Source organism: Schistocerca piceifrons, chromosome 3 (genome assembly GCF_021461385.2).
Source record: "Schistocerca piceifrons isolate TAMUIC-IGC-003096 chromosome 3, iqSchPice1.1, whole genome shotgun sequence".
NCBI classification, from domain to species: domain Eukaryota; kingdom Metazoa; phylum Arthropoda; class Insecta; order Orthoptera; family Acrididae; genus Schistocerca; species Schistocerca piceifrons.
In genome coordinates, this window is record NC_060140.1 from 772,759,104 (window position 1) to 772,903,282 (window position 144,179).

Sequence of the window (144,179 nt, forward strand, 5' to 3'; positions counted from 1 at the left end):
AATTATTATATTCCTCTTGAAGTTTGAGGGTATTTCGCCTGTCTCATACATCTTGCTCACCAGATGGTAGAGTTTTTTCAGGACTGGCTCTCCCAAGGCCGTCAGTAGTTCCAATGGAATGTTGTCTACTCCCGGGGCCTTGTTTCGACTCAGGTCTTTCAGTGCTCTGTCAAACTCTTCCCGCAGTATCGTATATCCCATTTCATCTTCATCTACATCCTCTTTCATTTCCATAATATTGTCCTCAAGTACATCGCCCTTGTATAGACCCTCTATATACTCCGTCCACCTTTCTTCTTTCCCTTCTTTGCTTAGAACTGGGTTTCCATCTGAGCTCTTGATATTCATACAAGTGGCTCTCTTTTATCCAAAGGTCTCTTTAATTTTCCTATAGGTAGTATCTATCTTACCCCTAGTGAGATAAGCCTCTACATCCTTACATTTGTCCTCTAGCCATCCCTGCTGAGCCATTTTGCACTTCCTGTCGATCTAATTTTTGAGACGTTTGTATTCCTTTTTGCCTGCTTCATTTACTGAATTTTTATATGTTCTCCTTTCATAAATTAAATACAATATTTGTTCTGTTATCCAAGGATTTCTACTAGCCTTCACTACTTCATCCCTCAGAGCGACCCATTCTTCTTCTACTGTATTTCTTTCCCCCATTCCTGTCAATTGTTCCCTTATGCTCTACCTGAGACTCTGTATAACCTCTGGTTTAGTCAGTTTATCCAGGTTCCATCTTCTTAAGTTCCCACCTTTCTGCAGTTTCTTCAATTTTAATCTACAGTTCATAGCAAATAGATTGTGGTCAGAGTCCACATCTGCCACTGGAAATGTCTTACAATTTAAAACCTGGTTCCAAAATCTCTGTCTTACCATTATATAATCTATCTGATACCTTCTAGTATCGCCAGGATTCTTCCATGTATACAACCTTCTTTTATGATTCTTGAACCAAGTGTTAGTTGTGATTAAGTTATGCTCTGTGCAAAATTCTACCAGACGGCTTCCTCTTTCATTTCTCTACCCCAATCCATATTCATCCACTATGTTTCCTTCTCTCCCTTTTCCTACTCTTGAATTCCAGTCACCCATGACTATTAAATTTTCGTCTCCCTTCACTACCTGAATAATTTCTTTTGTCTCATCATACATTTTATCAATTTCTTCGTCATCTGCAGAGTTAGTTGGCAGATAAACTTGTACTACTGTAGTAGACGTGGGCTTCGTGTCTATCTTGGCCACAATAATGCGTTCACTATGCTGTTTGTAGTAGCTTACCCGCACTCCTATTTTTTTTATACATTATTAAACCTAACTCCTGCATTACTCCTATTTGATTTTGTATTTATAACCCTATGTTCACCTGACCAAAAGTCTTGTTCCTCCTGCCACCGAAGTTCACTAATTCCCACTATATCTAACTTCAACCTATCCATTTCCCTTTTTAAATTTTCTAACCTACCTGCTCGAATAAGGGATCTGACATTCCACGCTCCGATCCGTAGAACGCCAGTTTTCTTTTTCCTGATAACGACGTCCTCCTGAGTAGTCCCCGCCCGGAGATCCGAATGGGGGACTATTTTACCTCCGGAATATTTTACCCAAGAGGACGCCATCATCATTTAACCATACAGTAAAGCTGCGTGCCCTCGGGAAAAATTACGGCTGTAGTTTCCCCTTGCTTCCAGCCGTTCGCAGTACCAGCACAGCAAGGCTGTTTTGGTTGTTGTTACAAGGCCAGATCAATCATCCAGACTGTTGCACCTGCAACTACTGAAAAGGCTGCTGCCCCCTTCAGGAACCACACGTTTGTCTGGCCTCTCAACAGATATCCCTCCATTGTGGTTGCACCTACGGTACGGCCATCTGTATCGCTGAGGCACGCAAGTCTCCCCACCAACGGCATGGTCCATTGTTCGTGGGGGTTGGGCTTTTAGATGAGACTGATTTATCGTGTAACCGAAGTTTAACGCGCTCCTTTTCAGCACTCATGTGGATGACCTCACACTTTTCGTTATTTAGGGTCAACTGCCAAATTTCGCACCATTCAGATATCTTTTCTAACTCTTTTTGCAATTTACTTTGTTCTTCTGATGACTATTAGTCGATAAACGACAGCGTAATCTGCAAGCAACCTAAGATGGCTGCTCAGATTGTCTCCCAAATCGTTTATATAGATAAGGAAAGGGCCTATAACACCACTTTGGGGAACGCCTGAAATCGCTTCTGTTTTACTCGATGACTTTCCGTCAATTACTACGAACTGTGACATCTCTGACAGGAAATCGCAAATCCATTCACATAACTGAGACGATATTCCATAAGCACGCAATTTTACTACGAGATGTTTCTGTAGTACAGTGTCAAAAGCTTTCCGGAAATCCAGGAATACGGAATCGATCTGAAATCCCTTGTGTTTGTGGACACATCACATTCGTTCTCGATGGGATTACGTTCGGGATGGAGGGGGAAGAGGCAGTCCATTGGCCGAACATCCTCTCTTTTTAAGAGCATCTCCACGTGCGCTGTTCGATGCGGTCACGCGTTGTCATCCGTAAAAATGGAGTCACGGCCGAAGGACCCCTGAAAAGAAGCATGTGGGGGACGAGTACAGTGTCAACGCACCATCACAAGTGTACCGTGTTCAAACATTTGCAGGTCAGTACTCCCATGCACCACTGTACGTCCTCACACCACACCACGTGGACCACAAAAACTATCATTAATCGACGTGTTCAGAACGTAACCTCATATGGCGAGAGCTAGAACATTGTAACCTAGGGCGTACAGTGTGCGCGTGTTTAGAACAAGATATTCGGGCCGCGGTTATAAGAGTCAAAGGGCAGCAAATGAGAAGAGAATGAGTCAGGGTTTTAGTCCATACCCTACGTTATTCAATCGGTACGTGCGGTGAACAGTTGGGGAACGAGTGAGAAATTTGGAAAATCAATTAAAGTTCAAGGAGCAGAAAAAAATATCAGTATTTGTCAATAACGAACTTGGAAGACCATTTGAATGAGTTTAATATGTATTGGTACAACAGGGGTATCATTCCACCTTGCATTGCTGTCAGATGTATCCAAGATGGCGGTGATGACGTCATCCAAGATGGCGGCGTGTAGACTTGGCAAGAGTGCATAACATCATTCAAGATGACGGCTGTGACGTCATTCGAGATGGCGGGAAATTTGAGTGTTGGCTGGAATAGGGTCAACTGGGCTACCTCCACTAGCCTAACCTCCTCTGTCAGAAAAATGGCGGCAAGTTCAAATTCCAATAGGATAGTGCACCACACCTCAGTTATCTCTATTAAGCAAAGAACATCGCGGAAAGATAGTTCACTTGGACTAACTTAAGTCATCCGACCGCCACGTCCTCCTACAAACTGGTGCAAAGTTTGAATGTTTGAATTTTGGTGTTAACAAAGATCACTTGGGGTTTCGCTGCTAATGCGAGAGAATGCCCACTTGTACTAACCCGAGCGCCACCTCCTTCTCCTAAGGAATCGTGGGAAAAAGGGACTTCTCTTCACAATTTAAACAATTTCATGAAGGTGTGTCCACCACTGGGTCCAGAGCCCAACTGGCTTAGTTCATTTCGCCACCAGCAGAGGGCGCCATCATGACGTCACGTAATGACGCAAGTACCGTTATTCAAGATGGCGGCACACAGTGTGTTCACCACAAGGTCCAGAGCCCAACTGACTTAGTTCATATCATCGCCACCAGAGGGCACTACACTGACGTTGGCTGATGACGCGAGTTCTGTTATTCAAGACGGCCACATAAATTTTGTTCGCCATGTAGCCTGGAGCTAGTAACCAGCACGATTCCATTACATAATCCAAGATTGTCTTCTTTCTCTCCCGAGCGTTTATAATGGCATACGCGGCGCATCTGCGGCCCACGAGCACTGCTGACGTAACAGCCTCCACCTCGCACCTTCATACTTGCATCAGAAATAGTCTTGTAACACCTCCATCGCACATCTAACGTATGAATTACCTAAGTGCTTAATTTCACTTCAATTTTAATGATATTCAATAACTGAACGTACCACTTCGATATTCAATGATCAAATGACAAGCTCCACATTTTCCCACTAGGGGCGCAGTGCTCCTTCATGACGTAGCCCCCCCCCCACCCCTAGAATGCTGCTCTCCTATTGGCTACTTCATTAGTCACGTCATTCGACGTCATAGAACCCCAGATGGTGGTCTGTAGAGGGAAAATGGTGCGAAAACGACTCAGGCTGCGCTGGGCTGCTGGGGAGAGTAAGGAAGGAGTGTACTCTATTTATTTTTAAACGTTTTATTTATGTATGGAGTACATTTATCACACTGATGTAAAACACACGCTCTCGCTTGCTTGGGGTCATCTCACACGGCCCACAGACCTTGAAACTACTTCTAAATAACGCTCTCCAGACACGCAAACAACTTCTAAATTAACCAAATAATTTCAGTACACACTTCCAGACTACTCCTAAGTAATGCAGCACAGTCTTGTGTACACACGCTAAGTACTCGTAAACTGTCCAAATAGCGCATGGCACAGCCTACAGGCCCGCTCGCAAAATAATGCAATCAACACGTGCAAGTACCGCCCCCCCCCCCTCCCACACTCTGTCTACCAGACCGCGAAGTGACGCGGCCGTCAGTTGTCAAACCAAGCACAGGCCCCCGTTCGGGTCCCGCAAGCATAATGCAGCCAGATCCCTTTCATGCTTGATTTCTGAGAAATTCCCATCTAAATATGTGTTCACCTAGACACACATGCTGACGTGAACGGGTGGAAAAGCAGACGCAAGCCGCCGCCGAACGCAGGTGAGAGTTGTATCTAGGCGCCGTTGATGACGCAGTTGGACAGGGGTGAAGACTTATTTACAGGGTGGACGCTCCAAGCAGGGCCGCGTGTGTGGGTTCGTCGCTACCGTCGCTCTAACTGAGGTCCGGCGAAGACGTCGCAGAAATCCATTCCAGAATAGCACAAGCTGCTTTCTCCTTAGCGATTCTTATGGACCATGTGTGATGTCTGACTGACGCTTCGCCACGCGTAGGTACTTACCATCGCAAGTGCATCTAGCAACGTTCTCAATCTTATACTGATTGCTAGTCGAACTCTAGTAAATTCCATAGTCCACCAGAAATACTTAATGTGCGCTTTTGTAGGAGTTTTCGTTTTGTCTCAGCTTGCATGCACGAAAATTCATGCCCTAACAGAACCTCTTTACGAAAATAACGGACAATAACGTCGAATGCAGTCTTCCTCGCGTACCTAACGTGGTACCCACTCCATCATGTGCTACCCTTCCTGCTCCCAACATACACAAATGTTCTCACGGCTATGTAGATCCTCCTATATCCAAGCACAAATGATGGAACATTATGATTGGCTATTATCGAATTTACTCGCCGAAATACTGATACTGTCGATATTGAAGGACTGGCCGCCTTTTTCCCTTCTGCGGACGAGACTTTCAGCGGTTATTTTACACAGATCGCCATACTGCACTCCCAATTAAATCATACAGACTACCATACACATCGTCAAATACGGAAAGACTCTTACGATAGGACACTCAGTCATCTTCTCTACTCTTGCCATAACATAAACCACATTAACTTTACAATACAATACATACACATTTTACACGACATAAGCCACAGTAATTTTACAATACAATATATACACACATTTTACACAAACAGTGCAGTTATCTTTTATATCTGTACAGCACCCGAAAAAATTATCATATGCTTACACTCACACAGGCTGTATGTCACGATGCTCCCAAGTCCTAGGAAAGCACCGTCCACCTTCTCTTTTTTCTACATACGTGACATTCAGCCGCAATAAACTATTTTACACTGATCGCCATATTGCACAAACAACTAAACCTCGCAAAGTGCCATACATGTCGTCAAATACGTAAAGACAATTACTCATTTACACTGTCCTCCCAATTGTGCTAGGAGCTTGAATATTAGTGCGTGAAACTGATATCCAACTCAGCAATATATCAACGCTTACTGTATCGATGTAGTAAACGTACAATTCCTATCATACGCAATACAAAATCACCCCTTTTGCATCAGAAAGCCCTCACTGAATCGAAGTCACTCTCAGAACTGATGTGAAAAGTCAGGTTCGTTTCCCCCTCAGTACAAACGCGCTACTGTTTCTGGTCTGGACCTGCTTGCTTGCTTGCGTTTCTACACCCATCTCCATACTCATCGATTACATGAACACAAGTATTTCCGCATCGTGTGCCATAATATTATATCATTTTCCCTGTACTTCTCGATATCAAGCACACATCAATAGCCGCCCGATCGCTTACGCAGCATAATTCCGAAGATAAAGACTGGACATTATTTCTCGTGCTCTAGACCACTGAGTAACTAGAAACAAACAGATGAAAAATGATATTTCCACCCACGAATACCGATCTCGCTGATGTAACAGATTCCAAATCATCGCTATAATTTACAAGCCAACTAAGGTCTTTCCCACGTCTAGATAACAGGCAACCGTGTTTTCCACATGCCAGATACACACACCACAATCGATCTTCTCTCAACTAAATAAAAGTCCGAGATGTGCAGAAGCAGCCAACTGAACAATTTATATGGGAGGGAATAACGGTCCAGCGCAAACTCAATTCCATAATCAATCTTCTCAAATTTCGACATGATCACGAAAGCCGTCCAACACATACTAAGTATTGGTTCTCTATTCGATCATCTATAGACGTCAAAGTTAACTCATATACATTCCTACACTCCTACACCCAACAGGCATCTGCATTCGGACAGCTGCTGCCGTTTACGGGGAACGTGGATCATTTCCACCACTGCCGATGCATGCACGGAATTATTCCAGTAAACCGGTCACATATGTATTTTATCATTATACTTACAATTAAATGTTACAATCGTGTTCTCAATTTAACGGCATTCGACAATGAGCGAAGTATCGGAAATACACCCTGCTGTCGGCAGTGCCTCTGGAAATAGAAAAATCTGTACCTTCCTTAAGACTGGACATACTCTTCCCTTTACTATAACAGTACTCCAAGTCAAATCCATACCCTCCTTACGAATGGACATAGTCATTTCCTTTCCACAAACACATACTTTATAAATCTGATCCTCAAATGCGAACACATCACGCATTCCCTATTACTACTAAATAAAATACTTCGTCAGTAGATGATTGCCTGTGATACGAAATGATACTGACCGAAAATCAACGATCTGTGTGCATGTCTCTTAGGTTTTTCTTGCGAGTCCTAACACCCTGTCCTTGAAAAGAGACGTAATTGGTGAGATGTTAAAGAAAAACCCGATCGCAGCAACTACCGCATGTTACTGTCACAAGCGGCCTTGGTTCTACAGGTGCACACAAGTATCCACGTTAAAAGCTATACCCACTTTACGAATCGAGGTACGATATTACCTCTGAATGAGGTGTTTTTTTTTCAGGACAAATACGATGACGGTGATCGTAGGAATGCATATTACCAGCCCATCATGCAACCTCCTGATAAAATTATCCCATTTTGAAAGTGATTCGGCTACGGAACGTGGTATGTAAGCTGTATTTGCGACTCCCTCACACCACCCGAACAAGATAATTGTATAGTATTTCTAGCGCATTCTGTCTCGATACCATAGCAGAGGTTCTGCCATATATACATTGAGTTATAGGCTACGGATGATTGAGAAGGAACACAAACAGTAGTAGCAGATGACGTGTTGATGAGATCGTAAGAAGAAAAATGTACACTAGCTTCTCAGTTCTCTAGTGTTACGCTATCCGCTAGAAATGATGTCAATCATTTGGAATCAGGTCTCTCCATTCAAGCACATACCTTCATCCGATCACACCCACAAGTGAGTCATATTTCTGGCACTCCCATATCTCGAAACGAATCACCTTTTATGAACCTAGCTGCTACAGTAAAATTGCAATGTGGTTTCAGTCACCCCCTACGCATCGTGCAACACCTATTTCTACAGGTTTCCACATGTGATGGCTTCAATTTAAGTCTGAACTGAGCACTAGTCGGAGAAAGACATACCCACCACCTTCCGCAACCAGTGTAGAAACAGAACGACCTGAGTTAGTACAACTGGACAGTGTTTTGACCATTCGGCGGAAACGCGCGCTATGTTGAACGTCCCCAAACTACATACAAGTACTACAGGTCCACGTCCATTCAAATCAATCAGCCCAACATGCTATCATCGTTATTCTTTACCCCAACATAGAAAAATTACGAACTATAAAAGCTCATCCCATTTAGAAGTCATGTAGGCACCGATGCGGGCGCAATGACGCATAGCTACGGCATGGTCCAGCAGGGAGAAACAGATTTCGCAGTGCGTCCCCAGAACAGCAAAGCGTGCAGCCATCCAAGCACTCCGAACTGTTTATCAAGTCCCTCGCCGAATTTACACCTCAAATTGCTTCTGCTACTAACGCCTATTAAATATACAGGGATGCAGAGGCCACTTTAAAGTTTGACCAGCTATACTCTAGGTGAATCATCCTATCCTGCTGACTATACTAAGTCGCATTAGACGCTCCCTCTCGTCCTGGTTCCAACACTGTTTTCTTACACGCTTTTGTACAATGCCAAAAATTTCGTTTTTCTGCCACGACTTAGAGGCCAGTGTCAGGTTCTAAACTGACATTAAGAAGTTCTGATCTACGGCCTTTCGCAGGAAATTATACGTTGCATGGTGCAAATGATATTCTTACGGTGGATAGCATAACACGCCACACATCGGTTTATTTTAAATAAAATACAATTACAAAATAAGCAAAGTGGAAGAGTTTTGCCGCATTGGTATAGGTTTCGAAACTACAGTCCTAAGGTGATTCACGAGCTCTACATTTATACTCGTCTCTCACACTGACCGAATAGCTCATGACTCTGTTCCATTTTGACTGATTCCTCATATTGCACTCATGTACGCGATCAGTGCTTCGGCGCTATCCACCCAAGAAGTTGCTGTCCGTCCACGAAAACATTTTCCCCAACTCAAACAAGCAATATTAGTCAATCATTATGTGATAACCAGTGCACGGATGGAATAGAAAGCCGGCCGGAGTGGCCGAGCAGTTCTAGGCGCGTCAGTCTGGAACCGCGCGACCGCTACGGTCGCAGGTTCGAATCCTGCCTCAGGCATGGATGTGAGTGATGTCCTTAGGTTAGTTAGGTTTAAGTAGTACTAAGTTCTAGGGGACTGATGACCTCAGCTGTTAAGTCCCATAGTGCTCAGAGCCATTTGAACCATTTTTTGAAATGGAAAAGACAACATCCATGTACTGTAATAATAAGCATCACAGTTGATAGCACGAACAATTTTACAGTAACTTCAACACCGGTGATGTGACAGCATGTTCCACCAATTTCAGTATCATAGCTAAACCACCCCTTCTCCACGTTGCGAGTATCAGTGCGAACATGGATAGATGACTGTGCAGTACATCCATTCAATGTTAATTCTCGAACACGTAAATCATCAACGTATACCAGACAGCACTCCATATATTTCTATCGCCTCAAGCACAGTGTTTAATTTACGATCTATCTCTCTGCGTTTGGGAGTCACAGAGCATTCCCACTGTCTTAGGGTAAAATTAGAAAGTGAAAGACCCTCCTAACATTGTCATTGACCAACCTGCCATGCAACACTGTTAGCGAATTAAACTGCAACCGACCAGAAGAAGACCGCTACACTCCACCTCTCGAGAATGAATGGAGGTTTCCTAGTCCTCACCCATCTCTAGATGCTTCCATATCGAGGAGCTTAGCACTCCTTATCGACATATAGTAACAGATTTCAAAGTGCCATGATGTAATAGCAGACAGTTAAGAAGAACAAGAAAGGAACCATTTTTATAGGCGACGGAGCCCCAGACGGATGGAGTTCGACACATTTTTACGTAAAACAACCAAGCTATCAACTCTAAAGTACTTTTCTAGAGTGTAGGATCGGTACATGGAAGGTATTGGTAAGAGAGAACACAAATACACGCACTCCTAAGGCTACAACGTTCTGCACTTAAAACGGACCTATAATGTTAGATCACCTGCGTTTCCGACCTATCAGACATGTGGAATGTAGCGTTGTTAATATTCCTTTGTGAGAAATTTATTTCAAGCGCATGACATACATCCTCCTTCCCGCTTTCTCTACGAAAAACTATGTAATCGAACCAGAAAACACTTGCTCTGCGTGATACAAGCAGAATATAGCTTTACAGAGATGTATAGTGTCCACTGTTGACATCCAAATGGCGTTCAGACATTATATCATGCCTGCATCAGACCTATATAAAATGATCGTTAGTAGCGGGGGATACATCCTACAAGGAAACAAATAAACGCATAGCACCAGTGTCCAACATTTGAAAATTACAAGTAATTCCATCAGTAACTCTGTAAACAGCACATCTGTCGGGCAAATGTGTACACGGGGCTTGCAACGCCTCACAAGCTCCTATCGCTAACTCAGTTGTGCTGCTGGAGTCTGAATTTCACACCTAAGATGCGGTAGGGGGGATGGAATACATCACATAAATCAAAGTTCGTTTAGAGGAATCTATCAAGTATCATCACTCATGAGATGTAAGTCCTCTGATGACCGACAGGTTTACCATTAACAATCGCAAATAGACAGTGCTTTAAACCGCATACAGAACATGTGGCTGTATACGAGTAGAACGCAGGCTATGTCATGTGACTGATGCATCCGGACAGAACACTGGAAAAAAATTGATCTGCAGCAACTTCTCCTTCCGTAGAATGAATCGGTCAGCCATTAAATCGTACCTCGTTACAGCTCTATCTTAGTCGATCGCCCCGTCCACTCTCTGTTATCCTTTAACCCAGATGCAAGTAAATTTAGAGCTGAATGGTTCTTTGTCCTCCTGAAAAGCGTAAAAACGTAGTCAAATCGCATTTATCACTGGTACCTCAACAGACATACAGTATAATACTGCCTCGACGGAAAAAATTGACTGCCTCCCTGATTCCCTTCGTTTCGATGTCGACTTTTTCCCAGATTCCTCCTGTTGCCGCATACTCGTTCCCATCTACAAATTGTTCTGCGCGAACCAGAAGATACGCAAGTACTTCCTCAATTTCACAGCATTTTGGTGTATATTCCGTCAATTTATACCTGTTCCCTTGTCATTTTTGTCAATTCTACCGATTTTAGATCAGATCTAACCATGTGATCACGACATAACACCTCGTTCTGTGCTCTAAAATTACCTGTAAGTGTAGCACAGCCGCCAACACCTAGCCCAGATGCACTGATTGGGAGGTGTAATACAGCACTGTACTGTATGGGTGATTTAGGTTAGTCCAAGTGAACTATCTTCCCTCGATTTTATTTGCTTAGTAGAGACAACCGAGGTGTGGTGCATTATCCTGTTGGAATTTGAACTTCCCGCCATTTTTTCTGGGGGGAGGGGAGGGGGTTAGTTTAGTGGAGGTAGTCCAATTGACCTTCTTCCCGCCAAAATTCAAACTTGCCACCTTCTTGAATGATGTCATAGCTGCCATCTTGGATGATGTCATGCACTGTTGCTAAGTCTACACGCCACCACTTGTATGACTTCACACCGCCATCTTGGATACATCTGGCGACAATGCAGAATGGAAAGATGCCCTGTTGTCCCAATACTTTAATAGCCTCTTGAAAAGATATGTTTGAATAGTGCTTCTGTTCACTTTATTTGAAGAAAAACACTAGTTACAAGTTCAGCACTGGTAGAGAGTTCGGCACACAACACACACTTTTGACTGGCTGCGTTTACACAGAGAATAAACATACTGAAATACTGTAAGTTCATAAATAAAGTGCAACTCTGTCCCACAGCTCATAGAACCAGTCAAAGACTAAACGCAGAAACAGTCCTGATTCGGGGGGTAGATCAACAGAAGGGTGTGTGTGTGTACTGTGTACTGAACCGTGGACTTAGAAACGACGGAGAGGCTTCGTCCTGCCGTAGCCCACAGTGGTTCACAGCCCCACAACAGGCCACAGCAGTCCACCCATCCCACCGCCGCCTAAAACTGAACCCAGGGTTATTGTGCAGTTCAGCCTCCAGTTCGGCCCATGCAAACAATGGTGCCACAATTGAATCTGATAGCGCCATCAGCAGAGTCCATCGGCATGCAAGCTATAAAGGCAGCAGGTCTAGAGATCTATGATGGTAACAGGGACCATCTCGGATCTCATCAGTATCTCCGCGCGTTATCGAGTGCAAAACTTCTGCTAGGCTCTAGTCTGTGATAGCCGCTGTATGCATCCCAAAAACGGTTAGAGTGTCTTTTCCTTAAAAGTGCAAACCATCTGCTCCATCTCGCCATTTGATTGAGGAGGAAAAGGAGCAGTGTGCTATACTGACTGCAAAATTCCGCGACGGTAGCAGAAGTCAATCTGAAACACACTGGCGCCGAGTGGACAGCTCTTTTTCTTTCATACTGCGCGCAAGCACGTCCCGTGCGATATGTTCCCTTCTATTTGTTTATCTGTGCATCGTGCAGCTGGTGTATACGACAGGACAACACAGGCGGCCTTTGTGCCGTCTCGTGTACCGTATCTCTCTCTTTTCAGGGACTTTTGACTTGCGGCAGCCAATGAGAGAGTGGACAGCTAAACTTCAGACGAAACAGGAAGATACACCGCAGGCCCCTCATTCATGTAATATTGTTCTTTCATTCTAGAGGTGGATGTGACTGTTTTGGTGTTTAGGCATGCTTTTTGGTATAAATGGGTGAGATTTCTGCCTGATGTAGGCTTTAACCGGGCATTTCATTCACGTTCCTCCTGTGTCTCTTGCCTTTCAAACGTCTTTTCAACTTACGGTTATTCAGAACGGCTTCTCATGCCGCTTGTTTATTTTATTTGCAGTGGAATTTCAAAATTCTTTTGTGATACGTTTGAGTTCATGTGAGTTTATAATTAGTACGTCTGTGAATATATCCTGCAAAATATATACGAAACGTTTTATCACTTTCGTTCGCATCAAATGAACCTGTAACTTCCGAGCTCGTGTAGCACTTGAACTGACGAACAATATCTATCCATGTGAAATTACCTTATCTGTACTACAGTTTGGAAAATTATTATGATCATTTACCGTATCTTGAGTACTCACACTCATAGGATCAGAGAACACCCATTGTCCATACGTACAACCTCGTGACTTTGTCCATCCACATTATTACTAGGTTTTCTCATGGGATCTAGTCCCATTTTCTTCTGCTGTTTGTTTTGAAAGAAAGGTACGTATTAAATACTGCAATGCGTGCGCCATTTGTCTTTCTTAATATTTTTTCAGCGAACAGGTAAGGGTCCGGATGCGGTGTCCGAGCGGTTCTAGGCGCTTCAGTCCGGAACCGCGCGACTGTTACGGTCGCAGGTTCGAATCCTGCCGCGGGCATGGATGTGTGTGATGCCCTTAGGTTTAAGTAATTCTAAGTCTGGGGGACTGATGACCTCAGATGTTAAGTCCCATAGTGGTTAGAGCCATTTGAATCACTTGAAAGATGTTGCTCCATGGCGCGCATTTCGATGTCACCTTCGTTTGAAAAGCTGCTCGAATATGAAGTTCGTAGCCCCTGTAGGTCATACCTTCCTTTGAACAAGTTTGCACTACGAGAGAGCCCAATTTATCAGGAAATCTGAAGTGTGTGTATCAACTTGAAACACAATCAATTCGTCAAAAATTTTTAGTTCAGTAACTCGCGTGGAGTGCCTGACGCAGGTTTACCACAGTTTCGTTGTGGCTCACCGAATCCTACTCCTGGTGACATTCAGTCATGAATGAAGAATTGCAGACACTACTTATGTAGCCGTATTTCCTACAGCGAAAACGCTGTTCATCATACTTGGGGCATCGGTGGTGAGGATGCTGTAGAAAACAGTGTGGGCAGGACCGCAGCTGCTGCTAGCGGTAGACGGACGTAAAAAGAGGAGAGGTTTCCAGAATGAGATTTTCACTCTGCAGCGGAGTGTGCGCTGATATGAAACTTCCTGGCACATTAAAACTGTGTGCCGGACCGAGACTCGAACTCGGGACCTTTTCCTTTCGAGGGCAAGTGCTCTACCATCCAAGCTACCCAAGCATAATTCACGCCCCGTCCTCACAGCTTCACTTCTGCCAGTATTTCCAGGCTGTGGCTAACCCATGTCTCCGCAATATCCTTTCTTTCAGGAGTGCTAGTTCTGCATGGTTCACAGGAGAGCTTCAGTAAAGTTGGGAAGGTAGGAGACGAGGTACTGGCAGAAGTAAAGCTGTGAGGACGGGGCGTGAATCATGCTTGGGCAGCTCAGTTGGTCGAGCACTTGCCCGCGAAAGGCAAAGGTTCCGAGTTCGAGTCTCGGTCCGGCACACAGGTTTAATCTGCGAGGAGTTTCAGAGGAGAGGTTGCTTACGTATGCAGCTGTGAACCTTGCCAGGGAAGGGGTTGCTTACTAGTACCAACGCATGCTGTCGGATGTGCTCTCATGGAGAGAGCCGTTTGTTTAGCATTGCCGAAGTAAATGAGGAAACTGGTAACTGCTTTAGCAGATTTTATTCAGGTTCGAAATTTTGTGCAACGTTGAGTTCTCGTAATGAAAGATCCGAACTTATTAAAGCCTGTGTGCGAACCTCACTGCCTGGGAGAGGGGGGTACCAAACGACGTCTTAAGTCCTTTAGCTCCACGATCCATTGCTGATACGATCCGGAAGGTGATGTTCGATCCCGAAAAGGTGCACGACTAGCGAACGCTATGTGGGCATTGTGACTATAGCAATCTGATATCATTTCACACAGTCTAGAAACGAAAGCCTATTCTGGTCGCATAATGAGTGGAAATTACGAATCAAACATTTCGAGAGGACCCGCACAAAAAGAGGCACTTCTGAATTTACAGAACTCTATTCTTAATAGCTGGGAAGCGGTGACGTAGCCGTAGAAAATATATGTCCTAGTCGTCTTTTCCGGTTTGGAAAGATGGGATCGGAGCTACAACCGGTGCCGTCGAGGCCGACGGTAATTGATGAACGCACTTAATTTTTGGATTTGCAGGATGCACTTTGTACCTGTGAACGGTGTTTGTTCTTCCACTTTCACTTTTCATTAGCACTTTCTGATATGCTCTTCGCTTGACCATTGGCAATATTCATTACGCTGTCCTAAAGTTGTTACCAAGGTTGGTCATTAACATAACTGTTCTCTATCTTTGCATTCATTACTGTCTTGTTGAAGGTTGTCATTAAAGGGAATAAATGGCATCTCTTATACGCATACATTTTCATTTAATACAATACTGGCCTTTAAAATTGCTGCACCAAGAAGAAATGCTGATGATAAACGGGTATTCAATGGACAAATATATTATACTAGAACTGACATATGATTACATTTTCACGCAATTTGGGTGCATAGATCCTGAGAAATCAGTACCCAGAACAACCACCTCTGGCCGTAATAACGGCCTTGATACGCCTGGACATTGAGTCAAACAGAGCTTGGATGGCGTGTACAGGTACAGCTGCCCATGCAGCTTCAACATGATACCACAGTTCATCAAGAGTAGTGACTGGCGTATTGTGACGAGCCAGGAGCTCGGCCACCATTGACCAGACGTTTTCAATTGGTCAGAGATCAGGAGAATGTGCTGGCCAGGGCAGCAGTCGAACATTTTCTGTACCCAGAAAGGCCCGTACAGGACCTGCAACATGCGGTTGTGCATTATCCTGCTGAAATGTAGGGTTTCGCAGGGATCGAGTGAAGGGTAGAGCCACGGCTCGTAACACATCTGAAATGTAACGTCCACGGTTCAAAGTGCCGTCAATGCGAAAAAGAGGTGACCGAGATGTGTAACCAATGGCACCCCATACCATCACGCCGGGTGATACGCCAGTATGGCGATGACGAATACACGCTTCCAACGTACGTTTACCGCGATGTCCCAAAACACGGACACGACCATCATGATGCTGTAAACAGAACCTGGATTCGTCCGAAAAAATGACATTTTCCCATTCGTGCACTCAAGTTCGTCGTGGGATACACCATCGCAGGCGCTCCTGCCTGTGATACAGCGTCAAGGGTAACCGCAGCCATGGTCTCCGAGCTGATAGTCCAAGCTGCTGCAAACGTCGTCGAACTGTTCGTGCACATGGTTGTTGTCTTACAAACGTCCCCATCTGTTGACTCAGGGATCGAGACGAGGCTGCGCGGTCCGTTACAGCCATGCGAATAAGATGTCTGTCATCTCGACTGCTAGTGATACGAGGCCGTTGGGATCCAGTACGGCGTTCCGTATTACCCTCCTGAACCAACCGATTCCATATTCTGCTATCAGTCATTGGATATCGACCAACGCGAGCAGCAGTGTCGAGATACGATAAACCGCAATCGCGATAGGCTACAATCCGACCTTTATCAAAGTGGGAAACGTGATGGTACGCATTTCTCCTCCTTACACGAGGCATCACAACAACGTTTCACCAGGCAAAGCCGGTCAACTGCTGTTTGTGTATGAGAAATCGATTGGAAACTTTCCTCACGTTAGCACGTTGTAGGTGTCGCCACCGGCGCCAAGCTTGTGTGATTGCTCTGAAAAGCTAATCATTTGCATATCACAGCATCTTCTTCCTGTCGGTTAAATTTCGCGTCTGTAGCAAGTCATCTTCGTGGTGTAGAAGTTTTAATGTCCAGTAGTGTACTTAGATGCGAACCTTAACTAAAGCATGCTGTCGTGTGACGGTTTACCTGTGTATTTCACTCATGACTATCAACTTTTGAAGGTGGGCCTACCCATGTTTCAGATTTAATAATTCACTATCCGTTGCGTGACTTGTTTCATTACCTTTTAAAAGTTGGTTCGCATGGTTGCTAAAGGAGCTTCACTCCGTTTCGCGATAACGAGGAAATTAATTTTGCATTTCAGGGGTATGCACACTACTATATCAATCACCCCAACTCACAAAGGCACCTGACAATGTTTATCTCAGCGGGACATAGCATTATGCAAGCATTAGTAAACTTAACATCCCACAGGATTGTGAGAGGGTGCTTTTAGAAATGTTCTTGATCAGTTTGCATTCTTCTAATGTCGAAAGGAAAGATGATTTTACAACTATGAAGATTGTCAACGAATAATTGCATAAGTGAGTAAACAACCCAAATTGACCAATCACCTGTAATAATATGACCCAAGCAAATATGTCTGAATATTAGGGGACGGATCCTCCTAAACTGGAGACATTGCCACTAGGCCGGACGAAGGGGACTTCAGCGAATGCTCAAAGGCTGATTTTGAGTGCATTTACTTAATCATAACCACTACATGCCTTGTCCATCCCAACCTGGCTACTACAATATACGTCATCTGTTGCCCCAAGATACTGCTGTTCCTCAGATTGAACCATGGACATCACATAATACCCATACCACGGACAATCCTTTCCACTTCGCAACAACAAGTTCTACACCGTTCAAATAAAAGTCCGCATGGCAGCAAAAAAGCAATAAATAATACTCAGAACATCGCCCGTGTAGCCGTGCTCGTCAGTTCAGCGCTTCCTACATTTGGGAGACGACCCCGGGTCGAATCCGCCTTGCGAATTAAGTACGAGGGTTTGTGGGCCGACCAGGCTGTATGTGGTTTTTAGGGGGTCTCTCATTGCCAGTTAATTAAATACCGGGGTGGTACCCACAAACCGCCTCACGTAAAGGGTAAGTAAAAATTTAAGAAATGTTCTCACATTTGTAAATTCCCTTCCAAAGAGAGTGGTGGCGACAATAGGACAGTCGGTTGCAGCCTGCCACTAACATTGCCTCAACACATACAACAATGCCGATATCATAGAAGGACGGGAAAAGCCAAGGATGAAGAAGAAAAGAAGTAGAAATAATATAGTGAACGCAACCCTGAGATCGTTATTAACACTATGGACATACTATCGTTTTCTTATTATTCTTTGCTTGCGATGGAGAGATATCAATTATTTCAAAATACTTCCGACTTTCGTAGTCCTGCCATCCTAGATGCGTGTAATGTTTCGGTTGTTGATAATTTTTACTTGTGAATCGATTTATAACAACTGAATGAGACACAATTTTCGTGCCATACGCATTTGGCGCTTGTTCTATGTAAGGCAACTTCAGTGGCTTCTTACAGGTTCCATGGACGTAGTTCTACATGCCATGCCTTTGTTCCATTTTGGTACTGTTTCTCTTATTACTATAATTGCTGTTGTCCAGATTTCACAGGACTAGGAACTGAAGACTTGTTTTGATGCTCTGTTTTGGTTGGTGTTGCCGACTGTCGAATGTTATTGTCAAAGGTAGAGTGTTATTGTTAACTACTGAGTGTAATCTTGAGATATCTGTGATATGTGTGTGTCAGTGTGTGGGTGTACTTATATTTGTACGATTATATTTTTTTTAATAATTTTGTGTGTGTGTATGCACGTGATCAGAGGGGAAGAGAGAGAGGGGGGGGGGAGGGAGACAGAGAGAGAGAGAGAGAGAGAGAGAGAGAGAGAGAGAGGATATGTCCATACTAAAACTGGAATCACACCCAACTACACGATTTCTTGCAAACCTGAAGCGAACACTGAAAAACAGTGAATATGTGCTCACTGATAAACAGAGATACTACATAACACAAAGAACAGACAAGCACCGATACTTCACAGCCAACCAAAGATATATAAAAACTTTCGACAGTGAGAGCCGTTATTAACTTCAGGAAAGGCCCGACGTACCACACAGCCAAACATCTTCAAAAATAGAAAACAACAGAACAGTGACAAACACAAGAGATCTAATAGAACACATCCAGCATCACTGATTTCATTCGACATAAAAAACATTCATAGCTCCATCACTTTCACAAATCATAGAGAAAATCTAACATCCCACAGCACCCTCACCACAGAAACAGTAACAGAAATAACAAATGTGCTGAGGTTGGTAACAAAAAAAAAAAATCTTCTTCCAGTTTCAGAATGAATATTATATCCAAAGTGACGGACTGCCCATGGGATTCCCAATTTCAGGAACATTAGCCAACGTTTTTGTTAGTCATTTAGAAAATCAAATATTTGAAAGGTACCTGGTTATGAAAGATTTAAAATCATATATTGATACAGATAAGTGGGTGACATTATTTGTCTGTTAGTTGACCCAAATGAAAAACATAGATGAACTGTTCTCTGAATTCAACAAAAAGCGCACAAGAACATAAAATTCAAGCTTGTAAAGGGAAAGGAAGATGAAATAAATTTTCTTGACGTAATAGTAATGAAAGAAAATGGAGAACACACATTTAACATTTTCAGAAAACCAACGCCACAGACACAATAATACATTTTACATTAATCATCCCCACAACCAGAAGCATGCAGCACTGAGACATATGTTGTAAAGAGTAAACAGGATTCCGCTCAACAGGAGAAACTATGAAAAGGAAATGAGTACAATCATACAAATAGCTAGAAGTAATGGATATGACACACATGTAGCACAAAGACTCAATCAAAAACTAAAAACACAAATACAACACAAACACAACATATCCAGTACTTCCAGAGTGCTAGATGACTCACAAGTTGCAAACTCACAAACACACTCAACTCACATAAACAATGACAACATCACACAGAACAGAGGCAGATGGTACACTATCACTTACACACACAAATTAGTACACAGAGTGGCAAACATCCTAAAGGAACAGGTCTTAAAATAGCATATAAAACTGTGTAAACCATCCAATCAAACTTAAGCCAACCAACAATAAAGGAGGAAAAATTACAGAAATCAGGAATATACAAACCTGAACGTCAAAGTTGTGATGCAGTATACACAGGGATGACGTCAAGAGTACTAAGACACAGTACAAAGACCACATCAGGTACTGGAAATAAGAAACAAAGCAGTCCACATTTGCAGAGGATTAAAAACCACAACAAACATCCTACAAACATTTGACAGTCGGCAACACCAAACGATACATAGCATTAAAGTAAGTGTTCAGTTCCTAATGATGTGAAGTCTGGTAAACGGCAGGTACAATAATAAGAAGAAAAACGCCAAAAAATGGAACAAAGGCACATCATGTAGAACTACATCCACGGAACCTGTAAGTAGAATTTTAAATTATTACAGTTATTGTTGTTGTGGTCTTCAGGGACTGGTTTGATGCAGCTCTCCATGCTACTCTATCCTGTGCAAGCTTCTTCATCTCCCAGTACCTACTGCAGCCTACATCCTTCTGGATCTGCTTAGTGTATTCATCTCTAGGTTTCCCTCTACGATTTTTACCCTCCACGCTGCCCTCTAATACTAAATTGGTGATCCCTAGATGCCTCAGAACATGTCCTACCAACCGATCCCTTCTTCAAGTTGTGCCACAAGCTCCTGTTCTCCCCAATTCTATTCAATACCTCCTCATTAGTTATGTGATCTACCCATCTAATCTTCAGCATTCTTCTGTAGCACCACATTTCGAAAGCTTCTATTCTCTTCTTGTCCAAACTATTTATCGTCCATGTTTCACTTCCATACATAGCTACACTCCATACAAATACTTCCAGAAAAGATTTTATGACACTTAAGTCTATACTCGATGTTAACAACTTTCTCTTCTTCAGAAACTCTTTCTTTGCCATTGCCAGTCTACATTTTATATCCTCTCTACTTCGACCATCATCAGTTATTTTGCTCCCCAAATAGCAAAACTCCATTACTACTTTAAGCGTCTCTTTTCCTAATCTAATTCCCGCAGCATCATCAGATTTAATTCGATTACATTCCATTATCCTCGTTTTGCATTTGTTGATGTTCATCTTATATCCTCCTTTCAAGACACTGTCCATTCCGTTCAGCTGCTCTTCCAAGTCCTTTGCTGTCCCTGACAGAATTACAATGTCATCGGCGAACCTCAAACTTTATTTCTTCTCTGTGGATTTTGATTCCTACTCCGAATTTTCCTTTTGTTTCCTTCATTGCTTGCTCAATATACAGATTGAATAACATCGGGGACAGGCTACAATCCTGTCTTACTCCCTTCCCAACCACTGCTTCCCTTCCATGCCCCTCGACTCTTATTACTGCCATCTGGTTTCTGTACAAATTGTAAATACCTTTTCGTTCCCTGCATTTTACCCCTGCCATCTCTAAAATTTGAAAGACAGTATTCCAGTCAACATTTTCAAAAGTTTTCTCTAAGTCTACAAATGCTAGAAACGTAGGTTTGCCTTTCCTTAATCTTTCTTCTAAGATAAGTCGTAAGGTCAGTATTGCCTCACGTATTCCAAGTCAGTATTGCCTCACGTATTCCAACATTTCCACGGAATCCAAACTTATCTTCCCCAAGGTCGGCTACTACCAGTTTTTCCATTCGTCTGTAAAAAAATCGTGTTAGTATTTTGTAGCCGTTGCTTATTAAACTGATAGTTCGGTTATTTTCAAATCTGTCAACACCTGCTTTCTTTGGTATTGGAATTATTATATTCTTCTTGAAGTCTGAGGGTAATTCGCCTGTCTCATACATTTTGTTCACCAGATGGTAGAGTTTTGTCAGGACTGGCTCTCCCAAGGCCGTCAGTAGTTCCAATGAAATGTTGTCTACTCCCGGGGCCTTGTTTAGACTTAGGTCTTTCAGTGCTCTGTCAAACTCTTCACGCAGTATCATATCTCCCATTTCATCTTCATATACATCCTCTTACATTTCCATAATATTGCCCTGAAGTACATCGCCCTTATATAGACCCTCTATATACTCCTTCCACATTTCTGCTTTCCCTTCTTTGCTTAGAACTGGGTTTCCATCTGAGCTCTTGATATTCATACAAGTGGTTCTCTTTTCTCCAAAGGTCTCTTTAATTTTCCTGTAAGCAGTATCTATCTTACCCCTAGTGAGATAAGCCATGCCGGCTTAGCCATTTTGCACTTCCTGTCGACATCATTTTTGAGACGTTTGTATTCCTTTTTGCCTGCTTCATTTACTGCATTTTTATATGTTCTCCTTTCATCAATTAAATTCAAAATTTCTTCTATTACCCAAGGATTTCTACTAGCCCTCGTCTTTTTACCTACCTGATCGTCTGCTGCCTTCACTACTTCATGCCTCAAAGCAACCAATTCTTCTTCTACTGTATTTCTTTCCCCAATTCTTGTCAATTATTCCCTTATGCTCTCCCTGAAAATCTGTAGATCCTCTGGTTCTTTCAGTTTATCCAGGTCCCATCTCCTTAAATTCCCACCTTTTTGCAGTTTCTTCAATTTTAATCTACAAATGGTTCAAATGGCTCTGAGCACTATAGGACTTAACTTCTGAGGTCATCAGTTCCCTAGAACTTAGAACTTCTTAAACCTAACTAACCTAAGGACATCACACACATCCATACCCGACGCAGGATTCGAACCTGTGACCGTAGCGATCGCGCGGTTCCAGACTGTAGCGCCTAGAACCCCTCGGCCACTCCGGACGGCTTTAATCTACAGTTCATAACCAACAGATTGTTGCCAGAGTCAACATCTGCCCCTGGTAATGTCTTACAATTTATAACCTGGTTCCTAAATGTCTGTCTTACCATTATATAATCTATCTGAAACCTTTCAGTATCTCCAGGCATTTTCCATGTATACAATCTTATTTTATGATTCTTGAACTAAGTGTTAGCTGTGATTAAGTTATGCTCTGTGCATAATTCTACCAGGCGGCTTCCTCATTCATTTCTTCCCCCCAATCAATATTCACCTTCTACGTTTCCTTCCCTCCCTTTCCTACTATTCCAGTCACCCATGACTATTAAATTTTTATCTCCCTTCACTATCTGAATAATTTCTTTTATCTTATCATACATTTCTTCAATTTATTCGTCATCTGAAGAGCCATTTGGCATATAAACTTGTACTACTGTAGTGGGTGTGGGCTTCGTGTCTATCTTGGCCGCTATAATGCGTTCACTATGCTGTTTGTAGTAGCTTACCAACACTCCTATTTTTTTATTCATTATTAAACCTACTCCTGCATTATCCCTATTTGAATTTGTATTTATAGCCCTTTTTTCACCTGACCAAAAGTCTTGTTCCTCTTGCCACCGAACTTCGCTAATTCCCACTATATCTAACTTTAACCTATCCATTTCCCTTTTTAAATTTTCTAACCTACCTGCCCGATTAAGGGATCTGACGTTCCACGCTCCGATCCGCAGAACTCCAGTTTTCTTTCTCCTGATAACGACGTCCTCTTGAGTAGTCACCGCCCGGGGATACGAATGGGGGACTGTTTTACCTCCAGAATATTTTACCCAAGAGGACGCCATCATCATTTAACCATGCAGTAAAGCTGCATGCCCTCGGGAAAAATTACGGCTGTAGTTTCCCCTTGCTTTCAGCCGTTCGCAGTACCTGCACAGCAAGGCTGTTTTGGTTAGTGTTACAAGGCCAGATCAATCATCCAGACTGTTGCCCCTGCAACTACTGAAAAGGCTGCTGCCCCTCTTATTATTACTATGTCATGGAAACGCCAATCCCAGAACTATTTACTACCTACATGTAACTTGTCCCAAAATGTAAACTAAATAGTATGAATAATATGTACATATTCCAGGCCACTGAAGATGCCTTACAAAGAATGAAGGCAAACGCATATGGCACGAAAATTGTGTCTCATTCAGTTGTAATTAGACGGTTAAAAGGTAAAAAAATATCAATATACCGTAATATCTCTGAACATGTTTCCGGAGGATAACTACAGCGAATCTAGCTTGATCTGGGAAAGTCTACTTTATGAAAATGGGAGTAGCTGTAACATACCCAACTGACTGAATTGCAGTTGTCGCACTGATCCGTTTACTTGATTTACATTACGAACAAAGAAGTCAAATGCTAGTCTTCATAATTAAGAATTGTGACTAACGTAAGTTAGCGTAACACTGAGGGCGTAAAACAACAGGACATAGCATTTAAAATGGCGTCCACCGACGGGCTGAACAAAGTGTTTCTTGAACACTTTAACGAGTAACAGCTGATTTTGTTTCTAGTAATCTGAGCTATCTTCAGACCTCACGGGTTACCATTCATCCGTGTATAAATCTGACTGATTCTTTTTCTTAGGAACCATGATACCTTTCGTTATAATACATAAACAAACACCTCTCTGGACAGCAACTTTTTATTAGCGACTACCGGTTTCAGTCTGCGCTCCCATTGATTTTCGTTTCTAAGCTGCAAAAGAGTGATATTACAAACACTACATACAAAGATTGTACAAAGGATAACAAAAATTGTGAACTCATACATAACCGGTGGCGCAAAGTGCAGATTGTCAACAGCGGTGCAAAACTAATGTAAAATACGAGAATGTGGTGTGAAACCTGTTTTTGTATAATCACGTGCGTAAGCCATAGATGAATACATTAAAACAGTGTACAAGAATTCCTCCGTCATAAAAAATTAACAAAAATTAAGGCTTAAAACACGTTAATGTAATACATTTCAGCATGTGTTAAGTGTTATACAATAGAAAACATTAAACATATGTAATAAGCAACCTTACTGTATATTGAGCATCGTAGATTTTTGTTCTTGTTTACATATTTTTAAAGGCAGTGAAAAATTAACAAATACGTCTAATTTGCGTAGTTTGAATCCTCCACCTGTAAAAATAAAAACTTTAAGGAATTGCCTTTATTTCAAATAAAAATAAAATTCACTGAGTGCTCACAATGCGAGTTAAGAGCATGTGGTTTACGTCAGTTGTCCTATACTTCTGCAGCTCCCTTTTCGCTTCGCTGCCCTATGAGATGCCTCGTCTTTCACCTTCAGTTTATTATTGGACATGACATTTGTAAACTTTCTATTGGAATATAATCGATCATGGTAACACGCTTCATTTATATGCCAGTATACTGTGTTTTCAATCAACAAATTTTTCCGTAACTCTCGTGTTTTCAGTTCAGAACTTCTAGCCAGCGTGTAATGTTCCGATAATGTTTTAGTTTATAAAGTTTTTGAAGCCCCCAGACAAGACTAACGAAGCAAGACTCAACGAAGATAGCTGCGTTTCGTCACGGGATCATGTAAACGGCGCGAGAGTGTGACAGAGATATTGAACAAACTCCACTGGCAGACGCTAGAAGAGAAGCGTTGAGGATCAAGAAGAAGTTCACCATTCAAATGACGAGAGAGTGTGTTCCGGGAAGAGTCAAACAGCATATTGGTTCCTCTCACATACGTCTCGCGAAATGACCACAACGAGAAAATTCTAGAAATTGTAACTAATACAGAAACTTACCGACAACCCTTCTTCCAAAGCGCCATTTGCGAATGTAACAGAGAAGGATGAATCAGTTGGTGGTAACAGAAGGGCCGTAAGTCACACACCATGAAGTGGCTTGTTTAGTGTAAATGTAGGTGTGAATAATCATACATGTACGGAAATTACAAAACTAGTGGCTTTTTGAGGGTTGACTACTTAGAGCAGTATTCGTATATAAAGTCTTACTTAACATGCGACACGCACCCATAGCTTACAGAAACACACAAAATATCAAAGTGATCTTTTGTCGATCGCGCTTTATACTACACACAAACTTGCTGCTATAAGCATTCCATAAAAAGCAGAATATTTCGTAAGTAGCTCAACACTGACTGATGCCAATTGCTCAGAAAGGCTATTTAAAGGTATATACACAGAGTAAATTAATTCAAGTTTTTTGAGGAAGTACTGTATTGAACTAGAGATAGTCAAATGTAGTATCGATTGTTTAGTAGCGTCGCTGCTTACTAGCGATCACTGAGTCAAGGTGTTACGGGTAATGTGTCAGAGTAACTTTAGATCGAGAGAGTTACGAAGGATTCTCAAGCGTAAAGACGTGTTGCACCTGATGTGTGCTGGATATATACTTACTCGCTACAGGCAGTAAAGATTTTCTTATTTGCAAGATACTATGATGTTTGATAACTGCAAAAGGAATCTACAGAAGTTGGGAATAATTAAGGTAAAGAAAGTTTTTTGTTACTAGCACAATGCGCGTTTTCAGAAGTGTTGACCGAGACAATGCATAGCACTCACATCCAATGATTTTGTAAGGCTAATTTTTAATGTATAATCAGTTATTTGAGTGTGTTAATTGCGAGCATTATTAATTTTCAAAGAGTCAAAATATAAGTTGTGAAGTTAATGCCATATTGTTACTTATCCCAAGACAATACAAGTTCTCTGATCCATGTCATCTTTGATGAACTATTTTTCCCAAGAATTTATTGTCTCAGTCATATTCGATTTAATTAAAATTTATGCCAAGCAACAGCCTTGCACATTAGCTGTTTGCTAGCTAACAATTTAAAATACTAAGAGAGAGCAGTGCGAAGAGTGTTACCATTATGTAAATAAAGGTGAGAAATTTTATTATTTCGGGGATAACATTCACTCAGCACAGGAAGCATCATTTTCAAATTGATCAAGTTTTGTTTTATTATTATGGCTAATATGAAGTCAATAGTGTTGCATCAGATACAGTACCCATGTTAAGTAAATTCATGCAATTTTGCTTCGGTATAAGTTATTGACAATTTACATTTCGCAGCTGAATGAAATTTACATTCTCGCAATCAGAAAAGTTCAGTACAGGGCAAAGCGCATAAGCGACGAGGTAAAATATACGTTCACATGCCTTTCCCACTCTACGCAATTTCAATCTTATTTCAAACGTACGTTTCATTTGGCGACAACTTTGTGCAGTTCGAAATTCTTTTTGGAGTATTTTGAAATAATATAGTCAGGCATACGCTCTGCTCTTTGCTACTCAGTTCGTAACTGCAGTTAGCAATTTTGTGCTGCGTGTTTACTAACCCGTGTCAATCATTCCTAACAGGACAACGGCAAGTTGCTCTTTATTTCTTGTCTATTTGTTTGTTGTTTGCGCTAGGCATAGCTCTGCCATGGACAATACCGAAAATACTCATTTGCCAAATGACTCTGTTGCAATGAACATTTCGCATTCTCTTTGTTATTGCTCGCGTAACAACTAATATATTGATAAATGGTTGAGATTAATATATTGCTACGAAAAGAGTCCTGAAATACCTTTTAGGTATGCTGTTCTGTGACTCTCTTTGGATCATTAATTTTTAACAAAACAATATATATTATGTTCTTATTATTCTCGATCTGGTTTTCTATAAAGGGAACAGTGTTTCGTTACTGTAACTCGTTATAAAGTTCAACATATCTTTCTTACTTTACAGTTATTGAAAAAGTTACTGAAAATTATTTCGTTATCGATACTGATGTTACAGTACGCAATGTTTGTTCAACATCAAAATTTTGCAGGCGATTTTTGTTAACAGTAAGACACCAATAAGTACCACGACTAACACGATAACATGAGACTGTTATCAGAGGAAAAAAAATTACTATAATGTTTGCCAGACCAGAACTACGCACAGCAGGATTTCTTTTATGTCATGAAGGTAAATTATCTTTTAGCACTGTTAATAATATATCATCCACAGCCAGCGTCCGCCCGTAAAACATATCATAAAATCTGCTGCTCTGTCCTGCAATCCCGAAAGCTTAAAGAAATAATTTTAGTTCACTATTACCTGTCCGCTTCTTTGCGGTATGATTGGTTTCATTTAATGCAGTTTGAATGCGCCGAGGCAGCGGCTCGTTCGTTCGTAGCGCAACTCTGCACCACGAATAATATTTAAATAGCTGAAAATGTCTTAAAAGGATGGGATAAAATACCAGGCAAGCTTATTACAAATCATAATGCAAGTTTTCACTAAATAACTCTATTCAAAACATTTAGACAGATTAAATTTTTACACAGCTTTACAAATCTATGCCTAATGGCGTCCTTCTCTCAATCTTGACGAAAGAATGCTACACAAGCATACAATATAGTGTCACAGGCTCTTCCTACTCACGTAACTCCCAAAGACGACAGAGAAATGAATGCTCGAGCGATACTATTTATACTCAGTTTGATATATTTTCAGCTTTGTTTGATCGGCTTCAGTACTCGCCGACACAGATATTATCTTAAAAAAATCGGTACATAATTCTATACAAGAATAAAACATGACATATAAAGGTTTCTCTTTATTACATAAAGTTCACACAATCATTGTCCACGCTATTACAATCATCCAGTTCAATTATTCTTTTCTTTTTTTTACCACATATAACACGTGTTTTGCCAGGAGACGTTGCAAACACCAATACTGACAATACTGCATTGACGACAATGCATTACCCGGCAGTCAGTGAAAGTGCATCTTCAATGCCAAACAGTCAAACTACCTTGAATTTTGCTTTACCTGCCGATGTCGCAATTAATCAGACGGCACATTTCACAAATGCGGAACGGCAATTGCTTTCAGAATAGTTTTCATAGACGTCAAATTTCAATAATCAGTGTTCACAAAACCAACAACAGTACTAACTGTTTGGTAGCAACAACCAGAATTATCCATAACAAATTCACCAACAAAACAAGCAAGTTTGAAATTCCGGACAACAATATTCTCAGCAAGTCAACTCAGCTTCAATGGTTCGCCGCAGACTTTCGTGAACACGCAACAGCGTAGCAATGATACTACGTCAGAAGGCAATAATTTCGTGTATAGAAACTAGATGTCGCATTTCAACTGAAATATTCCGTATCAGGCTGATTACAGCAATAAACGAGGAGGTCACAGTCAGAATTTTCAGCATAATTATGGAAAAAACAATTTTCTCCAGAATCAAGGACAATTTCGACTACAACCTCCACTTATTATGAATGAACCTGACGTACGTTTACACCCACCTTAAACCCTAATGACTACGGTAGCAGAACTGTAGAAATTATTGAGATGCCACAACAAGCTTCGACAAATAATCAAATTCAGAATACTACATGACTAAAGGACAACCCCGTTGCTTTAGCCTGCAACGACGATCAACAGTTAGAGCCTCACGAAACAGTAACTGAAAATGTAATTACTTTCGACGACGATAGAGAAACGCTTTTACAAGAAAAGAACCAGACTAAGAAGACAGCCTCACACCCTAGCACTGAAATACAAATAGGCACTCATAAATTTACTGCTGTGATAGATTCAGATTCGCCTGTTATAATACTGTGATGAGTGATGCTACATTTAATAAGTGTAACCACGATAATTCCTGTCCGACTTTTCCACTGAGCAAAACAAAAGTACGTGGCACAGTTTCTAGCAGAAGCGTCGACGTAAAACTTCAAACACATTTACTTTTCTCTGTACATGGTCACACATTTTATTCTAATTTTTCGATTGTTCCCTTACTCACCACCGACGTAATGTTAGGTATGGACTGTCTGATCGAACATAAAGCTATTTTGGATTTGAAAAACTCGTACCTCATATTAGATGAAAATGACAACAGGTTGCTAGCGAATTTCACTAAATTTGTCCTCTGAGGAATAAAACGTCAATAGAACTGAACTTATTTCTGGTCAAAAATACGAATTTGCATACATCTTTTTACACTGACACTCATTTTCATTGCAATAATGTACCAGAAGATATAGAATACTACATTCAACAAGTAATTACCAACAAGGTAAGTGAAAAACAAGCAACAATTAATGACGAACAGAGGCAATTACATGACAGTTTACTACATCATCCACGAGTCTTTGATAACATTCCAGATACTACGGCAGGTTTCTTATATGAATTCCAGGTCAAACCTCAGGATTCTTTCACATCTAAACATTGTTCCGTACCATTTATTTATAGAGACCAGATCAAACAGGAACTTCAAGCCATGCTCGACTAAGGAACTATAGAACCAGCTGTTAGTCAGTACATAAGCCCACTACACATTTTTATTAAAAAGGATCGATCTTTACACTTTGTTCTCGGTTTACGCCAGATCAACGACATTACAGTAATGGAAACTGATCGACCACAGGCTTTAGACGAACTTTTACCGAAATTTCTTGGTACATCTGTTTATTCAACACTAGATCTGAAATAGGGTTTTGGCAGATTGAATTTCATCCCATCTGTAGAGAATACATGACATTTCTCTGTTTTGGCAATTGCTATCAGTTTTGTAAACTTCCATATGGTTTGAGAACATCTTCTGCTGTATTCATACGAGGTATGAACACAGTAATACTGGCTGAATTTAAAGACAGAATAACCACGTATGTTGATGACATTTTAATTGTGGAACCCACCTGGTCAGCATAAAAATACTCTTCAAGCTTTACTTCAGACATTCTTTAGCAAGGCCTCACAGTTAATCTGAGTAAATCCCACTTTGGTAAAGTTTCTATTAAATTTCTAGGTCATATCATTTCTGCCAACGACATAGCGCCCGATCCAGAAAAACTTAAAGCAATTCGAGATATTACGATTCATGCTCTAAAAAAGCAACTTCATAGTTTCCTGCGGCTGATTAACTTCTTCGTCGCCTCATTTATTATTTTGCACTGGATACCTCGAGATTATGTCAATTAACAGGCAAAAATACTATCTGAACCTTAAGCATGTCTCTTGAATGCACTGATACTATCATACCCTGCTCCCACTAAGAACTTTTCTATCGCCACTGAGAGTTCCAAAACAGCTCTCGACGTATACATTTTCCAAGAGACAGGAAAAGATGGTATTATTGTTACTGAAAGCATTGCATTTGCGAGCCACATTCCATCTGCTGCAAAACGCAACTATTCGATTACAGAGTTGGAAACCTTATCTGTCGTTTGGGCTTTTACCAAATTTAGACACTTTTTGTATGGAAGACATACCACATTTTATACTGTCCACTATGCTGTTCAATTCCTGCTTTCCACTAAATTTTCTCACGACCTTCTTGGACAATAGAAGTTATATTTACAAGAATTTGACTTTACTGTAACCCATATTCCTGGTTCTGAAAACGTGTTAGCTGATGATTTATCCTGTTCTCTTACTACCAGACAACAAGACATAGCTACACATTTTTGCCAAACTAATTATCGTATTTTGTAGATATAGCAAGTAACGTTTGAAAACTTCTTTTCTTCGTCTCTTAAAGACATTCCAGTGAATAGGATAAGGACAGTATCTGGGTAAATATTAAGCATCTTTAGCACGAGAAGACCAATTCAACAATTAGACATCACTGCTTAGTACATAACAATATTCTCCATCGACATACACATCCACACAGCGACAGTTAGGTCTCATTTATACCTTAAGGTTTAGTCAACAAATTATTTTGGTACATGCACTTAAATTACCCACATTATCGTTCACGAAAGTGTTTCCTCATTTTCCCTGTTATTTTGCAAATGTGAAAAACTTATACGACGTATACTAGCAACATGCAAACTTTGTCAGCAATTGAAGTCATCGACAACTTCTTATTTCGCTCCATTATATCCCATTATATCAATTAAGTTATGTCACATGGCCGCCGTGGATATCCCCATAAGCAAAAGAGGATTTTTTACATTTTTGACCAGTAGTTTTCAGACCATTACGTAATACTACATCCAAAATTGTTTCAGCAACTTTTTCAAAACATTTTTTACCCATTGTTGGTCATGTACAAAAAGTTATTTCTGATAATGGACCACAATCCAGATCAGCTATATCGACACGCACTGTGGAAGCTAGGATGATTGCAACTACAGACATATCCAGTTACCCTGCTTCATCAGACTCTTCTGAACGCATTATGAAAGAAATTGGCAAGCTTTGACCCCAGTACTGCCACAATAAACACAAAGACTGGGATAAAGAAGATATTTACACGTTTCAAGCAATTATTAAATCCGTTCAAATTCACTGTATATTGTTGTGTCTGTACATGGTATTAAAGAATGTTGGACCGCCGAACAAAATTAAGAACTATTAGCATTTCCTGCTTCACGGTGACTACGTAACCATGAAGTCATCGACATTGCACTCAGCAATATTAAGCTTGCATCTAAACGCAGGAAGAAACAACAGAAACAGGTAAGTCGTCTCCACGAATTTAAAATCGGTCAAAAAGTATTAGTATGTAGTCATCATCTTTCCAACAAAGCCAAAAATAGGTGCAACAAGTTCGAGTTGCTGTGAAGTAGTTTGAGAACATCACATCAGTAACTGAAAACATTTTGTTGAATGAAACCATTTCTTTTTCCTGACTGAGATGATATTTGATACTACACTGTCAACCATGACATAATAATTCCTTTTTCATTTTTCTCTACTTTTAGCACATTTATTTCACTATGCACTATGTATTTGTTATTTGTCTTGTAACTTACTACCATTTCATGCACTACTGTGCTTTTACAGATAGCCATCATCTAGGTACAGATAATATTTCACATGTTTACTGTATATTGTCATTACTATTTACTCATCAAGCTCGTTCACTGTTCCAGAACAAGTTGTTAGCATAAGTATAAACTTAAGTGTAACATCCATATACTACAATCTCATTTATATGCTGCTACTAATAAGTTCCTTTTCAGCATGCTACATGAATATTATAGCAATATCAAGAACACCATGTAGGAACGATTTTTATATGTATGCTAGAGATGTTTCAGTTTAATTATAGTAAAATTTTATTAAGTGATAATAATGAAGACACAATGATGTTCTATTAATAACAATAATAATTATTAGTGAATGATAAGGCAAAGAAAACTGATGACACAGAGGTCACACTGTTACAATGAGAAATGTTTTATGATGATTTGAAGTTAACAAAAACACAATAATGGATTAACAGAGGTACAGATACTGTTGTTTTACCTATTGTAGAAGAGCGTGACATTACTTGGTACACACATGCATTACTTCTTCTACAACAAACAAAAGATTTGCTTTTGAATGGTAGAATAGTCATGCATGTTCTTCTTGATATACTGCAATTTTCTGAAATAATTATGATTTTACATGACACGTGCACTGGCATTGAGCATCTGCTGATATTACTTTTGATTGCACTAACTGTGCCATTAACAGTTCCAGTATAATAATTTCCTCATGCTTGACAGGTACAAAAAGCCATTTCTCATCACCTATTTTTTTTCCCTTTGTATGCTTTGCAATCTATGCTTATACTGTATGTCTATAGTTGTTAAGTCATTCAGATTTCTTTGACATTTTCTTGTTATCGCACTTTTTTACCTTGCTTTATTTTGACTGACCAATTTGACAACTATAGACAATAATGATTTTCTTTTCCATCAAAAGTGCACTTTCTTTTGCCATTTTCCTACTTTTACCAGTGGTTATGTGCATTCCTTACATCTGCTATTATTATTTCATTTTTACTTCTCTGTATGTGGTATATTACCTAGTGACTATTATTTGCTAACATATACCATTTTCAGAGCTCATGAATTATAGAGATATTCTACCATACTGATCTTTCTTATTACCTGTGACAGCAAATAGACTGATTAATTATAAACTATGTATTTTTTCATTTATTTCTCTCAATCTTCATGTACCATTTTCTAGAATTATTGCCTATATACCTTAAGTTTTCAAGTCTACTTAGTGGCATTGCCACTGTTATCCTATATATAACCACTACTGTTCTGCAGACAGATACTACCAGTAAATGTATTTATCGATAGCTTAGTACTAGAATACCTTAACTAAATCTTAATCTATGTACCATGTTGTTAGATAATGAATCATGAACACAATTTCTCAATTATTTATTGATGGTGCTGTCATAAGTAATGCAGTCTTTGCTTGTGTAAGCTTAGGATTTTGCATTAATATCCAATACTGTAATACTTTGCAATGTTATAAGTCTGTAATGCCTAATAAGTCCCATTTTCTCTTTATGTTATTTTCCTTCTCTACCTTATCCACTGAGATAGTCATGAAACATGCACTTGTTTACTTGTCTGCAACAATATTAATGTATGCAATCTTACTGATGTCGACTATTACACACTACAAATGAGAGAGCTGTAATGATACCATTGATTGCTCACAAAACTGCACCAGGCAGCACTTAATATACTAATATAATAATATAATATAATTAGCTGAGTTGTCATTGTGTTTCATATCTACCACTGCCACCAATGAGTGTGCTCTATGCCAAATCTCACTACTTTGACATACCTAGTGATGTTAACAAAAGGAAAAAGTTCAAGATAACATGACTTAAAAATTTAATCCTCTGATGAAATATGAACCAATGTCCATGGATTCTCGATTTGGAGACCATACTGAGTTTAACTTTACCTTAGCCATTACTTTATCCTTGCCCTTTTCACTCTTTGCTTTATATTTTATACTCGTGGTACTGTTACACTATGCTTTGTGTATCAATGTCTATGATTAGTCGTAACTATGGAAATAGGCATTATAAATGGACACTTGATCTCACATACTAGTGCACATAAGCACTACATTTCTCAACAAGTTTGTAAATACCTAGTAACGTTTTTCTATAACTCTGTATTAAATAACTCAGGTTGCTTTTATTCCCATGTACTTTCTAAGGAGTGAGTTGCTGATACTATTGTGTTTTTCTAGTTCCCAAACTTTTATTAGCCTATACTTATGTAACATTAAGAATTTGTTGTGTTATTATGGTCAATTGCCATAACAAACCTGCCAAATTCTTCAGAAGGAGGGAGCAGTGTTATGAAAGGTATATATACATAGGGTAAATTAATTCAAGTTTCATAACAATAAAAAAATAGGAGTGCGGGTTAGCTACTACAAACAGCATAGTGAACGCATTATTGTGGCCAAGATAGACACAAAGCCCATGCCTACTACAGTAGTACAAGTTTATATGCCAACTAGCTCTGCAGCTGATGAAGAAATTGATGAAATGTATGACGAGATAAAAGAAATTATTCAGGTAGTGAAGGGAGACGAAAATTTAATAGTCATGGGTGACTGGAATTCGTCAGTAGGAAAAGGGAGAGAAGGAAACATAGTAGGTGAATATGGATTGGGGGGAAGAAATGAAAGAGGAAGCCGCCTTGTAGAATTTTGCACAGAGCATAACTTAATCATAGCTAACACTTGGTTCAAGAATCATAAAAGAAGGTTGTATACCTGGAAGAATCCTGGAGATACTAATAGGTATCAGATAGATTATATAATGGTAAGACAGAGATTTAGGAACCAGGTTTTAAATTGTAAGACATTTCCAGGGGCAGATGTGGATTCTGACCACAATCTATTGGTTATGAACTGCAGATTGAAACTGAAGAAACTGCAAAAAGGTGGGAATTTAAGGAGATGGGACCTGGATAAACTGAAAGAACCAGAGGTTGTAGAGAGTTTCAGGGAGAGCATAAGGGAACAATTGACAGGAATGGGGGAAAGAAATACAGTAGAAGAAGAATGGGTAGCTCTGAGGGATGAAGTAGTGAAGGCAGCAGAGGATCAAGTAGGTAAAAAGACGAGGGCTAATAGAAATCCTTGGGTAACAGAAGAAATATTGAATTTAATTGATGAAAGGAGAAAATATAAAAATGCAGTAAATGAAGCAGGCAAAAGGGAATACAAACGTCTCAAAAATGAGATCGACAGAAAGTGCAAAATGGCTAAGCAGGGATGGCTAGAGGACAAATGTAAGGATGTAGAGGCTTGTCTCACTAGGGGTAAGATAGATACTGCCTACAGGAAAATTAAAGAGACCTTCGGAGAGAAGAGAACCACTTGTATGAATATCAAGAGCTCAGATGGAAACCCAGTTCTAAGCAAAGAAGGGAAGGCAGAAAGGTGGAAGGAGGGTTTATACAAGGGCGATGTACTTGAGGACAATATTATGGAAATGGAAGAGGATGTAGATGAAGATGAAATGGGAGATACGATACTGCGTGAAGAGTTTGACAGAGCACTGAAAGACCTGAGTCGAAACAAGGCCCCGGGAGTAGACAACATTCCATTAGAACTACTGAAGGCCTTGGGAGAGCCAGTCCTGACAAAACTCTACCATCTGGTGAGGAAAAAAATGTATGAGACAGGCGAAATACCCTCAGACTTCAAGAAGAATATAATAATTCCAATACCAAAGAAAGCAGGTGTTGACAGATGTGAAAATTACCGAACTATCAGTTTAATAAGTCACAGCTGCAAAATACTAACGCGAATTCTTTATAGACGAATGGAAAAACTGGTAGAAGCGGACCTTGGGGAAGATCAGTTTGGATTCCGTAGAAATGTTGGAACACGTGAGGCAATACTAACCTTACGACTTATCTTAGCAGAAAGATTAAGAAAAGGCAAACCTACATTTCTAGCATTTGTAGACTTAGAGAAAGCTTTTGACAACGTTAACTGGAATACTCTCTTTCAAATTCTGAAGGTGGCAGGGGTAAAATACAGGGAGCGAAAGGCTATTTACAATTTGTACAGAAACCAGATGGCAGTTATAAGAGTCGAGGGGCATGAAAGGGAAGCAGCGGTTGGGAAAGGAGTGAGACAGGGTTGTAGCCTCTCCCCGATGTTATTCAATCTGTATATTGAGCAAGCAGTAAAGGAAACAAAAGAAAAATTCGGAGTAGGTATTAAAATTCATGGAGAAGAAGTAAAAACTTTGAGGTTCGCCGATGACATTGTAATTCTGTCAGAGACAGCAAAGGACTTGGAAGAGCAGTTGAACGGAATGGACAGTGTCTTGAAAGGAGGATATAAGATGAACATCAACAAAAGCAAAACGAGGATAATGGAATGTAGTCAAATTAAATCGGGTGATGCTGAGGGGATTAGATTAGGAAATGAGACACTTAAAGTAGTAAAGGAGTTTTGTTATTTAGGGAGTAAAATAACTGATGATGGTCGAAGTAGAGAGGATATAAAATGTAGACTGGCAATGGCAAGGAAATCGTTTCTGAAGAAGAGAAATTTGTTAACATCGAGTATAGATTTAAGTGTCAGGAAGTCGTTTCTGAAAGTATTTGTATGGAGTGTAGCCATGTATGGAAGTGAAACATGGACGATAACCAGTTTGGACAAGAAGAAAATAGAAGCTTTCGAAATGTGGTGCTACAGAAGAATGCTGAAGATCACGTAACTAATGAGGAGGTATTGAATAGGATTGGGGAGAAGAGAAGTTTGTGGCACAACTTGACTAGAAGAAGGGGTCGGTTGGTAGGACATGTTTTGAGGCATCAAGGGATCACAAATTTAGCATTGGAGGGCAGCATGGAGGGTAGACATCGTAGAGGGAGACCAAGAGATCAATACACTAAGCAGATTCAGAAGGATGTAGGTTGCAGTAGGTACTGGGAGATGAAGAAGCTTGCACAGGATAGAGTAGCATGGAGAGCTGCATCAAACCAGTCTCAGGACTGAAGACCACAACAACAACAACAAGAAAACACTATTCTGAACCAGAAATTGTCAAATGTAGTATCGATTGTGTAGTAGCGTTGCTGCCCAACAGTGATTGTTGGTTCAGGATGTTACGGGTAATGTGTTCAGATTAACTATAGATTGAGAGAGGAACTGAGGATTCTTAAGTGTAAAGACTTGTTGTACCTGATATGTGCTGGATATATACTTACTTGCTACAGGTAGTTATGATTTTTTTATTTGCAAGATACTATGATGTTTTCTAACTGCAAAAGGAATCTCTACAGATGTTAGAAGTAATTAAGATAAAGGAAGTTTTTTTACTAATGCAATGTGCGTATTCATGTGCTGACTGAGACAATGCATAGCACTCACATCCAATGATTTTGTAAAGCTAATTTTTAATGTATAATCAGTTTGTTGAGCTTTAATTGTAAGCATTATTAATTTTCAAAGGGTCAAAATACAAGTCATAAGGCTAGTATTATATTGTTACATATGCCAAGACAATACAAGTTCTCAGATCTATGTCATCTTTGACCAACTGTTTTTCTCAAGAAGGTATTGTTTGAGTCACATTCGATTCACTTAAAATTTATTCTAAACAACAGCCTTGTACATTAGCTGTTTGCTAACTAACAAGTTAAAGTACTAAAAGAGACCAGTGCGAAGAGTATTACCATTATGGAGATAAAGGTGAGAAATTTAATTATTTCAGGGATAACATTTCTTTACGCACAGGGACCATTATTTTCAAATTGACCAAATTTTGTTTTTTTATTATTATGGCCAATATGAAATCAATAGTGTTGCATCAGATACAGTTGCCATGTTAGGTGCATTCATGCAATTTTGCTTTGGTATAATTTTTTGACAATTTACATTCTCACAGCTGAATTAAATTTACATTCTTGCAGTCAGTGAGGTCCAATGTAGTGCAAAGTACATTAGCGTCGAGATAAGATACATGTTCACATATCATACCCATTCTAATTGTTGTTTCAGACTACTGTCAGCAATGCAGTTTTAATCTTATTCCAAAAGTACATCTTTCACTCTAAGTGTTTCACACAAGAGTGAACTATCAATAAAAAAGAAAACAGACATTGCTGCGAAGTTTAAGCCACATGTTGTGAAAAATGATAGTGATCTCTATCTCTTGTATGTCTTCAAAGAAGAACAACAGCTTCATCTGCACTGCTGATGAAAGTTAAGTTGGTGCCTGCAAACTGGATATTAAAGAGCAGTAGTCATAATTGGACTATTGTCACTTCCTCAAACTACGTTAAGTACAATTTGATGGGCTTAACTGATGTTTGTGGAAATGTTCATTTTATTTTTATTAATCTAAGTATATGCATCAGTAACATGAAATCACTTATACATCACGAGCAGCTCGCACTGTTGCTAGATTATCGATGACACCATCAATGAGGTCACCCAGAGACGTCATGCAGTGCAGCCAGATTAGTCTTCTACCCAAACCCTGTGACGGCACAGTCTAAGAGGTTAGAAGTAAGTTAATGTTCTAAATGCAAAATTGTAGGAAATAAAAAAATGGTGTTAAATTCAAAACAGAAAAATTGTCCTAAATATAATTTAGCAGTCAATTAAAAAATATGTGGGCTTAGCACAGTTACCCTAAGTATATAATCCAAGATGGCTGATGTAGGCCACTTTTGCTACTGGGTTTTCTCCAACCCTTGATGGCACAGGCCATTTGTGCTAAGTATAGAATTCATGATGGAGGACCCGAGGACATCCTGCATGGTGTCCAGACCACTTGTGTTAAGTACAGGATCTAAGATAGTGTATAACGGTAGCATGGTAATGTAAGCGCTGTTCTGTCACCTTAAGACATATATAACGATAAAATGTATACATAGTTAATGTTCCAGTCCTGTCTAAAGGCCGCTTATAACACTCACGGTTTCTACTCTTGCAATTACGTTTAGTACTTCAGATGCTATTCTAGCTTCGGTAATTGAAACACTTAAACACAACTACCTCCTTAAGACCCGCTAGTGACCTCAGATGCCGCGCAATGGATAAAGCTCGGACAAATGTGAAGTTGTCGTGTAGTCTTGGTTGCAGCTTTTCTATTTCATCAAACTTTCCTTGCAGGTGATAATAATACTGAAAAACACAGTCCCCAGCCAAAATGACAAATCGATTGACGTTATTCAACGAATTCACCAAATTTGGTCTTTACTATATTTTGGTTCTTATTAAAACTTTTTCTCTTTTAATAATTTCTATCACTGAAGGAACAGGCTAATACACGTAGCTAGCTGAATAACGACTGCTTTCACAATTGGTCGCATGAAGACACTTAGAAAGTTTTGGTCCATGCAAACCACACCGGAACGACAATGATGCCTACTTACGTTTCGAAGGTAAGATCAGCAACACTGTCTCTGAAAACATGTATTATACACAAGAAATATTTTACGATACTTTTGTAAGTATCGAAATGATTCCAAAAGGTTTTATACTTGCTTTTTCTCAGTTTTATTGAAATAGTTACTTTACGTAATTTCTTGAACAGAAGGTCCCAATAACCAAGTCCACACACTAGGTACAATTGTTATTTACTCTCAAGGCAATCTACAATTCCCCACATTTACTGTAATGGTTGCACTTGAGTGATAATTTAAATTTGCTTTGCAAGAAAACACTCAGTTGCGCAATAATGTTTCGCACCAATGGATTCTCGGTTTCATTCTCTTTAGTATAGGAAAGGAACCCTACTTGGCACACTGTAGGTTAAATTAGTAGTTTTGCGTAAAAACAATTAAATGATTATTGAACAAACCACGCAAAAACTTGTCAACACAGCTCGCATACAGAACTGTGAAAGGTTAATTTCAGCAGTGTCGTTGTGAGCACAATTGCTGGAGATGTAGGTGCTTTGAAGGCACGTACCGTTTTGCAGCGACGGAGATTATTACTTGTCTTCGTGGCGTCGAATCATGCGACTTATACCATCGCAAATATGAGTTTGGCTTTCCTGAGGATCTGCTTCAGTCTAAGTAATGGATGCCTTAGACCATTTCACATCCAGGAACCAACACTCGTTGCAGACGTAATTTTATATTTCCTCTAAACCGTTGCAAACATTTACCTTAGCACTTCCCATTCGCTCACGTCTATTAAGCAGTTACACGTTTGCCTTTGTTTAAACAATACTGCGGAGTACAGCGCGCATCAGCTTTCGTCACCTGCGTCAACACTGTCTCGCAAAAAAAAAAAAAAAAAAAAAAAGTCTCCACCTTTTCCGACCATCCAGAACGTCGGTAAATCCCTACTGGTTTTCACCTATATTTAATTTCAGCCCTGAGCTGGTGTTGATTTTACTTTACAAACAGTTATACATAGTTAAATAAAAGATACTTATTGTTACTTACATAGCATTATTAACATTTGTTAGTTACATATAAACATTGAACTTCACACAGTCAAAAAATATTGTCTCCTGCAGACACTCTTATATACTGCATACTGTACAAATCTCATTCTTTGCTTCATTAGTGCAAAGTCTGTCCACTCTAAAAAGGTCGACAGTGTTGTGACTTGGCAAGACAGCCAAGCCACTATGAGATAGCCGAAAGGCACGCGTTTAAGCTCACGCAGGCTGGCGTGAGGTCTGGAACAGTTAAAGGAGTTAAGTCTAGTAAAAAAAGTACGTAGCTTCTGGAATACTTAACTTTAATGCATAATTGGTAAACATCGGTCTGACGGTACATGCCTCACGAGATAAATAGCAAATGATAATGGCGCCTCGCTAGGTCGTAGCAATGACGTAGCTGAAGGCTATGCTAACTATCGTCTCGGCAAATGAGAGGGTAATTTGTCAGTGAACCATCGCTAGCAAAGTCGGCTGTACAACTGGGGCGAGAGATAGGAAGTCTTTCTAGACCTGCCGTGTGGCGGCGCTCGGTCTGCAATCACTGACAGTGGCGACACGCGGGTCCGACGTATACTAACGGACCGCGGCCGATTTAAAGGCTACCACCTAGCAAGTGTGGTGTCTGGCGGTGACACCACAGACAGTGTTACAAATGGACTAGGCATTTAGTCCAGGCCGGCCGGGGTGGCCGAGCTGTTCTAGGCGCTACAGTCTGGAACCGCGCGACCGCTACCGTCGCAGGTTCGAATTCTGCCTCGGGCATGGATGTGTGTGACATCCTTAGGTTAGTTAGGTTTAAGTAGTTCTAAGTTCTAGGGGACTGATGACCTCAGCAGTTAAGTCCCATAGTGTTCAGAGGCATTTGCACCATTTAGTCCAGACTGCATGGTTTACTGATATCCAATGAGGTCATTGACTACGTCATCAAATGCTCCTCACCCTTCCTCCGAGCCGATGTCTTAACTGCCTATCTTCTTCGGGCAACACTAGTATTGTGCAGCCGAAGGGCTCTTGCATGCAAAATTACAAATTTCCAAATTACAGCTTTCCAAACAACGGTTCTCGACTAAAACTAGGCCGCGCTGTCACTGCAGGTGCGGCCAAGTCGTTTTCCGGCACGTACACGGGCTGCTCCCAGCACAGGACCCCGCTCGCCACCTTCCTCGTGCCGCTGCTAACTCAAGACTCCAGTTGCCACCCGTTCATACGCCGCCTCGCGGACCACATTTGCAGCGCAAGCCTCTCTGGCAAAGGGTTTCTGCACAAGCAGTGATCGCACCAGAGGCACAAAGTTGAAAAATACCAAAACTTTGTGGAAGGTTTCGAAGCACGGCAAACATTTAAAAAGTAAAATCGTAAGGACAGATGTAGGTGCTCCGTTTTATTGCATAAGTGAACGGCCGAGGTCCTTCAAACCACCAGTCAGAATGACAGACAAACAGAAATCTTTTCATGTTGTCCTTCAGTAAATTTTTGCATCGTCTCTGAGGTTTTCTTAGTCTTCTTTGACCATTCATTAGCTGTTGTTGTTGTTGTTGTTGTTGTGGTATTCAGTCCAGAGACTGGTTTGATGCAGCTCGCCATGCTACTCTATCCTGTGGAAGCTTCTTCATCTCCCAGTACCTACTGCAACCTACATCCTTCTGAATCTGTTTAGTGTATTCATCTCTAGGTCTCCCTCTACGATTTTTACCCTCCACGCTGCCCTCCAATACTAAATTGGTGATCCCTTGATGCCTCAGAACATGTCCTACCAACCGATCCCTTCTTATAGTCAAGTTGTGCCACAAATTCCTCTTTTCCCCAATTCTGTTCGGTACCTCCTCATTAGTTACGTGAACTACCTATCTAATCTTCAACATTCTTCTGTAGCACCACATTTCGAAAGCTTCTATTGTCTTCTTGTCTAAGCTATTTACGTCACGTTTCACTTCCATACATGGCTACACTCCATATAAATACTTTCAGAAACGACTTCCTGACACTTAAATCTCCACTCGGTCTTAACAAATTTCTCTTCTTCAGAAACGCTTTCCTGGCCATAGCTACATTTTATATTCTCTCTACTTCGACCATCATCAGTTACTTTGCTCGCCAAATAGCAAAGCTCATTTACTACTTTAGACGTCTCATTTCCTAATCTAATTCCCGCAGCATCACCCGATTTAATTCGACTACATTCCATTATCCTCGTTTTGCTTTTGTTGATGTTCATCTTACATCCTCCTTTCAAGACACTGTACATTAGCTAGGAACACATAATATTTCTTGGTAAACGGGTTTCAGGTGTACGAAAGATGTGGCCTGTACAGCAGAGTTGATGCGTGATGACCTCCGTTTCGATGCTAGTAGTGTTTACTTCTTCTACAACACTGATGTTGGTGCGCCCATCTTGCAATTTCATCGTTAGGATCCTTTTCAGGAAGCGCTTTTGGTACTTTTCGAGACATCGTATGTGACTTCTGTATGTAGTCCATGCTTCGCTTCTATATAAGAGAGGTGGTGGAACAGTAGCCTGATATTCGTAGAGCTTGGTCTTAATGTTGAAGTTATGGTTATCAAAATCCGTTATCCAATATGACCAAAAACCATACTGGACATCTCAGGAGATATTATATTTCAGCTAGTAATACGCCCAGAAGTACCAATTGGTGGGATACCTTAAACTGACTTCTCGTTTCGTGACCGTTGCTTTTCTTGACCGTGCGCCCTGTCCACACCACGTACCTGATAATCCTGCGGCGGTCGTACTGTTCTCCTCCACACTGCTGTTGGCTTGCCTGAAATTATCTATCGAAATATGCAAGCGGGTTTAGGGGAGCCACTCGACTTTAAAACACTGTCCTATGTCTGGTATGAACATCTATATTCTGAGACGATATGGAAACCACAGGTTGCACCGTTTACACTCTAAATCGTAAATGTTTATCCTAATTAACAATCTTAATGATTGACAGTCCAAAAAGATCATTCGGATTAGCGTACGCGCAACCGACACGACGCGGGTGATTGTTGATTATGTGGAAACCGAATGATCGAACGAAAGTTTTTACGCTCGTTGCACATACGGATATCCGGTAATAGTCCTCCTTGTCACTTTTAATGAGATAACACTGTTCGTAAAGCTAATTTTTCAGTTCTCAGTTCTCACTTGTACGAGCGTGCGCGTAACCGTCGCGGCGCGGCTGATTGTTGATAATGCGGAAACGCGATGATCGAATGCACGTTCTCACGCTCGCTGCAAGACACTGGCACTTGAATACAGTCTTTCATGGTAACTAATTTCTACTGATTCACATCAGTTCATTCTGGGAGACTGAACACGTCGCGGATGATTGATACTGTGCGACACGCAACGAGAGGATACACAAATACGTTATCGGCGGCACTGCTCATTTTTAACTACATCTTGACGCACTTTCCTCTGAATTACTTCCATATTTAATCACTTCCCTGTAGTAGCACTTGTAGCAACACTTCAAACTGAATACTAAAAATGCTTCTTGCATGCAGGGCTACACACTACACAACATAACAGTTTCGTGTCCCGTGCTCGACTCACTACAGACGCTGCTGCCCGCAAAGATACTCCACAACTAAGCCAGCGATATGACAAAACGCTTACAAACTTCAATATTTGCATTTGCCGAAAGATAGCTGCTAAGATATGGAGAGTGTTCTATGATCTGCAGAACTTTGCCTTGAAGTGTGATTCTTGGGGGTATGGCGACAGAGTTGGGCGGAGGTTGATGTAGGATCTACTTCTTCTGGATGTTAAGGCTTAGACCACGCTCGTATATGCATCATCAAATTCATTTAGGATAGCTTGCAGGTCATTTTCTGAGTTGGAAAAAACAACATTAACAAAAAGAACGACATTTTCATCTACATCTACATCTACATGGATACTCTGAAAATCACATTTAAGTGCCTGGCAGAGGGTTCATCGAATCACCTTCACAATTCTCTATTATACCAATCTCGTATAGTGCGCGGAAAGAATGAACACCTATATCTTTCCGTGCGAGCTCTGATTTCCCTTATTTTATCGTGTGATCGTTCCTCCCTATGCAGGTCGGTGTCATTAAAATATTTTCGCATTCGGAGGAGGAAGTTGGTGATTGTAATTTCGTGAGAAGATTCCGTCGCAACGAAAAACGCCTTTCTTTTAATGATGCTCAGCCCAAATCCTGTATCATTTCTGTGACACACTCTCCCATATTTCTCGATAGTAAAAAAGGAGCTGCCTTTCTTTGAACTTTTTCGATGTACTCCGTCAGTCCTATCTGGTAAGGATCCCACACCGCGCAGCAGTATTCTGAAAGAGGACGGATAAGCGTAGTGTAAGCAGTCTCCTTACTACATGTGTTACATTTTCTGAGTGTCCTTCAATAAAACGTAGTCTTTGGTTAGCCTCCCCCACAACATTTTCTATGTGTTCCTTCCAATTTAAGTTGCTCGTAATTGTAATACCTAGGTATTTAGTTGAATTCACGGCTTTTAGATTAGACTGATTTATCGTATAACCATCTGCATACTGAAGTTCAGTGATGATTGTAGCGGATATTACAGTCTTGGCCCGTAGTCTATTGAGATTGAACAAATCACAACCAGTCCTGTATTCTATTTCTGTGCGCTTTGGATACTTCCCGTTGACAAGATGAAGTATAGTTTAACAAACATTGAAAACAAAGTGGGACCTATCACACAACCTTTTTCATACCCGTTGCGTTTTCGAAATTGTCTCCAGGACTATTGTTGACATGAAACATGCCATTAATGTTATCGTGCAGAAGTCTAAGAACATTAATGTGCTTCAAGTGACAGTCTGTTTTAGCTAAGATCTTCCACAGTCTAAAGCTTGACAAGACCCAGAGGACGTAGTTCTTCTTTACACTTCTCCTGCATTTGCCTGGCATAGAGAATCCTATGTGTGGTACTACGATTAGGTTGCAGATAAATGGTTCAAATGGCTCTGAGCACTATGGGACTTAACTTCTGAGGTCATCAGTCCCCTAAACTTAGAACTACTTAAACCTAAGTAACCTAAGGACATCACACACATCCATGCCCGAGGCAGGATTCGGACCTGCGACCGTAGCGGTCGCGCGATTCCAGACTGTAGGGCCTAGAACCGCTCGGCCACACCGGCCGGCGCTGTTGCAGGTAAACACACTTCAGCGAGACGTATCAGGCAGTTGGATAGAATTCATTCAAGTATTTTTCCAGCAGCAGATAGAAGGGATATTCCACGGTAGTTACCATAGTCAGTTATGTCGCCATGTTTGAAGATGGCAACTAACAGTGCATCTCTGAAATCAGGAGGAATGGTTTCAGTGCTCCATATTTTGACAATCTGAATTAGTTTATATTGAGAGAGGAGATGCCCAGCGATTCCATATCTGATCCACCGGCTTTGTTGTATTTGTGTTTTTGAGTTGTTTAATAGCTTTCTCGACTTTTCGTAGAAAAGGGCTTCGTCAAGACGAGGTTTTGTTGGTTATTGCGGAATTGTGGAAAGTGTTGTCTCATTGGTCTCTGGGTCTTTATTCAAGAGTTTGTGGAAATGGTCCTTCCATCGTGTGTTAATGGAATTGATGTCCTTCAGGAGGGCAGAGCCAGCCGTAGAGTTACCTTGAGTTACTGGGCCAGGTATAGTTTTCGTCACGCCGAATAAAGCTTGAGTGTTGTTAGTTTCTGCTAGATTTTGCATTTCTTGAGATATCATCGTCCACTACATTTTTCCTCTGCACTTGCGCCTTCGCTTCTAGATATTCTCTTTTCTTAGTGATTGACTTAGGATTGCTTTGCCAAGTCTAGTGTGCCTTTCTTGTTTTGTTTACTAGTGCCTGTATTTCTTGGTCTTTAGCCGGCCGGTGTGGCCGTGCGATTCTAGGCGCTTCAGTCCGGAACCGCGAGACCGCTACGGTCACAGGTTCGAATTCTGCCTCGGGCATGGACGTGTGTGATGTGCTTAGGTTGGTAAGGTTTAAGTAGTTCTAAGTTCTAGGGGACTGATGGCTACAGATGTTAAGTCCCATAGTGCTCAGAGCCATTTGAACCATTTCTTGGCTATTTTCTTCAAACCAGTCTTGGTGTTTGGTCTTGCAGTATCCCACTGATTCTACAGCAGCTGACGTTCTTGCAGCCTTCAATGTCGCAATGTGTTCTTCAGTGGTTTCAGAATATTTATCCGGTAGCCTGTCACCCAAGAGTTTTCTTTACTGCTGCTATGCTTAAGACCGTTTGTGTCCGTTTTAGATGTTGCAATTTTCCTCTGTTTCCTACAATGTAAGTTAACGTGAAGGGATGTCACATACTGTACCAGTCGGTGGTCCGTTCAGCAATCATCAGCGCTCCTCAGTGCTTTCTTGATGACGACATCGCGTTGGTCTCTTGCGCGCACAAGTACATAATCAATCAAGTGCCAGTGTTTTGAGATGGGGTGTTGCCATGAGGTTTGCAATTTATCCTTCTGCCTGAAGATGGTATTAACGATAACTAAGTCGTGTTCCAGCATTTGTGAGTAGAAGAGTTCAGTTAGAACTGCACTTACCTATCCTCTCTTATCCTATTAATTTGTGACATAGTGTTGAGTCTCTACCAGCTCGTACACTGAAGTCTCTCAAAGGAATGATTTTGTCATCGTGGGATATTCTTGTCAGGAGCATTTCAAGTTGGTGGTAGAAGGCTTTCTTTTCATCGTCTTGATAAATGAAGATCGGGCGTATGCACTGATAACTGTTTATTGATGAGTTTGAGGTATAGGTTCATGAGCCTTTCGCTTAAGCCAGCAGGGAGTTCATGAAGGTGAGTAACAAATTCTTAGTGGTATCAAAGCCAGAACCAAGAATGCTGGGTTCATGAATTTCTTTTCATTTCCAAAAGAAATTGTGGCAACCACCGTATTCTTTGATTTATCCTTCGCTTGGTCTTCTAGTTTGACTCAGTGCTGCAATATCGATCTTAAATCTTTTAAGTTCACGAGAAACAATAGTTGATCACCTTTCCGATTGATTTACTCTATCATTATCCATTAGAGTTCGGATGTTCCAAGTAGCAAAGTTAATCTTTATTTTCTGTTGACCGCATGTGGTGTACCCTACGAGTGCGACTTTCCGGTCGGGTTAAAATTTAGGCTGGATACGTTTAGGGCATCTTTTATAGCCCTCTCCCCGTTCGAAGTGAGCAGAGGGGGTTCTGAACAGGCCTGCATAGTCACGAGTGCACACACGAGTTGCCTTACAGCCTCTTCTCACACAATGCGGATGCCACAAATTCGTCGTCTATGTTCCTGTTCCCAGAACTTAGGGTGTTGTACTATGTCATTCAGAACGCCTGTCCATGATATAGTTCTGTGCGGGAATGCTGCTGCACAACAACGACAGCACATTTCTTGACAGGTTCGGGACCAGTGCCCAGGGGCATAGTAGTTACGGCGACTAGAGATTCCGAAACTGCTGCAGCCTTTCCAACCGACGGGGAAACTTTGGTTGTCCCTGCCTGTGGTTTGCCGTTGAGGACTTTAAGCCCCCACCAGCTCATCCACCTTCCTAGGAAGCAGCTGGTATAGGACAGGCGACTCTTTATACCGAGACTATATCGAGGATTTTCTGCCAGGGTTTAATCCGTTAGCCTTAGAAAATCCCTCCTCATCCCACAGGACAATGAGTTCCACCTGTATTACCCACATAAAGGTGGCTTGCCTCTTTCGCCAGCTTCGCTGTTGTGAGTTCCACAAATTACCACCTACGACGCCGTTGATGGCTTCGCTGTACCCTGACAAGGGGCCCTCACGAGGCGCTATCACCCAGGCCAGGTGAAACGAAGCTTTTTAACAAGGTGCTACCTCTCTTCCTCCTTTTCTCTCGACCGGGCTTGGGACCGACTATAGGGAAGTTCACACACCGAATACGTTCTTGACAATATAGGTAAAGCACCAAGCAGATACTATTAGATGTCAATGTAACTTCAAGCACATACGCAATATCGACAGATACTTAATAATTCGAGTTAGAGTTCTCTTTGACACTGCCACGAGCATGCGGTAGTGGTTGTCGTGCTGAGTGTTGTTGTCAGAACTGGTAGAGTACATATGGCACATGAATGACGGCGGATGTTGAGTGATGCCAACTACAAACAGGTAATGGACTCACTGCGACAGACTTTGTCATCCAGCACTATCAGACGCAGACTAACAGCACAACTTGGGATTATCGCCCCTTGAGTAGGCTGGTGTTGCCTCCATGACACAAACGACTAAGTTTGTTTTGGTGCCATGAAGGGGAGACACGGACTTCAAATGGTTCGAATGGCTCTGATCACTATGGGACTTAACTTCTAAGGTCATCAGTCCCCTAGAACTTAGAACTACTTAAACCTAAATAATCTAAGGACATCACACACATCCATGCCCGAGGCAGGATTGGAACCTGCGACCGTAGCGGTCGTGCGGTTCCAGACTGTAGCGCCTAGAACCGCTCGGCCACCCCGGCCGGGGGAGGCATGGACTACTGACGAATGGCGTCACATTGTGTTCGGCGATGAGTTGCGGTTATGCTCTATCCTAGGGGACTATCGTCAGCTAGTATGGCGGCGACCTGAGGAGAGGTCCTAATCTTACATTGTTTTGGAAAGGCACAGCGATGTCACTCCTGGTGAGTGTGGGGAACCAATGGGTACAGCTTCAGGTCAGGATAGGTAGCGATTGAGTGAATTCTGAAGGCGCAGTGGTACGTCACAGACATCGTGCATTCTCTACACCTACATTGCATAGGGGCTTAATTATCAATTTAATGCAAATATTTTTAGTTTTAGTAGCTGTCTGTCCGGTTACGAGGGCTCGTAAACGGTAGGCCCCGACTAGTTTTAGTACGCAATCTGACTGCATAGAATAACAACAAAGAATGAAAGAAAACTTCCGTTAACACAGTTAATTAATTAAGTCCCCAGCAACTATAAAACGTACGAAACCAAAGCACAGGTGTAACTGTTCTGTGAGTGGAAGTGTGATTCAACGTACACATCTGGCACGGTTCTTCTTCAATAAGACAAGAAAATTTAAATACCATTTATACTGAAGTAATTAAAAAAAATAGAAATACTATAATTGCGCAAGAAAACCAGAACTGCACTCTAATACAAGAACACAAGCCAGGTGCTTTGTTGACTGAACCTGTAATGACGCATTATTTAAGACACTGAAATAATAAAAAGAATAGGGAATTTTTTTTACCTTCATATATATTGACGAAAAGCACTCTAATCATTACAATATCTCCATTCGAACAACATCTGCTGTCTAGCCCATCAAACAACTGCATAAAACATGGAACAAGCACTCCCTACTACAACATATCAACACCGACTGATTACTACCACATCTCGATAAGCACTCTCCACCACGACTTCTCGACAAGAACTTTTCACTACGACATCTCAGCGAGCACTGCCAGTGGAGGCGGCGGAATAAAACTCTTTGGCGCAATCCCTGGCGCTGTGGCTCAGTGTAGCCACCTTTCATATGCCCTTCCTCCACGGGCCAGAATTTGATGGTATTTTTGCCAGCATTGGTGGTGAAAATACCACCAAATTCGTCCACAAAAATACAGACAAAAATAAAAGATAATATTAATACGTAAATATCACATAATTAGATAAAATTTTGGCTTTTCACTGACCTTTCAATAACCTAATATATAAAATACAGTAAGCAATACAAATTCTTTCAAACATGTGACTTTACATAATAGTTTACACAATACACAAAAAATCAGTTTATACAAATGTTCACATAACATGCTTTCCATAGTTCAAGAAACAAGTAGTTGACAGTTCCAGCAGTAGCACCCAGCAATGGTCAACAAGTGCTAACACCAACAAGTGACATCATTTTAGTAGTTTTTTTTATTTTTATCCCACACAACTCCACATTCGCATGCATGCATTCGATTAACGAATATTTAACAGCATTACTCGACATGTATATCCGATCTACAAAGGATATATTGAATTATTACACCGACAGATTATTAAAACCCGCAGTGCTTGTCGAGAGCTTGTAGTAGTCAGTGCTTGCTGAGATGTCGTAGTGAAAAGTTCTTGTCGAGAAGTCGTGGTGGAGAGTGCTTATCGAGATGTGGTAGTAGTCAGTCGGTGTTGAGATGTTGTAGTAGGGAGTGCTTGTTCCATAGTGCTTGCTGAGATGTCGTAGTGAAAAGTTCTTGTCGAGAAGTCGTGGTGGACAGTGCTTGTCGAGAACTCGTAGTAGGCAGTGCTTGCTGAGATGTCGTAGTGAAAAGTTCTTGTCGAGAAGTCGTAGTAGTCAGTGCTTGCTGAGATGTCGTAGTGAAGAGTTCTTGTCGAGAAGTCGTGGTGGAGAGTGCTTATCAAGATGTGGTAGTAGGTGGCTACACTGAGCCACGGCGCCAGAGATTGCGCCAAAGAGTTTTATTCCGCCGCCTCCACTGGCAGTTCTGGTCGAGATGTGGCAGTAGTCAGTGCTTGCTGAGATGTCGTAGTGAAAAGTTCTTGTCGAGAAGAAATCTTGATTAAAAGGCACTGTTTCCTCATCCAAGTGCTTTCTTTTCTTCTTTTTCTTCTTGATATGGCTTGATGAATCATCAAGGCTATTAGCAAATTTGGGTCCATTTTCTGCTTCTGGCATTTCATTTTCATCCTCACAAAACGTAGATCCTAAATCGGACACATTTTGTTTTTTCTTCTTTTCCTTCTTCTTTCTTTTCTGTAGTTGTGAAGACAATTTTTGTGCCAATGAAAGGTCAGCACCAAATAATGGATGACGTTCTTTCAGCCCAGTTGGAAGGGATGTTAAATTATCTTCATTACATATGGGATGAACAATGTATGGAGCCATTTCCTTCTCTTTAAAAATGATGTGTCCCGCTGGCGTTAGACTCGTAAGTTTCAATGGACTTTTAGGCAGCAGGAGATTCATTGGCTTTGTATTAGCAGTCAGTAACACACTGCCTTCAAACTGTTCTGCACAAGAAATTCCATTAAAATTCAATGTTTTTCCTTTCAACGTCGCTTCTGACATTTCATTATGGCACTGCACAATCCATACATCTTCATTATCACCAATATCTAACGGCAATGGCTGTACAGTGTCTAAGAGAACACCTTCTATCAATGGGACATGCTTGTCTCCTTTTGTAGTTTGCTGTGTTGTTACTGACTCTGATTTAACCCTCAACCTGGTTTTCAAAGGTGAAGAATCAACTTCACCGTCGTCTGACAATACGTGTGAACGTCTCTCCTTCTTAACTAGTAGACTTTTTGTAAATGGTTTCAGCTCCTTTTTGTCACTGTCATCACTAGATTCGCTTCCAGATTCCGCAGAAGCACTGTTTTCTGAAGTTTCATGGTTACTTGAGTTATTAGTTTCATGGTGTTTTAATTGGTCCCCGTTTACATTCAATGGATTGTTTCCTTTTGACTTTATTGCATCTTTCACTACAGGTCTGTTGTCAAATTCTAGATAAAACTGTGTACTGTCAGAATCGTCACTAACATCATTTTTAACTCGCCCTTGTGATATGTTGGTGGATATTGGATCGTTTCTTTTCTGGTTCTCTTTTTGCTCTCGTTCATCTTTCAGTACGGGCCTGTTCTTACTTTCAGAGTCAAACTGTGTATTGTCAGAATCATCACTAGAATCGTCTTCAGTTTCTGAAATCCTCTCTTCAACTGTATTAGTTTTCTTGGACGCAGCAGGTTCTATATCTTCCATATTTACCCATCCGAAGCTGCTGTCATCACTGCTCCAACACGCATCAGATAAATTTCTGGGCATCACTTAACATTGCTTCTTGAACAAATAACAAAATACAGCTTCTTCACGAAAACAGCGGTTCACACATTTCAGCTAGGATATCCTAACATGTAAATACAGAAATTATAGATGAATTTGGCATCTCGATAAGCACTCTCCACCACGACTTCTCGACAAGAACTTTTCACTACGACATCTCAGCAAGCACTGACTACTACAAATTCTCGACAAGCACTGCGGGTTTTAATAATCTGTCGGTGTAATAATTCAATATGTCCTTTGTAGATCGGATATACAAGTCGAGTAGTGCTATTAAATATTCGTTAATCGAATGCATGCATGCGAATGTGGAGTTGTGTGGGATTAAAAAAAAAATCTACTAAAATGATGTCACTTGTTGGTGTTTGCACCTGTTGACCATTGCTGCGTGCTACTGCTGGAACTGTCAACTACTTGTTTCTTGAACTATGGAAAGCATGTTATGTGAACATTTGTATAACCTGATTTTTTGTGTATTGTTTAAACTATTATGTAAAGTCACATGTATGAAAGAATTTGTATTGCTTACAGTATTTTATATATTGTGTACGTTGAATCACACTTCCACACACAGAACAATTACACTTGTGTTTTGGTTTCGTAGGTTTTATAGTTGCTGGGGATTTAATTAATTAATTATGTTAACGGAAATTTTCTTTCATTCTTTGTTCTTATTCTGTGCAGTCAGATTGCGTACTAAAACTAGTCAGGGCCAACAGTTTACGAGACCTCGTAATCGGACATACAGCGACAAAAAATTTAAAAATTCGCCGCCTCCACTGGCAGTGCTTGCTGAGATGTCGTAGCGAAAAGTTCTTGTCGAGAAGTCGGACACATTATTTAAGCCACTGAAATAATAAAAAGAAAAGGGATTTTTTTTTACCTTCATATATATTGACGAAAAGCACTCTAATCATTACAATATCTCCATTCGAACAACATCTGCTGTCTAGCCCATCAAACAACTGCATAAAACATGGTATAATCACTCCCTACTACAACATCTCACCACCGACTGACTACTATCACATCTCGATAAGCACTCTCCACCACGACTTCTCGAGAAGAACTTTTCACTACGACATCTCAGCGAGCATTGCCAGTGGAGGCGGCGAAATAAAACTCTTTGGCGCAATCTCTGGCGCTGTGGCTCAGTGTAGCCACCTTTCAACATTTATAATCTGCAAGCCACCCAACGGTGTGTGGCGGAGGGCATTTTACGTGCTACTGTCATTACCTCCCTTTCCTGTTACCCTCCGTGCGCGCTCGGATCTCTCTTCTCCTCGGGGGGTATAAGTAGGGGGAAGCAATATATTCGATACCTCATCCAGAAACGCACCCTCTCCAAACCTGGACAGCAAGCTACATCGCGATGCAGAGCGCCTCTCTTGCAGAGTCTGCCACTTGAGTTTGCTAAACATCTCCGTAACGCTATCACGCTTACCAAATAACCCTGTAACGAAACGCGCCGCTCTTCTTTGGATCTTCTCTATCTCCTCCGTCAACCCGCTCTGGTACGGATCCCACACTGATGAGCAATACTCAAGTATAGGTCGAACGAGTGTTTTGTAAGCCACCTGCTTTGTTGATGGACTACATTTTCTAAGGACTCACCCAATGAATCTCAACCTGGCACCCGCCTTACCAACAATTAATTTTATATGATCATTCCACTTCAAATCGTTCCGTACGCATACTCCCAGATATTTTACAGAATTAACTGCTACCAGTGTTTGTTCGGTAGACGTCGCTCCATTGAGAACAACATGCTGTGTTCTGTTTGCTAAAAACTCTTCAATCCAGCCACACAGCTGGTCTGATATTCTGTAGGCTCTTACTTTGTTTATTAGGCGACAGTGCGGAACTGTATCGAACGCCTTCCGGAAGTCAAGGAAAATGGCATCTACCTGGGAGCCTGTATCTAATATTTTCTGGGTCTCATGAACAAATTAAGCGAGTTGGGTCTCACACGATCGCTGTTTCCGGAATCTATGTTGATTCCTACAGAGTAGATTCTGGGTTTCCAGAAATGCCATGATACGCGAGCAAAAAACATGTTCTAAAATTGTACAACAGATCGATGTCGGGGATATAGGCCTATAGTTTTGAAAACAGGAACTACCTGTGCTTTTTTCCAATCATTTGGAACCTTCCGTTCCTCTAGAGACTTGCGGTACACGGCTGCTAGAAGAGAAGCAAGCTCTTTCGCGACAGTATCGTAGTGCAATATTTCAAGGGGACAATGCTCGTTTACATGTGGTACATGTCTCTCCAAACTATCTGCATTTTGTCGAGGTACTCCTATGACCAACGAGTTCCTCAGAACTTAGCAGATAGGTCATGTGTGGGACCAGCTAGGATCTCAGCTCCGTCCCAGTGCCAGTATCAGGGATATCAACAGTTGTGGGTCAGCTTGGGTTAGGAGGAGATACAACGGCTTTGCGGCTCCGTTCACCACGGGACCAGCGCATGCATCCAGACCATAGGTGATGCGACCTCACACTGACAAGTGCGCTAATGCTGCCAAGTTCACTGTAAATTATGGACGGGTCTTTAACCACTGAAATAACGTCGCATACCCTCTCAATCCATGAAGTTTCATTTCGTTTCCTCTTCCCTTTATCGTCGGGCAGTGTACATTGTGACAATAATTTATACAAAAAGAATAAAATATTGTTATGAGCCCATTTCTGTCTGCAAACATATATGTATTTACTGTACATTACATATAATTTTTTTTCACGTGATATGTACTTAAATTGATGAACACGTTTACGAGAAGGCAGACAGTGCTTCTCAATTGTCTGTTATAGCTGTTGACCTCTGTGGAGATTACGAGAAACTGATCGCCTATTTTTCCCTTTGCACTGCCCATTACAATGGACAGTTGACGAACACTGTGAGCAAAACCGCACAAATCAGTAGATTAAAGTTTACTATTACTTTGTTAGGTAATGTTAACCCTTCCCAATAGCTCTCTTTATCACACGTTTGATGCCACTTTTCTGCTTTACAAGTGTTATTAGTAACTTTTTTTTTATACCAATTCATCACTGCAGCCATTTCATTATCCTTCTATACTTTCTGCATGCAATGAATAGGACACATTTCGCCTCGACAGTTATTCATTCCCAAAATGGTTAGCATGTGATGGTCCAGCACATTATTATGACTAAGCTTGCGAAAAAGAAAATGACGCCACTGAGTGAAATGAAATTACTCAGCAGTTCCAGCCCCTCATCACTACATTTTCATATTCTTTTGTATTTGTATCTGAACACCCAAAAATAAAAAGGGCGTTAGGCAAGGATTCAGTCTAATGTTCAGCCTGTTTATCGAAGAAGCAAGTAAAATAAATGCTCAGCAACGGGACTAAGATACATGATGAAATGATATGAATGACAATATTCGCTGATGACATTGCTGTTCTCTGTAAAACGGAGGAAGAGCTATAGGAGCAAATGAATGGGATGAATAGCCTACTGAGCACCACATACTATGGACCGAGAGTAAAACAAGGAAATACGGAAGTATTAAGGAGCAACAGAAATGAAATTAGCAGGAAACTTAACATCAAAACTGGGATGCACTTAATAGATGAAATAGAGGAATTTTGCTATTTTATAAACAAAATATTACAAGATTAATTAAGCAAAAAGGATATAAGAAGCAGAATAGCGCAGCCAAAGAGGAGATTTCCCGCAGAAATAAGTCCACTAGCATCAATCTTGAGAAACAACGTTTTGAGAATATACGACATTTTTAAATACTATATGTTAGTCATTCTCACTTCCACTGGTTCCGATACTTACTCCTCCTGTGGAGATGTTGCTCTTCATCTATGTTGCATTTCAAACGTGGTTTAGAACTGGATGGGGAATCTTTGACTAATAACAGTCGCCATGAATTTAACACCGTTTATTAAGAGAACTCAACTTAACATCGCACATATATTTAGAAATAAACATTTCACCCAGACTGTGCGTCACAAATTTGCCATTGCATCCGAAATGATTCGTGACTTTCTGACTCTAAGCTTCGACAAGGCTTTAGTTGGAAACACCATGGCGTGAAACTGGCTAGTACTAGTAGTGGATATTCTCATCTTTTTGTAATAAGAACGTCTCCTGACGTTTTTTCCAATTAAAAAACAGAAGATCAAATTGTGTTCTTGCTTGTCACAAATATTTGGCCGTCTTTTTCCGAATATGGCACGATTTCTGAGGGAGTGGTAGACAGTTTTGACAGCACCTGGCCAGAACAGTCAAAATTAGGTATTTTGTGTATGATAAATTTATTAAAAGTGGATAACTGTATTTCATTCTGGCAGTGTGTTAATTCTGTAAATATTAGCAGTTCCACATCACTGTAATGATTCACGTATTTGTCAATCTCCTGACAGACTCTACAGGAGAGGCGCTCTGCATCGCGGTGTAGCTTGCTGGCCAGCTTTCGAGAGGGTGCGTTTCTGGATGAGGTATCGAATATATTGCTTCCCCCTACTTAAACCTCCCGAGGAGATCACGAATGTAAAATCTGAGAGATTCGAGCGCGCACGGAGACTTTCCGGCAGTCGTTCTTCCCGCGAACCATACGCGACTGGAACAGGAAAGGGAGGTAATGACAGTGCCCTCCGCCACACACCGTTGGGTGGCTTGCGGAGTATAAATGTAGATGTAGAAATAACAATGAGTATTATACTCAAATGTTTTATGTATTTCAGAGTTTCTGACTTGTTCGACACCCACGAGAATCGTCTCATTTTAGAGTCCATGGAGCGAAAACTGAATCAACTCTAATCTCTAAACTAATCTTATTGGAGAGTGCCTCGTATTTGCAGACAACTATGAATACATGCCTGATAGAACTTAAGCGACCTGCCTTCCTCTAACTATGCTATTTTCCTTTCGTGGCGCTCTGGTAGCGGCGTTTCTTCACAGCAGTGCCACTGGTAGTGGGAAATGAACAGTGTCAGTCAGTAGTAGGGTGGGACAGTGTAGTACTCAGGAGGCTGCTGGCACAGTGGGCTCGTGGCCAACACAGAGGAGGAGGAAACAGGAAGGGCTGGGGTGGGGGGCGGACAAACATTTTGGCAGCCTGCCTACAGAGTTACCTTTGCGCCGGCAAATACGAAAACAAGACCGCTCCAGTTGTCCCGGATGAGAATCTTTTCGGTGGAAGGCCACAGTATCTGAGCGCGGCTGAAAAACTAGTGCTCCTAACAAAACTGTGAATACACGTTCACAAGCATTCCGCTAACAATAGTGAGAGCATTAGAAAATCAGAAGGAATTAAAAGTAGTTAAGAGACAAGATACACTACTGGTCATTAAAGTTGCTACACTAAGAAGAAATGCAGATGATATGCGGGTATTCATTGGACAAATATATTATACTAGAACTGACATATGATTACATTTTCACGCAATTTGGGTCCATAGATCCTGAGAAATCAATACCCAGAACAACCACCTTTGGCCGTAATAGCAGCCTTGATACGCTTGGACATTGAGTCAAACTGAGCTTGGATGGCGTGTACAGGAACAGCTGCCCATGCAGCTTCAACACGATACCACAGTTCGTAAAGAGTAGGCCACCACTGACCGGACGTTTTGAATTGGTGAGCGATCTGGAGAATGTGCTGGCCAGGGCAGCAGTCGAACATTTTCTGTATCCAGAAAGGACCGTACAGGACTTGCAACATGCGGTCGCGCATTATCCTGCTGAAATGTAGGGTTTAGCAGGGATCGAATGAAGGGTAGAGCCACGGGTCGTAACACATCTGAAATGTAACGTCTACTGTTCAAAGTGCCGTCAATGCGAACAAGAGGTGACCGAGACGTGTAACCAATGGCACCCCATACCATCACGCCGGGTGATGATGAATACACGCTTCCAAAGTGCGTTCACCACGATGTCGCCAAACACGGATGCGACCATCATGATGCTGTAAACAGAACCTGGATTCATCCGAAAAAATGACGCTTTGCCATTCGTGCACCCAGGTTCGTCGTGGGATACACCATCGCAGGCGCTCCTGCCTATGATGCAGCGTCAAGGGTAACCGCAGCCATGGTCTCCGAGCTGATAGTCCATGTTGCTACAAATGTCGTCGAACTGTTCGTGCAGATGGTTGTTGTCTTGCAAACGTCCCCGTCTGTTGACTCAGGGATCGAGACGTGGCTGCTCGAACCGTTACAGCCATGCGGATAAGATGCCTGTCATCTCGACTGCTAGTGATACGAGGCCGTTGGGATCCAGCACGGCGTTCCGTATTACCGTCCTGAACCCACCGATTCCTTATTCTGCTAACAGTCATTGGATCTCGACCAACGCGAGCAGCAATGTCGCGATACGATAAATCGCAATCGCGATAGGCTACTATCCGACCTTTATCAAAGTTGGAAACGTGATGGTACGCATTTCTCCTCCTTACACGAGGCATCACAACAACATTTCACCAGGTATCGCCGGTCAACTGCTATTTGTGTATGAGAAATCGGTTGGAAACTTTCTTCATGTGAGCACGTTGGAGGTGTCGCCACCGGCGCCAACCTTGTATGAATGCTCTGAAAAGCTAATCATTTGCATACCACAGCATCTTCTTCCTGTCGGTTAAATTTCGCGTCTGTAGCACGTCATCTTGGTGGTGTAGCAATTTTAATGGCCAGTATTGTATTAACGTAAAAGACACGCTAGAAAATATCAATAGACATTTGGGAATACAGTTGTCCACTCTGCGTGCGAAGGTCCAGCGTTGTCTTAACAAATAAACGAAGTTTTCATGCATCAACTGGAAAACTACAGAAATTTATGTCTTTTGAATACGAGCAGGTTATTTGCCTCTTTTACAGAAATGTGAAACATTACTTATTTCCTTTTTTTGTCGATGTTTTGGAAGCCATTTGATAACATAGTACATACACCACCAACATCTTGACTGAATGCTGTGAAAAGAAGCACGTGACCATTCGACAAACTTCGCCGTTTCCGAGACACTCGTTGTCGGGCTCTGGATCATAATAATCTGTCCTTTGTCAAAATCGCTTATATCGATGGATTTCTCTATTTGCAGGCCATATCTTCACTAGGCCGGTCCTCCGTCCGTGTCTGCTCGGCTAACATATTTGTGTTACCTTGTCACGTGTACGAAACGCTACAAGGCGGCATCTAAGGCCGCGGTTGGGCAGCGGTGATAATATTTTGGCTCGTCAGTGTAACTGTCGTATTTCAGTGAGTGGTTTGTTATTGCTGTTTGATGACGTCGTAGTACAAAGCAGACAGGTGGTATCGGTAGGTTCTGTACGCTCTATAATTAATCACTGTTGTGTACGCAGTGGGCTGTCCATTAGAGTTTACAGTTTTCTGTCTGACTTACCTCATCTGTTATTCCCCGTCTCTGAGGGAAAAGGCGGAGGGACGGGGCAGGAGGGGACTGTTGTAGTTTTAGAGGAGGCAGGTAGCTACATTTCCTTCCTTCCACTCCCCAAATAATTCATGTGCTAGCGGAGTCCACTGTCCACGGGCAGACCCGATAACCTACAGCCACGGCGCGGCTGGCAGGAAGTAATCCACTGCGTGGCGTCGGCCTATTTGCTTGTCACAGAGGCTGCCATAATGAAACGCAAACAGCAGCGCGCCCATTTGTCTTCCCGCACGCAGCGGACGCAGGGTGGCGGCCGCCTTGTCTAGCTGTCTTATTTTTGTTACGGTTTAACGCCCTGCCGACAGCCAAGTCATTAAGGACTTCCTCGGATATGACAAAGAGTGGGAAAGGAGCGCTTCGTAATGAATCGTCACATTATTTTCCCAACATAATTTATTAACATCACGATCTATATACATCCCCCAAAACGAAATAATCTTTCTTCTGCGTTAAAAGAGCTTGAAATGTTTTCTAAACCTTAGATTTTAAAAGTACATATACTGAAATTTTCAGTTTCTATTTACTGACCGTATAACTCAACCCTTGTGTACGTTTATCACTATAGTGTTTTGTTCAGCAGCACTGGCAAGGCATGAACGGATCGATTTGTGTGAATTCCATCTCTGTCTCTGATTCACTGATTCTCAGAAATGTTTTTGCACATTGTCTATAGAACCTGTACTAGTTGCCCATACTGTATCTACCCAACGTAAGTACCGGGTGATCAAAAAGTCAGTATAAATTTGAAAACTTAATAAACCACGGAATAATGTAGATAGAGAGGTAAAAATTGACACACATGCTTGAAATGACATGGGGTTTTATTAGAACAAAAAAAAAATAACACCCCATATTGCTAGACGCGTGAAAGATCTCTTGTGCGCGTCGTTTGGTGACGATCGTGTGCTCAGCCGCCACTTTCGTCATGCTTGCCCTATCAGGTCCCCAGCCCTCAGTCCGTGCGATTATTGGCTTTGGGGTTACCTGAAGTCGCAAGTGTATCGTGATCGACCGACATCTCTAGGGATGCAAAAAGCCAACATCCGACGCCAATGCCTCACCATAACTCCGGACATGCTTTACAGTGCTGTTCACAACATTATTCCTCGACTACAGCTATTGTTGAGGAATGATGGTGGACATATTGAGCATTTCCTGAAAAGAACATCATCTTTGCTTTGTCTTACTTTGTTATGCTAATTATTGCTATTCTGATCAGATGAAACCCCATTTGTCGGACATTATTTTGATCGTTTGTATTTTTTTGGTTCTAATAAAATCCGACGTCATTCCAAGCATGTGTGTCAAATTGTACCTCTCTATCTACATTATTCCGTGATTTATTTAGTTTTCAAATTTATACTGACTTTTTGATCACCCGGTATATTGAGAAACATACAGCACGCAAGGGAAAGAAAATAGTTCAAAGTAATAAAACAGTCAAGTTGATAATATTTTTTACCTATGGCGGTTAAAGACGGCTACTTGATGGACAGAAAAGGAATAAAGAGACAAGTTATTTTCGTAAACTAAAAACTAAGCTTACACTTCCCTTGAAAAAAAAAGAAAAGTTTACAGCCACATATATAACCAGTTTTGCCTATAGGTATTGAGGTACAGCCTTCAAATATCCACACTCAGAAACTAGAAAAGACATGAAAACACACAAAAGAGTCACAGGAAAGCAACAGTAGATCATGTAACTATGTCTACAGTCTAAATTAAATGAAGACGAGAAGCAGATGTAGCTAAGCTGGGTTAATCGAAAGTACATGGGGTAGGAAAACTCTCTACTTAAATCCAAGAAATAAGGTAGAGACGATGATTTAGTGGAAGATGATATGATGACTCTGGAAAACATTCAGGAGGAACGAGCATCTGTAGAACAGGAGACACAAACTGTAACGCATCCCCGAAAAAAATAAAACCAATGAAGTGAAATTCTCAGTATTAATTGTTCGAGAGGTAGGACACGTCACATTGACGACGGCAGGAGTATGACAAGAATACCATGGAGCAGCACACCTTTTTAGATTACTGTTCAAAATGAACGTCCTGATGTGCCAAATAAAAGCTCTTACATATTTTTAATAAGAAGCAGGCGCAGATACACGAGTCTATGGAAAGATCTATGGGCGAAGCATACAATTACTACCACCGTCATACTTTAGCGAAAGATCTGGCAGAAAACCCAAGAAAATCCTGGTCGTGTGTAAAACCGCTAAGTGTGTCTAAGGCAGCCATCCAGTCGCTTGTTGACCACTCTGTCATAGCAGTTGAAGACGGCAAAACGAAAGCCAGAGTTTTAAATTTCACGTTCAAGAAATCGTACAAACATAGCGTCGTTTGACCATGTAACGCATGCGTATGGACGACATAGTAATAAGCATCCCTACCGTAGAGAAACAGCTGAAGGAGTTGAACACAAATAAGGCACCAGGTCCAGACGAAATCCAAATTCAGTTTTTCAAAGAGTACGCTACGGAACTGACCCCTTACTTAGCTTGCAGTTGTCTCTAATGTCTGACCCAGCACTAAGTCCCAAGTGCCTGGAAAAAAGCACAAAATGGTTCATATGGCTCTGAGCACTATGGGACTTAACATCTGAGATCATCAGTCCCATAGAACTTAGAAATACTTAAACCTAACTAACCTAAGGACATCACACGCATCCATGCCCGAGACAGGATTCGAACATGCGACCGTAGCAGTCGCACGGTTCCGGACTGAAGCGCCTAGAACCGCTCGGCCACCGCGGCAGGCGAAAAAAGCACAAGTGACTCCTGTGTATAAGAAGGGTAAAAGAATGGACCAGCAAATTACAGACCAATATACCTACCATAGTTTGCTGCAGAATGCTTGAACATATTCTCAGTTCGAATGTAAGATATTTTCTTGAGGCCGAGAAGCATGCCGGCCGCGGTGGCCGAGCGGTTCTAGGCGCTTCAGTCCGGAACCGCGCGACTTTCACGGTCGCAGGTTCGAATCCTGCTTCGGGCATGGATGTGTGTGATATCCTTAGGTTAGTTAGGTTTAAGTAGTTCTAAGTTCTAGGGGACTGATGACCTCAGATGTTAAGTCCCATAGTGCTCAGAGCCATTTTTGAACCGAGAAGCATAAGTCCACTCATCAGCATGGTTTTATGAGGCACTTCTAGTGCAAAACTCAGCTTACCCTTTCCGAACTATGGCTGAAGGGCAACAAGCAGATTCCATGTTTCTAGATTTCCGGATAGCGTTTGGCACGGTGTCCCATTTCAGGCTATTAAAAAAGGTATGAGCATATGGAATAGGTTCACAGATATGTGAGTAGCTAGAAGACTTCTTAAGTTATAGAACTCAATGTATTGTCCTCGACGGCGAATGTTGATCAGAGACAAGGGAATCGTCAGGAGTATCCCAGGGAATGTTATAGGACCGCTATTATTCTTTGTATACGTAAATGATTTGGCGAACAGGGTGGGCAGCAGTCTGTGGTTGTTTGCTGATGATAACGTGGTGTCCGGTAAGATGTCATCGTTAAGTGACTGTAAGAGGATGACTTAGGCAACATTTGTAGTTACTCTGAGGAATGGCAGCTAGCTCTAAACGTAGAAAAATGTATGTTAATGCGGATGAGTGGGAAAAACAAACCCGTAATATTCAGTTACAACATTAGTAGCGTCGTGCTTGACACAGTCGCGTCGTTTAAATATCTGAGGGTAGCATTGCAAAGCGATATGAGACGGAACGAGCATGCGAGGATTGTAGTGGGAAAGGCGAATGGCTGACTTCGGTTTATTGTGAGAGTTCTAGGAAGGTGTGGTACATCTGTAAAGGTGGTCGCATATATAACGCTAGTCAGGTTGAATTAAAGAAGCACATAGAAGCAATTCATAGCCGGCTGCTAGATTTGTTACTAGTAGGTCTGAACAACACCGAATTGTTACGGAGATGCTTTGGGAACTCAAAACGGTAATCTCTGGAGGGAAGGTGACATTCTTGTCGAGGAACGCTACTGAGAAAATTTAGAGAAGGCTACTGCAGAACGATTCTGTTGCCTCCAACATACATTGCGCCCGAAGGACCATGAATATAACATAAGAGAAATTAGGGCTCATACGGAGCCATATAGATAGTCGTTTGCCCCTCGTTCTGTTTGCGAGTTGAACAGGAAAGAAAATGACTAGTAGTGGTACGGGATACCTTCAAACATGCGCGGTAAGGTGAATGAATCGAAAAAAAAAATGGAGTCGTCGTTGGAGAGCAGAGAAGCTTGATGACACAGGACCGTGAAAATATTAAACTGCACTGCAAGAAATGATTTTCTTGGAAGTAGCAATCATAATCGGACTTCGGAAAAAAAAGAAAAGTGGACTGCGGGTTCGACTTGTGAAAGACGAAAAAGTGCATTCGATAGCACGCTGATGGCGTGCGATTATCACGTCACCAATCCGTTCACTTGAAACGTATAAGCAGAAAGTTCAAATGATACTGGTGGATGGAATTGATCACTTTGTCAACAAATGAAACTATTGTGAAATTTATGAATGCTTTCCATTAAAATCAAATGACAAATAATAAAATATACAGGACCTTGCAGGATGGTGGCCTGGATATAAAAGGACGGCAAGAGAAAAACTTAGCTCATTTAGTTGTTTTTATAAAACATAAGATGAACGAAAATCGAACGTAGATGAGTTAAGTTTCAAAGAGGTAAGTTCTGCAACAAACTCAAAACGATCTGATCGCTGACGTTAGGATTCGTTATAACATCCTGTTGAATGCGGAACACAATGACTACAATAATTTATTTTGCGCTATTCAACTGTAACTCACATAGGGGTTGAGTATTACATGAATTCTTAAATCAAATACTTGACAGACCAACGACACATGTATTTAGTTTAAAATGTAGTAGAAACTCAATGTCGTCTAGTTAAATTTTCTGACAGAGTAATCTCCAGCATTTTGGACGCGTAACATAACTGTATTTTTTATTGCGATATTCTAAGCAAGCCTTGAAAAACAGTAGACAGCGCTTGATAGCAAAATATTAAATGGAAAGGCTTGGTGTTGACATATCGAAATTTAATTGAGCTCAGGGTTATTTAGATAAATATTTGCTCCCTGCCCCCTCTGGGCATAGTCGACGAATAACATGAAGAAACTTCGTTTGGGCCTTCAGACGTTAAGTGACAGTCATTAGCTCTTGGGAAAAAAAAACCGAACTAGCTAGGCTTCACAGATTTAAAGATTTCTGAGTACAGTTCTTTGACTTATAATTCGTCATATTGTGCAGTTTACTGAAAATGACCTTTTTTGACAGTTTGCGCTTTAGCAGTTAAAAAATTCTTGGGATTAATTCGTCATTAGGGTGAGCCCCTTTCATTTTGTGAACGATTACACATATCGAAACGCGGTTTTCGGCAAATGTTAGAGCGTCGAGGGGCACGTATGTTTTGGTTTGGTTAATTTTTATAGCGCTGGTATCAACTGAGATATTGAAGTATGTACTTTTAAAAAAAATGAAATAGTATACTTTTTATAACTGCGTTCGATAGCTCTTGAGAAGACAATTACAGTGATATAGCGTTTTTTAATGTTGCCGTTGAAACCTGTCGTAAAAAATTTCGAGAAACGTCCTAGAATTTGAGAGCACTGCGTCTGGAATCGGCATTTGCGGCTCAAACACTTCGAAGCAGGCGTCTCGGACCAGGATGCGTAGTTGTATACCATTAGGTTGGCGTGCACTACGAGAATAAATCTTTACTCCCCCTTGAACCAAATTACGACCTAGATGCAGGTTCACTTTCGAATGTTGTATATAGAAATACGTCATGGGCTAGAACCTAGTGTATCACAAAGGGCTTAGGAAAATTTTTTCACATTTGTGTATCCTCCCAGATTTATGTGATTTATGTGACGTGAAACAGAGAAATCAATTGCTCATTCTTAAAAAAATAAAGAGGTCTTATACGCTGGAAAACGCAACTGCTGTATTAAATATATAAATGTAAGAAGGAAGATTTGACCATCTTTTTCTGTACGTGGCTGTGTTCTTGTTAGAGGTCAAATACGCACATGCTGTCGTACATCTGTCTCTACCTACACTGCCCTAAATTACATCATGTGGGATACATTCATTGAACTAAATATTTTATTAATAAAATACTTTGGTGACCACCTGTACACCGTAAAGTAAATATTCTTCTTAACGAAACGTCGCTTCGTGTTGAACGTAGGCGCGTAGTGACAATGTTACCAGCTACGTGCAATACACTCTGTCGACTTATTTGACATTGCAATGCAGTTTCGTACACACGTACATGAAATAAATAGTTTACTAACAATGATTTGATAACCACCCAAATCATATTACATAAATTTTGCCTTAAATAAACTTTATCCTTTCTCTAAGCACGTGATCAGCCTATTGACCATGGACTGAAAGGCACATATGCAATCGCCGTTCGAGAGAACGATAAACGGATGTAATTACAATAGATGATACGGTAGAGCACGCACTGGCAATTCAACGACACATATGGTCTGGCGTAGTTGGGGCTCCGTCATAGACTGCATGTTTGAGATCTTCCCAAAGAAAGAAATAAAGAGGAGTCAAATCGGGAAAATTCACAGGCCATTTGGCAACAGAACTGCGTCGTATCCAAAGTCCAGGAAAGTTCTCATTGAGTATTTTCGTTTGAAATACGGGACGCGTAAGCTGGACAGTCGTCGTGTTGGAGCCACATACACTGTCGAATACTCACTGGTACCTTTTCTAGAAGACCCGGCAGAATGTTGGTCAGAAAACTGTCAGAAAGTGTGCGTACGAATGTCCGTTTAGGACGCCTGAGACGAAGTAAGGTCCCACAATGTAACTTCCTCTGGTGCCGCACCATACGTTTCCGCTACACGGCCGTTGATGTTGCACCTGACAAAGCCAGTATGGATTTTTCGGCTGCCTAGTAGTGCATTAGCCTGGTTGGTAAACGTTGCTTCATCGGTAGGGAGCACACGTTAGAAATAAGTACGGTCGTCTCTGAGTTGCTGAAGGGAAAACCGACAAAATCACGGTCGTCGAGTGCCTTATGTAGTGATAGAAGATAGGGATGGAAATTCTGTCGATGCAGGATGCGAAAGACACTCCCCTGGGCGATTCCACATTCCTTGGCAATATGCCAGGTACCACTGTGCGGATTCATTAACGTCGTACCCAGAGCAGATTCTTTGTGTTCTCTGTCAGTAGTAGTTTTCTTTTTTATCCTCTTGTTGACTTTCAAGCAGCCTGTCCGCACTAGCGTCTTGATAATTCGTGCAATTGCCTGGCGCATCGGACACTGGGGATCCGGACAGACAGCCCTATACCGCTGTACTGTTTTTACGGCACTTCTTTTACATTCACCGTATAAACGTAGTATATCCAACTTCACCTCTTTGGTATGTACTTCTGCACGCAACGAAGCAGATATGAGAGGCCTGCAGTGCAGACAAGTTAACAGACAATTGTATTGACGTTCTGACAGCGCAGCACGGAAGCTCTGCTCGGCGATTTTTGCTCCGCTAATGCCGATTCCGCTCAGCGTGCTCTCAAATTCTGGGACATTTCCCGAATCTGTTTACGAAAAGTTTCAACGTCAGCATTAACAAACGCTATAACTCTGTAATTGTCTTCTCAAGAGCTATCAAATGCAGTTATAAAAAGTATACGGTTCAATTTAAAAAACGTACTTGCTTCAGTATCTCCGTTGATAACAGCGCGAAAAAGTTAACCAGATAAAAACACACGTGCCCCTCGACGCTTTAACATTTGCTGAAAACCACGTTTCGATACGTGTAACCGTTCACGAAATAAAAGGGGTGTTACGTCTTATGTGACTCAACCTATATATATATATATATACTGATCAGCCAGAACATTATGAGCCGGCCGCGGTGGCCGAGCGGTTCTAGGCGCTTCAATCCGGAGCCGCGCGACTGCTACGGTCGCAGGTTAGAATCCTGCCTCGGGCATGGATGTGTGTGATGTTCTTAGGTTAGTTAGGTTTAAGTAGTTCTAAGTTCTAGGAGACTGATGACCTCCGATGTTAAGTCCTATCTATAATGCTCAGAGCCAGAACATTATGACCAACGACCTACTATCGATATATACCCGTCCAGGCGACAGCAGCGTCTGGAGAGGACTGACTGCTAGTCAGACACACGCATGGTATATGTAATATCAGTGAGCGTGCTGTCCATGTGTAGAATGGGGCAGGTGCCCTGTCTATGTGAGTCTGACCGAGGGCATAGTGTGATGGTTCGGAGGCTCGGTACAAGAAAAGAAGAATCCATGAAACTCAGTGATATATATCGAAAATGAAACACTTGCAGCCGTCCTTTCGATGTCATTTATAATACAGCAACCATCAACTGGTTGCAGACATAAAATAGCTGGTACAGTTTACAGAAGCCAGATCATAGATGTTGGTCACTGATGGGATTGTGTATATCATCGGAGTTCACCCCCTCAGCGTTACTTAAGGCCTAAAGATGGTGTACTGAGTTACCGAAATTGGTTGCTATATAGCAAATAACATCGACAAGACGGCTGCAGGTGTTTCATTTTATTACAAAAATGAGTGGTCGAAGTCCCACAAACACTCAATCGCAAGGATGGACATACAAAAATCAGTGCTATATGGACAATGGGTATACAGAACCGATTGACAAGTTTTTCTTCTTCACAGGGGACACCGATAAGCCGGCCGAAGTGGCCGTGCGGTTAAAGGCGCTGCAGTCTGGAACCGCAAGACCGCTACGGTCGCAGGTTCGAATCCTGCCTCGGGCATGGATGTTTGTGATGTCCTTAGGTTAGTTAGGTTTAACTAGTTCTAAGTTCTAGGGGACTAATGACCTCAGCAGTTGAGTCCCATACTGCCATTTGAACCATTTTTGGACACCGATAGTTAACTTTTATCTCTGACAAAGATTATCTCTGCTGATCACATGTAAACTCGACCACAACCACATAACACAGGATTTGTTTCGCTCTCCAACACGTCAACTGGCAAGACTGAGCGCAGTGATGTCCAGCACAGCTCTGGACAAAAAGTTAGGAACTGAAAAGTTTCTTTGACCTCGCCATACAGCCTGGAAGTCTCATCAGCAACTGTGACGTCCGGCTGTGAAAACCTTCATTGTATGAACAGGGAGAAAGCGGTCTCCCAGACAACGTTGCCCCATTAGATCCTGTTCCAGGTGCCGTTACAGACTTGGAAGGCACATATAACTTTCACCTATATGTAATAGTTTCTGCATTGTGGACACAAATATCTGCTAGGATGGTCGATTCAGGATGCTGCGCACGACATGGGGTGCATACTACCACTTTGTCACTAGTCATGAAATCAGAAAAGCTCCGTTAGCAGTTACAATCTTTATCATTGAGACCCTTGAGAAGTGGCTGCTGGCAGCGACTTGAAAGAATGCTTTTCCCTCGGATAGCCAAGCTTACCTCAGCAAAGTGCAATTCAGTGCATTCGGCTCGTGGCAGACGAGGGAACCAAGACAGCTGTGTTCTGTCTCAAGGAAGAAAAGTGACGACAAACTTTGCTGATGCAAGACTGACATCAGATGCTTCGCAGCTGGGAGACGTGGGTGTAGAACAGCCATCAGCTTCTGACCACACTGGCTACGATCCAAAGACCCCCTGGAGACACCCAGAGGCCTGATGCCAGCTGATAGTATTTGTAGTGTTATATTATACTTGTATAGCGTGTGTATTGTTTGCAGTGACTAGAAGTAAGAAGTAAATGGAGCAGCATTTGCTTTTTACATGATCGAATAACTTCTTTGAAGTCTGTATTGCACACTTTAAAAAAAACAAATATAAGGAAGGAGGACTCGAAATTACACTCGCGGATGGAGGAGGCATGTGTTATATTTTCAGTAATTTTAAAATCGAATGAAATATACAATAAACTTTACAGTGTAAGCCAAAATATTAGTATGACATTGCACCACCGGTAACTTCGTTTGGGAAAGGTGTCATAAAGTCGTGTTATCCTCTCTTAAACTATGCTGGCTCACAGCTGTTACAAATGGTCCTTGACCTGTTGGCTACTAGCACAAAATGGAGTCCACCTTCTACCTCGTCGCATACACGTCCTATCAGGAACAGATCTGAGGATCTTTCTGTCCAAGGGAGTTCCCTAAAATCACACAGTCAGTGACGAGCACTGTCCTCTTGAAAAATGACAGGAAGATACTGTCGAATGAGGGGTAATACATAAGGACATAGGATGTTCGCGATGCATGGTTTTCCCATCAGATTTCCCTTAATCACTACTAGCCGTCAACTGAGTGGAAGCCAAAGACTCGGCACAATGATGCAAAGAGCAACACCGCTGCGCCTCTCCACAACATTGGAAGAATGGGACGTTTCCCTAGGTTATCATGATAGTAGCTGACGATAGACATCGGGATAGTGCAAAGCCGTGGTTCTTTCGCTGAACACAATGCAAACACCATTCTTTAGCAGTTCGTGATACCTGGTCACGAGACGACTCCAAACAGAGCAGTTTGTGCTGTGGTGTTAACGGCAGCCTACGGTTTGGACGGTAATTCCCTACTTCAAGTGGTGCTAGTCTCTGACCAAATGTGCAGGATGAGACAGAATGTTGTAGGAAGTACATTACTGGTTGACGGATGGCAGGTGCGAATGTCGAGTAGTTACGATGTTCCTGGCATACAATATGAGGATCTGCCCTCGTGGTGGTCAGACGTGGTCTGCCATAAACTTGATGGCAAGTATGCCTGCCCTCAAGTTTGCATGCAATCCTACGTGGGGCGACTGACAAATCTGCATATTGCACGATTCGACAAGTCAGTCAAACGGAGACTAACAACGAGGCCCCTTTCAAGCTCTGCCACGTGATGGCAACGCTCTCTCATACGAAAACGCATCACCTCCGCGTCCGCCACAGTGGTCATTCAGCAACTGTCGCTTTCACGTTCCTTAAGTATCCTGCCAGGCCTGGCGACAACACTAAACAGACAACACTAATAGAGTGGTGGCCGTTCTACCTGTCACAATTAATTACAACTCTAATCATCTCTTGATGGGTAGCGTACGAAGCTGCATTGATGTCCGATCTTGTCTTCTGGGTACTCCACGTTTTTTTTGTCAGTCACTGTATGAATTACGTTATTTTCGTCGTTTTTAAAGCATAATACGATGACATGTCCAATGTCCTTGTAAAAGGTCTCAACGGATGAATAAAGCTACTTCTGTTACTAGTACTGCTGGCAAAACAAAGTAGACAGCTTCCCATTACGACGGGTGTCTCAGACTCTGGCAGTTATCGAAGTGATCAACGGTTATTTCATACAAGACATGCAAGAGCATAAACCGTTATTGTGTCTATGGCTGTGTATGCTCTTACACTGTCCTGCATGAAATGACAGTAGATATTTTCTTTAGTTGTTAGGTGTCTGACAAAAGAACGCAATATACTGTTCGCATATCTGTCAGAAGATATGACTAGTGAATAAGTTCGTTGGAACAGTTCGTGTTGCACTAATTGTACATTCCACAGTCGAGTTTTCATGTCACGCAGTAGGCTCCTGATCTAACTGATGAAGATCTTTCGGAACTCCAAGGTCTACTGTTCTGCGAGGCACATACCATGATAGATGCAGCCATGTTTCATGAAGGAAAAAAAATGAAAAAACCGGACAAGTCCGAGTAGATCTCGCGATCTGAGGGTTCTGTACACACTTTATTATTTATACAGATGGGTCGTCAATAGGTTTTCATGAATGAATTTTAGGTTTTCATGAATGAGGAAGGCAATGGCGAACCACCTCCGCTAGGACCTTGCCTAGTACAGCGGTGTGGGTCTCCCGCATCGTCCCCTACGCTCTGTCAAGGAGTATGGGACTTCATCATCATCATCGTGAATGAATTTGTGTCTGTAAAAATATATGACATCAATGGTCATATGATTTCGCTGCATTGACTTAAAAGCTTAAATAATTTACACCGACAAGGAACCGTAGACCTTGGTATTTCAACTTAAAAACTGTACCTATACCTGAGAAAAAGAAGTCTTAACAGACATAAGGAGAAATAAACGGAAAAAAACCGGCAAAAAATTATTTTTTATATGATACAATTACAAATTAATAATTTTCGGTTTATTTCTTCACTTGTACTGTAAACCCTTGCTTCTTAACGAATCGTGATTCTGGGTCAATGGGAAGTACCCAACTGGGTTTGAAGGGTAAGTTAGCGAGTATCAAAATATGTAACGTAAACGGCAGTATCTTTTGATTTCATTGAGTTATAAGCTTCTTTTTTTTTCACCGCCAAGCCTAATCTCGACCGTAGTATTTGACGTATATTTCAACTTGGCAGACGGACAGACAGATGAACAACAAAGTGAACCATAAGGGTCTCCTTTTCACCGACTGAGGTACGCAACACTAGGAAAGAGCACTCCAGGATAAACCTCCCTATCGTGCACAGAATACGCTAGCCAGTTGCAGTACTGACGTCGAACAACAACGCCTGAATCGTTCGGTCGACACAGTATTGCTACTTTATTAGATTTCAGTTTACGTTTGGTGCTCAGCTCTGTGACCACATGTTGCTCACAAGTAAGTCTGAAGCGTTAAATGACGCGACCGTTTTCTCAGACTTCTTTACAAGGCCGCTCGTAATTTAAAGTCGATACTCCACTTGCTAGATTCTGAGATACGGGGCGCAGCGTGTATTGCGATCAGAGACCTACTATGTAATGTCCCACGCCACGCCTGATACAGCGCATGCATCGTGCGCGAAATACTCCCTGCATCCGAAAACATGTCATTTGACTGCTGTAGCTGCCAGTTATAAAGTTCGTCGATGTTCAGTCTTATGTGAGTAAAAACAGAACATTATTTAAAAATTTACGTCGTTCATTTCCAGTTTGAGTTGCATACCTTTACTGTACAACTAGTTTAGATTCCCTAGATCATCTTCACATCTAAAAGCAAAGTAAGGCTAAGTATATACTATCTATTATTTAACGAGGGCTACATTTTTTCAAGGACTAATGAGCTGTGAAATTGAAACAGCAGGGGTATAAAAAAATTTATTTGCAAAATTTAACTACACCTTCCAGCTACTTGTCTATGTAGTTGCCGCTCCTACTTACGCATTTGATGTACCGTGATACCAACATTTTAATGTCTTCTCCTTAGAAGGCAGCCGCCTCTGCTTTCCAACAACTCTCTATACTGGCCGGCAAGCCATCGTGTGTGCCGAAATGCGGTTCGTGCAAGTAAAGACGTGAAACTCAGAGAGAGCCCTGAATGACGGGCGATCAAACACTTTCCATAGAAAACAATGCAAGAGCGTCTTTGTTCCAGGTGCACTGTGCTGCTGAGCATTGCCGTGAAGAAGGACAATGCCTGAAACTTCCTGGCAGATTAAAACTGTGTGCCGGACCGAGACGCGAACTCGCGACCTTTGCCTTTCGCGGGCAAGTGCTCTACCAACTGAGCTACCCAAGCACGACTCACGCCCCCTCCTCACAGCTCTACTTCTGCCAGTACCTCGTCTCCTACCTTCCAAACTTTACAGTAGCTCTCCTTCGAACCATGCAGAAGTAGCACTCCTGAAAGAAAGGATATTGTGGAGACATGGCTTAGCCACAGACTGGGGGATGTTTCCAGAATGATATTTTCACTCTACAGCGGAATGTGCGCTAATATGAAACTACCTGGCAGATTAGAACAGTGTGCCGGACCGAGACTCGAACTCGGGACCTTTGCCTTTCGCGGGCAAGTGCTCTACCAACTGCAAGGTTCGCAGGAGAGCTTCTGTAAAGTTTGGAAGGTAGAAGACGAGGTACTGGTAGAAGTAGAGCTGTGAGGACTGGGCGTGAGTCTTGCTTGGGTAGCTCAGTTGGTAGAGGACTTACCCGCGTATGGCAAAGGTCCCGAGTTCGAGTCTCGGTCCGGCACACAGTTTTAATCTGCCAGTAAGTTTCATATCAGCGCACACTCCGCTGCAGAGTGAAAATATCATTCTGAGGACAATGCTTGTTCTGAACAGTCCTTCATAAATGATTTTCTGGAATCCCCTGGTCCACTTGCTGAACAGGATCATCAATTGACACCCGCTTCCTTTCTTGATCGCCAGCATTACGAACGCCTGTATGCCTAGCTTTAAAGTTACTGCACCATTACTACAGTTAGCTGTCACGCATGACAGTTATGTTATGTGGGTTACTTTAAATCACCCGCAACCCCTTAAAATGAAGAAATCGGATGACAGCAAGCACTCCAGGAGCTTGTTCCAGGTATCATCAGGTACTCACTGTGCGCACAGAACTGAAAGGTGCGATGTGACGCGATTGATGGATTTATTAGAGACATTATTCAACACGTAGTCGTGTGCGCGAAGGTTCACTGAATTTTCGCTGTCGTCTTCGTGACCGATCTGATCTTGAACAAAAATGCCCTCGTACAAAAAGTAGGAAAGTGTAGTACAGAACTGTTGAATTTACCAACGTACTGTAGCTGTGTCAGCAACCCGTCGCGTCTGTATCGGAACACCACATCAGAATATTGTGGTATGTAACTGTGGCCTACGTTTTTGAGCAACTAACTGGTGGAGGGAGGAGCTATGGGGGAAAGGGAACAGAGAAAAAATTTAGAAGAGAGAAAGGAAAGCAGAGATGGGAATGCCGAAGGATGACAAGACCATAACGCACTTGCGTTCGATAAACCATTATAAGAACTTGTGGAAAAAAAGGAGAGAATCTTAGGCTAAAATGATAAAAACCAAAATTATGTAAATTTCTTTTCGGTTCTTTTGAGTATTACAAGTCACGTAATCACAATTTTGAATTCTACAACGACAGTAGGGGATCACATATTTATCGAATCTTATTAATTCTTTTTCTCATTTCTCATTTCGTCGTGATGCTTCGTTTCGAAGCCGTGCAGAGAATTTCACGGTTGCAATGTAAGTGTAAGTGAACAAGTTTTGGTAATTTATTTTATTTTACCTTTCGTAGCAAAAACTGGCAGGAGGATTACAGCATACCTCAAGAAAGCAGTCAAGCCGACGAGGGACAGGATAATAAGAAGCAAGCAGCTTAAAACCGGCGGATTTTCACGTGAAGGGATGTAGCCAGGCAGCGTGGAGGAGTGGAACAGACTGCGGCGTGGGTGAGACAAAAAAACCAGTGCCGTGAGGCTATGCAGAGGACCGGCGCCGCAAATGGAGAAGCGGTGTCGGACAGGCGCTGGGATATGCCCCAGGAACGCGGCGCGCGGCGAACAACAAAAGCAGCGATATGCGCCTGCGCATTCTGCATTGAAGAATATCGCTGCCCACAGGCGTATCTTTTTAACGCAGTTTCACAGGAAACTGCGGTCAGCTGGATCGGTTTGGTTTCAGGTAGGGTGCGTCACGTGGTGTAGAGTAAGCTGACGGAAGCAATTACAGTTACTCTTCCTTTTTTGCAACGGCTGCTAAACATCAGAATGAAACTTTCGCTCTACAGCGGAATATTACTGAAACATCCTGGATGCTGAAATGTTCTCTCTGCATCGTTCCATAGCCTGTGGTTGAATCACTTTTCTGCAATCTCTTTTCTTTCCGGAGTGCTGATGTAGCTAGGTATGGAGGGTTTCTACGAAGTTTGGAAAGTAGCAGAAAGGTACTGGCACAGTTTAAGGTAGCGTGGGTTTTTGAAACGTGTCTGGGTAGCTGAGGGACGAATAGTAGTCCTCGCAAAGACAAGATTCCATGTCCGAATCCCAGAACGGCACAGGCCTCTAATCTGCCAGATAGTCTGATAAGAGGACGAGGTATACTTGGAAAATGCCGTGTGATAAGGGGAGATTGCAGTTAGATTACATTATGGTCAGACAGAGATTCCGAAAACAGATACTGGACTGTAAGACGTACCAAGGAGCAGACATAGACTCAGATCACAATATAGTCGCGATGAAGAGTAGGCAGAAGTTTAAGACATTAGTCAGGAAGAATCAATATGCAAAGAAGTGGGATACGGAAATACTAAGTAATGACGAGATACGTTTGAAGTACTCTAAGGCTACAGATACAGCAATAAGGAATAGCTCAGTAGGCAGCACAGTTGAAGAGGAATGGACATCTCTAAAATGGGCCATCACAGAAGTTGGGAAGGAAAACATAGGTACGAAGACGGTAACTGCGAAGAGACCATGGGTAACAGAAGAAATACTTAAGTTGATCGCTGAAAGCAGCAAATACAAAAATGTTCCGGGAAAATCAGGAGTAGAGAAACACTAGTCGCTGAGGAATGAAATAAATAGGAAGTGCAGGGAAGCTAAGAAGAAATGGCTGCAGGAAAAATGTGAAGACATCGAGAAAGAAATGATTGTCGGAAGGACAGACTCAGAATACATGAAAGTCAAAACAACCTTCGGTGACATTAAAAGCAAAGGTGATAACATTAAGAGTGCAGCAGGAAGTCCAGTGTTAAATGCAGAAGAGAGAGTGGATAAGTATAAAGAATACATTGAAAGCCTCTATGAGGGGGAAGATTTGTCTGATGTGATAGAAGAAGAAACAGGAGTCGATTTAGAAGAGATAAGGGATGCAGTATTAGAATCAGAATTTGAAAGAGCTTTGGAGGTCTTAAGATCAAATTAGGGAGAATGGATAGATAACATTCCATCACAATTTCTAAAATGGTTTAGGGAAGTGGCAACAAAACGACTATTCACTTTGGTGTGTAGAATGTATGAGTCTGGCGAGATACCATCTGACTTTCGGAAAAGCATCATCCACACTATTCCGAAGAATGCAAGAGCTGACAAGTGCGAGAATTACCGCACAATCAGCTTAACAGGTCATGCATCCAAGTTGCTTACAAGAATAATATACAAAAGACTGGAAAAGAAAATCGAGGATGCGCTCGATCACGATCAGTTTGGATTCAGGAATGTTATAGGCACGAGAGAGGCAGTTGCGACGTTGCGGTCAAGGCCAACCAAAATTTTTTACTTTGACAGCTGATATTAATAGATTTTATGAGATGAATCCAAATCTAGCATTAATTTATCTGTATCACCCATAGTTTTCAAGGAATATGCTTTTTATTAAATAGTTTGAAAATCGTGTGCTATACGGTAAATGGGGAAATTAATGAAACACTTTGTCACAGCATATGCGTGGTTTGTATTTACAGTAAACTACTTAAAACAATGGTATGTGTTAATAGAGGTTTCACTCGTCAGCTGGATTTGGTTTGTGTTTTCTTTCTCTTTTTTGTGTAGCTTTTTCTACGGTGAGTCGCTTGCTGAACTTCTCGGTGAAGTGACCAACAGTAGTCCCCCATTATGTTGGCGTACTAGCGGCCTTAGTCGCGTTTTTCCATCACTTTAATGTCATAGTGGAAACGCTCTCCTTGCTCCTCACTAACATTTCCCATATTGTCCGGGAAGTAATCAAGGTGAAAGTTCAGAAAATGAATTTTCAGGCTCATTAAACATCCTCAAGATTTAAACTTCTTTAACATTGTAGCTATAAAAGAAACAAATTATGGGTCTTTTTCATGCCCTAAGAATTTTGTAACGACTTGCTTGAATGATACCCATGCTTCTTTCTCATTTAAGGTCATTGTGGATTCAAAGCTAACATCAGACATCAATTTTCTAATGTCAGGTCCGACGAAGACGCCTTCTTTTAGTTTATCTTCTAAAGGTGTGTAAACTTTTGGCATAGATAATTAAAACTCGGTCCATCTTTAGGCAAAGCCTTTACAAACTGTTTCATTAGGCCTAACTTTATATGTAGAGGTGGTAGGAGTACGTTTTTTGGATTTGCAAGATTTTTGCGTAAAATGTTCTTCTCACCAGGTTTGAAGACTCCCACACAGGTCAGTTCTTTCTGCACCAGTGTTGATCCCTAGCCCTACTGTCCCATTCACACAAGAAACAGCGAAATTTGGTAAAGCCATCTTGCTGACCAAGGAGCATGCATGTCACTTTTAGATCACCACATATCATCCAACCATAAGCAGAATAGCCTATTTGATTTAGCATTATTTCTAGGTTTTCATAGCTTTTGTTCATATGAACAGAATGTCCAACAGGTATAGATGCATACATGTTACCATTGTGTTATAAAACAGCCTTTAAACTAGTTTTGGATGAATCAATAAAGAGCCTCCAGTCTTCCTTTTTGTATTCAATAGCAAAATTTAATGTCACCTTCTTGCTGAAAAAACTTGGAAAATTGCTGCTCTCTCTTTCTATACATGTATATGCTGGTTCCAACTGCGAATAAGTTCTTTTCTTTTAATCTAGAGCCAAGGAATTCAGCTTTTTCTTTCGTTAAGCCCAGATCCCTAACCAAATCGTTACGCTCGGCCTGAGTAAACAATTTGGGCTCTAGACTTTCTGTATTACAATAGAATTCAGCATCTGGTTCATCTAAATGAAACTGTACATCTGAAAATACTTCTGTTGAAATAGAATTTAAATCATCTGGTGGTTCAGGAACCATTAAATCTACACCATGCCCTACTACTCCGATGGCGGACGGAAGGTTAGGATAGCTTATTACCTTCTTGTTTTTCGAATTGTGACCAGTAATATCCATATTGCAAAAGTAGCAATCATGGGAATGATTTCTTGGCTCCCTCCATATCGTAGGAACAGCAAATCTAAAGGCTTTTGTTCTCCTTTTTGAATAATTTTCTCAGATCTTCAACACACACATAACATACCTTATGTGGCGCCCAAGATTTATCTTGATCACCAAGTTCAGATCGAAAGTATGATGCATAAATCTTTTTCACAAAGTCTGTAATGTTTCTTTGGTGTTTTTAATCACAAATTCACCACAAATATAACTCTCAGCAGACACTGTACTGAGCACACGTACAGGAAACGGAAAAGTGAGGTAAGGTTGACATTAAACAAAAGCACCATCTGTTAACACAAAAATAGAATTGACCTTTTTATGCCAGCAAATGTTTTTCAGCAGTGCTACCAACGTCATCTACATTCGTTACACCTCCTTTTTAAAATACTTTAACTATATAAAAGCTGTTAAATTCTTTAAAAATGGCTTAATTCAATAAATTTAACTGTAAAATGTGAAGAAATGGGGGGGAGATACAGTTTTTTAAGTATCATATTTGGATTTCCCACCCTAAAAACATAGGAATAAGGTTTTTAGGAATAAGGTTTTTTAACAAAAAAGTTTTTACTTCGTTGGCATTGGTCTTATGCAATGTTGTGCCTATCTGCAACTCAGAACTTCCATTATATGGTGAGTAGTAGCTATCCTTTTTACAATATTGTTACAAATATTCCTACTGTGATTTAGGCCTATGCTGCCGTTGTTTAGGAATAGCTAGCCATAACTTGTTTTGCCATTACAAATTTCTCTTTTCAGGAAAAATTAATTTCGACAAACAGCATTTTCGGACTTAAAAATAAATGTGCACACTGTTGTTACAAACACAGAATATGTGCTCTGCCTGCTGGATTATTCATTATTGTTAAATTTATTATATGGAGATAGTTATTAAGCATATTATCCTTAAATACGATATGCTCAGTTCCAGAATATGATGTTGTTCGACAATGTAAAATGGTGCAAGATGTTCTAAATTCTAAGAAAAGTAGGGGTAAGCTATAGGGAGAGAAGGGGCGTATACAATATGTACAGCAGCCAAGAGGGAATACTAAGAGTGGGCGACCAAGAACGAGGGGCTCGTACAAAAAGGGTGTAAGACAAGGATGTAGACTTTCGCCCCTTCTGTTCAATCTGTACATCGAGGAAGCAATGATGGAAATAAAAGAAAGGTTGAGGAGTGGAATAAAAATTCATGGTGAAAGGATATCAATGATACGATTCGCTGATGACATTGCCACCCTGAGTTAAAATGAAGAAGAATTACGTGATTTACTGAACAGAGTGAACAGTCTAATGAGTACAGAGTATGGATTGTGAGTAAATCGAAGAAAGACGGAGGTAATGAGTAGTAGAAATGAGAACAGCGAGGAACTTAACATCAGAATTGATGGTTATGAAGAAGGCGAAGTTAAGGAATTCTGCTACCTAAGCAGTAAAATAACTAATGACGGACGGAGCAAGGAGGACATAAAAAGCAGACTAGCAATGGCAAAAAGGGCATTCCTTAATTTGAGGAAGACATTTCTGAGAATATACGTCTGGAGTACAGCATTGTATGGTAGTGAAACATGGACTGTGGGAAAACTGGAGCAGAAGAGAATCGATGCATTTGAGATGTGGTTCTACAGACGAATATTGAAAATTAGGTGGCCTGATAAGGTAAGAAAAGAGGAGGTTCTGCGCAGAATCGAAGAGGAAAGGAATATGTGGAAGACACTGATACAGAGAAGGTACAGGATGATAAGACATCTCTTAAGACATGAAGGAATGACTTCCATGGTACTAGAGGGAGCTGTAGAGGGCAAAAACTGTAGCTGAAGACAGAGATTGCAATACATCCAGCAAATAATTGAGGACGTTGGTTTCAAGTGCTACTCTGAGATGAAGAAGTTAGCGGAGGGCCGCATCAAACCAGTCGGACGACTGATAACAAAAAAAAGTCTGATAATTTGCAGCTTCAATCAGTACTTGACCATAAGCACAGCTAGCTTCACCTGTGCTGAACTATATTCTGACGAAATCTTACGACCTGTATTGCTTAGCTGCCAAGATAATTGCTGATACGTCACTTACCATAATAACTTTCACGGTAATCTACGCCATCGTATATAGGGTGTCGCAAGAGGAATTGTCGATGTTTAGGAATATAACTGGTGCTATCATTCGAAGTAAAACAGTCTAGTGAACATACGCTCTGAAATGCATAATTTAAGAGCTTTGAGCACTTGTTGGTCATCTATACCGTGAAACAAGTCTCTTTTGCTGCAAGCTCTTTGTTTTCCACATTTTTGGAGGAGGTAGTGTGGACCAAAACAACACACAGATAAAAGATTTCTATTAAACATGGGCTCTAAAATAGATACCTTAAGAGCTACGCGCACTTCTTCATGTTCGATACTGTGAAACAAATTACTTCATCTGCAAGCTCTTTGCTTTCCATGTTTTGATAGTAGATGGTATGGGCCAAAAAAATAAAAATTTGTGTAGTAAACATTGGCTCTAAAATCTGTGTCTTAAAAGCGATGAGCACTTGTTCTGTAGATGTGTTTCACAGTAGCGAAGATGAACAAGTGTTCAAAGCTGTTATGTTATGCGCTTTAGAGGCCATGTTTCTTTCACGACCCTTTTTTTGTGGTACATACTACTTACTCTCAAAATGTGGAAAGCAAAGAGCTTGTAGCGGAAGGTATTTGTTTCGCCGTATCGAAGATGAAGAGGTGCTTGTAGCTAAGCTGTACATTAGAGCCTATGTTTATTACACATTTGTTTTTGTTCTTTTTTGTTTGGTTCCAGACTATCTACTCCCAAAACGTGGAAAGCAGAGAGGTTGCATTAGAAGAGATTTGTTTCATTCTGTCGAAGATGAAGAGGTGCTCATACCTCTTAAGTTATGCATTTTAGAGCCCATGTTTACTAGATTCTTTTCCTTGTTTCGATCCATACTACCACCTCCCAAAAAGCGAAAAGAGAAGAGCTTGTTGTAGAAGAGATTCGTTTTACAGTACTTGTTTAATAGTATCAAAAATGAAGAAGTCCCGATAGCTCTTAAGGTACAGGCTGGGTTTACTAGTCTTTTATGCTTCGAATGGTCTTTCCTGTCATATCCCCGAACATTGACCATTCCTACTGGGAGACCGTGTATTCTACGGAAGCAGCTCTACAGTGCTCTTCACGGTGGTTGCAGACTAGTGATGCAGATATAACTTGATTATGCATTCGGTCTCCTTTGGACATTCTGGCAGTTAACATCCGTTTAATCTCTGGCAGTGCTTTCTGTATATGACAGATATCAGTTTAATGTTTCTTCATTAATCCATACAGTAATGTTTGGCTGAGTAAATCATTCACTTATCAAATCCAGATATAGGTCTACAGTGGGTCGTCCGCAACATGCAACGTGTTGTTCAAACCATCCTTCTGCACCTACACCTGCTTGTATATTCAGCGAATTACTGTAAGAGGCTATATCTACATCTACAGTATTCCACTAAGTTTAATTTTTTCCACCCGTCCCAGCCGCAGATGGACCGAGAGACGAGTGACTGTTTACATCTCTCTCTTTGGTCTAAACCTACGTACCGAGCGAGGTGGCGCAGTGGTTAGACACTGGACTCGCATTCGGGAGGACGACGGTTCAATCCCGCGTCCGGCCATCCTGATTTAGGTTTTCCGTGATTTCCCCAAATCACTCCAGGCAAATGCCGGGAAGGTTCCTCTGAAAGGGCACGGCCGACGTCCTTCCCCATCCTTCCCTAATCCGATGAGACCGATGATCTCGCTGTTTTGTCTCCTTCCCCAAAACAACCCAACCCTCTAAACCTACGTAAGGGTGTATCGGCATGACGTGGTAAGTGGTAAGCCTCTTGACGATCTGCCACCACTGAGGCATGGTAACTTGCTTTCTGCAAGTGCATCCCCGTCTGGTTTTTAATGTGGTCTGTCCACCGAAATGACACGCGTCCTATGGGTCCTCAAGGACTTTTACGTTGCCTCTTCCCTTCTGCCAATGTGACCAAAATATTTCAACTGATTTTGTTTGACAAGAGTCGACCGTCTTGTTCTGATGGCGAGCTACCTCAGGATCGATTCATCAGTCCGATGTGCTGTCCATGATATTTGAAGTAGTCTTCTGTATCATCACATTTGCAGAGCATCAATCCTGCGACGATCCACGATCTTCTTCGTCCAAGTTCGTAGCGATAGGGAAAATTAGAGTTCGGACGATGGTGGGCTTTATCTTGGCGGAGATGGAGGTGTCCTTCCAGATGAGAGCATGTTTTGCTGTAGAATTTCTGGCAGTCAACATGAACCTACGGATCTGTGGCTCGCAATCTCCAATATCAATGACAACAGACTAAATACTCGAAGCGACTGACGACCTCATAGCCACAAATCTTGTGATGTTAGGTTTGTTGTCATTATGGTAATTTAAAGTCATTAATTTGGTTTTTTATTGTTTATTTCAACCGGACGGCACTAAGAATGCGTATGTAAAATACATTATCACCAGGACTGACGGAGCAAAGTCAGCTTGCTCACTTAAGGACCCTGGATGCCCGGGAGAAAGAACGAGTGCTTAATAACGTCAAGCACTAGCCAGTGGATACAGTTGTCAGTTTGGTATGGATTTTCAGGTCTGTACGGAAAGTAGGCCTACTTGAAAAGTTACTAAAGTGCTTCTTTGGTCTCTTTCGCATCCTCCGTCGTTGTCGGACGTCACATAGGAGGTCAAGGATTATGACCCTACGTCAGGAAGACAAAAAAACAGACACATCCACCACGTCCTCCGTATGAAGCCGTACCGCAGATACGCTGGTCGACGATGGTAAATTCAAGCAAACTGAATATCCACTCGAAGATCGCGGAAGTTCGATGGAAGGTGCTACCTCCGATGCTCATCACAGTGAAGAGTGTCTACTAAAACAATAAGAACGCGAGGAGTCACAAGCGCCGCCAAACGGAGGACCACTGATAAGATCTGGATACATGGTAGTGTAGGCTGCTCAAACAGGAACATCTGATTCAGTGGGTCGCCGATGCTGCGGGAGAGGGAGCTACACCGTGTACTCTGGTGCATGTAGTGTAGCGTAGTACTTAGTATCGCTGGACGGTGCGCTGTGGCCTGCCTACAAGAACAACCATTTGCAATTATTTAATATTTAGTATTTATCATTTGTGCAAGATTGTTCAAATATCTCTTATCTTGATTGTTTGTTGTTCGTATATATACTAGAACTTTGGAATATTCGTGCGCCATGGCGCTCTGTGCGCGGGGCCACATTGATTTGGCAATCTTTGCGAGAATTTTTAATCTCTGCGAGAATTTTGAGAGGTCGAGTAAAGAAACTAGCCGAGAGAGGTCGGGCGTTGCGATGCGAACGAGGAGACGCGTGCGAAGGCCTTTGCGAGAGGGAGTTAAGAGGGGTGCGGAAACTTGCTCGGTGTCAGTCGGTTGCTGCTGCCTCGCTTGGCTACGATTATCCTTCGCGTAAGGGGTCCTTGGAGCTGTGGCCACTTGTTTATTGATTCCACTGTGTACGCTGCACCATCAGACCAATTCCGGCGTTTGAAAACGGTGAGCCTTACTGCCCTTAGGACGAACCTGTGTTCGACGACTGTTTGTAACGTGGCGAGTTGGATTTAATGAACAGAGCTTAGTGCTTGGAACTGTATATCCAGGTTAAAGGTCTCACAAGTCTACTTGGCTCAAGTATACACTTGCATGTGACTTTGTGGTATGGCTTGGTCAGCTGAATTTGATGATCTAGTCTGTTAACGTTCATAATTGTAAATGTTCCCACGCCGTGTAGTGCTTGCTGTAATTACATACATTTAACCTTATTAGTGGAGACTCCTCCCCCCATGAACCATGGACCTTGCCAAATTGGTGGGGAGGTTTGCGTGCCTCAGCGATACAGATAGCAGTACCGTAGGTGCAACCACAACGGAGGGGCATCTGTTGAGAGGCCAGACAAACGTGTAGTTCCTTAAGAGGGGCAGCAGCCTTTTCAGTAGTTGCAAGGGTAACAGTCTGGATGATTGACAGATCTGGCCTTGTAACAATAACCAAAACGGCCTTGCTGTACTGGTACTGCGAACGGCTAAAAGCAAGGGGAAACTACGGCCGTAATTTTTCCCGAGGGCATGCAGCTTTACTGTATGATTAAATGATGATGGCGTCCTCTTGGGTAAAATATTCCGGAGGTAAAATAGTCCCCCATTTGGATCTCCGAGCGGGGACTACTCAAGAGGATGTCGTTATCAGGAGAAAGAAAACTGGCGTTCTACGGATCGGAGCGTGGAATGTGAGATCACTTAATCGGGCAGGTAGGTTAGAAAATTTAAAAATGGAAATGGATAGGTTAAAGTTAGATATAGTGGGAATTAGTGAAATTCGGTGGCAGGAGGAACAAGACTTCTGGTCTGGTGACTACAGGGCTATCAACACAAAATCAATTAGGGGTAATGCAGGAGTAGGTTTAATAATGAATAGGAAAATAGGAATGCCGGAAAGCTACTACAAACAGCATAGTGAACGCATTATTGTGGCCAAGATAGATACGAAGCCCACACCTACTACATTAGTACAAGTTTATATGCCAACTAGCTCTGCAGATGAAGAAGAAATTGAAGAAATGTATGATAAAATAAAAGAAATTATTCAGATAAAAGGGTGACGAAAATTTAATAGTCATGGGTGACTGGAATTCGGTAGTAGGAAAAGGGAGAGAAGGAAACGTAGTAGGTGAATATGGATTGGGGCTAAGAAATGAAAGAGGAAGCCGCCTGGTAGAATTTTGCACAGAGCACAACTTAATCATAGCCAACACTTGGTTTAAGAATCATGAAAGAAGGTTGTATACATGGAAGAACCATGGAGATACTAAAAGGTATCAGATAGATTATATAATGGTAAGACAGAGATTTAGGAACCAAGTTTTAAATTGTAAGATATTTCCAGGGGGAGATGTGGACTCCGACCACAATCTATTGGTTATGACCTGTAGATTAAAACTGAAGAAACTGCAAAAAGGTGGGAACTTAAGGAGATGGGACCAGGATAAACTGAAAGAACCAGAGGTTGTAGAGAGTTTCAGGGAGAGCATAAGGGAACAATTGACAGGAATGGGGGAAAGAAATACAGTAGAAGAAGAATGGGTAGCTTTGAGGGATGGAGTAGTGAAGGCAGCAGAGGATCAAGTAGGTAAAAAGACGAGGTCTAGTAGAAATCCTTGGGTAACAGAAGAAATATTGAATTTAATTGATGAAAGGAGAAAATATAAAAATGCAGTAAATGAAGCAGGCAAAAGGAATACAAACGTCTCAAAAATGAGATCGACAGGAAGTGCAAAATGGCTAAGCAGGGATGGCTAGAAGACAATGTAAGGATGTAGAGGCTTATCTCACTAGGGGTAAGATAGATACTGCCTACAGGAAAATTAAAGAGACCTTTGGAGATAAGAGAACCACTTGTATGAACATCAAGAGCTCATACGGAAACCCAGTTCTAAGCAAAGAAGGGAAAGCAGAAAGGTGGAGGGAGTATATAGAGGGTCAATACAAGGGCTATGTACTTGAGGACAATATTATGGAAATGGAAGAGGATGTAGATGAAGATGAAATGGGAGATACAATACTGCGTGAAGAGTTTGACAGAGCACTGAACGACCTGAGTCGAAACAAGGCCCCCGCAGTAGACAACATTCCATCGGAACTACTGATGGCCTTGGGAGAGCTAGTCCTGACAAAACTCTATCATCTGGTGAGCAAGATGTATGAAACAGGCGAAATACCCTCAGACTTCAAGAAGGATATAATAATTTCAGTCCCAAAGAAAGCAGGTGTTGACAGATGTGAAAATTACCGAACAATCAGTTTAATAAGCCACAGTTGCAAAATACTAACACAAATTCTTTACAGAGGAATGGAAAAACTAGTAGAAGCCGACCTCGGGGATGATCAGTTTGGATTCCGTAGAAATGTTGGAACACGTGAGGCAATACAGACCTTACGACTTATCTTAGAAGAAAGATTAAGGAAAGGCAAACCTACGTTTCTAGCATTTGTAGACTTAGAGAAAGTTTTTGACAATGTTGACTGGAATACTCTCTTTCAAATTCTAAAGGTGGCAGGGGTAAAATACAGGGAACGAAAGGCTATTTACAATTTTTACAGATACCAGATGGCAGTTATAAGAGTCGAGGGACACGAAAAGGAAGCAGTTGTTGGGAAGGGAGTAAGACAGGTTTGTAGCCTCTCCCCGATGATATTCTATCTGTATATTGAGGAAGCAGTAAAGGAAACAAAAGAAGAATTCGCAGTAGGTATTAAAATCCATGGAGAAGAAATAAAAACTTTGAGGTTCGCCGATGACATTGTAATTCTGTCAGAGACGGCAAAGGACTTGGAAGAGCAGTTGAACGGAGTGGACAGTGTCTTGCAAGGAGGATATAAGATGAACATCAACTAAAGCAAAACGTGGATAATGAAATGCAGTCGAATTAAGTCGGGTGATGCTGAGGGAATTAGATTAGGAAATGAGACACTTAAAGTAGTAAAGGAGTTTTGCTATTTGGGGAGCAAAGTAACTGATGATGGTCGAAGTAGAGAGGATATAAAATGTAGACTGGCAATGGCAAGGAAAGCGTTTCTGAAGAAGGGAAATTTGTTAACATCGAATATAGATTTAAGTGTCAGGAAGTCATATCTGAAAGTATTTGTATGGAGTGTAGCCATGTATGGAAGTGAAACATGGACGATAAATAGTTTGGACAAGAAGAGAATAGAAGCTTTCGAAATGTGGTTATACAGAAGAATGCTGAAGATTAGATGGGTAGATCACATAACTAATGAGGAAGTATTGAATAGGGTTGGGGAGAAGAGAAGTTTGTGGCACAACTTGACCAGAAGAAGGGATCGGTTGGTAGGACATGTTCTGAGGCATCAAATGATCACCAATTTAGTATTGGAGGGCAGCGTGAAGGGTAAAAATCGTAGAGGGAGACCAAGAGATGAATACACTAAGCAGATTCAGAAGGATGTAGGTTGCAGTAGGTACTGGGAGATGAAGAAGCTTGCACAAGATAGAGTAGTATGGAGAGCTGCATCAAACCAGTCTCAGGACTGAAGACCACAGCAACAACAACAACAACAACAACAGTGGAGACTGGCAGTACCTTGGTATATTTAGCTTTCATTCTTGTCGGATAACGGAATTTAATCTTGTGTCAATGCTCATATGCAAAGGGTCCCTTTAAGCAATATAAATGAGGCAAACTACTGCTCGTTAGTAATAAACTTAATCGGTTTTAGTGCACTACCCCTCGGGTCCCGTAATTGGTCGCCTTTCCCTCCATGTTGTTGATCAAAGGATTCAAGATGTTTATGGCGGTCCAAGTGGTCTGGGCCGATCAGTTGATGGAGAAAGGAAACAGCACAATGCAGTAACCGCATTTGTAATATTGCTGTGGAAAATCAGAACGGGTCGACGCCTTGACCTTGGATTATTGGCTCTGAGCACTGTGGGACTTAACATCCGAGGTCATCAGTCCGCTAGAAATTAGAACTACTTAAACCTAGCTAACCTAAGAACATCTCCTACATCCAGGCCCGAGGCAGGATTCGAACTTGCGACCGTAGCGGTCGCGCGGTTCCAGACTGAAGCGCCTACAGTCGTTCGGCCACAGCGGCCGGCGGCCTTGGATTAATATGGACTAATTTATGTACATAACAGTGTGTTAAAATTATTGTGTTTAAAGGTTTGTTAAAGTGCCCAGCTTACTTTGATTGCCACTTGGCAATTGAACTGTGTTTATGTGCGTGCCTTGCAGTATTTCCTTACATTTTGTGCGAGTGCACGAAATTAATTTCATCTCGTTTTAATCTGTAAATTAATATTAGCCAGTTATTGAAAGTGGGGTTTACGGCCGTCCGGTGTAGCCGAACGGTTCTAGGCGCTTCAGTTTGGAACGGCGTGACCGCTTCGGTCGCAGGTTCGAATCCATCCTCGGGCATGGATGTGTGTGAAGCCCTTAGGTTAGTTAGGTTAAAGTAGTTCTAAGTTCTAGGGGACTGATGACCTCAGATGTTAAGTCCCATAGTGCTCAGAGCCATTTGAACCATTTTTGGGGTTTACGATCTTAACCAGTTGTGTGTCTTGAGATATGATTGTTTCTCAAATGAAACGACTAACGGTCTTATTTGTTTTGACATTCTTAATGTTATAAATTTAATCAGCCGTTTTATTAACGTCAGTATTTGTTAGCCTCAAGTTTTGGCACGAATTCAGGGAGTTGCTAGTAGTTCACGATGTAGATTACCTCAATAATGGCTAAATATGTAAAGGAAACATCTTACATAAAATACCATTGTCGCGGGATTTGTTAAAGTTATTGATACAGTGTTTTTAAGAAAAATTTTCTTATTTTAAGAGATCATTATTTTACATATTTCTGACATCTGTCATGCTGATCGAGACCTGAAAAAAATTCCTTAAGATTTCATTACCTATCTTAAATACAAGCTGTATCAAATTGAACCTGCCAGTTTTTAAATAAATTTTCTGTTATAATTTTTTTACTGTGATTGGTGTTGCTGTTGTGTTACTCTTGGGTTCCCCTTTCAGAGCCCTTTTGCTGGCTTTTACCTTCCCCCCTGATAAACCCTTTTCAATTCGGAGCTTGTATAAATAGCTGCACTCACTATCCAGGAGTTCAGTTGTGTTCTGGTTGTACATTGCTGTCAGTAATGAACGTCCTCTCAGTTCTGTTGTGCTGTCTTCGGATTTGGGCTGTGACTTGTGATTTCTACGTGACAATACTCAGTCGTGTCAGCTTTTCTACAGAAAATACATCCCTTGCCAACATGTTACCAGAAAACTAGATACACCATATGAATCGCGGTAGTGAAACAAGCTCACTGCGAATTAAACCTGGATTGTAATCAAATTCTTTAAAATATTATTGATTTTTCTAGTTATTATAGCTTATAAAAATTATAACAAATAAAGCAGCCACACATTACACACTTACAATGAGTCATTTGAAAGATGATGACAACATGTTACTTTTACACTCAAACGAAAGTAATACACAATTACAAACAGCATAATAAGCTGTGGCTAACTGGGCGTAACTAAGATTTCTCCATACGAACACAAAATACGAGTTCAGCTTGAGTATCCCAGTCTTTCATTCAACAAATCCCTTTGTTTAATTAGCAATATTTCTATGTTTATACAGTATTTATGTAAATTGAAGCTGAACATGTTAAATAGCAGGATGTGTTTGGGCTGCCAAAAAATTCCTGTTAGTAGACCACAACTAACTGATTTAAAACCTCTAGTAACACATTTGCCCATTTAACAAAAAAAAAAGAAAAAACAGTTCAACTCTGGATAATGTTTCAGGAAAAATGGACATGGGACAGCACACAGAAGGATTAGATGTGACTTGTGAAAACAACCCAACCCCAACCCAACTGTTGACTCAGGGATCCAGACGTGGCTGCACGATCCGTTACAGCCATGCGGATAAGATGCCTGTCATCTCGATTGCTAGTGATACGAGGCCGTAGGGATCCAGCACGGCGTTCCGTATTACCCTCCTGAACCCACCGATTCCATATTCTGCTAACAGTCATTGGATCTCTACCAACGCGAGCAGCAATGTCGCGATACGATAAACCGTAATCACAATGGGCTGCAATCCGACCTTTATCAAAGACGGAAACGTGATGGTACGCATTTCTCCTCCTTACACGAGGCATCACAACAACATTTCAGCAGGCAACGCCGGTCAATTGCTGTTTGTGGTTCAAATGGCTCTATGGTCATCAGTCCCCTAGAACTTAGAACTACTTAAACCTAACTAACCTAAGGACATCACACAACACCCAGTCATCACGAGGCAGAGAAAATCCCTGACCCCGCCGGGAATCGAACCCGGGAACCCGGGCGCGGGAAGCGGGAACGCTACCGCACGACCACGAGCTACGGACTGCTGTTTGTGTATGAGAGACCGGTTGGAAACTTTCCTCATGTCAGCACGTTGTAGGTGTCGCCACCGGGGCCAACTTTGTGTGAATGCTCTGAAAAGATAATCATTTGCATATCACAGCATCTTCTTCCTGTCGGTTAAATTTCGCATTTGTAGCACGTCATCTTCGTGGTGTAGCAATTTTAATGGTCAGTCGTGTATTTTCGTTTTACTATTAAATAAATTATAACAGTAGACGCCTTACGAGTACGTATTTAATTTGCGTAGATTGAGACATACTGGCTCTTTACTACCCCGCGCAGAAGGAAGAAGCGCACAACACGAAGAACGTACGAGGAACAAATTCCGGAGCGCATCCACCAAGATCCTACTCAGAGTACTAGAATCATCGTCCGAGAAGTGGGTGTGTCGCACACTGTCGTTCATCACACTTTGATAGAACAGCGTCTGCGACCTTACCACATTCTGCGCGTACAAGCGTTGGAAGAGGAAAATTTCCCTCCGCGACGAGCATTCTCAGAGTGGTTTTTTGTTACAAAGTGCGCAGCATGATTTTGTAAACAAAGTATTCGTCACAAATGAAGCGTATCTCACTTGCGACGGAATAAACAATTTCCGTAAAATGCACACGTGTAGTGTACACAACCCACAACAAGTAGTAGCAGTACATTTTCAGCGCCACTTTTCCGTAAATGTATGTGTAGGTATAATCGATCATTACATTATTGGGACTTACTTTTTACCTGGACAATTGACCGGTAACAATTATCGCATATTTCTAGAGGCAACATTACTACTCACTTTATTACGAAATATTCCGTTAGCCGCACGTCATAACACGTGGTTCCTTCACGATGATGCTTCACGCCGCATTGATCACAGAGTACGAAGATTTTTGAACGGACGATTTCCAGGACGATGGATAGAACGCTTTGGTCCACATCGACCGCCAGAATGCAGTCCTGGTTTAAATCCACTCGATTTTACTTTAAGCGCCATATGACGAAATTTATTCATGCCCGGCAAGTAAATAATGTGAACGAACTTACGTAGAGGATTTCCGATGCTGCCCGTACTATAAAGGCAGACAGATGTTCATGTGTGTGAACGAGTGCGATGAAACTGGGTTGGACGTACTGAAGCATGTGTCGAATCGAACAGAGAGAATTTCGAACACTTATTGTAGTATTGGTGTAATGGGAAACAAAGCAATGTGGGTTTCATTTTTATTACGGTTTGTTGAGGAAAAGGAAGCAATCTGAATTTAATTTTCATCATGGTATTGCTGCAAAAAGAGGAAACAACTGATTCTAATTAATGCAAAACAAATAACGTAGTAATTGGTAGATTTCCTATTAAGGGAAACACATTTTATTTGATGTTAGCTTTTCTTTAGTACCACGACTTTCGTTATGGTAACGTTGCAAAAGAGAAAACGTCGGGTTGTACTTAATTCATTCTCTACGTAAAAAGGATGACACGTTCATGACAACTCAATGACTGTTTAAATTGCTTGATTGTAGGTACCGCCTCGCGACGTCGCTGTACATGTCCAATGTTTAAACTGCGCTGGTTCGTTGTTATCATTTCTCTGACCGCCGCGTTGATGTCTGTAATAAAGAAGCAAGGTCGTGTGCCGTCAGTTTACAATGTAAACAGAACTGCGTCTACTATCAAACCTACAAATACCTGTCTTTTAGAAATACAAAAATAAAGAACGTGTTACAACGATATTTCATTCGACCTTTTTGTCGAGCATACCGAGATGTAATGTCTGTATAATTTTGGCAGTTTATAGCGTATGTAGCCTGTATATGTGAAATTAATGTTTAAAATTTGAACGGTGATCAGTTGTAGACACATACACTGAGTTGAGTAGTGGCCACGTGACCGAGTGGTTGAAAGTGAGTGCAGAGTCTGGAGTGGGGCCTTCTTGGTTTTTCTCGGGATATATTTTGACGAGCCTTCCACCTGGGTAAGGTTGGTGAGTACGGTTTAGACAACAAGGTAGCGTTCACCGGAGTTAGTAAAGTTCTGGTGGTCGCGAATTGGACTCATAGAAATTTCAATATTTAGCACAGTTTCGTGGGAGTGATCCCTGAAACCTGAATTCTGCCGGGACTTAGGAGAAATTCGTGTTGCTTTCAGTGATCGTTACTTCTGCGACGACGCCAATTTTATTGTTGTTTTAGGCAGCAGTGAACATAAATAATTTTCCCGAATTTTATTATTTCAGATTGTGTGACGAACTCGTTAACTGTTTGTCGCAATAGCATCGACGATTAATAGACATTAGCTTTGGCTGTGAATGTTAGTGATATTTCGCGTAGACGAACGTTTAATATGTTAGTACTATTAATGCAACACTGTATGTACTTATTTGTGCTTACTAATGAGCGTAAATGCTCTGTTTACGCTGTTTAACTACATTTGGCACTGTCCCTTGGAGAAAAGAGAACCACTTGCATGAATATCAAGAGCTCAGATGGAAACCCAGTTCTAAGCAAAGAAGAGAAAGCAGAAAGGTGGAAGGAGTATATACAGGGTGTTACAATAAGGTACGGCCAAACTTTCAGGAAACATTCCTCACACACAAATAAAGAAAAGATGTTATGTGGACATGTGTCCGGAAACGCTTAATTTTCATGTTACACCTTATTTTAGTTTCGTCAGTATGTACTGTACTTCCTCGATTCACCGCCAGTTGGCCCAATTGAAGGAAGGTAATGTTGACTTCGGTGCTTGTGTTGACATGCGACTCATTGCTCTACAATACTAGCATCAAGCACATCAGTACGTAGCATCAACAGGTTAGTGTTCACACGAACGTGGTTTTGCAGTCAGTACAATGTTTACAAATGCGGAGTTGGCAGATGCCCATTTGATGTATGGATTAGCACGGGGCAATAGCCGTGGCGCGGTACGTTTGTATCGAGACAGATTTCCAGAAGGAAGGTGTCCCGACAGGAAGACGTTCGAAGCAATTAATCGGCGTCTTAGGGAGCACGGAACATTCCAGCCTATGACTCGCGACTGGGGAAGACCTAGAACGACGAGGACACCTGCAATGGACGAGGCAATTCTTCGTGCAGTTGACGATAACCCTAATGTCAGCGTCAGAGAAGTTGCTGCTGTACAAGGTAACGTTGACCACGTCACTGTATGGAGAGTGCTACGGGAGAACCAGTTGTTTCCGTACCATGAACAGCTTGTGCTGGCACTATCAGCAGCTGATTGGCCTCCACGGGTACACTTCTGCGAATGGTTCATCCAACAATGTGTCAATCCTCATTTCAGTGCAAATGTTCTCTTTACGGATGAGGCTTCATTCCAACGTGATCAAATTGTAAATTTTCACAATCAACATGTGTGGGCTGACGAGAATCCGCACGCAATTGTGCAATCACTTCATCAACACACATTTTCTGTGAACGTTTGGGCAGGCATTGTTGGTGATGTCTTGATTGGGCCCCATGTTCTTCCACCTACGCTCAGTGGAGCACGTTATCATGATTTCATACGGGATACTGTACCTGTGCTGCTAGAACATGTGCATTTACAAGTACGACACAACATGTGGTTCGTGCACGATGGAGCTCCTGCACATTTCAGTCGAAGTGTTCGTACGTTTCTCAACAACAGATTCGGTGACCGATGGATTGGTAGAGGCGGGCCAATTCCATGGCCTCCACGCTCTCCTGACCTCAACCCTCGTGACTTTCATTTATGGGGTCATTTGAAAGCTCTTGTCTACGCAACCCCGGTACCAAATATAGAGACTCTTCGTGCTCGTATTGTGGACGGCTGTGATACAATACGCCATTCTCCAGGGCTGCGTCAGCGCATCAGGGATTCCATGCGACGGAGGGTGGATGCATGTATCCTCGCTAATAGAGGACATTTTGAACATTTCCAGTAGCAAAGTGTTTGAAGTCACGCTGGTACGTTCTGTTGCTGTGTGTTTACGTTCCATGATTAATGTGATTTGAAGAGAAGTAATAAAATGAGCTCTAACATGGAAAGTAAGCGTTTCCGGACACATGTCCACATAACATATTTTCTTTCTTTCTGTGTGAGGAATGTTTCCTGAAAGTTTGGCCGTACCTTTTTGTAACACCCTGTAGAGGGTCTATACAAGGGCGATGTTCTTGAGGCCAGTAGTATAGAAATGGAAGAGAATGTAGATGAAAATGAAATAGGAGATATGATACTGCGTGAAGAGTTTGACAGAGCACTGAAAGACCTAAGTCGAAACAAGGTCCCGGGAGTAGACAACATTCTATTATAACTGCTGACAGCCTTGGGAGAGCCAGGCCCAGCAAAACTCTACCATCTAGTTAGCAAGATGTATGAGACAGGCGAAATACCCTCAGACTTCAAGAAGAATATAATAATTCCAACCACAAAGAAAGCAGGTGTTGACAGATGTGAAAATTACCGAACTATCACTTTAATAAGCCACGGCTGCAAAACACTAACACGAATTCTTTACAGACGAATGGAAAAACAGGTAGAAGCCGACCTCGGCGAACATCAGTTTGGTTTCCGTAGAAATTTTGGAACACGTGAGGCAATACTGACCCTACGACTTATCTTAGAAAATAGATTAAGGAAAGGCAAACCTAAGTGTCCAGCATTTGTACTTGAAGAAAGCTCTTCACAATGTTGACAGGAATACTCTCTTTCAAATCCTGAAGGCAGCAAGGGCAAAATACAGGGAGCGAAAGTCTATTTACAATTTGTACAGGAACCAGATGGCAGTTACAAGAGTCGAGGGGCATGAAAGGGAAGCAGTGGTTGGGAAGGGAGTGGGACAGGGCTGTAGCCTATCCCCGATGTTATTCAATCTGTATATTGAGCAACCAGTAAAGGAAACAAAAGAAAAATTCGGAGTAGGAATCAAAATCCACGGAGAAGAAATAAAAACTTTGAGGTTCGCCGATGACACTGTAATTTTGTCAGGGACAGCAAAGGACTTGGGAGAGCAGTTGAACGGAATGGACAGTGTCTTGAAAGGAGGATATAAGATGAACATCAACTAAAGCAAATGGAATGTAATCGAATTAAATCGGGTGATGCTGCGGGAATTAGATTAGGAAAAGAGTTGCTTAACCTAGTAAATGAGTTTTGATATTTGGGGAGCAAAATAACTGATGATGGTCGAAGTAGAGAGGATATAAAATGTAGACTGGCAATGGCAAGGAAAGCGTTTCTAAAGAAGAGAAATTTGTTAACATCGAGTATAGATTTAAGTGTCAGGAAGTCGTTTGTGAAAGTATTTGTATTGAGTGTAGCCATGTATGGAAGTGAAACGTGGACGATAAATAGTTTAGGCAAGATGAGAATAGAAGCTTTCGAAATGTGGTGCTAGAGAAGAATGCTGGCACTTAGATGGGTAAATCACATAAGTAATGAGGAGGAATTGAATAGAATTGGAGAGAAGAGAAATTTGTGGCACAACTTGACAAGAGGATGGGATCGGTTGGTAGGGCATATTCTGGGGCATCAAGGGATCACCAATTTAGTATTGGAGGGCAGCTTGGGGGGTGAAAATCATAGAGGGAGGCCAAGAGATGAATACACTAAACAGATTCAGAAGGATTTAGGTTGCAGTAGGTACTGGGAGATGAAGAAGCTTGCACAGGATAGAGTAGTATGGAGATCTGCATCAAACCTGTCTCTGGACTGAAGACCACGGCAACAACAACAGTTGGCACTGTTGGTCTGAATACTGTCCAACTCATATAGTAGTTTTGTCTATGTTAGGCCACCATTCACGGACGAGTAGCCATATTTCTGAAATAAACATTTGGCTCGAACGTTAAGTAGTCTGGTTTAGCCCTCTGCTGGCTTCACTATTTCGTCTCTCAAAGATACTCTTTCGTCTTCCATCGAATTCCTTACCCTTTATTACTCACACCTTGCGTAATGTCCCTTCCAAAACTCTCAACAACCTCGGGCTCCTTGTGTTTATCCAGACACTATCTCTTTAACTTCCTACGAAACATCAGATGGAAGTATATTCTTCTTCGTAAGATCTGGGTGTTGCTGAACGGGGACAAGTGGAGAGTAGTGGAGCGACTTTTGTGGTAAGCTCAGGTGGAGCGGTGTGTGTGGGGACCGCAGCAGTCGCTTGCAAATGCAGGAGAGCTGCCAGCCAGCGCTGTGACGGAGTGTTGCGGTCTCTCCTGGGAAGGCGCCAGCGCCCACAGGCTGCGTCCAGGCCCCGGGGCGGCGCGCTTGCCTTCCAGCTCGCTGTTTTACCTGCCATTCTCACAAGGGAAATATCCTCTATAAACGGCGTTATTATAGGGTGTCCAAAAAAAAAAAAGTGTCGAATGCTTTGAGAGGTAATCGAAAGAAGAAAAGTAAGTCCAACAAACACAGGTCCGGAAATGCATACTTTTTGTAATGGCCGGCCGCGGTGGCCGTGCGGTTCTAGGCGCTCCAGCCCGGAGCCGCGCTGCTGCTACGGTCGCAGGTTCGAATCCTGCCTCGGGCATGGGTGTGTGTGATGTCCTTAGGTTAGTTAGGTTTAAGTAGTTCTAAGTTCTAGGGGACTAATGACCACGGCAGTTGAGTCCCATAGTGCTCAGAGCCATTTGAACCATTTTTTTTGGGTAATGATTCAAATAAACAAGGATGCAGAAATGTGTATTTTCTGCGCTGAACTGTTGTTTACACGGGTGGTCAACGTGGTGTCCATTTATGACAATGCACCCCTCTACCCTTCGGCGTAAGTAATGTTGTACACTTTGAAGTATACCCGGTTGTTGTTGTGCCTGCTGGCAGGCATTGAAGACGCGACCCTGGAAAGCCCGCACAACGTTGATTGGCATGACCTGTACCAATTCCTTCAAGTGTCCCCATAACCAAAAGTCTAGGGGATTGAGGTCTCGGAAACGACCAGGCTTAGCCCCCCCTCCCACCCAGTCTTGCGGTCCTGAAATGTCTACGTCAGATGTTCGCTCACATTGCGACGAAAGTGTGTTGGTGCGGCATCATGCATGAACTACTCTTTCATTCGTTCTGCAATGGCACAGTCTCTAACTTTGGCTCAGAAGGGGGTAAATTGTGCTGACACAAAACTCTTTGATCACTTACCTAATAGCATCAAAAGCCATATACCATTTAAGAAATTAAAATAATTTAGAATTTCTTAATGGCAACTCCTTCTACTCATTAGATGAATTTTTGGATATAGTAAGTGGGTAATTTCCCAATCTCAAAAAAAAAAAAAAAAAAAAAATAATAAATAAATAAATAAAGAAATAAAGAAATGGAGTGTCATGTAATATTTTGTCTAATGTAATATCTTGTATAGTCACCTTTTATTAACCTGACACGTTCCACATCGTTTCGAAGTGTCGTATTTATGATCTATGGAACAAGTACTAATCTAATCTAATCCATCAAAGTAGGCAATACATTAATGAAAAATTCCAGTTGATGTGCCCCAGTAAACCTTTGTGGTAGCACGTGTGGCCCTATTAACCTATCGCCAAGTACGCCTGCCCATAAGTTGATGCCCTCTTTCCTGAATTCCTTGGCGATTTACATTTACCAATACATTCTGGTTGTGGAAATTCACAACACAATCTGTTGTGAACCCTCCCTCATCGGTAAATCAAATCTTGGATGTGAAGAGTGGATCAGCGGCACACTTCTGCAACAGCCATTGAAAGAACCGCCGTCTATCAAGATCATCCTGTGGCATTAGGGCCTGAATGCGATGTAGGTGATATGAGTACAGCAATTGTTCATGAAGTCCCCCCTCACCAAGATACCAGAGTAAGACACGCCTTCTGCTGCTGATAACAGTCGACACTGTTCCCAGGGGTTCCTTCCACAGAACGTAGCAGACACTCCTCCATGTCAGGCGTGCAGACTGCGTGGGACCTTCTACTGTGAGTCTTCCGAGGTGCAAGGGTAACTGTGCCTTCAGACGCTGGAAAAGTCTTCCGAACAGCTTATTAGAGCGCACTCTTCGCTGAGAATATTTTTCAGCGTAGAGGGCACCGGTTCGCAGACTACGACCGCAGAATACCATATCCGCCATTTCGCTTGTCGAGTAGTAGTCTTCCATTGTTAACAGGTGGTGGAAGAAAATGTAAAGGTACTACACCATTTGCACGTGCAAACAGCGGAAAAACAGTAAGCACAAAAGTTAAAAATTTAAATGGCTCTGAGCACTGTGGGACTTAACATCTGAGGTCATCAGTCCCCTAGACTTAGAAGTACTTAAACCTAACTAACCTAAGGACATCACACACATCCAAGCCCTAGGCAAGATTCGAACCTGCGACCGTAGCAAAGCACATGAGTGAACCTCCGTTTGGTAGAAGGTAAAACACCATGATACGTACCCAGGGTCGACAGTACTGTTCAATAAGGCACAAAAACACGACGAAAACTAACGTAGGCTATAGCACGACTCGAACCACACAACTGACTGTAGACCACCCGGCGGTAAGTGGAGTGCTGCGAGTAAGACATCATAATACCTTGACGACACATTTGACGGAGCGCCAATGCAGCGATTGTGGTAATATCCACAAGCAAGCGTCGCACAGCACTTCCTATAAACACGTGTTTATCTCGGAAAGAATGCGTTTCCGGACATTCGTTTATTGCACTTATTTTTCTTGTTTCACTGACAAGGGAACCTCCCCATCGCACCCCCCTCAGATTTAGTTATAAGTAGGCACAGTGGATAGGCCTTGAAAAACTGAACACAGATCAATCAAGAAAACAGGAAGTTGTCTGAAACTATGAAAAAAAAGTAAAATATACAAACTGAGTAGTCTGTGTGCAACATATGCAACATCAAGGACAGTGTGAGATCGGGTGCGCCGTGGTCCCGTGGATAGCGTGAGCAGCAATGGCACGAGAGGACCTTAGTTCAAGTCCTCCCTCGAGTGAAAAATTAAATTTCTTTATTTTTGCAGTTATGATCTGTCCGTTCGTTCACTGACGTCTTTGTTCACTGTAATAAGTTTAGTGTCTGTGTTTTGCGACCGCATCGCAAAACCGTGCGATTAGTAGACGAAAGGGAGTGCCTCTCCAAAGGGAACCGAAAATATTTGATCGCAAGGTTATAGGTCAACCGATTCCTCCACAGGAAAACACGTCTGATATATTATATACGACACTGGTGACGGCATGTGCGTCACATGACAGGAATATGTTGTCGACCCACCTAACTCGTACACTTGGCGAATGGGTAAAAAGATTCTTCTACCTTGCCCGATTTAGGTTTTCTTGTGGATGTGATAATCACTCCCAAAAAAGTGATGAAAACATAAGAGTTTGTCACATAAACTGCAACAAATGACTGCAACAGTCGCACAGTTTTCCCTGTGCTCTGTCAAAACATATGTTTTTAACGTTTTCAAATTTTTCCGTGCGTAGACCGTCAAATCCTGCATATGTCCAAGCAAATCTGAACATGTCCTGGAATTTTGGAGAGCGAAGTTGATTGTGTGTGTGTGTGCCTGAACTTTGATAATTGTCTGAAAATAAAAAATTAAAATTTTCACTAGGGAGAAGATTCGAACCAAGGACCTCTAGATACGCAGCTTCTCACTCTAACCACAGGACCACGGCGCTACTGAGGTTATACTATCCTTAATGTTATATATGTTGAGCATGGACTACTCAGTTTGTATATTTTGCTTATTTTTTTCATAGTTCCACACCTTCCTGTTTTCTCGATTGATCTGTGTTCAGTTTTTCAAGGCCTATACACTGTGCCAACTTATAACTAAATCTGAGGGGGGTGCGATGGGGAGGTTCCCTTGTGAGTACTACCACTTCTTAAAGTATTTGGCGCAAATAACTGTTTGGTACATGGACCTAGGTTTCGACATTTACTACGGTTGTCTTCATCAGAATGAAATTTTGAGAACCATAAAATTACATTGCGGGAAAACGGTGGTCAGAATTTGGAGCAGCTGTGTTCAAGTAAAAAATCAAATAAAACACGTTCTAGCCTCGTCACGTATGCCTAGCTACAAACAACATCAGTCTGACGTGACAGCCCTGGAACGTGTTTTATTTTATTTTTTGACTAAACGAAAGCTGCTCTAAATTCTGGTCTTTGTTTTCTCGGAATATAATTTAACGGTTTCTCAAAATTTCAATCTGATGAAGATACCCATAGTAGGTGTCGAAACCTAGGTCAGTGTACCAAACAGTTATTTGCAACTGGTTGGATATATATACTGATGTGCCAATGACTTTTCTATGTTTCAAATATATACATACATCAAAAAACGTTTTGCATCACCTCGGTTCAGAGAGTTCCGGAACCTGTACAGACAACTGGAATAGAGATCAACATAAACGTCATTTCCGCCCTTTCTATTGCTCATGAAAACCACACATTGTATATTGTACCATCATACAGCGAGACCTTCAGAGGTGTTGGTCCAGATTGCTGTACACACCGGTACCTCTAATACTCAGTACCACGTCCTCTTGCATTGATACATGCCTGTATTTGTCGTGGCATGTTATCCACAAGTTCATCAAGGCACTGTTGGTCCAGATAGTTCCACTTCTCGACGGCAATCCGGCGTAGATCCCTCAGAGTGATTGGTCGGTCAGGTCTTCTATAAACAGCCCTTTTCAATCTATCCCAGGCAGGTTCGATGGGGTACATGTCTGGAGTACGTGCTGGCCACTCTAATCGAGCGTAGTCGTTATCCTAAAGGAAGTCATTCACAAGATGTACACGTTGGGGAAGCGAATTGTCGTCAATGAAGACGAATGCCTCGTCAATATGTTACCGATATGGTAGCACTATCGGTCGGAGAAGGGCATTCACATATCGTATAGTCGTTATGGCACGTTCCATGAGCACCAGCGGCGTACTTCGGCCCCACATAATGCCTCCCCGAAACAGCAGTGAACCTCTACCTCGCTGCACTCTCTGTATCGTGTGTCTAAGGCGTTCAGACTGACCGGGTTGCCTCCAAACACGTCTCCGACGACTGTCTGGTTGAAGGCATATGCGACACTCATCGGTGAAGAGAACGTGATGCCAATCCTGAGCGGTCCTTTCGGTATGTTGTTGGGCCCGTCTGTACCGCACTGCATGGTGTCGTGGTTGCAGAGATGGACCTCGCCATGAACGCCGGCAGTGAAGTTGCGCATCATGCAGCCTATTACGCACAGTTTGAGTCGTAACACGACGTTCTGTGGCTGCACAAAAAGCATTATTCAACATGGTGGCGTTCCTGTCAATGTTGCTCGAAGCCACAATCCGTAGGTAGTGGTCATCCACTGCAGTAGTAGCCCTTGGATAGACGATCGAGGCATGTCATCGATAGTTCCTGTCTCTCTGTATCTCCTCCATGTCCAAATAACATCGCTTTGGTTCACTTCGAGATGCCAGGACTTTTCCCCTGTTGAGATCCCTTCCTAGCACAAAGTAACAATGTGGACACAATCGAACCGCGATACTGACCGTCTAGGCATGGTTGAACTACAGACAACACGAGCCGTGTACCTCCTTCCTGGTGGTATGACTGGAATTGATCGGCTGTCGGACCCCCTCCGGCTAATAGGTTCTGCTCTGGCGTGGTTGTTGACGTTTTTGGGCGAGTTTAGTGACATCTCTGAACAGTCAAAGGACTGTGTTTGTGATACAATATCCACAGTCAACGTGTATCTTCAGGTGTTCGGGAAATCCGGGTGATGCAAAACTTTTTGCATGTGTGTATATATAATTTGATAAAGTACCATCAATCTTTGCCCAAACATTCACTCTTTCGTTAGCATTAACACGTCTCCTGTTTCTTGTATATAATGAAAATGGTTTATCAGTATGTACCACACCAGTTCCATAGTTCCTATCACCTTGTACACCAATAGAAAAGGTGCGATAGGCTATAATATCTCTGTCATAGTAAGATTCCAATCCTTCTAGTGCTTTATCACTACCTCGTACTACAGCAAGTGTTAACCATGAATTACCAGGAACAAGTTCAGTAGTGGTACATGAAAAATTAATCTTGCAACCAACAAATGTGATTGGACCAGTCAGTAGCTCCTCTTGAGAAACATTATTTGGAACAAAACTAAAAGTATCCACTGTCTTGTAGACTGGAAGTCTGCTCCTCCTGTATCTTCTGCGACGGTACGGCATGGCTGTGTGCTTCGTGCGGCTGCCTCGAGTCGACTGAGCATGCTGCTGCCTCATGTTCTGATTAGCCGAAACATTATTCCCACCGCGTAGCGCGGTGTTGGATGCTGCCTGGTGGCGTTCCGGGCACGTGACTTGGTAACAAAGGTATATAAAAGGAGCAGACACGTCGCGGAATCACCCTAGTGAAGATATGGTCTGAATATGGGAAAATCCATTCAGATACGCGACATTGACAAAGAGGAGATTGTTATTACGCAGAGCCTGTGAACGATTATCTCGAAAACGGTGAAGCTGGTCGAATTTTCAAGTGCTACTGTCGGGAGCATCTGCAGAAAGAGGCAGAACGATGAAACTACCACTAGGTGCTAGGTGGTTGGACGTCCACGACTCTTCATAGAACGTGGGGTTGGGTAGCTTGTCTGCTCTGTAAAGTAGGATAGATTGTGATCTGTGACATTTCTGCTGAAAGAGCACAATGCTGGTGCACGCACAAGTATTTCGGAGCACACCGTTCATTGTACATTGTTGAACATAGAGCTTCGCAGCAGATCACACTGGAACCGGTTGACTTTATAACTTCTCCTTATTCGTGTACGTGTCTGTAATCAAGGACTTTTGCAGCAGAAATGACATGCCGACTGACAACAGTTCCTGCTAGTTTTGCAGCGCAGACAAACAGTCGAAAGGCTTGATGAATTGGCGTAGCCTCGAATGGGAGTGTTTACAACTTAATAACAAATTTCGGCAGACTTGCCTTTCAATTTTAGAGTATTTCTTGTATTCTTTTGCTAATAGTTTCGGACTTAAAATGGACGATCATTACATCAGTGTACTCGTCTTGACAAGCGCTTTAGGATGCCGTTAAAGAAAGTACATAATTCTACTTCTAAAAAAATCATAATGACTTCAGTATCTCCCTAGATACAAGAGTTAAGACTCTCTGTTACTCACTGAAGTGCGTGCACGTTAACGTTCTACCACGTGCCGAAAACCTCGTTGCGATATCTGAAACGGTTCAGCAAATAAAAGGTGTCACGTCACTGACCCTGTGTGTATAAGATGTCGTCAGCTGCATTTTATATGGTGTTCCGGCAGATATCTGCAATTTCGTGTTTTGAATGTGTATCTGGAGTCAGCCCAAACGAACACCATTAATCAAGTCCCTTGTGCAACTCCTAGTGTCAACGGAAAGCGCCGGTTTTTTTTACCAGTATAAACAAAATAGAACGGAATTTTACATACCTATTCGTAGGAGAATTTCTGTCAAAGCATAGTGTTGCTCCCACCATCATGCGTCCGTGATGCGTTCACCTCGATGACTGTTTTCGTGAATACGAACATCGACCTAGCGTAGCAAAAATGAGATTCAAATGAAGAGCAGACACGTTTCCATCGATCGAGGTCGAATCCGATGGTCCTGTGGCCACTTCAGTTGTTCAAATGGTTCAAATGGCTCTGAGCACTATGGGACTTAACGTCTCAGGTCATCAGTCCCCTAGAACTTAGGACTACCTAAACCTAATTAACCTCCTTAGGTTAATCACACACATCCAAGCCCGAGGCAGGATTCGAACCTGCGACCGTAGCGGTCGCGTGGTTCCAGACGCGACTGAACAGCGCTGTTACATGGGAGTAGCAGTCAGCGCGAACCAAGGCAGCAAGCAAGGCACTGCTGGAGTACGGATTATTCTTTGTGTTTTAATGTACCTGTGAAGCCATGTATATTTCATCGTTAAACCGAATATCGCACTGGACTAATTTCGGACTGCTGTATCGGATGAACATGCAAAATTTTGCCTTAAAAATCAATTTGTTTTGTAACAGGAAACTAACCGACACTTTCCATGGATATTGCACGTCGCATGGAAGACGTGATGAGCAGTATCTGTCTGAACTAACTCCAGCTACGCATTGCAAAAACGAAACTGCAAATATCCGCCGAAAGACCACATGAGATGCGTCTGACGAGTATGTATCCGTATATGTAAGTATTTACAGGGTGTTTCAAAGTCGTTGCGACAGACATGTTGGGGAACAACTTTTGTTTGAGACAAAGTGTTTGCTGATACGTAACGGCGTCGTATAAGACCGGTTATGCCCCTGAGGGCGGCAGGGTATAGGCAGTCTGCGATGTTAATATGCCACTTGTGTTGCCTATCATCCAGTCATCTGCTCCGTGTGAAAGGCGGCTAGCCACGCAAAACTAAAATTCCTGGATCGTTTCTAAAAGATGTTTCTCTGCTTACAGACATTCATGCTTACGGTTTTCTTGTTGTCATTTTATCAACTTGATAGGGTAGATAGTACCATGCAAATGCAGCACACCGGACCGGTAGATTTCGGTGAAATCGCGTCGTCCCAGGCCAGGCGAATACTAAAGAATGCCTAACGTAGCAGGTAGCGTCAGCGAACATGTTTTCTCCCTCAAAAGTTGTTTTCCAAGATGTGATGTAGCACCCCTAAGTGTGTTTGTAGCAAAAACTTGGAAATCCATTTATATATTGAGGTTCGGCAATGAGTACTAATGCAGCTATAAGTGCTTCTGTTTCTTACGATAAACCACATTTGACCCCTGAAAACACTTTTAATGAAGGTGCCTGCAATATGCAATGATCAAAACGCATAACACAAAACGCAGGGTAACACAATAACCCTCACTCAGATACAAAAGACAAGGCTACCGTCACCACGGGACCTGCTCAAGACAGCGTCATTTACAGACTTTCCAGTGCACTCAGCGAAACTATACACAGCTCGAATCCTGCCTCGGGCATGGATGTGTGTGATGCCCTTAGGCTAATTAGGTTTAACAGGTTCTAAGTTCTAGAGGACTGATGACCTCAGATGTTAAGTCCCATAGTGCTCAGAGCCATTTGACCTAAAATAATGGAAATAATGGGGGTTTATGCTGGGGACAAACTTGGAATTAAGAGAAGAGGGATAGAACTGTGGCAAGATCAATTGAATAATGAGGAAGCGGGGCGCAGAACGTATGAGCTGCTGCCAAACATAGAGGGACGTTTAAAACTCACATACCACAAACCAACCAGAGGACTACTGCACTTCCTTACCAGACATAGGCCCTACCGGACATATTGTGTCTTTTTGGGAAGCGGGCTGCCCCGAAGTGTGACTGTGTTGCTGTGCAGGGCACTCCAGACCATGTGGTGTATGAGTGCCCCCACTTCGACGATGTTGCATATCAGCTTAGACAGCAACTCCCTAACAACGACACGCACCACCTGCTCAGTCAAGAGGACACATACAACGTCCTTAACAAACTTTCGGATGAGATTTCTAGAAAAGTTCTTAGGGAATTTTTGAGGAACAAAAATTAGTAAATAATCACACCGACTTAGACTCCGTGCACCTTCCCCGTTCCACCGGGGCCTGGACTTGGCCAGCCGCTTCACGGCTGGAATCTGCCTTGCCTTGGATTAGAGTGGAGGGTGTTCACACCACAGATTAAGACACGCACCTACTACGACGATAGATATTAGAGATAGGTTAGTTGTAGAAAGAAATGATAAAATTCTTAGCATACCACTGCAGCGAAACTAAGTCATCGACCAGCCCAGTGCCAGGGCACGCTCACTGGGGTTAGCTCAGTGGGCAAGGCCAAGAATAACTAGGTTTGTAGATAACTGGCCTGCCTGTAACGCTGCAGGTAGTGTAGTTTAGTAGGATAAAGGTAGCTTTAATTTAATAATAATAAAGTTCAGAAAAAAATAAAACTAACCAGCACTTAGCCATATGTAGAAATGGAATAACAGTAGATTAGAGATCCCTGTAGTGGAGAAGGAATAAAAGCATTTACCTGTAGTGTAGAAATAATAGATGCAGAAACGTAAAAATATGAAATTAGAAACCCCTAATGTACTTAGATAGTGGGTTAATATGTATTATTATAATAATTTTGAATAAAGAACTATTTTTTTTAAAAAAAAGAGTAAAGTGGACATTGCTGTTGTCGGCGCCAAGTACCGTGTGCATGCATGGAACAGTGTTGCTTCCAGATAAGAGATGCAGCGCAAGCTGTCGATCTTCACACTTTTGTAGAGACGTTTTCAGTGCAACACAGATACAAAGATAAGTGAGGCTAAGAAATTACTGTGTAAGGAACCACAGGAGACTACAGGTACGTTATATCTAATTACTTAGAAAAATTCCTGAACCATCTCCGAAATTTTGTCAGTATGCCTCAGTGCTCCAGTTTTCATTAGACTTCAAGACAGTGAGAACTGAAAAATATGATGAACGAAGATACTGTGGGGCGGCGGGTGGAATAACAGAATAAATGCTTTGTATTTTTGCTGTTGCTTGCCATTCTCAACACTGGCTCTCTAACTACAATGTTGGCAACCAGAAAGTGATTAGCAATACGTGAAGCCTGTGATTAGAATTCCTAGTGCCCACTTCATCTGAGAAATACATTTATAGCTACAGCTTATAGCTCTGAGGAATTAGGAGATTGTCTGGGATTCATAATAAAAAACCTTTCTCTCTAAAATGTTCACTATATTCTGAAAGTCACAGACCAAAAAGAATCCACACAATCCAACTACCAGAGCAGTTCAGAGTCTAATGCACTGATGCAACTATAACTGTTCAAATTAAATGTTTAAGTGAATGCTCGCCATAATTTGATGATAATGTTCATCAAACGCCACGCTAATAATGGTAGAATGTCTGCCCTGCGGCACGTGAAAGTACGACATACGCGAACTGAAGATAGATCATTAATGTCATCCCAAAATTAACACTTCACTCGAAAACGATTTCATGGTTACGCGTATCACGAGTAACTTATCACTGCATCCGAGGCTGTTTATATCAACGATACCGACGCGACGAGACTCCCGGCACAGGTGGTGCACTAATCAGCGTCTGGAGAGACGCAGCATTCTTACATATCAAGCAGCGGTGCGGAGGGATAAGGGAACGCCTGATCAAATCTGCTCTCCCGACTAGCCGCTGGGCTAGTAATGCACCACTTTAAGTTATAGAAAAAATCATTGCTTCCTTTGCTGATGGCTGATGAAGCTCTCAATTTACATGTGCAATCAGCACACAGGTAAGTAATCATAATAAAAGTCTGACGTGGCTGAGTCAACTATTTTGGGCGAGAGAATTAATTTAATTGTAGTGTTGGCAGAAGAGCCAACACTGTGTTTCTAGAGGAGGCCGAAATGCACGCGTTTAATTACACGCTGACTGGCGTGAGGTCTGGAACAGGACAATATCTTGAGAATTGCAAATAAAGTACGTAGATGATGTAATAATTAACTTTAATCCACAATTGTAGAACATCGCTCTTGATGATACATGCTTCATATAGTAAATATCAATTGAATACGGTGCCTTGCTAGGTCGTAGCAAATGTAGCTGAAGGCTATGCTAAATATCGTCTCGGCAAATGAGAGCGTATCGGTCAGTGTAGCTTCGCTAGCAAAGTCAGCTGTACAACTGGGGTGAGTGCTAGTAAGTCTCTCAAGACCTGCCGTGTGGTTGCGCTCGGTCTGCGATCACTGACAGTGGCGACACGCGGGTCCGACGTATACTAGCGGACCGCGGCCGATTTAAAGGCTACCACCTAGCAAGTGTGAAACCACACTAATTATACTTGCCCTTTAGAGATACGCTATCGCTATAGTTTATAGTTATTCCGTTGAAACTTCTCACATCTTTATGATTATAGCGGATCTCCCTTCTACTCAAATTTAAACATCGTAACTTTATTTATTCGCCTACTTAATCTATGTTGCTTCCTTAATTTCTAAGACAAAAACCAGAAAATCATGAATTTAAACTAAAATTTTAATTTGTGAGATCCAGAATACTGTTTCTACTAAATTATTATGCAAAAGGAATCTAAATATAAATTTTTAAGTTTCTAGCTCTTTTCTGTTGCGCCAATGATTTTTACAGAAAAACGTCCAAATTTCGAAAATGGTTAAAGTTATTGAACTGATATTCAACACATATTGATTTAGTATTACTCCTGATATGACAGAAACGTTTCAGGTTATTTACTTGATTTTTAAAGTACTGCGCAACATTTATGACGTCAGAGCTAGTTACAGCGGACTGGCTGGCACACAATGGAAATACTGATGTGAATTTTATAAGGCGTGAGTAGGCTGCTTCCCTACAATACCATATCTTGAAAACTATTCTTACCAGTCGCAAAGCAGATTCTGAGAACCTTAAAAAAGGAAAATAATGACGGAATACGTGTTACAGGAATATATTTGAAATTACTTCGTTTTAGTGCTGTCATTGTTTTGTTTTGTTTTGTTTGCCTGATACAGACTACTTAACAGAACAATAGGAATAAATTATAATGGGACTAAAATAGTAGACTGCTAACATGTAGAAAAGAGTAAATATATTCGTAGAATCAGTTAAAATGTAATTTAAAACTGCCATCAGGAAAGAACACCGAGCGCTCGCGACCGGCCGCCATGTCATCCTATGCCACGTGGTGTCAGTCAGATGTGGTACGGACGGACGTGGCGCCAGCACACCGATCCCGCGGCCGTTGTTGGCTTTCCAGATCTTGAAGTCGCTACTCCTCATTCAAGCAGCTCCCCAGTTGGCATCACTAGACAGAGAGGAAACCACGTTCCATTCTCCCAGCATGGAAAAATTCCTGAAAGTGCTGCGCTGAGTACTCAGCTATGGAGGCAGACCATAGAAACAGCTAACGATGTTCTATGTTTAGGGCACATGGAACTGTAGACCCGATGAAAGCTAAAGAGATAAACGTAAAGCCGGCCGGTGTGGCAGTGCGGTTCTAGGCGCTTCAGTCTGGAACCGCGTGACCGCTACGGTTGCAGGTTCGAATCCTGCCTCGGGCATGGATGTGTGTGATGTCCTTAGGTTAGTTCGGTTTAAGTAGTTCCAAGTTCTGGGGAGTGGATGACCACAGATGTTAAGTCCCATAGTGCTCAGAGCCATTTGAACCATTTGAACCAAATAAACGTAAGAGTAAAAATGACATGACTATTTTTGGTGAAAGGGAAGTTAACACTATAATTTTTGACGGTTCTGCTGAGATGAACATGTGCGAGAAATATTCAAAAAAATGAAGGTCGTTCACGGAGCAGTCGAAAAATTCATGTTGGGAATTACGAGGAAACAAAGAAATCGATCAAGGAACAGTCTGAAACCCAAAACGTAGTTATTATTGTAAAGAAAATAAAATGGAGTCGGGTAGGCGGACGAGTGGGTGTTAGATGGGCAAAGAAAATTCTTTCGTGGATTCGAAGTAACAGGAAATGCCAGTAATCCGGAAACATGCGAAAGAGAACAGAAGAGTGTATATCATAGAAAGGACTGGAAGAAACCTTTCTTCAGCAACAAATATAAAATGACTAATGAATCTATAATAAATAATACGTACATCGTTCCACTCTTACTTGCACAGTTAATAAATGGCACGTATTTATTCAGATGAAGGTAACGTAGCTAATATTTCATTAACAGAACATCCGGATAAAGACATGAACATAAAATCTCAGCAATTTGCATACATTATTATGAAACGAAGCAGTAGAAGTAATTACGAAGTTATTTACTGTTGAACTCGTTGCTTGCGCCGAGCAGACGAAGGTCAGTCAGTCACTAATACGCATTCACTGCACGCGTATTCACGCGGCAGTAGCAAATAAGTCAGGTTACTCTGCGCAAGAGTTATTCGGCCGTTTGTTCAGATCTTTTTAATTCGTCCTTTCATCACATAAAATGTAACTTTCGTTATGTGAATTCACACAAATTATGTCCCGCAAACTGAACTTGTTCAAAGAAGTACAAATACCAAAATTCCATGTGAATTTTGAAAGTTCCTCGGCGTACTGAATACTGATGATGTTTTGGCAGTGGGACTGACCGTCATTTCCACTATACACGATATTTCGTCTGGCAACTTACCAGGTACCTTTAGGTGAGCTGTCGATACTGCTACCTCGGTCGCACCTAGATTATGAAATTGACCACTTTCCTTCTGTTCTTTTGGTAGTAGAGGATTCGGTAGCGTCGGTGACTCAGCTGTAGTTAATGCACTCACTGAAAACTACAGTGAAGATTTTATTATGCAAAGTATTATTACGCATTAAAACAAGACGATGAGTAGTGTTGTATTTATTTTGCTACGCTATCACACATGCTACTTCAAATTTACTCCTGCTGATATCATTCTTAACTTGTCTTTAGTTCTTCTAAGAGAACTTATGTACCGGTAGCGGATGGCATTATTTCCTTGACCTTAAAGCACAAGCACAAAAGATGATAACAGTAGTGGGCAGACATGAAATCGTGTGTGATAAATAAAAATCTAGTTTCAATGACATTTTCGACTTCTGTGGAGCTTGTAACACTCCGGTTTAATCTTCTGGTTTATCCCGCTCGATCGGGATCTGATAGCAGCCCAGATAGATATTAATTAATCTGACCGTGTGCCTAATGGGGCTGGCAATCGGATTGGACTGCTACGGAGTTGTTACATTCCATTTTGTCCTTCTCAAATGCTGTAATAATGTACTGTTTGGTGGCAAGAAGGACAACAACACAGCTTCATTAATCAACGACCTATATTCTCACCAAAAACACAACGTAAGGAGACAGCCACTGCCTTCGTCATACAAAATTAATAACGGCTAATCTCAGCACAGGCCTCTTTGTTATTCATTATCGTCACACGCAGATTTTAATCACTGTATCCAACACTGCAATCCAACACTGCAATCCAACACTGCAATCCAAATAATGCCGGCGCGGTAGACGCGTAATTACAAATATCGGCACAAAAATATCACTGAATCACACTAGTAATTATACTTTATCGCTTTCTCGTATAATACTAACACAAAGGGGTTGAACCGCGGCAATGGCCACTCCCTTTGTCGGTAATTTCTATCAATTGCTGGCTTCTGCTCAGCTCTGCCCGCCTCGCGGGAACCCACAACACGCACTGACTTGACTCAACTCTCGCTCTCGCGACCCGACACACTAATCGATAGTTGCCCTGTCGACCTGTGTGAGTGCAAACCTAGTAGTAAGGGCCTGCGGACCCCTTACATCCCCGCCCTCGAAAACTTCTTTAGAGCCGCAGGCGAAAAAGAATCGGCAAGGGAATGAAACATTGCTACATTTGAACAAACACACAGTGTAAATAATTAATGAAATTACAATTCATCAAATAATCCCTCGACTCCGGTAGTGGGCTGCCTCCACAATAATTTTTACAAAAGGTTATACATCTCATAAACATGGCATTGTCCAAATTACAATTTTTATATCAACCAGCAATAGTCCTCTCTAGCCCAATATTGAATGAAACACACAACATATACACTCAAAAATTATTACTTAAACACAGGACATATGAATTACTACACTACAAATTAGTTATTACAGGTTTTATACTCATTCTTAGATAATCTTCGACATGAAATATGCAATTCTAATTGTAATACATCACAAAACACAATGTAAATAAACCTTTCCCTCTTTCAACTGTCCATTTTACAGCTAAATGTTCTAACCATGTCCTTCCCCACTACATCAAGGAGCTTGAACACTCTCAGTTCAGACATTGGCCCTAATCGAGTTCCTCTTCCTCATTTGGGTCATTTCTGCTCTCGTGGGAGTAGTACCTTTTTATGTTTTCCACATGCTCCTTACCATGCACTCTCTTTGTCCGTGCATATTCCAACTCCACAGTGTTAGGATGCCCAATTTTTATAATCCTGTACGGTCCCTTATAAACGTGGTTAAACTTATGTATTTCAGAGTTTATTTTCTTTGATCTAGCATGAACCGTTACTAATACCAGGTCTCCCATTCGGTAAGTTATCGGTTTCACTAGCTTGTCGTGTCTTTCCTGTCTTTTCCTAGCCTTCTCCTTCATACTTAATTCCACCAGCTCCAATTTCCCAGGTCAATGAGCTTCCTGGTGGGTAGACTACCAACTCACGAAAAATACTATCGGGTTCTTGATTGAGCAATACTTCACATGGGGCAAACCCTGTAGAATCATGTGGGAGGTGATTCCTAACCCGCTCAAATTCTTCCAGATATTCTTTCCATGAACCATGCTTCCTATGACAGTAGGTTCGGCATAAACGGTTCAATTCCTTCATTGTTCGTTCCGCAGGGTTAGAAGCTGGCCTATACCTAGAAATGGCAATTTGCTCTATTCCGTGCTCACTTAGCATCTCTGTCCATTCCCTTGACCTGAACTGTGACCCATTATCACTCAAAATTCGCTTAGGAATACACACCTTTTGAAAATAGTCTTTCTCAAAATGGTTAATGATGGCTCTACTAGTAGCTTTCTTCAATGGGTAAAATTTTATGTACTTGGAAACCAGTTCTTCCACTACTAAGATTTGTGTGTAATTCCCTCGTGAGGCAGGAGGTGGCCCAAAGAGATCCACTGCAACTATGTCCTTAATTGCTGTTGGTACAATTGGATGCATATATCCTTTGTGCTGTACTGTAGTCGTTTTAGATTTTTGACAGGTGTCACATGTACTCAGTATTTTACGTATACGCCTTCCCATGTTGTTGAATGCACAATCTAATTTCAACTTTTCCAGGCACTTCTTCAGTCCATAATGCGCATTACTATAGTGCGTATACCAAATTAATTTTTCTACCACATGCTCAGGCACACAGAGTTTCCAGTTCTCCTCACTCTCCTTGTTCCTTTTATAAAGTATCCCATTGTGAATATAATAAAATGTGCGAATTCTTTCCTCTCCTGCACACCTGTATTTGTTTTTAATTGTCTTTAATTTCTCGTCCTCGTTCTGTTCCCTACGCACATTCTTTAGGAACTTCCTTATGCATTCTTCATACTGTACTCCCCCCATCAGGTTAATTCTAACTCCTTCTCCTTCCGGCCTGTCCATCAACATTCCTCTTGAGTCAGCTGGTAATCTTGACAGAGCATCAGGTATTATGTGTGTTGCTCCTGGTTCATAAATTATCTCAAAGTCATAGTCCTGTAATGCCAGGGCCCATCGCGTTAGTCTGCTATGCCTCAACTTGCTTGTAGTCAGAAATGTAAGGGCCTTATGGTCAGTCACGACTTTCACATGCCTCCCGGCCAAATAGTACCGGAACCGCTTAAACCCCCACACAATTGCCAATGCCTCCCTTTCAGTAATCGAATATTTCCTCTCCCAAGCATTTAAACTTCTGCTACCGAACGCTATTGTTCTTACACTCTCACCATTTCCGCTCCTCTCTATTTGGTACAAATGTATTCCTAGTCCATAGTCAGAGCTGTCTGCTCCTAAATAAAAATCCTTGGAAAAATCCGGGTGGTACAATATATCCGCACTATATAGTGCTTCCTTGATATTCTCAAACTCGGTTTGGCACTCTGCACTCCAATGCCACGGCATCCTCGCCTTAGTCAATTCTCTCATACTCGGGGCATTAAGTACAGATCCTTTGAAAAATTTTCTATAAAACTCACAAACCCCGAAGAATGCTCGCAACTGTTTCTTACTATGGGGGGTCGGAAAATTTCTAATAGCCTCCATTTTACTGGGATCAGGATAGATACCCTCCTCGGATATTATATGGCCCAGAAATTTTATCTTTGATTTGCCAAATTCCGACTTGTCCAGGTTTACAGTCACCCCTGCAGTTTCAAAAGCTGCCAAGATTGCATCCAATCTATTCAAATGTTCTTCCCATGATTCGCTTGCTATCAAGAGGTCATCCACGTAGACGGTGACCTTCTTAAGTAACTCCTCACCTAGTATCTTATCCATCGCTCTTATAAATTCAGACACTGACACATTAAGTCCAAACGGCAACACCCTAAATTGATAGCACCTTCCTCCATAAGTAAATGCCGTATACTGGCGAGACTCTGTGGCCAATGGTATCTGCCAGTAACCAGCAGTCAAGTCGATACTACTAACCACCTTTGCTCCTCGGAATTTTTGAATCAGTTCTTCTATAGTCTCTGGTTTGTCCCTCTCCGGTTCGATGATTTTGTTCACTGTTCGTGCATCCAAAACTATCCTCACCTTTCCATCCTTCTTATCAACGACAAATAGGGGGTTGTTGTATTGACTATTGGTCCTTTCTATAACACCAAGGTCCATCATCCTCTGTATTTCTTCATCTACTGCTCTTCGTTTCGCCTGGGGAATGGAATACTGTTTTATATTGAACGGTTTATGGTTCTTTATCTTTAGCTTACACTCCACCCCTTTCATGATACCTGGCCGTTGAGAAAATACTTTACAACGCCTGTATAATACTGTGGCTAATTTCTTCTTAGTCTTCTCTCTCATCTAGGTGTGTCATCTCCTCCAACTTTTTCCTGATCTTATCCTCTTTATGCCTATCCTCTCGTTCTAATCCCTCAAGGTATATCAACACTTCTCCTCCTAGTTCCTCTTCCCCGTATCCCGTGGTGGGTTCCTCTTCCCCGTATCCTGTGGTGGGTTCCTCTTCATGACACAAATTTACTCTTCTGAATTCTTCCTCTTCTTCGATTGCACTCCCCTCAGCAAACTTTAACCTCTTCTCTTCTCCCTTTCTTCCATTGACCTTGATAGTACCTTCATCAAAACTCACTACTGCATCAACTTCATTCAGCCAATCTATCCCTAAAATAATTGATGTGTTCAATCTGGCCACCACCAAAAATGTTGCTTTGTATTCTTCTCCCTCTATCTCGAAGGTAATGAACACTTGTTCTTTAATAGGTTTACTCCTTGCACCCAACGCGTTCACAATTCTCACTCCACTCACTGGGAAACCAGGCAAGCTAATATTTGCTTTTAGTATCTGTTCATATAACCTTTTGGATACTGCACACGCTTCACTTCCTGTATCGACTAATGCCTCGATATTCAGTCCACATAACTTGATCCCTATCATGGGTAGCATGGGTTCTTTGGGAATCCCACTTCTTTCCTCCAGTAGATCTTCTCTTAGGTCTCCACCATTGTCGTGTCTTAGTAGGTTTACCCTGGTCCTCGTAGCTCTCACTCCCGATCGGACCTCATCTGGAGTGTCATTCAGTTTTCCGGTCTCTCCACCTCTTCTATATGCACCGTGTCATTCATTCGCCTATCCCATCTTCTCTCATGATCTCTTGGTTCTTCACTCCTTCTCCAATCATTTCTCCATTGACGTTCACCACCATGGTTCCTGTACCTATGACCACCACCTCTTCCTCTATAATTAGACGAATTACCAAAATGATTCCTTGGGTCATTACCTCCCCCTCGGTTTTGATCATTAGCTTGATTGTGTCCCTGTGATCGAACAGATTCCAACTGTTCCAGTATCTCCATCAAAGCCTCCCTATTTTTAATTAGGCTCCCAGATACAGTTTCTTGCATTTTCTGATTCAATCTTCTTTTTATCGCAGATATCATTATGTCATCACTCAGGGGTTGTTCCAGGGTCTCGTTCAATTCCCACAAATGTTCGGCAAACTCTCTCAACGTTCCTCTCCATGTACTAAGTGACTTGCGATGGAGTAGGTCCTCAATTGCTGCACATTGATGGCTTTTGGACCAGTATTTCTTCAAGAATTCCTCTTCAAACTGATCATAACTAGTAGTCCCTTCCTTCTTCCTGACCCCCCAAGTGAAGGCCTCACCTTCCATTCTATCTATTGCAAATTGAATCTTGTCTGAGTCCTTAAGATGTGCTGGGAAAACTCCTTTTAGCCACTTCATAAATATCATTGGGTGCAACCCTCCTTTCGGTCTAAACTTCTGCCCTGTATGATTTTGGACGTACCGATTATCACTGCTCATCAAGGTAACTACTCTACCTTCCCCAACGGTTAAAGTGGCACTGCTAATTCGCTTATCAATTTCTTCTGTCTTGCTCTCCCTGTTGTAATTGCCTGACCTCCATTGCAACCCTCTTGTTATCCTTTTCCCGTTGCACGGCTATAGCATTTCTCAGATTGACAGCCAGTTGGTTTTGCCTATCTCCTATCCCCTTAACTGCATCATTGCATAGTTTCTGCATCTGCATCACCTCGGCGATCCTTTCTCCCAGTTCGGCTTTAGTTTCTTCAACATCGTCTTCTATCTATTTTGTCAACTTTCCTTCCATCTTCTCCATGTCTCCCTGGACTTGGTCTACGCTCTTCTGTAGCTTCCTCTCTCTCTCGTCGATGTCCATCTTCAGTCGTTCTTGTAACTCCTGCATTTCCTTCTTCAGATTACATTCCATCTTCATCTGCAATGTTTTGATCTCTAGTGCTATAGCTTCTTGTAAATCTTCCTTTAGTGATGCGTTGTTTTCTTGTAAACTTTTCTCTACTGATTTGTGGAATATTTCTTCCCTTTCTCGTAAATCTTCCTTTAGTGATGCTTTGTTTTCTTGTAAACGCTTCTCTAACGATGCGTGATTTTCTTGTAAACCTTTTAGCGACTCTCTCGTTTCTTGTGAACTCTTCTCTAACGATGCGCTAGTCTTCTTTATCAAGTCTACCAACATCGACCATCTATCGGCATCCTTTGAAACTGGCTTATTTCTCGTCGTTTGTCCCGGTGTCTCGGGATAACTAGTTGAATGTGCTAATGGGCTATCTAATGACAACCCACAATCACTGATTCCTGAATCATCTCTGTCCTCCTGTCCTATCCCTTTTCTTTCAACTACTGCCTCACAAACCTGCTTATCTTCAGTAGACATGTTTGATTTATTTTTAATGCACAGGCAAGTAATACAAAATAACCTCCAGTAACCCAAAACACTCCTAATTACCATAAAACGAATCAACCAGTACCTGAAGTCTTTTCAATTAATCCCTAAATTGATACAATATGCAGGAGCATCGAACATAACAACTCTCAAAAACCTAATAATTTCCAATAACAACTTCCACATACACAGTTTATGTAAAAATGTTTAAACAAGATAATCACAACACTCATAAAATCTATAAATGTAAAATCCCCAAAAACAATGAGCATATCTGTATAATTACCATTTAGACAGTGCAGTGTGCATAAATAAGTATGCTATATTTCAGAGTATGCTTCGCAAATTTTTCGGAAATTACTACAATTGGGCACTTGTCCTAATGTAAATATCAGTTAAAAATTGTTTATTTATCGCGAAGACTGCACACCGCAATTTAATGTTATGTCAACCAGTCGTCTTCACTCACCAACTGACGTTACCGCGAGTCGCGATGTTTTGACGTTTGAGGTGGGCGTGGCGCTGTACCGCCACTGGAGCTGCGTGAGGTTGCGCTGCTGTTGCAAGTCGCCGTAGTTCTCCGTCGGCCGCTCCGTGGCGCTGCAGGCGGGCGTAGTTTGTAGTTTGGCCGCTAGGTGCCGGGGCTGCGCTCGGTGTCTCGAAGTCGCGTCGCTCAGCCGGCCGCTCCGTGGTAGGATGTCGTGTGAAATCACCTCGCGGATCGAAGCTCTTTGGTGCAACTGCTACACGGGTCTGCGTGACGTCACTCAATAATTGCGTCGCCACAATACATAGTCGTCCGCATAGCAGTTTATGGGTCCACACGAAGCTGTCCGATTTTCACTACTTAAAAAGCAATTCCAGTCAAAATATTATCACTAAACACTTCTTTAAAACTTTCGTGACGAATTCTTGGCTCGTTTTGGGCGTAATAATGTTCACACGTGTCTTTCTTTAGTGTTCACTTTTCACAGTTTTTCGTGCGGATTTACGCATTTGCACATTATAACACAGTTTGTTGACACTATTATTTTCATCTAAAACGGCAAGAAAAAGTTTAGTCACAGTCGTAAGGTGCTATTACTTCGTATTGTTCAAAATGCACTGTTCCTTGTCGCGATTTTACAGTTCCTACTCTGTCTCAATCCAAATTGAAAAAACACTTTCTTGCGTTAAGCAAGGTAAAATTATCTATTGTTCTTTACTACTCGTCCGAAAATTGCACTAGTCCTGTCACGGTAAGCCAAGGGTGTAACACTCCGGTTTAATCTTCTGGTTTATCCCGCTCGATCGGGATCTGATAGCAGCCCAGATAGATATTAATTAATCTGACCGTGTGCCTAATGGGGCTGGCAATCGGATTGGACTGCTACGGAGTTGTTACATTCCATTTTGTCCTTCTCAAATGCTGTAATAATGTACTGTTTGGTGGCAAGAAGGACAACAACACAGCTTCATTAATCAACGACCTATATTCTCACCAAAAACACAACGTAAGGAGACAGCCACTGCCTTCGTCATACAAAATTAATAACGGCTAATCTCAGCACAGGCCTCTTTGTTATTCATTATCGTCACACGCAGATTTTAATCACTGTATCCAACACTGCTATCCAACACTGCAATCCAACACTGCAATCCAAATAATGCCGGCGCGGTAGACGCGTAATTACAAATATTGGCACAAAAATATCACTGAATCACACTAGTAATTGTACTTTATCACTTTCCCGTATAATACTAACACAAAGGGGTTGAACCGCGGCAATGGCCACTCCCTTTGTCGGTAATTTCTATCAATTGCTGGCTTCTGCTCAGCTCTGCCCGCCTCGCGGGAACCCACAACACGCACTGACTTGACTCAACTCTCGCTCTCGCGACCCGACGCACTAATCGATAGTTGCCCTGTCGACCTGTGTGAGTGCAAACCTAGTAGTAAGGGCCTGCGGACCCCTTACAAGCTGATTACCAAAGCAGTGGTTTTGTTTATTTATTTATCTGGTCACGGTTATTTTCATCAGTCTTGGACAATCACGTATCTCTGTCGGCATTTAAATCAACTATTAATAGTACGAGTACACTGAGAGTCGTAAAATACTGTATGTCTAGTATATGCCTACATATTCAAACAGGCTCATCTAAATCAGCATAATACACTACAAGTAGTCTGGCCATACACGTCTTTCATTAAAGAGCTGTTTGTTCTCCACAACAGAAAGTCACCATCGTATTTGTTGAGTCCTTAACCGTAAGTGTACTTCTCACTCCTGCGCCATTCTTTGTTCTCTCTCTCCCCCCCCCCTCCCCCTCTATCTATCCCGTCCCTCCGTCCATCTCTCCTTTCTCCGTTCTCTCTCCTATCTGCCCATCTCCTTCTCTTCCCTTTTTCTGTCCACTTCTCCCCCCTCCTTTGTGTGTCCATCTTCTCCCCCACCCCTCTCTATCTGTCCATCTCCTCTTCCCCCTTCTGTCTCGCCATTATCGCCTCCGCCCCAGTAGGAGATTGCTGCTTTCAACTTCTACAGTAAGTAATGCGTGTACCAAAAAAAAAAAAAAAAAAAAGGTTCAAATGGCTCTAAGCACTATGGGACTTAACATCTGATGTCATCAGTACCCTAGACTTACAACTACTTAAACCTAACTAACCTAAGGACATCACACACAACCATGCCAGAGGCAGGATTCGAACCTGCGACCGTAGCAGCAGCGCGATTCCGGACTGAAGCGCCTAGAACCGCTCGACCACAGCGGCCGTCTGCGTGTACCAAGTTAGGTTGAAATCGAACCAGGACTTTAGGAGTTTTCCACCGGCGGCTTTGCTACATTAAGCACTTGTCATACATATATTTAACGCATTTTACTCGTATTTGTGCACATATAATCAGCGTATCTTTAGCGAATCTCGCCCTACAGTTTCGTCTTCATGCAGTTCAAGGCCTTGGCGTCATATCGCCTGATACACAGTGAAGCGCCAAAGAAACTGTTAAAGGCACACATATTCAAATATAAAGATATTTAAACAGGAAGAGTAAGGCGCTGAGGTCGGCAACGCATATGTGTCTGGCGCAGTTGTTAGATCCGTTACTACTGCTAAAATGGCAGGTTATCAGGATTTAAGTGAGTTTGAACGAGGTATTAACTCAGTGCACGAGCGATGGGACACAGCATCTCCGAAATAGCGATGAATTGAGTATTTTACCGTACGACAACTTCACGAGTGTACCGTGAATATCAGGAATCCGGTGAAATATCAAATCTATATCAAATCTCCGACATCGCTGCGGTCAGTCAAAGATCCTGGAAGAATGGCACCAACGACGACTGAAGAGAGTCGTTCAAGGTGACAGAAGTGCAACCCTTCCGCAAATTGCTGCAGTTTTCAATGCAGGGCCATCAACTAGTGTCAGCGTGCGAACCAGTCGGAACCGAAGGCCCACTCATGTACTCTTGATGACTGCACGACGCAAAGCTTTACGCCTCGCCTGGGCCCGTCAACACCGACACTGGACTGTTGAAGGCTGGAAACACGTTGCCTGGTCAGACGAGTCTCGTTTCAAATTGCATCAAGCGGATGGACGGGTACGGGTGTGGAGAGTCCTCCCGGCTAGCCGTGCGGTCTAACACGCTGCTTCCCGAGCGGGAATGCGTACTGTTGCCCTGCACGTATCCGCCCGGAGGATTAGTGTCGAGGTCCGGTGTGCCGGCCAGCCTATGGATGGTTTTTACGGCGGTTTCCCATCTATCTTGGCGAATGCGGGCTGGTTCCCCTTATACAGCCTCAGTTACCTATGGCGGCGATTGCTTCTCAAACACTGTCTCCACGTACGCGTAAACCATAATTACTCTACCACGCGACAATTGGGATTACACTCGTCTGGAATGAGACGTTCCCAGGGGCCCGGGGGACGAACCGCACAGTAACCCCAGGTTCGGTGTGGGGCGGTGGTGGGGTGAGTGGACTGCTGTACCCTGCTGTGGGGTTGCGTACCACTGAGGGCTACGTAGGGGACGAAGCCTCTCCGTCGTTTTTAGGTCCCCTGTTCGATACATGCGCACATACGTGTACGGAGACAACCTGATGTATCCATGGACCCTGCATGTCGGTAGGGGACTGTTCAAAGCTGGTACAGGTTCTGTAATGCTGTGCTGTGTGTGCTGTTGGAGTGATATGGACCCCTGATTCGTCTCTGACAGGTGACACGTACGTAAGCATTCTGTCTGATCACCAGCATCTACTCATGTCCATTGTGCAGTCCGACGGACTTGGGCAATTCCAGCAGGACAATGCGACACCTCACACGTCCAGAATTGCTACTGAGTGGTTCCAGGAGCACTGTTTTGAGTTTAAACACCTCCGCTGGTCACCAAACTCCACAGGCATGAGCATTATTGAGCATATCTGCGATTCCTTGCAATGCATCTCCAACCCCCTCGTACTCTTACGGATTTATGGACAGCCCTGCAGGATTCATGGTGTCAGTTTCCTCCAGCACTACTTCCGACATTAATCGAGTCCATGCCACGTGTGTGGCAGAACTTCTGCATGCTCGCGCGGGCCCTAAACGGTATTAGGCAGGTGTACCAGTTTTTTTTTTTTTTGGTATTTGGCTTTTGTTGGTACCTCCAGTGGTATATGTGGATATTGTCTGCAAACTGTGTTGCGAATAGAGTTATTAGTAAAAATACTAATAAGGTAAAACTCCTGCATGATATGACAGTTTTACTAACCCAGGGTGAGAATGTAGTAAGCAATAAACTTTTCCCCTCTTATTATTTTGTGGCGGGTGTCAGAGTGAAAAAGTCTCTTAAAGTTCGTTGCAAGTCACTAAGTCATCTCATTCTCAAATGCTGGATGAATGTAGTCCCGTTATTTGCGCTTCGATAGTTTGGATACTTTACACACCGTGCACTCCAATCTTTGAGAAGGGGTGGTTCTTAATCCTACGATGGTTATTTCCAAGCAGTACGTGATTTGTGTAACAACTGTGGTTGGAATCAAAAAATGATTCAAATGGCTCTGAGCACTATGGGATTTAACATCTGAGGTCATCAGTCCCCTAGAGCTCAGAACAACTAAAACTTAATCTAACGACATCACACATCCATGCCCGAGGCAGGATTCGAACCTGCGACCGTAGCAGTCGCGCGGTTCCGGACTGAAGCGCCTAGATCCGCTCGGCCACCGCGGCTGGCTGGTTGGAATCAATCCAGTTGTTTGGGAGGAGATGTAGAGCATACGAACAAACGTCCTGTTTTATAATATTTTTTTGTTAGTACATGTGTCAGGTGATATTAGAGTCCATAACAAGTAGTCTTAAAACTGATGAAGTATTCTGCATCATTGTAAGTCGGCAACATTCTTAGTTGTTTCTTCTGTTAACGATCTTTTTGCCAGGGATACAGGGAAGGAACCAAATATTCTTGGATCTGTTAAGATATTTGCAAAAACATTGCTCACATTTTTACTTAAAAACTGTATTCAGGAGCTGAACTGAGGTCAGAGTGTCATTGGAGTGGGCTTCTTGAATAGTTTTCAGGTGATTCATTCATTCTACTACATTGTATGACACGTTACTCCCATATATTTCAGACCATCATTTGGGTGTGTTTTGAAAGTCTGTTGTAGATAAACTATGATACAGCCACAACTAACTAAAATTTTCGTTCACTTCACGCACAGCCTTGCAGCAATAATAGAGTCCTGATAAATGTAAACACTATTTGTTGGAATCACTCTCCTGGATGATTAAGATCACATTCTAGTGCCCCATCCATTAAGTGTTTTTTTTATATGGTATTTTCTAGGACGTTTCAGTGGGGTCCAGACTGTTACAAACCTACAGTAATGATCCACACCCCCTCCTCTTAAACACGTCTAGAGTACAATGAATTTTTGATAACAATACACGTACGGGACGCGCTGAAATGGACTTTTCCAAGCAAGATGCTCCATAACTGACTCGCAGACTTGACGACTTTCGAACAACTAAGTTTGACTCAATCGGAATAGTTGTGCACAACGACTGTGGTATATTTCAAAAAAAGGAAAACGAATTCAGCAACTCAGTCGCTAATCCACACTGTGGTTTTATTGCAGATCTAGGTTGCAGTTATTGTGTAGCTGTCTCCTCAGGCCTGTGACAAGACATGTTACTATGCAACTTTAAGTTCGTATCTGTGCTTTACATTCTGAACTCTTATTGTTAGCTGAAGATGTTGTTTTTTACCTGCACTTGTCAGTGTGCAATACTGAGTATTTACATTTATTAGTGTCATTTAGACTCGATACATTGAAGGTAGCAGTTTTTATAGTTTTATTGGTTTTATTGGGTCTTTTCGCGTGAACGTAAATGTTTGTTTGCATTATAAATATGAGGGATAATCAATAGTTGTAGCTTACCGTAGGATATTGTTTAATTCTGTAATAATATTTCACTGGATAGCCCCTAGCAGTTTACTGTAGGTCACTGTTTATTTTTCTTTAGTATTCACTACACAGCCACTAGCAAAAAAAAAAAGCACAAGATCTAGCTTCTACCATATATTTTTGTTGTTTTTCATTGTTGAATGTCCTTTCTGCCAACTACGGTGTAGCTGTTAACCTTATGTGGCAGTAGGTTTCCTTAATTTTCTTACAATAAATCACATACTAGTTAGATGCATAGGGGATGTGTCTGTTGTGTGCGGATGCAGGAGGGGTTGGTCACAGTCAAAATGCAGCTGGAAGCTTTGTTGGCCACAGTTAACAGGCTCCAGAGTGCCACCTTGAGTTGTGGTGATTGTGGGGTGCCTGGGGCAGCCTCTGCTATACTAGATGTACGGGGGGGGGGGGAGGGGGGAATGTCACAGCTCTTTGTCACTGAACCGACCTCAGGTGCGACTGAGCCGGCAGGCCCACCTTCACCTCAGTGTGGGTGGCGGAGTGTGTCGAGGCCTCGAACCTCAAGGCGAAAACTGCATTGGGGACGCAGACTCCTACCAGTTCCCATGCACTTTGCTAATAGATTCAGTGTGCTATCTGATGCAGGGGGGGGGGGGGGAGGCTGAGCCGAATCAGAATGCTCCCTCTGCCAGGATAGTGGCCGCTCCTTCAGCAAGGTCCGGACAGGCACGTGGGGACAGGGGTTTGTTAGTTATTGGGAGCTCCAATGTCAGGCGGGTCATGGAACCCCTCAGGAACATAGCAGCTACGGCGGGGAAGAAGTCCAACGTTCACTCGGTGTGCTTGCCGTAGGGCCTCGTCGGGGATGTGGAAGAGGCTCTTCCAGCGGCTATCGAGCGTGCGGGGTGCAGCCAGCTGCAGACTGTTGCACATGTCGGCACCAATGATGCCAGTCCTCGGGTTTCCGAGGAAATCCTCGGTTCCTTTAGACGGCTGGCTATGTTGGCGAAGGCGGCCTCCATCTCTTGAGGAGTGGAAGCCAAGTTGACGATTTGCAGCATCGTACCCAGGGTGGACAGGGCTCCTTTGGTTTGGAGTTGTATGGAGAATCTAAACCAGAGGCTATGTCGACTCTGTGACGAAAATTGTTGTAGATTCCTCGAGCTATGCTATGGGGTGGAAGGTTGTAGGACGCCCCTCGATAGATCAGGGGTGCACTACACACACGAAGCAGCTACATGGGTTGCGCAGTACTTGTGGCGTGCACGTGCTTTTTTTTTTTTTTTTTTTTTTTTTTTAGATTAGGTTGCTCCCCACGGGAAACTAACCGTTTTGTGGATAACATGGGAAGTTCACTGAGGCTTTTTGCGGATGATGCTGTGGTATATCGAGAGGTTGTAACAATGGATAATTGTACTGAAATGCAGGAGGATCTGCAGCGAATTGACGCATGGTGCAGGGAATGGCAATTGAATCTCAATGTAGACAAGTGTAATGTGCTGCGAATACATACAAAGAAAGATCCTTTATCATTCAGTTACAATTTAATATGTCAGCAACCGGAAGCAGTTAATTCCATAAATTATCTGGGAGTACGCATTAGGAGTGATTTAAAATGGAATGACCATATAAAATTAATTGTCGGTAAAGCAGATGCTAGATTGAGATTCATTGGAAGAATCCTAAGGAAATGCAGTCCGAAAACCAAGGAAGTAGGTTACAGTACACTTGTTCACCCACTGCTTGTATACTGCTCACCGGTGTGGGATCCGTACCAGATAGGGTTGATAGAAGAGATAGAGAGGATCCATCGGAGAGCAGCGCGCTTCGTTGCAAGATCATTTAGTAATCGCGAAAGCGTTACGGAGATGATAGATAAACTCCGGTGGAAGACTCTGCAGGAGAGACGCTCAGTAGCTCGGTACGGGCTTTTGTTGAAGTTTCGAGAGCATACCTTCACCGACGAGTCGAGAAGTATATTGCTTCCTCCTACGTATATCTCGCGAAGAGACCATGACGATAAAATCAGAGAGATTAGAGCCCACACAGAGGTATACCGACAATCCTTCTTTCCACGAACAATACGAGACTGGAATAGAAGGGAGAACCGATAGAGGTACTCAGAGTACCCTCCGCCACACACCGTCAGGTGGCTTGCGGAGTATGGATATAGATGTAGATGTAGATTACCAGTTCATGACACTCATGTGGATGTGAAACTGTAAAAATGTTAGTTTGCCTAAGCAGGTCAATCCAAAGGATTTATATATGCTAAATCTCATGTTAGTAAATAGTGAAGTGTCTGTGGCAAGATCCCCGAGTTACTCTCCGAAATAAACAGTAGTAAAGCCAAAATTGTATTACGTACCGAAAGCTGGTTGCAACCAGATATAAATAGCTGTGAAATTTAGAACTCGCGTTGGATAATGTTCAGGAAGAATAGGACTGATGCTATGGTAGGTGGTGTGTTCACTGCAGTTAAAAGCTATTTAATCGTAGTTGAGATCGATACTGGGACGGACTGTGAAACAGTCTGGATAAAGCTGTCAATCAGACAAGGAGTGACCATTGTATTAGGATGTTTTTATAGACCACCAGCATCCGGAACAAACGTCGCAGAGCGTTTCAGGGAAAGTCTTGAGTACATAGGAAATAAATATTCAAATTATCCATTAGTTATAGGTGGAGACTTTAATCTGGCGTCCATTGACTAGGAAAATTACACGTTTATCCCAGGCGCCAGAAGCAAAGACTCGTGTGAAGTTATTCTAGGAGCGCTCTCAACATAAAACCTTGAGCAACTGGTTAGAAAACCAACTCGAGATGGGAACATATTAGATATCTTGGCGACAAACAGACCTGATCTTTTTGAGGAAGTTATTCTAGAAGAAGGCATTAACGACCATAATGTCTTTGTGGCTTCTATGTCAGTGGAAGCTGCAAAAAATCCAAAGAAACAGCGTAGGATTTTCTTGTTTGGGAAAGCAAATAAACATGTCATTAATGAATATCTTTATAGTCAGCTGCAAGCATTCACCGCGGCACACAAAGATCTTGAGCATCTTTGGTCGGAATTTAAAGGTATTGTCCACCACGTGCTAGAGGATTATGTGTCCAGCAAAAATATATGGGAGGAAAAGGATCCACCTTCGTTCAACAAACATATTAGGAAGTTGCTGAGAAAGTAGAGAATTTTGCACAATCGTTTTAAACGTAGTCACTGCCACTCTGACAAACAGAAACTACGTGAAATGAAAGCAGCTATCAAAAGGTCAATGAGAGAGATTCTTTCAACGAATTTGAAAGCAATATTCTATCTCCAGATTCTAAAAATAACCCCAAAAAATTTCGGTCGTGCGTAAAATCTATGAACGCTACAAATAATTCAATACCTTGTCTTGCTGACACTACGGGTAATGTAACAGAAGGCCGAAATTATAAACCTAGCTTTCAAAAACTCGTTTACTGTAGAGGATTGCAGCACCATTCCCCCTTTCAATTATAGAACAAACGCAAGGATGGCTGATATAGTGTTTAGTGTACCTGGGATTGTAAAACAGTTAAGCTTCTTCATCTCCCAGTACCTACTGCAGCTTACATCCTTCTGAATCTGCTTAGTGTATTCATCTCTTGGTCTCCCTCTACGATTTTTATCCTCCACGCTGCCCTCCAGTACTAAATTGGTGATCCCTTGATGCCTCAGAACATGTCCTACAAACCGGTCCCTTCTTCTTGTCAAGTTATGCCACAAACTCCTCTCTCCCCAATTCTATTCAATACCTCCTCATTAGTTATGTGATCTACCCTTCTAATCTTCAGCATTCTTCTGTAACATCACATTTCGAAAGCTTCTATTCTCTTCTTGTCCAACCTATTTTTCGTCCATGTTTCACCACCATACATGGCTGCACTCCATACAAATACTTTCAGAAACGACTTCCTGACACTTAAATTTATACTCGATGTTAACAAATTTCTCTTCTTCAGAAACGCTTTCCTTGCCATTGCCAGTCTACGTTAACCCTATCGACCATGCCTGGGATTGATTAAAAAGGGGTGTTATGGACGAAATGACCCAACAACCACTCTGAGGGATCCACGCTGAATCGCCGTTGAGGAGTGGGAGAATCTGGACCAACAGTGTGATGAACTTGTGGATAGTATGTTGTTGTTGTTGTTGTTGATGTTGTTGTTGTGGTCTTCAGTCCTGAGACTGGTTTGATGCAGCTCTCCATGTTACTCTATCCTGTGCAAGCTTCTTCATCTCCCAGTACCTACTGCAGCCTACATCCTTCTGAATCTGCTTAGTGTATTCATCTCGTGATCTCCCTCTACGATTTTTACCCTCCACGCTGGCCTCCAGTACTAAATTGGTGACCCTTGATGCCTCATAACATGTCCTACCAACCGATCCCTTCTTATGGTCAAGTTGTGCCACAAACTCCCCTTCTCCCCAGTTCTATTCAGTGCCTCCTCATTAGTTATATGATCAACCCATCTAATCTTCAGCATTCTTCTGTAGCACCACATTTCGAAAGCTTCTATTCTCTTCTTGTCCAACCTTTTTATCGTCCATGTTTCACTTCCATACATGGCTGCAGTCCATACAAATACTTTCAGAAACAACTTCCTCACACTTAAATCTATACCCGATGTTAACAAATTTCTCTTCTTCAGAAACGCTTACCTTGCCATTGCCAGTCTACAATTTATATCCTCTTTACTTCGAACATCATCAGTTATTTTGCTCCCCAAATAGCAAAACTCCTTTACTACTTTAAGTGTCTCATTTCCTAATCTAATTCCCTCAGGATCACCCGACTTAATTCGACTACACTCCATTGTCCTTGTTTCGCTTTTGTTGATGTTCATCTTATATCCTCCTTTCAAGACACTGTCCATTCCGTTCAACTATTCTTCCAAGTTCTTTGCTGTCTCTGAGAGAATTACAATGTCATCGGCGAACCTCAAAGTTTTTATTTCTTTTCTATGGATTTTAATACCTGCTCCGAACTTTTCTTTTGTCTCGTATACTGCTTGCTCAATAGCTTCGGGGAGAGGCTACAACCCTGTCTCACTCCCTTCCCAACCACTGCTTCCCTTTCATGTCCCTCGACTCTTATAGCTGCCATCTGGTTTCTGTAAAAACTAACTTTAATATATCTATTTCCCTTTTTAAATTTTGTAACCTACCTGCCCGATTAAGAGATTTGACTTTCCACGCTCCGATCCGTAGAACGCCAGTTTTCTTTCTCCTGATGACGACGTCTTCTTGAGTAGTCCCCGCCCGGAGATTCGAATGGGGGACTATTTTACCTCCGGAATGTTTTACCAAAGAGGACGCCATCATCATTTAATCATACAGTAAAGCTGCATGCCCTTGGGAAAAACTACGGTTGCAGTTTTCCCTTGCTTTCAGCCGTTCGCAGTACCAGCTCAGCAAGGTCATTTTGGTTAGTGTTACAAGGCCAGGTCAGTCAACCATCCAGACTGTTGCCCCTGCAACTACTGAAAAGGCTGCTGCCCCTCTTCAGGAACCACACGTTTGTCTGGCCTCTCAACGGATACCCCTCCGTTGTGGTTGCACCTGCGCAAGCCTCCACACCAACGGCAAGGTCCATGGTTCATGGGAGGGGGTGGGGGTGGATAGTATGCCACGACGAAATGCATCAATGCAAGACGACGTAACTTCTGGGTATTAGAGGTACCGGTGTATGCAGCAATCTGGACCACCACCTCTGTCGGTCTCGCTGTATGGTGGTACAACATGCAATGTGTGGCTTTCATGAGCAATAAAAAGGGCGGAAATGTTGTTTATGTTGATCTATATTCCAATTTTCTGTACATGTTCCGGAACTCTAGGAACTGAGGTGATGCAAAACTTTTTTGATGTCTGTATAAAATTCAAGAAATATTCCTAGCATTTTGCCCTATACCTCAGTTTATATTCAGAATTTCAGAATTTGTTCTTGAGACCATGTTTACTGAGATTATAGAAATAAGTGTACAAAATTTCATAATTTTGGTCTTCATAGCTTCGGAGAAAGAGGTATGTAAACTTAAAAAAGAACACAGAAGAACATAATTTAGAAGAAACATTACTTAAAGTTGAACATAACGTTTTTCCATTTGTCACCTCCTCCCGAGGCCCTAGGTTTGTACTCAGTATCCTCTTTCCCTTCAAGGCTTCTCTTCAGGTTTCTTGTTTTCTACCTTCTTCCCTTTACCATGTCTTCAATATTTTCAGCTGCAGAGAGCCACTATAAATCCATTTTTCTCAAGATGCCTCGACTAAATTTCTCATCTTAAAGCCCATTGTCTCTAATACTTTTATTCTCCTCTCTTTTCCTTAATTAAATCCAAGAACTGCACCATAAGTTACAATTCTTACAACAGCAGCAGATGAAAACGTGGCAAAACAAGAATTGCTTCTTCATCAACTGCAGCAGCAGCTGGTTTGTTATTGTTTCTAAGATACGGAACAGAGCCACATACGAGCTATAAAACCAAACAGTATATATCACAGCCTTCTAGATGTATCCCATGCATGTTTGCTTGAAAGTAATCCACGAACTCGTTTTTCATCTAACTAGTATTAAAGTGTTTCTTCAAAAAGTGGACTGTCACGAAGGTCGTATGGCATATTTAATTATTTTTCAGGCACGTCGGATGCGATTTCATCATAGAACTTCGGGACCTTATTGTCTATGAGTTCTACTGTTAAATAAAAAAGAAACTGAAAAATGACATTTTCGATCAATTCCATGAACGTACGCACTTAAAGCACAGAGTGTGCAGGGTGTAATTCGGGCCAGAGGTGGTTCTGCCGTACATTGGGATTATTTATTGCATAACGACTTGGTGCAATTCACTCAGGACAACGCGATGTTTATTTCAAAATTCTCGGTGGGCAAGTGTTGCCCTTTCTTCTACACCTTCATGACGGCTATGCTACGGACAGTCTCGTACTGCAAAATGATTAGAGTCGTGTGGACAGGAGAGCACGCATACGTTACTGGTTCGACGAACACTCTGGCATCGTATCGCATCCCGAACTGCACGCTGTTCATCTGATCTTAATCGCATGGAAAATCTTTGGGACTATGCAACATAGTAGTGAACATCCCCGCATTTCGGAAGCACCATGGGACCTAATCTTCAATGTATGGCTTCAGGTCGACGTGCTATACTTCAAGAAACTAGTAAATTCTAGTCTTCTTTGAAAAGAGACAGTTGTCATTGCTAGAATCGGTGTTGGACGATATTAACATGTACGCTTGATGTTTGTATTAGGTTGGTGTATAAGTTCGTAGCATTTTTGTTTTGGATGTTGGTATTCCGGTTGCTATGGGTGTATTTTTCGATTGTCATTTTTTATTTGTATTTCACTGCTGCTATTTGGGTTTGCATTTCGTCATTTTGTCGTTTGGAGATACTGAATGGAGCTGGAGACGCTAGAAAATGGAGTGACAAGTGGAGAAATCGGAACATTTGCGAGATATTCTTCTTCACATTTGCGCCATGTAGGGGCATAAACCCACTGGAGAGAGCTTTAAGGAAGATCGTTTTCACATTAGCGACCTTCCACGTCCAGAATGATCTTTTTCTGCGATGAGGATCGTATAAAGCATTAACGCACAATGATCCACGTCAGTGTACGCGAGAGCTGACAGATGCGCTGAACTGTGATCATCCATCATCCAACCATCGAACCGCATTTCCACGCAATGGGGAAGGTTCAAAAATCGGGCGTATAGGTACCGCATGCTCTACGCCAATATCACAAAACTCAGCACGTGGCCATATGTGTATCTCTGCTTGCTCGTCATCAGCTGACTCGTGAAAAGCACCAATCATTCATATTGTGTATCGTTACTGGTGACGACAAATGGTGCCTTTGTGGTAACGTAACGAAAAGAAAGGAATGGTCGAGCCGAAAAAATGCCGAAGCTCTCCGTACATAGGCTTGCGCTCACCCACAAAATATAGTGTTATGCATCTGGTGGAACAGCAACGGTGTGGCGTACTGAGAATTCCTTCCCCAATGTGTAACCATCACTATTGATATTTACGTCAACAACTGAGATGTCTTGTATGAGCAGTCCAAGAACAACGACCGGGAAGACTGCGTGAAGTTATGGTACTCCATGATAACTGTGGTGTCACCGCCAGACACCACACTTGCTAGGTGGTAGCCTTTAAATCGGCCGCGGTCCGTTAGTATACGTCGGACCCGCGTGTCCCCACTATCAGTGATTGCAGACCGAGCGCCGCCACACGGCAGGTCTAGTCTAGAGAGACTCCCTAGCACTCGCCCCAGTTGTACAGCCGACTTTGCTAGCGATGGTTCACTGTCTACATACGCTCTCATTTGCAGAGACGACAGTTTAGCGTAGCCTTCAGCTACGTCATTTGCTACGACCTAGCAAGGCGGCATATTCAGTTACTATAATTACTATCTTCAAGAATGTATTCTGAACAGATAATATTGTGGATTATGTACCCTCAAGAGCGGCGTTCATCATGAATGGATTAAAGTCAAGTATCAAACTAATTACATCCGCTTTCTGAATTCTCATTCCTTGTCATGTTCCAGACCTCACGTCAGTATAGTTCTTCCCTCCTCACGCCAGCCTGCGTGAGCTAAAACGCGTGCATTTCGGCCTCCACTCGTAACACGGTGTTGGCTCTTCTGCTAACACAAAAATAACACCCGCCGAATTCTGCTGGACCGACAAGTCATTCAGTACCCAACTTATTCATCTGATCTAGCGCCCTCAGATCTTCACCTTTCGCCGCGCGGAATTAGCCGAGCGGTCTGGGGCGCTGCAGTCATTGCAGACTGTGCGGCTGGTCCCGGCGGAGGTTCGAGTCCTCCCTCGGGCATGTGTGTGTGTGTTTGTCCTTAGGATAATTTAGGTTAAGTAGTGTGTAAGCTTATGGACTGATGACCTTAGCAATTAAGTCCCACAACATTTCACACACATTTGAACATTTTTTTTCTTCACCTTTTCCGCTCGCTATTGACAACCTTTAAGGAACCTCCTTTCTAGACGAAAAAGAGCCTGAACAATGCTGGACGAGTTCTTCGTCTCAAACCCCATGTGATTTGTACAGTCGCGGAATCTAAAAGATATTCTAGCTTTGGCAGACTGTTGTAAGTAGCAAAGGAGAGTACATCATTGATGACTAAAGTTTCTGTTATGTGTATCTATTGTGTTTCTTGAACTACTGCAGAAACGCTAAGAGCTTATGCACCAATCCAATAATTTCTTGTCCTGTGCGCCGATTTTTAATTTAAGGCGCTGACAGTATAGGAGTGACCCGCAACCTGGATTACCAGCACTGGAATGACGGTAGACCACAGTAAGTAGAGGAGGCGTGCGGCAGTCGAACTGCAGTCGCTGCTGCGTGTGAAGTCGGCTCGTGGTGGCGTCCGCTGGTCCCGGCGCAGCGCCGCAAGGCCAGCAGGTGGCTGGCTGGCTGGCTGGCTGGCTGTGAGCGCCGCCGAATCGCCGGCCTTGGCGCCGTCGGCCTGACCTCGGCGGGACTCGCGCCGCGACCTCCGGCCTCAAGGCCGACTCAGCCTCCTCCTCCTCCTACATTCGGGGCTCAGAATTCCTCTCTCCCGCAGCACTGCAGGTCCTTCCAAGGGGCCGCCCGCACGATTTCCATTGCTCTCTCAGTTGGCCCAGAGGCTGAAAATACCACTTCAGTTGTAAACTTCTTTTATTATCGACCGGTCTCGGCCTCTCATACGCCCATCTTCAGGTGTCGTACCGAAATAGCAAGAGACGGGGGACAATTTATACACGCAGCAATACACATAACAGCCGGCCACTGTGGCCGAGAGGTTCTAGGCGTTTCAGTCCGGAACCGCGCTGCTGCTACGGTCGAATCCTGCCTCGGGCATGGATGTGTGTGATGTCTTTAGGTTAGTTAGGTTTAAGTAGTTCTAAGTCTAGGGGACTGATAACCTCAGATGTTAAGTCCCATAGTCCTTAGAACCATTTGAACCATTTGAATACACATAACAAACAAAACTTTTTCATTAAAAATCTAAATTTTTTTTAAAAAACATTTCTAAACCGTCGGTCGGGCTGGGTGCTGCGAAATCTATGTCAATGTGACACAACACAGTATTACGGACGGCTGCCTGGGTAGAAAAAGATACAAAGATTGGCATGACACTTACACTTGGAGCTGTGACCCCTGACTGCCGCGGTAGACGTGTACAAGGCACGGTGTGCTACATTCAGATCTACATACATACTCCGCAATCCACCATACGGTGCGTGGCGGAGGCTACCTCGTACCACAACTAGCATCTTCTCTCCCTATTCCACTCCCAATCAGAACCAGAGAAAAACGACTGCCTATGTGCCTCTGTACGAACCCTAATCTCTCTTATCTTATCTTATCTTTGTGGTCTTTCCGCGAAATGTAAGTTGGTGGCAGTAAAACTGTACTGCAGTTAGCCTCAAATGCTGGTTCTCTAAATTTCCTCAATAGCGATTCACGAAAAGAACGCCTCCTTTCCTCTAGAGACTCCCACCCGACTTCCTGAAGCATTTACGTAACACTCTCGTGATGATCAAACCTATCAGTAACAAATATAGCAGCCCATCTCTGAATTGCCTGATAGTGATCCCAAACGCTCGAGCAGTACTCAAGAATAGGTCGTATTAGTGTTTTATAAGCGGTCTCCTTTACAGATGAACCACATCTTCCCAAAATTCTACCAATGAACCAAAGACGACTATCCGCCTTCCTTACAACTGCCATTACATGCTTGTCCCACTTCATATCGCTCTGCAATGTTACGCCCAAATATTTAACCGACGTGACTGTGTCAAGCGCTACACTAATAATGGAGTATTCAGACATTACAGGAATATTTTTCCTATGCATCTGCATTAATTTACATTTATCTATATTTAGAGTTAGCTGCCATTCTTTACACAATCACAAATCCTGTCCAAGTCATCTTGTATCCTCCTACAGTCACTCAACGACGACACCTTCCCGTACACCACAGCATCATCAGCAAACAGCCGCACATTGCTATCCACCCTATCCAAAAGATCATTTATGTAGATAGAAAACAACAGCGGGCCTACCACACTTCCCTGGGGCACTCCAGATGATACCCTCACCTCCGATGAACACTCACCATCGAGGACAACGTACTGGGTTCTATTACTTAAGAAGTCTTCGAGCCACTCACATACTTGGGAACCAATCTCATATGCTCGTACCCTAGTTAGGAGTCTGCAGTGGGCCACCGAGTCAAACGCTTTCCGGAAGTCAAGGAATATGGCATCCGTCTGATACCCTTCATCCATGGTTCGCAAGATATCATGCGAAAAAAGGGCGAGTTGCGTTTCGCAGGAGCGATGCTTTCTAAAGCCGTGCTGATGCATGGACTGCAACTTCGCTGTCTCAAGGAAATTCATTATATTCGAACTGAGAATATGTTTGAGAATCCTGCAACAAACCGATGTTAAGGATATTAGTCTGTAATTTTGAGGATCCGTCTTTCTACCCTTCTCATATACAAGCGTCACCTGCGCTTTTTTCCTGTCGCTCGGGACTTTACATTGGGTAAGAGATTCGCGATAAATGCAAGCTAAGTAAGGATCCAATGCAGTAGAGTACTCTCTGTAAAACCGAATTGGAATCCCATCAGGACCTGACAATTTATTTATTTTCAACCCATTCAGCTGCTGCACAACCCCAGCGCAGAGCATGGCGTAATGATTGTAAATAGTGATTGTAAATAGCAGTGGCACGAGTATGTTCTTTTAACTGAAGACTGTGGCGCGTTGTAACAGTGTATTTCTTGTGAAATTTTTTTTTCTTCATTTTAAATGTAACCACTAATTCAAATTCTGAATGGCCAAGCTAGTGACCCCGCGTTCTTCTCTCCGTCAACAGATGGCAGCACCTTTGCCACTGTGGTTTACAGGTTTGCTTCCCCCTTCGCAACAGCTACTACATTCTCTGCTCTCGTAAGTAGCACACCGCGACTTCTACGCGTCTACGGCGGCGTTTGGGAGTCACAGCACCAAGTATAAGTGTCCTGGTATTATTTCTATATTTCATTACCCAGACAGTCGTCCGTAGTACTGTGTGGTGTCACTTTCGCCTTGACATAGATTTCGCAGGACCTAACCCGACCTGCGGTTTTTAAATGTTTTTAATTTTTTTTTTAATGAAAATTTTTTGTTTTTTATGTGTATTGCTGGTGTAAAAATCATCCCCCGTCTCTTGCTGTTTCAGTAAGACACATGAAGATGGGCGCATGAGAGCCCGAAACCGGTCGTATGATAATAAATAACTTTACAACTGAAGTGGTATTTCAAACCTCTGGTATAATGCTCAGTTGCGGGTGTTCCTCCAACAGGATTGTTTGTCTCTCAATTGGGTACGTTTAGGTATTTCAACGCAAATTTGCCATGTATTCTATTTTTCCCAAAATACAAAATACGAGGGCGTTCAATAAGTAATGCAACACATTTTTTTCTCGCCCAGCTTTGGGTGATGGTTCAAATGGCTCTCAGCACTATGGGACTTAACATCTTAGGTCATCAGTCCCCTAGAACTTAAACTACTTAAACCTAACTAACCTAAGGACATCACACACATCCATGCCCGAGGCAGGGTTCGAAACTGCGACCGTAGCAGCAGCACGGTTCCGGACTAAAGAGCCTAGAACCGCTCGGTCACAGCAGCCGGCTAACTGTCGCAACTGATGCAATATAGACCAGCAGTGTCGTACTTTTCATAAACTACTTTCTCTCTATTTACAAATCCTTGGCTGAGATTCTATGGGATAAAGAACGCTGGCTTTATCATTTTTCTCCTTAACGTTCTGCCTGCTTTCTGTGAAATCGTGCCAAAGTAAGGGTATCCTATGGCAACCAATGCACTCGTCTTCCCCTTCGTCCAACCTCCGTTGTGTGATTTCATTACCATTTGAGCTCTGCCTATTCCTAGTGAATTCTTTTTTACACGGTATACCACCGAGCGAGGTGGCGCAGTGGTCAGCACACTGGACTCGCATTCTGGAGGACGACGGTTCAATCCCGTCTCCAGCCATCCTGATTTAGGTTTTCCGTGATTTCCCTAAATCGTTTCAGGCAAATGCTGGGATGGTTCCTTTGAAAGGACGCGGCCGATTTCCTTCCCCATCCTTCCCTAACCCAAGCTTGCGCTCCGTCTCTAATGACCTCGTTGTCGACAGGACGTTAAAAAAATACACTAACACTAACTAACAGTATACCATTATTAATATTCGTTATACCACTGTAATCGTATACACTAATATGTGTATACGATTCTCTATCATGTGCCTCCTTACACAAGGGTACACTGTGAAGTGTGAGTAAAACAGAAGTGATTTCTGGCTTTCTCCAAGGTAGTGTTATAGGCCCTTTGCTGTTCCTTATCTATATAAACGATTTGGGAGACAATGTGATCAGCCGTCTTTGGTTGTTCGCAGATGGCGCTGTCGTTTACTGACTAATAAAGTCATCAGAAGATCAAAATAAACTGCCAAACGATCTAGAAATGATATCTGAATGGTGCGAAAAGTGGCAGTTGACCCTAAATAACGAAAATGTGAGGTCATCCACATGTGTGCTAAAAGGAACTCGTTAAACTTCGGTTACACGATAAATCAGTCTAATCTAAAAGCCGTAAATTCAACTAAATACCTAGGTATTACAATTACGAACAACTTATATTGGAAGGAACACAAAGAAAATGTTTTGGGGAAGGCTAACCAAAGACTGCGTTTTACTGGCAGGACGTTTAGAAAATGTAACAGACCTACTAAGGAGACTGCCTACACTACGCTTGTCTGTCAAATGGTTCAAATGGCTCTGAGCACTATGGGACTCAACTGCTGAGGTCATTAGTCCCCTAGAACTTAGAACTAGTTAAACCTAACTAACCTAAGGACATCACAAACATCCATGCCCGACGCAGGATTCGAACCTGCGACCGTAGCGGTCTTGCGGTTCCAGACTGCAGCGCCTTTAACCGCACGGCCACTTCGGCCGGCTACTTGTCTGTCCTCTTTTAGAGTACTGCTGCGCGGTGTGCGATCCTTACCAGATAGGACTGACGGGGTACATCGAAAAAGTCCAAAGAAAGGCAGCACGTTTTGTATTATCGCGAAATATGGGAGACAGTGTCACAGAAATGATACAGGATTTGGGCTAGACATCATTAAAAGAACGGTGTTTTTCGCTGCGACGGAATCTTCTCACGTAATTCCAATCACCAACTTCCTCCTGCGAATGCGAAAATATTTTTTTGATACCGACCTACATAGGAAGGAACGATCACCACGATAAAATAATGGAAATCAGAGCTCGTACGGAAAGATATAGGTGTTCATTCTTTCCGCACGCTATACGAGATTGGAATAATAGAGAATTTTGAAGGTGGTTCGATGAACCCTCTGCCAGGCACTTAAATATGACTTGCAGAGTATCCATGTAGATGTAGATGTAGAAGGCGATACAACATTGATCTAAAAGCTACCATTTTGAACGCAAGGGGATGGTCAGAACCGGCGAACGGGAGTGTGACACGCTGGAATCTGCCGAGATTTCGGGGCTCCGTTAGTGAGTAATTGTGATCCATCTGACATATCGCGTGCCCGCGACTTCGCCATTTCGTGTGCGCTATAACGAATTACAGGCGCCGCACATAGCTACTCCGTCGACGCTTGCGTCACCTGAGACACCGCTATCCATAGAGCAAGGAGGTATAATATTGCTGCTCCGGAATGTTAGGGCAAAAAGAATCACAGTCTCGCCAATTGGTCTCAGCCCCACCTAAGTAGCGTAACTTCTGTGCAGAATAAATCCATGAAAGTCTATTCAGCATTAGGTAATTTCAGATTGCGCTATGCATGCTTTGAGCTATGGTTAATAGATCAAAGAGATAAACTTTAGTCTTTGCCAACCAAACGACACTCAGTGGAGTGCTAACTATTTGTTGTCTCTGTTTATGTTACCAGTAGTTCGTGACTTATTTGTCATCTCGCTTAACTTATGCTGTTTCTCTTATTTTATGATTAATGAACTCTTGTCATTTTTGTAAAAGATTAAACCGGTGTTCTTACATTAATCACCTGCCACTAATTGAGAACAATAATGACAGGGCCACTATTTCATTAATTTTACTTAGAGTTCAATTTTAATTTAAGATTCTGATGAAAGTGATAACCTCCAATGCAGGCTAGCAATAACAACCACTGTCAGAGGGCAGATCAGTTTAGCAGACGCATGGCCAGACAGACATGGGGAAGGCTTACAAGTTAAAGCGATTGCTGTCAGGGTGTAAACTTGCGGTCTTATGTTGTCTTTCAAATCAAACCGCAAGGCCAGTGTTGTCTTGCGTCCTAATAAAGACAGATTTTCGAACTTCATTTCAAAACTTCCAGAAACGTCGGGATCGGTGTATCCGCTCCTACGCCCCTAAGGCGATTAATTTGACGGCTATGGTGCAGAAAAAGATCTAGGTAAGACGTAATAATTTTAATTAATGTACGAGGGGCGTTTGAAAAATCCGTGCAAAAATAAAAACTACTTACGTGTTTGGGGTAAACCTTTCTTATTTTTCGACATAGTCTCCTTTTAGACTTATACACTTCGTCCAACACTGTTCTAATTTGTTGATTCCTTCCGAATAATAGGAATTGTCCAAGTGTGGTAAATAGCTATTAGTTGCTGCAATCACCTCCTCGTTTGAATAAAATCTTTGTCCCGTCAACCATTTCTCGAACTTGGGGAACAACTGGTAGTCCGTGGGAGCCAAGTCTGGAGAGTAGGGGGGGGGGGGGGATGTGAAACGAGTTGGAATCGTATTTCCACTAATTTTGCGACCAAAACTGCTGAGTTGCGTGCTGGTGCGTTGTCGTGATGGAAAAGGACTTTTTTGTGGTCCAATCGTTGGCGTTTTTCTTGCAGCTCGGTTTTAAAACGGTCCAGTAACGATGAATAATATACACCTGTAATAGTTTTACCCTTTTCCAGATAGTCGATGAGGTTCATTCCTTGCGAATCCCAAAAGACAGTCGCCGTAAACTTTCCGGCCGAAGGAATGGTCTTCGTCTTTTTTGGTGCAGATTGTCCCTTGATAAGCCATTGTTAAGATTGTTCTTTGGTCTCAGGAGTATAGTAATGTATCCATGTTTCATCCACAGTGACGAAACGACGCTTAAAGTCCTGCGGATTCTTCCTGAACAGCTGCAAACCATCCTTGCAACACTTCACACGATTCCGTTTTTGGTCAAGCGTGAGCAATCGCGGAACCCATCTTGCGGGTAGCTTTCTCATGTCCAAATGTTTATGCAAAATATTATGTACCCGTTCATTCTAGATGCCCACAGCACTAGCAATCTCAGGAACCTTAACTCTTCTGTCATCCATCACCATATAATGGATTTTATCAAAGATTTCTGGAGTCGTAACCTCCACAGGGCATCCAGAACGTTCAGCATCACTTGTGCCCATATGGCCAATCCGAAAATTTTCGAACCACTTATAAACTGTTCTAATCTAAGATGCGCAGTCGCCGTAATGTTTATCAAGCTTCTCCTTAGTCTCATGAGGTGATTTTCCTATCATAAAGTAATGTTTAATCACCACACGACATTCTTTTTCGTCCATTTTTTAAAAATTACTCGACTTCCTTGATTCACATGAATGACAAACACAAAGAAATAGACCAATATGGCTGAAATTTGGTGTGCGTTCTTTCCAAAAATGCTACTAACTAAATATGACCTACATACGCGCTGTTGGTGCCATCTCTCGGACTGTGCACGGACTTTTCAAACGCCCCTCGTATTTCGGCTTCTTTTGGATAGCACCAACTATATTTCTCTCAAAATCTGCAACCAATCAAGGTTTCGCTACGAAACGTTCACTGACATGAAGCTACGAAAGAAAAGGATTGATTAGGACAATTTTTGAAAACTAAACTTTTGGAGATTTTTCCTCTACCACGGAAAATGACCTCTTGTGTAATATGTGACTCTTTTGTCGCTTGTAGTAAATGAATTTAATTTGCTAGTTCCTGTACTACCATACTTGCCGGCAGTGTAATCATATACAGTATCTACTACAATTTTCATTTATGTGCTGCATAAACGTAAGCCATAAAAACACTTGATGGTGATAACATGTTGCTTAATGTGCAGTGATAATTTTACTAAAAACTGTGCCTGAAAATGAGTTTATTCCTCGTAACATATAAGAAAACAAAGTGCGACACTTCTAGATTGAGCAACTTCCGAAATAATCTTCGATGTAGAACTACGCTCTTTATTACGTGCAGGAGAGTTTTTAATGGTAATCTGTCGCTACTTAAACTTTTTCAGTTAATCAATATCTTACTGATTTTATGCCTATGTTCTCTGGAGTTCCAGAGAACATGGATACCTTCTCTGAAGTACTATGAAGCAACTAATCTAAACCATAAGAGTTGGACATTCGAAATAATTGGTATCTTGTAGTATGCACAGGGAAATCAAATGATAATATGAGACACTGATCGCTTAGTATCTAACTTAATTGCAGGCTAACTACGCGATTTCTCACTGCACCATATTGATATATTATTTGCTACGCAACATCGAGCCAAAGTTCTTCTGCAGTTTTCAAAACATATAAAAATTTGGCACAATAGGAGAGAATAAGTCGGCGAGGAGGAGAGATCAGTCAGGTTTTCCCCCAACAAGTCTGATAAGAAGCAAAATCTGTGTGTGTGCGTGTGTGTTTTAATTGGACGAGCGCTAAACAGCGAGGTTATCAGCGCTCAGCAAAATCCGTGTGGTAGTTCTGGGTAGCTCTTATGATGGTTATTAGTTTCTAATGCTTCAAGCCCCGAACGTTCTCTGTTCTCCGTGTCCTGGATTCAGTATTTCAACATATATTAAATTCATATCGTCGGTTTCTAAATATAATTGCAAAAATGGGGAGTCTCTTTCTTAAAATTTCCACGCATATATGACCTTCAGTGTGACCCTGTACTCGTATTTACTGTATAGTACAATCTACATTCCTGGCAAGTTAACTTGTACAATTCGCTTTTATAGTAGTAGAACTGTGTCTCTGGCTGAACATATTTACGTCTATGGCTCTGTGATGTAGTCGGCCAGTGAGTAACTTCATACTGTGAAGATATCGTAAAATTTTGTTGTCAAATTACTGACAAATGACGTGTTAAAAAATAATAAATGTCCTTTCCAGTAACCGTTAACACTCACGCACGTGCTGTTGGCACTTTGCATTAATTTTAGTTACGCGGCGAATTTATTGATATAGACGTATCATTAGGCATTCATGAGAGTATAAATATAACTGTACGTAAGTAAGTGGGCTTAAGCATTAGCTTTTTGCACTGTACTGTAATCTTGGCGTGTAATGTAACTTAAATGTACTGTTGGTTAACTACGTTAAATACTACGTAAGAATCATATGGAGCATTATTAAGTGACAGTGCTATGAACCAGAGACATCAATAAACAAAAAAGATATATTTTTCTCTGGGCGGCTGTTTAGCTCTTCACAGAGATAATTCCTGCCGAAGCTTTTTGAGGACATTCGCTTGATCTTCACAACACATTAACCACGAGTTTCGATGAGTGGATTTGAAGACAAGCTATTCAGGACTACAGAGTAAACAAAATACAACACGTAATAGTGAACAGAGAAAGAAAAACAATAACAAGTAAATATTTTAGGCTGTTGCTTACGATGTAGGAAGAAAGGACTTGCACTCTATGTCCTCAATTATTTGCTGGTTGCATTGCAATCTACATCCTCCTCTACAGTTTTTACTCTATATAGTTACTCTAGTACGAAGCAAGTTTTTCCCTGGTGCCTTAACACATGTTCTACCACCCTGTCGCTCCTTGTTGTGTTTTGCGTATGTCCCGTTCTGTGGAGAACCTCCTAATTCCTCACCTTTTCAGGCGACCTAATTTTCAACATTCTTCTGTAGCACTACATCTGAAACGCTTGGATTTTCTTGTGCGCCAGTTTTCTCACTGTCCGTGAGCAACATGCATACGAAGCTGTGTTTTAAAGTACAGTCTCAGAAATTTCTTCTTCAGTTTAAGACTTCTCCTGGCTAGGAACGCTCTTTTCGCCTGTGCTAGCCTGTTTTTTCATGTTCCCCGCACTACACAAATCATAAGTTATTGTGCTTCTAAAGTATCACGATTACTTAACTTCGTCTACTTCGTGGTCTCCAATTTTTATGTTAAGCGTCTCACTATTCTAATTTCTGGTATTTCTAATTAAACTCCTGGAAATTGAAATAAGAACACCGTGAATTCATTGTCCCAGGAAGGGGAAACTTTATTGACACATTCCTGGGGTCAGATACATCACATGATCACACTGACAGAACCACAGGCACATAGACACAGGCAACAGAGCATGCACAATGTCGGCACTAGTACAGTGTATATCCACCTTTCGCAGCAATGCAGGCTGCTATTCTCCCATGGAGACGATCGTAGAGATGCTGGATGTAGTCCTGTGGAACGGCTTGCCATGCCATTTCCACCTGGCGCCTCAGTTGGACCAGCGTTCGTGCTGGACGTGCAGACCGCGTGAGACGACGCTTCATCCAGTCCCAAACATGCTCAATGGGGGACAGATCCGGAGATCTTGCTGGCCAGGGTAGTTGACTTACACCTTCTAGAGCACGTTGGGTGGCACGGGATACATGCGGACGTGCATTGTCCTGTTGGAACAGCAAGTTCCCTTGCCGGTCTAGGAATGGTAGAACGATGGGTTCGATGACGGTTTGGATGTACCGTGCACTATTCAGTGTCCCCTCGACGATCACCAGTGGTGTACGGCCAGTGTAGGAGATCGCTCCCCACACCATGATGCCGGGTGTTGGCCCTGTGTGCCTCGGTCGTATGCAGTCCTGATTGTGGCGCTCACCTGCACCTTCAATTTCTCTGAGGGTAGCAATGTCATCAGTGAATGTTGTCATTGATATCTTCTCACACTGACTTTTAATCCCATTCTTGAACTGTTCTTTTAGTTCCGTCATTGTTTCTTCTGTGTATAATTTGAACACTAGGGGTAAAGGACTGCATCACTGTCTTTGGCCCTTTTTAATCCAGGCATTTCGCTCTTGGCCTTCGAGCCTTATTTTATCCTTCTGGTTCTCGTGAACATTGTAATCAGCCATCATTCTCTACTTACTCCCATTTTTCT